A 137,615-nucleotide genomic window follows, 5' to 3' on the forward strand; every position below is an offset into this window, starting at 1 on the left:
TTGGAAATTTAATCTCTGTGCAAGGCAATCATCTGCAGGGAATTGTTTGCTGTCATGTGGTTAATATTCACTGGCTGAAACTGCAGTGGGTGTGCAGTCTTTGTTGCAGCATTGTTAAGCAGGTATGTTTTGATTTAAAAATGAGAAATGGTAGGAATGTCAATTAGACATATATGCATCCACATTGCTACTTGGGTCAGAATATGCTATGGAGGAGAAAATAGGACTGTCTGTATCTTTTTAAGTCAAAAGATATAAATTAACTCATTTATAAAGGATTTCCAGCCAAAATGTTAACTTGTCTTGTACTAGGCAGATCCTATAAACTTTTTAAAAATAATATTCTGTAACTAGATTATGCTGGGCTTCTATGTGATTCTACATAGATGTCAGTTACAAAATGCCTGAGCTATCTGTTTGGAGATATCTAGATAAAGTGAAAGTATCACTGGGATTTTATTTACAGGGTGTTTTCTGGTATAATGCGACAGTTGCTTTCCTCTGCAACCTCACTGTAGAAAATTGTTATACCCCCCAAACAGCGTCCACAATTCGTCAATAGAGTTCTAGCCAATTCACATTGAAACGCGTGTTATACCAGAACAACCTGTACCAGAAGTCTTGTACATAACACTTCCAAAAAATAACTCTAGTAACTTGTGATTTCTGTGCTCAGGGCAAGTGCACAAGAAGTTCTGGGCCATGTCAGTCTGCAGTTGCTATATTTCGTGCTAATGCAAGGTAAGCATCAAGGGTTGGAAATTGGTCATTTCAGGAATCATTCAGCACTTTATTTCAAAGAATTGACAAAGCAAATAAGCAAAGCTGAATGTGTTCTGTCTGGGACACAGTTATCTGTTCTTATTTTCTGTAAGTCCTAGTACACTTTTCACATTGAAAAATAATCAAAGGCAGAGGAGTAATTGAAAATGTTTTGAATTATACTTATCCCAGTGATCTATGATTTTTAACTAATCAGATATTACTCCAGTTGCTATGATGGGAGGCGGCAGCTTACTGGTATTATTGCTAGATTATTAATCCAGAAACTCAGCTAACATTTTAGAGACCTGGGTTCAAATCCTGCCTTGGCAGATAGTGGAATTTGAATTCAGTAGAGCTGTTGAATTATGACCAAAAGTACCCATCTGGTAATGTCTCTTATTTGTCTCATTCTTGCCTGGTCTGGCCTCCATGTAGTTCCAGAGGCAAAACAGTGTGTTTGCCTCTCAACTGCCCTCTGAAATGGTATAGCGAGCCACTCATTGTACAAATCAATATGAAGTCTGCAGCATGCAAACTTGAGTGTTTCAAGAAGGAGGCTCGAGGGAACTAATGAAGGCCAATAAATGTTGGCTCAATCAACAATGTTGAAGCACTGCAAGTGAACTTAGAAAAAATTGGTGTGGTCACCCAACTACCTTCAAAACCTATTGCTGACTTTGTCCTCCAACTGTTGCTCAGCTCCAACCTCCTTTCCCTTTCTCTGATTTTGGACTATCCAAACAATTGTATATCAATGTCTCTATCAACTGAATTTATGCAGCGCCCACAACTGAGTGTGCAATGATCAGTTATCAAGATTAAGGTCTGTGTAACAGACCATATGCATGATATCTTTTTGTTTTGGAACTACGCATTTTGAAATCAGCAGCTACAGTCTTTTCTCTTTTGGCTATTCTTTACTCAAATACTGATATCCTGTAATTTCACTGAGGTAAAAACAAGGACTGCAGATGCTGGAAACCAGAGTCTAGATTAGAATGGTGCTGGAAAAGCACAGCAGGTCAGGCAGCATCCCAGGAGCAGATTCACTGATCCCTGTCCCAGTGTTGCTGTGGCATTTCCTGAAATCAGTCATTGTTCTATATCCATACAGCCAAATCTCATTTAACTCAAGACTTCAGTTTGTGTGGCTGTGTGTAAATGTATTTACGTTCAGGTTTGTGTATGCTGAAAAATACTGCTCCACTAACTAATTTCAATTTGTGACTAAGATGTTTGGTTTACTGTATGACCCACAGTCGTTGATGAGTTAGTTCTTTTTATAAACCAGTTGGTAAGATTTAGGCCATCCTAGCAGTTCCCTGTTAAAAACTCTATGCTTGATTCCCCAGTTTTGCCTCAATTAAAATCTTGCTGAAGCTTCACCTGAAAGTCCACAATTCTTGTTGAACTTTTCCACTGTGAACTGAGTTTCAAACCACATTAATAACTCCCCCACATAATTCTTTACTCGCCACCTTTGCAATATCACCTCCACCCCCCCCCCCGCCTTTTTTAGCTGGTGTCGTTGGTTTGACAGTTTGCTTTCCAGTGCTGCAACCTTGAAAGTGTATGACTTTAAATTTCTGAAGCAACCAATTAAAATGTGATTTTTGGAAATCCCGTTGCAGATCATAAATGAACAAAATCAAAAGAAATTGAAATTGGAATATGTCGATGTGCAAAACTCTTAACATGCCTCTTGAATTTTGATGCAGGGTGTTTCTTCTAAAATAAACTGTTAAGTATTTCCTGCTCTGCCTCCTGCTTTCCTTCTCAAATAAATTATCTTTCTGGGTATAAAGATTTGAATCTGGTAAAGGGCATTTTGGTAACAAAGCAGGCTGTGACTTGAATTTTCGTAACCATCTTATACTGGAAACTTTTATTGCAGCGCTACAGTCGAGGATGGAACTGCAGTTGCACGAGTGTATTGTAAAGATAAACAGGTTGCAGACCTGCTGGCCCTTGGTCCCATAGATTGGGAAAGACTGCAACATCATATTGGCCCACAGGGGGAGGTGTATTTTCAGTGCCAGGGTCGCACTGGATATGAACTGGTGAGTGAAAGCCTTTTTTCCCCCCCCTTCTAATACTGAATCCTTAATGTGGGACAAGCTTTCCAAGTTTAGTTTTAGAGCAATGTTTGGTTTCTTCAAATTCAGAATTTATGTCCTTTTTCATTGTCTATTTTCAAAAATTATACTTCATTACAGTAAACACTTTTATTGCTAAAACACCCTTTCTCAAATGGATTCCATGATGTAACATACCATGAAACAAATGCTGATGCTGTTTTGGATAATTCGGCAGCGTGGCCCAAAATAAGATGGATGATTTGCTAATGTTAGTATTTTATGGGAGAGATACCTATCAAGATAAAGGAATTTCCTGTTTTACTTCCAAAACTCTATTCCATAGCAGGCCTCGTAATTAGTGTTGCCACTTTTAGTCCATTTCTCAATGCAAGGAAAACCAGAACAGTTGTAAAATCCTCAGCAAGCTTAATGCATTCGTCACCACCTAAATACAGAGCATCTCTAGCTTTCTGAAAATATCTAAGGCAGTAAGAACTGTTCACTTGTCTATAGTCCTTTTGTTACAAAAAATGTAGCATTTCTTTCCAGTTTCTGGTTACATTTTGAAATACTTCTCTAAAAGAATACCTCTTTCAGTATTCCAGTATGTGTTCTGGTTAAAATGGATTTTTCACAGTCCTGGTGTTTCACCTAATGTTGTTCCAATTTATTGCAAAGTAGACAGTTTCTAATAATGTGCCGTTAATAGGCCTTTTATTCGCCTCAAAAATATTCATTTCTTGTTCCGGGCATCAGTGTGGTGGCTAGAGTTTTAGTTGAGAAGGTTTTTTATCGTTAAAGCTGGCACATATATTTTAAAATAATGTGCATTTATTTGCCAAAAGGTGAAGAATTGACCTTGGCTGATACATGCATTGCTGTGGAGTAATCATGTCCACCTTGTACAATTTTCTTACCAGAAACCATCAAGTATTTATTTTGGGAATAAATAGTGCCTAGAAAACTTGTCATCTTGTTCTTCAAAATGTCCCATTATTTTAAGTTTAAAATTTTAATGGATGCTATTATTAGTTCTTAGAATATAATTAATTTTTGTATTTCTTGGCCTAATCTGAATGTAGACTTCAGCGTAGTCATTTCATCAACTTTATAATTTTTGAGAACTTTAAACTAGAGCACAGTATGTTACAGATCTATGTTACAGATTAAAGAAATATATAATTTTAAACCATTTATAACTCAAATGCAAAATTGAAATTTAAAGTGCAAAATACTGCAGATGACAGATTTTAAATCAAAACAGTCGGAGAAATTCAGCCAGTCTGGCAGCATCTGAGAAGAAAAAGTATTAATATAGAGTACCATTATTTCTTTCAGGATTAAGTTCTTGCTGTGTTTCACTATTACTTGATTTTATTTGGGTTAAAATTGCATGCTCTCTTGCCAAAGCTGCAATCATGAATAGTTGATTTTCTGTCAAATATTGGTCTTCTGTGATCGATGGTTCAACTTTGTGATTTTTTTGTTTTAATCAACCCATAGTTTTATTTCTGTCCATCTTTTTAGTTATTCTTCACATTGCTGACTTGTTCCTCTTGGCATCCAACCTCTCCATCTTTTTTTTTTCTTCACTAATGGTTCCACTTTACAATAACAGCATAAAACCTCAAGGGTAGCAATCTGCACCGATCACCCAATGCTCAGGTTAAGTGATTGTGTATTAATCATCTTCATGAACTTGAGTACAGCTATGACATTTTCCTCGTTATTTTCTCCAGTGAGGAAGATTTTCTTTATTTCTTACAGCCCTGATCGTTTGTTCACCTTTCCTGCCTTCGATTCTATCTTTTGTCCTTATTCCACTTCATAAACACGTGTGGCCTTTCTCCTGGTATTTCAAATGAAACGTATCATTTTCTTTCCTTCACTAAAACTGCTTCAAAGAAAGTATCTTTCTGCTTTTATGCCTGGTGTAGCTTTTCAGTGACCCTTAAATTTGTTGACTTACCAAAAGAGACTGCAATTCAAAAGCTAATTGGTTTGGTTTTAAAGCACTTTGTTCTGAAGATTTTAAAAGGTGTAGAAATACTATTATTTTTTAAGATTTCCAGTATCTGAGTTGTCTTCTCTAACAACTCTTTGCTACTTCAAAACTTGATAAAAGAAAATGTTGTCTGATCAACTCTTTTCTCCAATTTTCACGAATCCTCTGTGACAGACTTCCTTCTTTCTTCCTCTTATCCCATCCATCCTCTATCAATATTAGTTATGTCGATACTTTTAAACTTGCTATTTCCACATTATGGCTTTGCCTTTTTCTTTTAGTAAAATGTGAATCGAGCAAGCCAGTCAGCTCAACAAGCCTCTTTCACCGTTTAATCCGATCATGGCTGATCAATTGAATGTCTTTTATTTACATTATTCCCATAATCTTTTATGCCATTGATAATCAGAAATCTATTAATCCCTAAGCATTCTGAAAGATTGAGTAGCATCCACTGCCCACTGGGATACGGAATTCCAAAGATTCTCAAATATTGTAAAAATTTCTACTCTCAGTCCTAAATGGCACTCCCTACATGTTTAAATTTTGTTCCCTGGTTCTGGACTCCTGGACCAAGGGATAGGTCTGCCTATCTGTTTGTGTTTTCTAGATTTCAATTAGATCATCTATTTCTCTTTGAAATTCTAGGAAATACAGACCCACTTGGCCCAAACTGTCTTCAAAAGGCACTCCTCCTACCATCCTGGAATCAAGTCCATTTTTCCTGTTCCTTGTCTTTAATTTTGCTAATGAATCTCTCGTGTTCCTTATCAAAAACTTTCCAAAAATCAGAATGCTACATCCATTGAATTTGCTTTATCGGTTTTGTTAGTAACATCTTACTGTTAGTAACAATTTAGTCTTGGCCTTGGTGCTCATCCTGTACAATGAGTTTCAAAACTCCTTTTTTTTTAATTTTCCAACAACAAATAAGTCTCTTGCTCTTTTTGGTAATAAGTGATGTGTTCAAGAGGTTTTTTGTGAATCAGTGGCTTGAAGTGTGATTAGTCAATAATTATTAAAATTTCAATTTTAGCTGTCGCTTTATCAGCATTAAAGTCATTTGTCCATGAAAGGCATGAACTAATATAAAAATATTTTTGGAAAGTAAAGAATTGCTTGTCATCAGCTATGATATGTTCTAGTTCATGAAGGTTTATTTGTTACTTTTTTCTCTAAATTGTAGCATGAAGAGAATACTGAAGATATCCTAATGCAGTACTTTGGAGTTGTATGTACTAGCGCCATTGTCTGCAGGCCCATTCAGCTTGCTTTCAGATTTGAATCGAGAAGCAAATCCAAAATAGGACAGAATGGTAAGTTTCCCTGATCTAATTCATCTATATGTTTGTTGGATACAAAATTGAGGAGATAAAAATACTTGGTGAAACATCTGTTGGTTTGATAAAAGAAACTCATCATGTATCTCAAATACTTGCAGTATTGCTGATGAGTTTTGAGAAGATTTGTAGCTCAGGTTGAGGTTCTGGATGTAGGTTACTCACGGAGCTGGAAGGTTCATTTTCAGACATTTTGTCACCATGTTACCTAGTATGGTGATGAAATGTCTGAAAATGAACCTACCAGCTCAGCAAGCAAACCTACATCCAGCATTGCTGATTTTGCATTTTAATTGTTTTCAGTTTACTTGTCCTATTTGGCTGAGTCTAACCCTTCTAATAATTTTGTAAAACTGAAGTTAAAAATGTTAGTTTATTTTCTTCTGACTCTGCCGAAGGAGTCTTCCTGTGAAGCTGTTAGCTAACAATGCAAAGATATCTTATGTTAAAATGTATTGTGCGATCAAGTTGCAAAAATGCACCAAGTATTCCCCTTGTTCAAAAATGAGAAATTTAGAGCTTTCCTTTAAATTCACGTCAGTTGATACAATGGGCTATAACTGCCTTAAATGAGCAGAATCATCAGTTGAATATGACTTGCCTGATCATTTTGAGGTGTTAATACAGCTTGCTGACCAACTCAGATTCACACTGACTCCTGATAAAACATGCTTGGGACATTTAACGAGGGTCCATGTGAATTATTGCACAGCATGCCCTGTGTTTTATTTCACAAACCCATCCAGAACTCCATGTAAATGATTTCATTTAGTTTTTTGTAAATGGATGTAAAGCCCAGAGTTATCAGTCTGTTGCAATTTGTCAATGAATTATATAACAAAAGTTACATTGCAAAGCTTGGACCTCTTCATCCTAGAATTGGTAATATGTTGAGCATTTCAATCTTGATTATGCAGTGCACTACTTCAGATTTACTGTTGCTTTCCTTTTTCGTTCATGGATATAAGTGAGCTGTAGAAGTTCATTTGCTGGGCAGGTGTTATCTTTCAGCTTCAGAAGAGTCTGTGGCTGTACCAGCTAGGGGATGTCTCAACTTCTGTGTTCAATCCACAAGAAGTTTTTTTTTAAAACCTGATATGTTGCTGTCAAATTCATTTGACTGTGGCAAGGGAGTAGAGAAAAATAAGATTTGTATTTGATGTTTATACGGACTTCTTCAGCAACGCCTTCGATTAGGTTCCTCATGATAGACTAGTTAGTAAGGTGAGATCACAAGGACCTGGGTGAATGAGCCAATTGGATACAAAATTGACTTGATAGGGGAGAGAAATTGGTGGTAGGTTGCTTTTTGGACTGACTGCCTTTGACCAGCGGTGTATCATGGATTAGTGCTGCCTGATCAATTGCTTTCTGTCATTTAATATAAATGATTTTGGATGTGAATATAGGAGGCATGGTTAGTAAGTTTGCAGGTGATACCAATATAGGTGGTGTAGTGGACAGTGAAGGAGATTATCTCTGAGTACAATGGGACCTTGATCAGGTGGGCCAAGGAGTGGCAGTAGGAGATTAATTTAGAAAATTTTGAGATGTTGCATTTTGGTACGGCAAACAAGGGCAGGACTTGTACAGTTAATTGGTAGGGTTGTGAGGTGTGTTGCCGAACAAAGGGATGCAGGTGCATAGTTCCTTGAAAGTCGAGTCACAGGTAGACAGGGTGGTGAGGAACGCATTTGGTGCATTGCCTTCATTGGTCAGAACATTTGAGTATAGGTGTTGGGATATCATGTTGCCTTCTATAGGAAGGATGTTGTTAAACTTGAGAGGATGGAGAAAAGCTTTACAAGGATATTGTTGGGACTGGAGAGGTTGTGCCGTCTGGACATTTTCCCTGGAGTGTGGGAGGCTGAGGGGTAACCTTGGAGGTTTATAAAATCATGGGGGCGCGTGGATAGGATCAATAGCCAAGGTCTTTTTCTTTGTGGGTTGGGGGGTGGTGGGCATGGGTTTCAGGTGAGAGGGGAAAGATTTTAAAAGGGACCTAAGGGACAACATTTTCCCTGCACTAGGTAGGTGCATGTATGAAATGAGCTGTCATTGGAAGTGGTGGAGGTGAGTACAATTAGAAAATTTAAAAGGGATCCGGATGGATATATGAATAGGAAATGTTTGGAGGGATATAGCCCAAATACTTGCAAATGTAACATGGTCAGATTGGGATATCCGGTTGGGGGCGGGCGGGTCTGTTCCCGTGCTGTATGAATGTATGACTGTACATTCCTTTATTGATGCCCTCTGAGCCCTGTTACAACATACTTGTTTGTGGACACAGCTTGGCTATTGATGCTATCTTTATTGAAATGGCCAGCTAATATTTAAATTAAGCATGAAGCTCGGCTATTTAAGAGCAGCGTTAGCTGTGTTTTTTTTTACTTGAAAAAGAAAGATGTCATTTTGAAGTTTTTAAAAAATCTACCCTTCTGTGGCATGTAAAATCAATTTGGCTTATTATATTGCATCATGCTTTAGGGGAACAACTATGTTTATTTTGGGGGAGATGGCAGTGTTGTGATATCACGCAATGAGTATTCCAGAACTACAGGCTAATGTTTTGGGGACATGGATTCAAATTTCAGATTTTTTTCAATTTTTGTAAAAAGCTAGCCTAATGGCAACTGTATCATTGTTTAAAAAAAAATCTCATTCACCCATTGCCTTTAGGAAAGTAAATTGGCATTCCCATGTGATTCCAGTCCCACAGCATTGTGGTTGATTCTTAAATGCCCTTTGGGTAATTAGGGATGGACAATACTGTAAATGCTGACCCAGCCTGTGCTCATGTTCTGTGAACAAATCTCTTCATAGCTTTTTCTTTGCATATATCAGTTCCCAATCCTATAACATTCTGAAATTGTGTCTCATCTCCTTTTTCTCTCCACTATTCTTGAATGTGCCTTGCTTTTATTCCTTCATAAGATGTGAGTATTGCTGGCGAGGCCAACGCTTGTCTCCTGTCCCTTGAACTAAGGGGCTTCCTAAAGCATTTCAGAGGGGCAGTTTGGAGTCAATAGCAATGCAGTGGGTCCGGAATCGCACGTAGGTTAGACCAAGAAACCCTAAAGGGAATTGGGAAACAAGACATGTTTTTACTACAACTTGGTGGCCATTAGGCTAGCTTTTTATTTAAGATTTAATTACTTGAGGCAGTTTTCCTTCTCTAAAGAGACATTAGTGAATCAGATGGAGGATTAGAAAAATTGATCATTTCATGATCACTGTTTCAACTTCCAGCTGCCATGGTAGGTTTGAGCCCATCATGCCCGCAGACCATTAGCCTGGGTCTCATTACTGGTCTCCTACATAACCATTACGCCATCTTCTTTCCCCAGTGGTCAGTGTCTGAAGTGCTGAAATCCCTCCCTTAAATCTCTTCATATCTGCACCCCACTTGTTGAGCTTGCTTTTTAAAATCTACCTCTTTGAGCTTATCATCCAGTCTCCTTTGGAACTTGCTGTCAAGTTTTGTGAGATCATGGCATGTGATTAGCTTAGGGATGTGTTACTGTACTAAAGGATCTTGATGAATTGAAATTGGTTTTGTAGATTATATTAAATTAGGTGGATTATGCTACCTATGAGTCAAGGTTAACACTTTGGTTCAGGAAGCAGCTTTTGTTGCCATGATAAGAAAGCAAATTTATTCCTGCTGACTAAGTTGTATGAATGGAAATCATATTTTTAGGAATAAATCCATGTCCACTGACCCAAGAGATAACAATGCAATAGAATTACCAGTTGACATGTTAGTATTTGATGTAATATTGTATAGGTTGTGCTGTTCAGATTTAGATTTTGGATATGTTGTAGGAGAATATCACCCAATTAGGTGACTAGGTATTTGTATATCTGGGAAAACTGAGAAAATGGTATTCCATTACTAATCTTGTGCACCATCTTAGCAAGTCAGACGGTCCGGAGCAGGTTTCTTTTGATCGACTTATAGAAAGTTTGGCTTGAAAGTCCTCCTTCCGTTCTCTCTTTATGCTCGTGCTAGAATCTCTGCAGGATTGATCTACTCTTAATTTATTTTTGTTAATTTCCTAACATTTCAATGCAACATTCTTGTATTTTCTAATTTTTCTTTTAAATGACATTGATTTCAACGATGTCTCAAACTGATCTTTTCTTTTATCATATCTAGGTACTTAATGTTCATAGAATAACTCATGAATTTCAGTCACTTTGTAAGCACATGCAATATCTATTTTGTGCATGACCAGCTATAACAAATATTTAAATAACTAATCATCTAAGTGTTGTTTTGAGGTCGTAAACCTGGCTCAGATGTTAGGGGATCTCCCTGTTCTTTTTCAGATAGCATTACAGGAATGCTGATGTCTGTTTGAGCATTGCTTTAATGAGCCATGCATAGGATAAATGCTGCACTCCCTTAAGCCTGCACTCAAGATCCAACTTAAGATTATACATTCAAATCTTGGAAAGGATCTTGATCTTACAATCTCAGAAACAAGTGTGCTGCAACTGAGCCAAGTTGATATATTGATTTTAATCACTTTCTGTTGGTTCTTGGTCTGGAGAAATAAAACTTTTCTCAAAATCTCCACTTTTTTTTCCCTTATAGGACTTATTTTGGATTTTAGCCCCTTGTTGCTGAACTATTAAGTATAATATTGTGACAAGAGAAATAAGTTCAATCAATTTCTGTTTGATCTTCCACATAGTGATCTTTGTTCAGTTAGTTGACTCTCTAAATTTAATTAATATTGTGCTCACCCTCATGTCATTCTAGTAAATTTATGTATTCCATGGGTACAATATATTTTACATGATAGAATTATTAAATGCTTTATCTGTAATGTAATATTATTTCCTTTCAATTGTATCTCAAAACCCCAAATTTTATTTTCTAAAGATGCAGTACTTCTACCTGCTGTTCCATTATTTTCAGAACTTGTATCTGGTTTTCTCTGCTTTCTTCTCTGTTGATAATCTGCCAATTAAATATATATATTTACACCTTCTCCCTTTCTAAAACATAGTTCAGATTAAACAAATCTGAAGTGCATTTTCCACCTCTCTACCCAGCCTCTTGACTTGTCACTGCACTTGTAATCTCTCCTGTACTCTTCCTGTCAGTTCAATGTGTCAAATCAGTTGTAGATTGGGAGAACAGGGTTCAAGTGGAGATTCCAGGGACTGAAATGGAAAACAAAAAGTCCAACTATCTGTTCATTCTCCTTCACTCTTCCCTTTGCGTCTTAATCATTGTAGTAAATCTCTACTTGAACATTTATATGCAGCGCATGCACAGCATTTCTGTTAGTTATATTCATGCAGATTCATGTGTGTGTTGTCTGATTTTATGGAAGGAGAATAAAATACTTCAGAAGGATTTTTATCTGCTTAAATGAACGCACTCTGTTCTGGTGGTCTTCTGCATGACCAGATTATAAACCATCCCTCTTCTGAATACCAGCTTTTTTTGAAAAGTGAATGAAATGAGAATAGACTTACCCATTGTAGATTCTTTCTTCCTTCTCGTCCTGAAGCAATTGACTTTGTTTTCTATCTGAAGACATTTGAGAGCCCTTTGCATGTAGCCATTCTTATAATGAATGATGGCAGGCAGTTCACTAAATTCTATCCACAAATTATGTATGGGTGCATTTTTCAAAAGAGCCCCCAGAGTATTGACATAGAGAGGCAGTGTTGCCATACTTTATTACCTACAGTGTGATTGGTGGCATGGCTACTGCTAATGAGCAGATCAGCACGATAGACTGACAGTCAAAGCCAGAAGGTGTTACCCTACTTCAATTGTGCCATTCTGGGTGTTAACTTTCATTGCTGGGGAGGAGCTGAGTGAAACTTGATACAATCTTTGTCATTTTGCAACTTGGGTCTGCCATAATGATCAGTTAAGACATCCGTATGGTTATTTCTCTGTAATAGCTTCTGATTAGTATTCAAGAACTAGGGTTTTTTCCTCTTGCTTTTCTTTTGCGCTTATTGGTGTCTTTTCTATAACCAAAAACCAGCACAGCAGGGAGAGGATAGAATTTACAACTTCAACTTCCTTCAAGCTGTTCAGCATAATTGTAATAAGAACAGGATGTATATGACCTCATGCCCAGGCAGTATCCATATAAGTAAAATCTTACTATAATGAGGTGTGGACATCTGTTTTGTATTGGCTTTTCATATGTTGGTGCTGCTTCAAAATTAGTTATATCTATATTGTGGTTACACTGAGTTGTTTCATCCCCTTTGATGTCAGTTTACCACATACATGTGATATTGCAAATTTTTAGTTCCTGGCGTTCAACATTCTATATTAAATGTTTTGGGAGTCCAAAACATTGCAAATCCAATTTGTTAACATAGTCTTAATGCAGTGTTTGTATCTGCGGCAAGTATAATAGAACATTCCTTGCTGACATAAAAGAGAGAGTATGAAGCACTTTCCATTCGAGCATTATAACTTGTTTATGTAGATTGAGAACAAAGCTAAACATGTAGATTGGATCCAATGGATGGACCTCTTTGAAGAGGTCATCTCAAATGCTTGTTGGGCATAGTCAGTTGGCACAGCCTGTGTACTTGATGCCATTAGCCTTGATCAACTTCGGTTATGTCATAATGAGTTGGACAGTAAGAAGGGAGAGGAACTGTTTAAAAAAGGTGTGTATGCATTATATGGCATTGGTTGGATATGTTGGTTTTGAGTTAGCACGCTTCATAATGTTGTGCTGTTTTAGAATGGGCTGGTGTGAATAAATGATTTCCCTCACCAAACTGGTGCAGCCATTCGTGGGATGAAGTGGAGTCATTTATGTTCTCCATGTTTTACCAGCAAAATAGTGACCACTTCCAAAGTTTTGTGGCTGACAGTCATGCCAACACATTATCAATTTCAGAAAGGTCTCCGTTTATTTTATGTTTGCATTCCCAATGAAACGTTTTCTTGGATGTACCTTGACTCTATACTGAACCTTGCCCCTGTAGCACCTTATTAAAAAAATGCTCTCAAATTGGGTGAGTTCTGCTCCTTTGTAACACAAAAACCTTGCTACTGAGTGTTCTGATGCCAATATTCCCTTAATCTCTGCAGTGGTAGTTCATAGAGATTGAATGTCATCCCTATGGATGGCACTCAAACACAATCAAATAATTTAGATCTGGGTCTCACCTTTTTAGCAAAAAGAAATTGTACTCTTTCCCCTATTTTAAAAATACTCCGTCTTTCTTTTGTTCATTCTACCTACCTCATGCTTGCAGCTTTCGTTTATGCCTGGTTAATTTTACAAAAAAGTTCTTGAACCCTGTTTTCATTCTTTACTACTTACTCTTTAAATACATTCCATCCTCCAATCACTCGAGATATATGCTCTTAATTGCTTCTCTAAAGCATTGGTAAAAGGAACTTGGTAATATTGTAGTATTTTTCAATTTTGCATTGCCATATTTGTTCAAAAAACGAAAGTCCGTTTGAATGAGATATTGATTATTAGTCTGATTTTAGAAGCATACCACCTCTGAAAAATCTGAGACAGTCTGATTTAATGAGTGGAAATTTCTCGAGCAGTGGTACATTCAGTTCCATTGGTGTAACAATGCAGCATTATAATCCAAAAGCATTGCCTTGTTGGTGTGCACTTTTAAAATGGCTCGGTTAAACCTGTTTTTATTTTAATTAGAATCCTTTAGTTATTAGTAATTTATTAAGTTTTTAGAATCACAGCTTAAGTTATTTACTTTGACTCTTTATTACTTGAAAGTGAAGCTTATCTGGTATTTAAGTTTTCTTTTGTTAAACTTTAGAACTCCTATGATGCAACTAACATATCCACTGTTGAGGGGCAATTGCCCATTGTCAATGATCCTTTTAACTTGGCGATAATCCACTTTTATCCCCTTTTTATGAAGTTATTAATTGATGGAAGAGTTAGAGGGGAATAAAAAATCTAAAACTCTTTTCACTCTCCAGCTGTTTATTCATAACTTTTTACCTTTGCTAATTATTCAATATTTTTAAAAATAAGCATTGGTCTTTGCCTTTACTACTGCCTGTGATAAAGCATTTCATGTTCTGTAATATTAAACAGTGCATCCTTACTGTTTTGATTATAAATTAATATTCATTTATTACCACTTTCCAAAAAGATTATTTGAATTCATTATACCAAAACAAAAATCTTAAAAACCTCAACTTAAGCCTCATAATCTTCTCTTCTCCAATGCAATTTGCCCTATTATTTCAAATCTTTCCCCTAATATAGTTTCCTGTCCTTTTCCTATCCTTGTTTCTTGGAAGCTTTTTGGCTTTAATGGCTTTGCTTGAGTGGCCAGAACATCTCCGTATTAGTTTTACAACGTAAGTTAATCATTGCTTTAAGTTTCCTTGTCTGTCTTTTTCCTTAAAAGAGGAACTTCAGACAAGTATGTTTTAGAGCTTTTTTTTTTAAAGAAAGGGAAATTATACAGGAAAATAAAGTAATCGTTTTTAGTTGAGGACCTTGTTATGGGAAGGATGAGTGAGATGCCAGAGAGCAAAGACCCATCTGAAAGAGCAACCACCTAGTCAGATTTGCTGTTCTTTTTGCTGTCCTCTTGTTGAAGCTAGTGAAAATAACCCATGATTTAAGTAAGAGCATATTAAAAGATGCACCAGGAAACAGACAATTAGTTTAAAAGATCATAATTTTAAAATGCCAACAGTAACTGAAGAAACCGTAAGAAACAAACAAGAGTAAATTAGTAGTTGGCGGCCAGCAACTACTATTCAAAGATGCATTAGTTATGAATTCTGTAAAGGTTGAAGGCGAAAGACGTTCTTCTTTAAAATATAAATTGGTGGAATTAAGATGAGGAAATGGGTCTAATCAGACGTTTTGCTCAGTATTGATCACATGTCAAATGTAGCTTTTTTTAGTCTGATTGACTTACTCTGAATAAGTGCTTGTCTTTGAATCATGTTGAAATCGCTATAAAGTTGTGATTCAAATAACATCAGTTAGTGAGACAGAATTAAGTACTGTTTCGGGGTAGTCTTTACAATAAGTAGTTATCTTTGATTGTTTTGAATAGATGGGAATGTAGTCAGCAGCTGTGGTTTAAGTACATTTTCGCCCTCTCCAATAGGGAAGCAGCTTTCCAATGATTTCTGATCACTTTTTAATTGAAAATTGTTGGTTCCGTAGGAATTTGTCAAAAGTGCAGTTGACTTGACATTCAGACTGAGCGTTTTAATTTAGTGTTGTTGAGTTTTTAGTTTGATAAGATGAAAATGCTGGTCATTTTCTGCATTATGTAGAAGATGGTTTTTCCATTGTAGTCAAGATTTGAAGTAGTTACAGAGCAAGATTCTCTACTGAATTATTGATTGTTAAAAGAATATAAATAGATTAAAGAATCAAAATCATTGAACAAGGGCAAGTGCTGTGAAACCGCAAATACATTTCATGTTCCATCCATATTTTGAGGATCATTTACAGTGTACAGAGCCACTGATTTGGAAGGTGATACATTGGAGCATCCAAATGGAGATTGGATTGATGTCTGTGATTTTTCAATTCCTGAGATCCTGATGGTGTTGGGTTGCTAAATGTCTTTGCTTATGGATTATTCCTACATCTATTTATCCATGTTTACAGAGCAACATTGTCACAGTCCTCGGAGGTTATTTTCCACATGTATGTGCTTTAATTTGTGGTGGAAAAGAATTCACATGAAGGGAAAATCTTCTGTTATGATTTCTTTCCCTTCATCTAAAGAAACAGCACCACAAAATACTACATTAGTGAAACGACAGCTGTAATCAGGTTCACCTGTTTTGCAAGTAATAATACTGTGCGAAACGTAACATTATATGGATTGGTGCTGTCATGTAGCAAAGGTTTTGCAAGAGTATATAGGACCTGTGGTAAATTTTGCATCATAGTATTCAATAAAAAGTTAATTATGTCTAAATTGTGACATTGTTATAGAGCAATACTGAATTCAACAAATTTACAGATAATCGAGAATTGATATTTGAAAAGTCCTGGCTTGTTTGGTGAATTTTTGAGCAACTGAGGTCAAAAATGTTAATGTTTTGCAAAAATGTTGCAGTATACGTTTATGCTATTGTATGATGTAGACCTGGTAGAGAGATCCAATGGTATAGGTTAAAGATGAGTTCAAATTTGATTTGGTTTAGTTTGAATGCTGTTTTCCATTACAGAAATATAGTAGATATGTTTGCTTCCGAAATATTTAAGTTTGAATAATTGTGGTTTCTTTGTATTTAGAATATTGCAACTTAAGATGTTACATGATTTATTTCACTGTTTTCTGAAATGTGGTTATCTTGAATGGAAATGATGAATGCACTCATTTGTGTTGCTCTGATATAATTTTGAGTACCATAAAATATGGTAACACTGTGGTAACCGGAAGTTAATGCAAATCCAAAATGGAGATGCAATGTGTTAATTTTACTCCACAAGGTAAGGTGTTCAAAAATATTACAAAACTAAATACTTAACCTACATATCACCCTTTTTGGATAGGCTGATTGCAGACACAAAAAAAAACTTAGGTTCAATCACAACAGAAAATACCTTTTTGTCTTATACTTTCAAAGAAATATAGAACTTATCATGGAGTGCAGGATGAGCTAGACATTGCAGGTAAAGTTTAAGTAAGTGTTGTTCTTCTGCAATGCCAATATCATACCAACACCAAGATTTTCTCTTTCCTAAAAAAGAAACCTTTCAACTGAGGACATTCTCATGTGGAGACCACCAATATATGACCAAGATGACACCCGCTTTGTCTTTGACTTGTTTGGACATAAAGGAAGTGGATTATCGAAAGCTTTGCCAGTTGGCAAATGATAGACTGATCCAATAGTATCGTTATTTAAGTGCATCAACTATGCAACTGTAGAACAAGAAATAATCCCTCAAGTGAATCAAGAGAATTGATGCTGATGTTTACAAAAGCATTGCAAGCTGTGAAAATAATTGTTGTACTACTGCCTATTGAGAAAAATACCTTTTTATCAAATTGATTTTAAACTGACTCGTTTAACTATATTCCACTGCAAAGCAATACTTTAAATTATGATTTATATTTTTAAAATAAACTTCATTATATTAAAATAATTAGGAGTAATTCAGCCTGTAAGATACTTGTTTTGGTATAATTATTTGACCTCTATTTGTATATAATTCTTTATTTTGAAAATAAATTTATTTTATTTCAAGATAATTGGTTGTGTGCTTTGTTCTTGTTGCACTAAATTACTCTTCACAATGGGTACATGAGATTTGTATGGAATAATTTTATAAATGTGCACCTCAACCTATCAAGGATAATCATTGTGATTGGTGGTGAAAGTTTTATCATGTCAGGAAGAGTCATCTTTGACCTAGTATTATTAAAATTGAGTTAATTGTAGCAAAATACTATTTTACTACTTTTTAGTTGTTTTTAATTTTCCCGACATCTTTTTTTGTTGTCGGTTCCCATTTTAGACTATCTAAAAGCCCCACCCCCACCCCAAAATGTTGATTGTCTCACCACTGTAGAAGGGTACCTTCTCAGGAAATGAAATTTGTCTGAGAGCTATTTGAGAATACTACAGTTTAGAGTTAAGTAAGTCATTAAATGCTGCCATCGAATTGTGTTGGATTAACTTACTATAACAAGCATAATTGTTCCAGACTTCCAGAATTATAATTTTGATTTGCGCTTTGTTTGAATTTGACCTGGATATGTCTGTACTTTTCAAATTTCAATCTTTGACTAATTAACATTTTTCCCCTCTCTTCAGTAGACAGAATCATAGCGATGTCCAGCACAGAAACAGACCCTTTGGTTCAACTCGTCTATGCCAACCAAATATCCTAAATCTTGTCCCATTTGTCAGCATTTAGTCCATATCCCTCTCTTAAACCCTTCCTGTTCCTATCCATTCAGGTGCCTTTTAAATTTTGTAATTGTACCAGCCTCCACCACCTTGTCTGGCAGCTCATTCCGTACACAGACCACCTCTGCATGAAAAAGTTGCCCCTTAGTACCCTTTTAAATCTTTCCCCTCTCATTTTATACCTATGCCTTCTAGCTTTGGACTCCCCCACCCATGGCTATTTACACTATCCATGTCCCTCATGATTTTATAAAACTCCTATAAGGTTACCGCTCAGTCTCCAATGCTTCTGAGAAATAGCGCCAGCCTATTCAGCCTCTCCCTATACCTCAAACCTTCCAACCCTGGCAGCATCCTTGTAAATCTTTTCTGAACTCTTTCAAGTTTCACAACATCCTTCGTATAGGGAGACCGTGATTGCATGCAGCATTGCAAACTTGGCCTGACCAATGTCCTGTACAGTCGCAGTGTGACTCTCAACTCCTATTCTCTATGCACTGACCAATAAAGGCAAGCATACCAAATGCTGTCTTCATTATTGTCTTACTGCGATTCCACTTTCAAGGAACTATGAACCTGCACTTCAATGTTTTTGTTCAACAAAACTCTAGGACTCTACCATTAAGTGTATAAGTCCTGTCCTGATTTGCCTTTCCAAATGCAGCACCTCATATTTACCTAAACTAAACTCCAACTGCCACTCCTCAGCCCATTTGGCCCGTCTGATCAAGATCCCGTTGTCCTCGGAAGTAACCTTCTCTATGACTTCTGACAAATCCAAAAAAGTGCTGAGATCAATGCTAGTAAAAAAAAAACTTGCATTTAGAACAGTGAAGTATCTTTGGCTGTGCTCCTTACTTTGCATTTCTGGGATTTCTGGTGTGTACTAATCCGAATAGAAGGGATTTGATTATCCTGTGAATTGTCTTGTTTAGTGGAATACTTGTGAACTTTGGCAGTGTTGTAACCCAAGGTTTCATTGCTCCATAATATGCAGTGTGGCAACTACTCTCTCCCAAATAGAAGTAGTGTTGGAGAGGCACACTGTCTGTATTTTGGGTGAGACATTGTCATCTTCAGTGGGGAAAAACTATCTGATATTGACCTTGAATTCATGCAAACATCTCAATATCCCCTTTTTTTTCTTCAGTATCTTTTAGGATTTTTTGACAGTTTAACATCTATATCAAGCCACAAATAGTGTATCAGTGAATAAATGGCTTTTTATTGAGATTTGTATATTGTAACAATGTGACAAAAGTGTAACTAACTGATTTAATGTATACAACTGAGAAAAGCTGTATAATGTTTGGACCACCTTAGATCAGATTTGTTTGGGTAAAATATACTGTCATTCATCATGATTGTAGCATATTTGAAATTTTGAGGATTATTGATTTTGAACAAGTATTCAGCAAATGAGTTCATAGTTTGCAATGTTAATTGTGAAAATATGAAGTAATTATGCAGAGGTGCTGGCTTGCTGCTCAAGTTCTTTCATGTAACAATGAAAAATATTAACCGTGAACAGTTTTTACAATGATATCAAATAATACTGGCTGGTTGACCACTGATATATTGCAGAGCAGGATTAGTCAAATTTGTTTTGAAATTCTTCAAAAAGTATATAAGCATTATATTATCAGAGACAAAAGAGTGAGGTCAAAACTTTTGTCTATTAATGCCTTAAAAGAGAATCATAGAGATTGTCCATGCCGACCAAATATCCCAATCCAATTCAGTCCCTTTGTGTGACTACCTTTCACAACCTAGGATGTACCAAAGTGTCTTCCAGCCAATTCCATTCCTTTTCTCAAAGTGGTCTTACTATAGTGGAAAAATGTATAATTGATGCAGAAATTGATAACCTAGCTTGTTGGAGTATTATTCAGTCTTTAAGTTTGGCAATAAGTTGAAAGTTGTCCATGGTAATTGAGATGCAGGGAAGTTAAATGAATTGGTTGAAGATTGTATGTTTTACAAAACAAAAAGTGACTATGTTCAGTACACATATCTTTTTTACTCTATCCAGAGGGAAATTAATTATCTTGCTAGTTCAATTTGATGCAATGTTTACCAACTGGGGTTCTAAATGAATCTGGTGTTGAAGAAAATGTCTTGAGGCTTGTTGTTACCTCCTAAGCAAAGTAATTGTAAATGATACAATGTACATGTTTAGAATCTGTACATGGGAAGAAAATGAAAACATTGTGTCTGCTAAGTCTTGCCTTCTGGATTTCCTTATGTAAATAGTTTTGTTAAAGCATTCAGAAATGGCTTTTGTTCTCACATGGAAATAACTTGTTGCCAGTTGTAGCTTTATTATTAAGCTACCTGATCATCTAGAGGAAAATACTTGTCACAGCTAGAACATGTTACTGTTCTCAAACAGTTGAATCTTGGACAATTGTTCACCAACTACCACTCTTCATAACCTGGAAGAAGACAGCAAGATAATAATTGATAAAATAGGACACTTGAAAGATAATGAGCATCTGGTGACCCTTTACCTCTGTGTGAAGAACTGTCCAGAAGATGGAACTTCCACTTGTTTGCAATGTTCAAACTGGGATGAATGGTCCATTGTTATGAAAGTACCATGCCTGTGAAGATCAGGAAATGATGCCATGCAATAGTAATCCTATGCAACTAATAAATGGATAATCAGTCTTTCGGCATGTATTATTACAAGCTGTTTCGATCCAGTTTCATAGTTACAAATGATGGATGAAGAACATTTCTAATCTCTTCACTAGTTGTACTTCAGATGTTGGAAAGACCAAGGATGAGCTGATTAATTTTTACAGCCCCTGAACTTAAATTTATTAAGATAGAAGAGCCATGTGACATTTGTGAGAAGTGATGCAAATGGAAATTTGCAACAGTGGATATCTATTTTGAGGAATCCACAGTAGTGAGTGAATGACATTAATTGAATGTTCTGTTCTTGCCTATTTGCTTTTTTAAACTTAGTCTGCATGGGTCGCCCAATGGATTTACTCATATAAAATGAGTTACCTTGCCAGTAACTAGTTGTGCAGCTTCTTTAAGGGCACATCTTCAGTTGGCATGAAGGAAACTGGATCAGCTGCTTTGTCAATTGCACCTAATGGAATGATGTCAATGTCATTGAGGATGCAACTGCTGCAGATGCATTATTTCTGTTGGCATTTCAATCTGTGGCCATGTAGATTGTTGATTTATTTCAGTTGGCACACAATGTCTGATCAGTTTGGGTATAATCTTTTGGATCTTTTCCATTTGTAAATCCAAGAGACTACAAGTAATCTGACTTTGTCCCCTTCGTGTTGGAGCATCTATGTTCAAATCATTGGGCTTATGAAATTTCAAGAAAATACTGAAAGATGTGCAGTTTGGTTTTTTGGGTTGGAGATGCAAGGAACGAATGATGATCTTTTGGAATATATAGCACAAAGAAAAAGAAAATGGACGCCAACTAAGACCTAGTGTGAATTATTTCTAGAATATTCTTTGGTAGTGACATGTAGGATATTTAATCATCATTTATGAATAGTTGAAGAAATAGCTAAAAATTCAGAAGGAGGAGATTCATGTGATTGACCATTACTAAAAGTGGACTTCCCTCCCCCCCCACGTTTTAATTCCATCTCTTATCCCCTCCCCCCCCCCAAATATAATGAAGATAATATCCTTGTAAATCCAGTTCCGGCCAGAGAAGGAAGTATTTTTCCATCCATGGAGGCATTTGAATTGTTGAAAGGACGAGGGGAGGGGAAAAAAGGAGACGTGACAAAGAATAGATTTGCTTAGGGAGGGAGGCCAAAGTTGCAAGTGGGCAGGGGAAGTAGACTGTATGTGTTAGGTTGGGGAGAGCTCCTCTTGGAGCTCAAGGTAGGGGCAACCCTGCTCCATTACCTTTTACGCCCTTGTGTTTTTTTTTGTTGTTGTTGTGTGCCAGGGGTGGGTCTTTTCACTTGGTCCATCACCTGAGTCCGGGGAAAATGTTGCAATTATTTCGCAGCGTCGTTGCTGTCAATCAAAGAGAGGGAAGGGAGCCTCAGAGCTGAGAAGAAGCTCTATGGCGGCGGTGGCTGGGTGAGATTCACTGCACTTCCAGTACACCTAATGCAACTTTTCCCCAACTTCACCGCGTTGCTCCAGCCAGACTGCGCCTCGATTCAGTGCAAACTCCCAGCAGAGGTGCCCTTCCAAGCGGGGCTGCGGAGAAACCCCGGCCGCTTTTCCCCTCTTTTTTTTTAATTTGCTCTGTGTGTGTGTGTGTTTGTAGAGAGAGAGAAAAAAAAATCTTTTTTTCCGGCAAGCGGACCGATCCCAGATGTCGTTGTTTTTGAGCTTTGCAGACATGGCGCACCTCCATTTTTGAACGACTTTTTTTGTGTGTTTTGTTTTTCTCCATCTCCCCAAAACGCGAGAACCACCGATCAAAAGGAACAGGATGAAAAATCGCAGTTTTTAAGACTAATTGTTAGGGTTTTTAAGAGCAGCGAAAGCAGCTTTCGGTTTAGCGAAGTTTAGTCGACGGAGCAGTGACTGGAACTCGAACCTCGAGATATATGGAACAGGTATGTTTACAGTCTTTATTGACCTTTATTTTTATGAAATAAATCTTTTTAAATAGGCAATGTATTTATTTTAAAATTAGGATTGTCTGAGATGACGTAATTAAAATTATGCTGGTGTTCTGAGCCGTTTTTTAAGAGGATGGAAACAAAGCTGTGTTGCAAGTCTATTGGGGTTTTTTAAAAAAATATTTAATTGTTCCCCTTTTTTCTTTTTTTAAAAAATTGTATTTCTGTAGACCTTGTCGGAGGCCGACAATGGTATTGAGTGTTTGAACAATGTCGATGCTGCGTCAGGGCTTTGCAACTCGACCAGCCAGCAGCTGACTCTGGTGGACTGTCTGCCTTCCACCAACTTTGACAGGGAAAATTTGCACTTAGGAACCCCACATCCACGTGCACCCAAGAACAAAACCGAGCCCCGAACCTTCCTTGATCCCAAAATGATGTCTAACGAGGATAAAAACCCCGAAGACGACGGATCAGACCGCAGCAATGCTTCCAGGTACGAGCTCTCGACTTTCTGTCCCATTTTTTGAGGGGGGCTTTGATCCACATTGTTACTTTAGAATCACTTATTCTCGGCATCTAAAACAATTTTTTACAGTTTTTACCCAATCTTTAATCGATGACCTTGAGATTCCTAAAAAGCCCCACCCTGTTTTTTTCTCTCAGTTTCTCCAACTTATGATATGCCATTTGGGCCTATAATCAGCAATGGAAACACGATGTAAACCTACCGAGATCACTTTTATTGTTTATTTTATATTATACCGAATATATTCTTTCCGTTCTTGTTGCTGTAGTAAGATGACCTTGTCATTGCTGTTGCTGCAATGCACCATTTTACTCACAATGCAGACTGGTTTGAGAATTTGAGGATTTGGTGTCCATAGTAAACCCATAGAAGTAAATTGTAGTAAATACACTACAAAAAGTTGTATGAATGAAAAAAAATTCATATTTATAGATAAATTAAGAAGTGCCTGTTGGAAAGTTGCTCCTTGGTCTATATTTTAATCACCACCATGCCATTTCAGTGTATGTCTTAGGGTATTTTGTAAATTTTTATCACAATTTGGCAAAAAGTTTACTCTGCTTATGTCCCTACCTTCTGTATTGGAATAATATTGTATGTACCATATCCCTGGGTTACTACTTGTATGCTTCTATGTCCTGTATCTCTGAAATGTTTTTGTATTTCTTGAGGATGTTTATTATCTTAAATACACCTTTTAAACTTTATTATAACTGTTTTAATTACTTTGCAATATTCCATTCTCTTCAGATTCTGCATGTGGGTATCTAGGTTAATTTCATTGCATTGGATAACATGGTCATGGTGCAAAAATTACAGATATTTCTTGATAGCATTAAACAGTAGAAACTTTACCTTGGAAGATTCCATAACTTTTAATAATTGTTGAACTTTTAACAGGTCAATGGATGTTGTTGCCTACCAGACAACCTGGCCATAGATGGTCCTTTTAATTGAAAGGGGTTAACCTGGATTTAGGATTTTCTGTTTACTTGTAAATTTGTGGGTGTTATGAAAATTGTCCTTTAAAAATATGAATTTGCTGGCAGTTAACTTAGTTAAATTGACAGTATTTGAATTTCATTTGCTTAGACCTATGATTTAAGATTGAAGCATTGTAATATGGTGACATCTTCAAAAGATGTTCCACAGTGGAAATATTTATTGCTTGCTGTTTTTAAAATATGATCATTGACTATTTTCTTTTCTCTGACATCAACATATTCCACTGCAAGTATTTTAAGTGGGATTGCAATAATTTACGTAAGGATGGACTTGGTCAACTGTTTAATAATTTATTTCAAGAACATGTATATAGTACTAGCAATGTTCATTTTTTCCCTTGAAGATGATTTCAGTGAAACTAGTCTCTAGCTTTTGTTGGGGTTTGCTCTAGGTACACAGGTGGACCTTTCCATTGACTGGTCACCTGACTTTAAGCTTCAACCTCAGTTATGGTAGGATTGATCTTTGGTATGTTCTAGGGCTGGTTTCACTGGACGAGAACAATTCAGTGCTAAACTAAGGCAACTTATTGGCTTGTTCATAAATGCACCATAGAAACCTAACTATGTTGTGCTGTGGGCTTCTTATGGATGTACGTCTAATGAAGTATGGACAATCTGCCTCAGTCCATTTTAGTTTTTGGGTGTTGGGAACGGCTTTTTTGATGGAAAACAATTCCTTTGCTACGATTTACCAATCTGTTGTAAAAATATACTAATAATATGGAATTTGGCATGTCACCTGTGGAAGGCTTCAAATTCCATTTGGTATGCTTTGGTGCCTTGAAATATTACCTGACTATATTAATTTCTACTGGCAGTTAATTTGTCTTTATACTTCTGCTTCACAAAGAAGGAAATATTAAAGTTGCTCCAAATGTTGGTCCATTATGGACAAGACCACCTGTTCATTTCAGTAACAGTCTCTGGTGTCACAGACCTGACCCTTCAAACTCCAAGTGTTGCAGTTTTATCTACTTCTGCCACTCAAACAGCGACCGATGTGAGTTCTTTCTTACAAGGTTTGTTTAAAAAATGATCTTTTGTAAATAAAGTTACCTACCATACCTTGGGTTCTGGTGTCATTATTACAAAGTCTGAGAAAATGATTGACAACACAACACTAGTACATTGTGTCAGGACAAATTGAGATTCACCATCTATTTGATTAGGGTGAATGATTTGTTGTAGCAAGTTCTGTCGTGTTCTGGCAATATTCAAAAACCTATATTTTTGTTACCTGTTTCATGAAAATGATGCTAATACTGCTGTATTTGGTAAGTGTAGAAATGTGCAATCAATTGTGGAATGTTATACTATGTTGCATCACTTATGGTTGAAAATCAGCTTGGTCATTACAGTTGAGAGAGACCAATTTGTAAGACTTAATTTGTGCGTGCATTTTTAGAAATTGCTGGTAAGTTTCAATGTTGTTTATCCTTAGATTTTATGACCTTTAAAGTTTCTTTAGTAAAAAGGAAAGTTCAAATATGCAAAGATCTCATCACTACACAATATAAAGCAATAGGGTAATTTTTATTTTGCTCAACAATAAAACTCTGGAAACTAAATATCTGTACTAACCTTTGAATATTCATATGCCATTTGAAAAGAATTAGCAGCTTCCAGCTTCTTCACTCCCTGGGGCTTTCATTCTGCACACCGGAGATTTTGTTCACTTGTGAACATGGTTTAATTTTCAGTAGGAAAAAAAGGGGCTTAAAAGTACAAAAAAAACAGCCACCTGTCTTGCAGGTGCACTGCTTGTATGTGCTATTTGGGTTCCACAATTGAGAGGATAGCCTACCAAAAGCCTAGAGCCATTGACCTAACTTTAGCATTATAGTAATGTTTCACTATATTGGAATAGGGGGTTTCAGTTGTGATCCCTTGAGTAGGTACAGTGGGAAGCATGGCTGTAGTATTGCTCAAGAAACTTGGGTTTGAACCTGGTTTTGCGGAATGCTTTGCAACTAAAGTCATGAAGATTTTCTTTTCAAGATAAAATGTTTTTGCTGAACATGGTGTTCATAAAGTAAGCTGCTTGGTTTTAGAAGCCATTTCAATGCATTCTTCCAAAGTGGAGCATGTGTTGGTAAAACTGAGTTGAACTTGTATTACTGGATTACTAGTTTAAATTAAATGCTGAGATTTCATAGTCCCATGTTTTAAATTCTCACAATCAGTAGTGTACATGCTTTTTGAGTTGTATGCTGTTGCATGGATGACACATTCTGAATATGCAGCTATTTATATGGATTTACTGAATGTTAATACTGGAGTTTTGAATGAAGTAGTTAAATGTTAAGTTTGGAATGAATGCTTTGGATATAAGGACCAGTGCACTGACAATGCCCTGGCTAGCAATGAGCACCTTTGTCCATAAAATATTCGCTGAGGGGCAGATTGAGAATTTGGAAAAGAAAATAAATGTTTTTCAGGATGATTGCTCTAATATTGTTGTGATTAAAATGATTCTTAGAAAACACATTCTAACTTTGCTCTCAGATTCTGTTTGCAAAAGCAAGTTAAGCTTTTTGTGTTGCACCTGGTATCATCTAAAAATCTCAAGGGAGAATAGAATGTTACATTTTTGTTGTTCAGAATAGTGTTATTTCAGAGAAACTGACTCAAATATAATTGTGTTTCACAGTGAGTTACTTTGTCAGCAAGGAAGTGTACTTCACTTGTGTGGTTGGTGGTAGATCCTGCATTTGCTCCAAAGAAGTTATGCAGTTGTGTTTCTTGTATTGGAATCTAGTCGGCTATTTGGCAGCCATTTTATGAAGGTAGAAATGACTTGTACAAAGCTTGTTTTCAACATTTCTTTGAAGGATTATTGCTAGTTTTCTATGAGTAAATTAAGTTGTGGTGCTAACTGAAAGTCTGTATGCATATGTCAGACTATTTTGTGAAAAGTGAAGGCATTTGTATCTTCTTTAGAGAGGAAGGTTAGCTGTTTTTTTAAGCTTTTAGTCAGCTGCAGTCAACTTCAGAGAGACAAAATGGCTCTGCTTTACGCTGCATAACTAGACAGACATACTGCATTGCATAGTGTAGTTAGGAAGTACAGGAAGCTGGTGATGATGTAGCTGAGTTCAGAGGTTGTGCTCTGGAATGTGATTGGTTCTCTGCGTAGTAACAGAGCTGCCTGCAGCAGCGCACTCGACAGCTCTGCCCAAAACTGACGTCACTGCTGCCTGTGAAAGCCTCCCTTGTCAGGCAAGCCGCTGTATTTAGCTGTGAGAATTCTTGCTAGGCTTACACATCACAGCAAACAAAAGTGGCTAGGATTAATCAGCTATTTTCCTGTATGACGTGCATTTAAGTATTTTTATAAGCTTTTTTAAATCTAAGTTTAAATTTAGTCCATTCTTGGAGATTTGCATATCCTCAAAATGTGCCCGAATTGATGATCTTGTTTTGCTGTTTATTTTATTGGGATTTTTTTTTCAAAAGCGCTTGTGCTTATTTTATCACCTTCCTGGTAAACAAAAATTGCCTTGAAATAAACCCATCCTTCAGTTATGGCCCTTGGCTATTCACTGTTCAGTTCCTATATTGAAATCACTGCCCTTTGTTATTGACTGAAGTGAGCGATCCAGGATTAGTACAAATTCATCCAGATGTAGTCTTTGTTGTAACAGCTCTTTAGGGTAATCAACAGCTGTTTGAGGTCACAGATCTCCTCCTGTGACTATTGTTTGAGTATAGTATGCTTTAACCCACTCATTGCAAGCAAGATCCAGTTTACAATCCAGTAAATTAATAATTATTTGAAGGCAGTTTATAAATCTGTTCGCATAAATACTTTTTTAAAAAATGATTAGTTGCATTTACCAGTATTCCAAAGTTTGCTTTTGCCTATATTGTGAATCTCTCCTTTTCAAGGTGTTATTTTCTTTTTTAAGACCTGGTTCCAGTAACTTCAGCCACCTGCTGGCTGATTCAATGCGACTCAACTTAGAGTATTCAACAGTACAGGAAACTGCTGTGCTGACTTATTTACTATTTCTATACAAACGCTTTCTAGGAGTTGTTAAATTGTGACTGGGGAAGAGGCCTAATCATCCAGTGATGCTGAGCAAATTGTATCACCCTTAATGCCACCCTGGGTGAGATGAGCTAATGAGTTTAATGTACTTCATAAACAATCTGTTGAAAACAAAGATATAGAAGAACGGGTCCTTTGAATAATGTTTCATAGCTGAGTTGGCCAGCTCCCTATTATCATATGGCACAGATTGGGAATCGAGCCTCTAATTTTTTTTTTTTGGCTCAGTTTCACCGTGTGTGGTATCTTTACCAACTGAGGTCTTGAGGGCACCAGATCTTTCAAACTACTTAATGATGGTGAAACAATATTTCTGGATCCCAAAAGTGAACATATGAAAAAGTTGAAAATTGCAGTAGCTAATCTGTTATTAATTATAGCATCAGTGTTCTAAGTTTACAATGAAAACCATGTTCAGTCGTTTGCAGTAGAAGTATCCTTTAATTGCAGGAAGTTACTTAAATATATATGTATATGTTACTGAGATCCAAACGATTGGAAATAATGAATTAATATATGGAATCTTTGAGTAGTTTGATTTTAGAACTATTTGTGGCTTTGTATGTTGATTATCCAAAACAGTTACATCTCTCAAAGTGCATTATTGAATCTAATATCTTTTCAGTTTTTTTTTCCTTGGACAGTGCAAGAACATAGCTTGTCACTGCACTGTTGCCATTTCCAGTACTACATCCAGTTCTGAATGGCTAAATAATTAACTAAAGGACAAGGCTCCACAATTACTTCTGGACAGTTCAGTGGTTAGCACTGCTACCTCGATTCTAGCTTTGGGCGATTTGTGTGTGGAGTTTGCACATTCTCTCTATGTCTGTGTGGGTTTCCTCTGGGTGCTCTGGTTTTCTCCCATAGTCCAAAGATGTGCAAGTTAGGTGGATTGGCCATGCTAAATTGGCATATAGTGTTCAAAGATGTTTTGGCTTGGTGGGTTAGCTGTGAGAAATGCAGGATTACAGGGATGGAGTAAGGGAGTGGATGGGGTCGGTGTGGACTTGATGGGCTGAATGGCCTGCTTTCACACTGTCGGGATTCTATATAAATATCCTCATGCTTAGTGATAAGAGCCGAGTACCTTGGTGCATAAGATCAGACTAAAGTGTTTATGAGCATCTTCAGCCAGAAGTGCTGAGTGGATGATCCATTTCAATCTTGTTTAGTGGTCCTCAGCATCTTTCTTACCAGTCTTCAGCTAATTCAGTTCACTCTTGTGTGATGTCAAGAACTCTTTGGATGCACCAAATGTTATGGACCCTGGCAGCATTTGTGCTGTAACACTGAAGAAATGCTCTAAAATGTGACTGCTGGATTTTCTTGATGTCCCAGGCTTAACCATCTTCAGCTGTTTCTTTCACGAGTGGGGGAAGGGAGATTGTTCACTGAGAGTGTTCAGTATCATTCATGAACCCGTAGATAATGAAGTATTCCATTTCCATATACAGCAAGTACTGGAACAAAATCTAAGCTTGGATTGGTATGTGTTAACTGTCTTGGTACACAAGTACCAGGAAAAGATAATCTCTTCAAATAGAGAACTAACTGCATCAAGAGGATTGATGATTAATGCCATTACCATCGGTGAGTACACCTCCGTCCGGATCAGTCACATACTCTATATGCATACTAGGGCTTCGAGAGCTAGAGAGAAGATATGAATTCTGTCAGGTAACTTGCAGCTTGACTCCTCAGATTGTCTCTAAAAGCACAATAATAGAGGCTGATGGATTTCTCTCCATTTGATTAGAGGAAAGTGGCTCCAACTGAATTTGATGCTTCACACAATCAAGGATCTCACAACCTGCTTGATTGGCACCCTATCCATAAGCTGACATTCTCACTCCCTTTGTCACTGGCAAACTAGCAGCAATGTACGCTAGAAGATACAGCTACTTGCCAGCCTCTTTCGACACCATCACCTAAATTTGTGACCTCTGCTTTGTGAAGGGCAAGGGTAGCAGTTGCATGAGAGCACCGACAACTGCAGGTTGACCCCAAAGCATATTGTATCCTGACTTGCAGCTTTAAGTCACATTTCTGGAACTCCCTCTCCACCGACGCTGAATGTACCTATTTAACATGAACTGTGAGATGTTAGGAAAGCCACCTGCCACGACATTGTCAATTAGCAATTGGCTATCAGTGCTCACATCCTATTTCTGTGACAAGCTTATACCAAGTCTGGTCCTAGTTGCGACATCACGTCTGCTTGAAAATTACTGACCCCTATTCCAAATTCAAATTCTTCTGCCCCTCTAACAACTTTCAGCCCTTGCTTGAGGACAGGGCTCTCAAATTCTGGCATGTTGTGAATTTTTTGATATTGTCATTACACCATGGGTATCTGTGTTTGCAGCTGCCTGAGCCCAAAGGACAACCTCTAAGCCTCTCCACCTTTCCCTTTTTGTCATCTCCAATCATGATGGCAGACACTTAGCTTCTCCAGTCAACCACCTACAACTAAAATTGCATCAAAATTAATGGAATGTTGTTTGTCGTCTAATTTGCATTACCAAAATTGGTAAAGTTAAGTGGCTTGTTGGGGTCCAGTAATGGCCCGAATCATGGCGATGCCATTATAACCTCTGCCACAATGTTTTGGAAAGTAACTGGGAAATTGTTGACAAAGGAACAATACATATATGTTACCTCATCTCTCTACTTAGTCTCAAGCGATGCTTGCGTTTTATTTACTGTCCTTATTTGTGCAGAGGAGATGAAGATAGACCTCAGTAAAGCATTGGCTGGTGCTCAGTACAACTGAGAGGCTTGTTGTTATTGTTAAGTGGTAACTCAGGATGATTATATTGGTATAATATAGGAGTCGCTGGTGAGACCAAGAAAGAATGGCAAGTTTCTTTATCTACAGGACACTAACGAATGAGCTGAATTTTTACAGATAACTGTGTTTTGTTCCTAAGTTTTCTTTAAAGTGAATTTAAATTCTGTGGTGGCAGTTTCAGAATTTAATGCATGTTCTGTTGATTATTAGTTTAGAGCTCATTGTTATGTATATGGTAGCAGGGTTACTAAGCTGGTATGAGTTTAATCAGCACATCAAGGTTGGATCATTCAACGATTGCAAGAACAGTTTGGTCAATTAGACGTTGGGTTGACTGGTGCCCTTAGTTAAATTGGCTTTGGCTGAATAAACTCTATATATATTGTGTTGGTAAAAGGTTTAGAGCAATTTGCAAAATCACAAATTAAGTGGTTTTGTACTCTGGTTACTTAAACAAACACATTCTTTTTAGTCTGCAGGAATGAATCCTTTCAACATATCCTTGTGTGGAGACTTAATTATACTCTTTAATTGTGGAATGAAATGGGGAAGAAAAGGACAGTAATACTTAAGCCTTTATTAAACCGTTTTAACAGCAAGTAACTTGACATGCATTGCCTGCACTGCTTAGAAATCTGCTTGTTGAAGCAGTAGTAAGAGTTTTCTTTTGAAGATGAATTGTAGCCAAAAGCATATGGAAGTTCAGCTCGCATCAAGTAAATGGTTTGTGGACTAGTGACCCAGTTACTGCTGACAAAGCCCTCCTCAAAATTATGTAATGGGTTTGTGTGTAACAGAACAGCTTAGGGCTCTGAACAAAATAGTGTAAAAACCTTACGATCTTCATCAGGTCAGAACCTCTCTGTTCTCTGCAGTAAGCCTGAAGAAAACCAATTCATCTTTCCTTTTAACAGATGCTGTAATCTGTAATTTGTGATTCATGAAGTGTGAACCCTATGCCTCCTCTCCTGCCTCAAGCCAGTGAAAGCTTCCAGAGAAGAGGGACCAATAAGTAGCATTCTTACCAGCACAGGAACCATCTGAGCAGATCCTGTGAAGAGACGACTGAACTGCTTTCCTAATTGTCCCTCTGCCTGTAACACCCATTGTTTATCTGTAGCTAGAGTCTATTTGCATGTAATAAATAGTAAACCTTCAAGTACAGAAACCTGGTCTGTATTTTCTGTCAACCTGGAACTGAAAATCAGGTATGTTTTTAAAAAAAACTCGGGTGGGGAGGCCGCTGTGGAAAAACGAGATGACCCCAGGAATTTTGGGAAAGCAAATCTTAGCAGGACTTATACACTTAATGGAAAGGTCCGGGAGTGTTGCTGAACAGAGAGACCTTGGAATGCAGGTTCATAGCTCCTTGAAAGTGGAGTCGCAGGTAGATAGGATAGTGAAGAAGGCGTTTGGTATGCTTTCCTTTATTGGTCAGAGTATTGAGTACAGAAGTTGGGAGGTCATGTTGCGGCTGTACAGGACATTGGTCAGGCCACTGTTGGAATATTGCGTGCAGTTCTGGTCTCCTTCCTATCGGAAAGATGTTGTGAAACTTGAAAGGGTTCAGAAAAGATTTACAAGGATGTTGCCAGGGTTGGAGGATCTGAGCTACAGGGAGAGGCTGAGCAGGCTGGGGCTGTTTTCGCTGGAGCGTCGGAGACTGAGGGGTGACCTTAGAGAGGTTTACAAAATTGAGGGGCATAGATGGGATAAATAGACAGAGTCTTTTCCCTGGGGTTGGGGAGTCCAGAACTAGAGGGCATAGGTTTAGTGTGAGAGGGGAAAGATATAAAAGAGACCTAAGGGGCAATGTTTTCAAACAGAGGGTGGCACATGTATGCAATGAGCTGCCAGAGGATGTGGTGGAGGCTGGTACAATTGCAACATTTAAGAGGCATTTGGATGGTTACATGAATAGGAAGGGTTTGGAGGGATATGGGCTGGGTGCTGACAGGTGGGACTAGATTGGGTTGGGATATCTGGTTGGCATGAACTGGTTGGACCGAAGGGTCTGTTTCCATGCTGTACATTTCTATGACTCTAAAAGTGGGGATTGATGGTACCCCATGTGGCATTACATTTGACAATGCTGACCTATTTAAAATTACTTGATTAATATTTTCTCAATTGCATTTTTCATTTCTGCACAATTGAAAGCCTTGGCTGGCTGTTCTAATTACCTGCTATTGTCCCGTTTTACTCTAGTGAAGATAATCATTTACTAGTCTTTTAAACAAAGTCTCGAAATTCAACCTTTTTAAATATACTTGTGGAGCAGAAGTAATTTTGCTTATAAAGCAGACTACCTGCAGCCCAAGTTTTACTTTCATTTGTTGATGAACTGCTTGTAGTTTTGGACTTAGCATCCTTTTGACTATGGAAGAGGGATGTGGCAAAGAACATGTTCATGCTTCTACTGTGCTGGAAGGATGAAAGTAAAATTTGAATCAGCAGCCCGCAAGATCACCTTCACCTCCAAATATGAAACTTTTGGTGTCCTTTATTTAGGTACAGCTAGTGTAAGTTCAAACATAAGTTACTGTCTTTAAGTGACAGAAAATACAACGGTAAACAATTCTCCCCACCCCCTTCTAGCAGATGTGAAGCAAATAATAAGTGCTTTTTATTGAAGCCTTTCATTTTGGAATCAACAGGACCACATTCTTTAAAGACTGAAAGCAGCTGCATGCAATGTGCCTGTCTCCACTAACAAAACAGGTGACTAATATTAGCTAGTTTGTCCTGAAAATCTGAGTCAAATAGATTTCAAAATCAATCAATGAAAGCAAAGCCTAACAGTTAACAGTCAGTTGTCATTAACTGGTTTATTTTCATGACAATGCTTTACCAACCAGAGTCCACTTGACAACCAGTCAGTACTCCACTCTCATTTAGTAAAAATGTTAGTATTCTAGTGAATTATCTAGATGACTGCAAGACAAAAAGCTTTGACAAAATTTATTGGGTTTTTTTCTTGCAGGAATGCTCAAGATCTGTACTACTGAAGAGCTAATAAATAGGGGAAACAAACTATCCAATAAAAGCTTTTGCTACCTTTGGGGCAATCCAGTTTTCTCTTGCCTTGGAAAAATTGTTCTGCCTTTAGTAATAATTTACCCCGTGGCTGCATACGGTTACCTTATTAGTTACATAACGTTTTGATCTTTAGATTTTGAAAGAATTGCTTTTCCCATAGAACCTTTCTTGACTATAGAATGTCCCAAAGCGCACTCAACCAGGAAAGAACTTTAGGAGGTTAGTCATGGTTATAGTGGTGAAACAAGATATCCAATTTGTCCACAGCCAGAAACATGATAACCTGTTTTTGTGATGTTGATGGATAAACATTGATCATGATACTGGGGAATAAGATAATGCTTTATGATCTTTTATCACCACTTGGAATAAAAAGATCTCAATTGGCATTTCATCCCAAATTCATTCATGTTGCACTGGAATGTTGGGGTCGATCTTGTCCTGATGTCCTAGAGTGAGATTTGAATGGGCAACTTTGTGGCTCACTGCAAAAGTACTACCACTGAACCGCAGCTTGTATTCTTTAAACATTTTTCATACAATTACTTTGATATGTACAGGCCACCTTGTAACAAATTTTTTCGCAATCACAGGATATCCCGAACACCTTTTAGCTAATTAAATATTTCTGAAATGTAGTTGGTAGAGCAGATCCACAAATGGCAAAAGTTTATTAAATTATTTTTTGGGCTATATTCTGTTTTGGTTTAATCTGTGTTAAGACGGTGTTGGAAAGTGGGGACAATAAACAACACTTTTCACTGTATTTGTAATAAATGCAAGTGACAGTGAATAAATAAATCGAATATGATTTGAATTAGTTGATGGTATTTCTCCCTCCTTTGGTCAATCGATAATCCCTCAACACTTCAGATACTGTTATGGAGATTTGTGCCTTCACCAGAACAAGGGATGTTTTGGTTGAACACTTCAGCTGAAAGGCGACTGTTCTAACAATGCAACATTTTTCAGTGCCACTTGAAATATCATTGAATATGCTTCAAGCTAATTTTCTCCCTCTTTGCTTCATGGGACTTGTCATTATACCTTAATTGGCATTATTCATGTGGTCATATAGATTAAATTGTAGTTCATGTATGGTACATTCACATAGTCTCTTCCATCAAGTACACCCCTAAGTTATTAAGGAGTCTAAAATATGTTTCTCAGACAGAGAAAATGATGGCCACAAGATATTCCTTGGCTATCTGAAAGTCAAAAACAGGTAAAGATTTTGGTTGAAAATCCTGGATCAGAATTTGAGCTTCAACTAAAATACTATCTTGTTTTTCAAAAGCATGTATCTCCTCATTCACCGCTCAACCACACGTTTCCAAATATTCGTTATTTTTCCCTCAGGTAGCTGAGTAAAATGTCCAAAGGCACTATTTTATCCCAAGTATCCTGGTCAGTATTTATCCCTCTATTAATATCGTAGAACGTTTTACCCAGTTATTTGCTGAGGGTAAATTGGCTGCCATATTGTAGACTTATTGGAATGTAGCAAGCACAAGGAGTTACTGAAGTGGAGCAACATGTTGCAGGATTAAATAAGTGAGTAAAGATGTATTGTGCCAAGTTGGAGAAATGGGTGAAATGGGAATGAAGTAGAGAACTCTTGATTTGGAGCTTCACCAGCATAAGCACATGGCCTGCCCCTCACTGAAGTATGTCACCTCTCTGTCATACTCCATGAAAAACAGTCGTGAAGATTAATCTCCTAAGGTCTGAGAGGGACTGGAATTGTACACTGAGATTCTTTGCTCAGATTTGTTATGAGTTTTAATAAAATGTTCTTGTGTTGCTCGATCCATCATGTTGCAGTGACGGTATTAGTCTGCAACTTGGTTTAGTCACAACAGAAATTTTGTCCTCTAGAAAAGTATAAAGTCACCATTGTCTTACTAGACCAGAAAACTGCACACTCTGAGAGAAAGGCAAGTGGTGGTGACTTAACCTGATGGCTACCATACCTCTGGTGAGGTGGGGCATTGAGTAGGAGAGTCCTTTATGCTAATCTCAGCTGGTTGTGAGATTGAACCAAGGATTGGTGTCACTCTGAATCACAAACTAGCTATCCAGCCAACTGAACTAACTGGCCCCACTAGACTTTTTTTTAAAAAAGTGATAGCTGCAAGATGCTAACCAGCCATCTGAAAGACAAAGCAAAAAGCAAAGATTTTGAGTGAACATCGTGGATCAGAACTAATGAGTAACAAAGCATCGCCTTCCTGCCCTTTTGAGAGGATACTTTTTATGGAATCCACCCAAGGAGAGAGATTCAAAAGTGACCTGAGCAATTAGTTGACATTTGGTTACCTCAGTCAGTACACTCCTGACCACCTTATTTTGTAATTTTCAGAAATGGATAATGCACTCAATGGGTGAGTGACCATCCTATATTTTAATTATTGCCATAGTTGTGGAGTCAAACCACACAAAAAAATTGACATTGCTAACTACTATCTATTCAAGACATAAGCAGATAATTTGTAGCTTTGTTCATGATGTTACTAGATGTTAACAGAACAATAAGTGTTCTTTTCACAGACTCATTTCTTTTCAGCTCCTCTTTGCTCTCGAAATGGGTAACTTGCTATTTATTTTCAGGTTGATGTTGACATTGGACATTTCCTTTGTTCTCACCACTGGTGAATCTCTTCTGGGTTTAAAAGAACAACTCTCCCTGCCCCACTGACATTTTTCCAGGTTCCACACCATCCATCCTGTCTTTCCATAAGTGCTGCTAATAGATAATTTGTTCTGTTCTCCCACTTCTAACAGGTTTGAATTTAGTCTATGCAAACTCATTTCATTTGTTTAGTTGCATTACCGTAATTGGCCGCTGCTAGTTGTCTGGAGTGAGTGCGGGTGAAACACATTATTGTGTTTCTATTGGAACAAGCGGCGAATTCTGCGGTAGTTCCCATCAGCAAACAGGAAACTTGTATTGCATCAGCTTTTAGGTTAGATTTGGGCCTAAATCTCCTGTTTTTACATGACTCTTTTTCCAACCAGAGTAGTTATTCCAGTGTAGGTGCTATTGGTTAAGCCCATCTGCTATTGCTAATGTCTCTGTATTTAAGTAATTCTATGACCTGTCATTGAAAATCAGCCTTATACTTAAATGTTTTCAGAATGTGTTTGGTGTTCAAAACTTAGGTTGTGTGAGATTGTGTAAGTGGAAAAGTGAATTTATAAGTTATCAATGTATTTTCATTGTGAATTATATCATTGATTCACTAAGGCCAAGAACATTGGATAGGTAAATGTAAGCACTTATGGGAGGGGAACAGGGAATAGCGCATGGACAGGGCATGTCAATACTACTTGCCATGCATAATCTGACTTTGAACTTCATTTACCACGATTAATGTTTCACAGTGTATTTCTGTCCAAATTCTGGGATTATCTTGGATGTCTGTTTTCCTTTATACTATTTTATTCTCTTTTCTATCCAGATGCAAAAATATATAGAACGTTTTTATTTGTTTTGAAGAGTTGCTTTCACATTTTTATTAATTAAATGAACCGTTTTCTTTAACAACTAAATTGGTGTGAGAGTCACAGTACAAATACAGCAAATTATTACAAAACAACATGCGATTTAATATGGAAGCCAATACAGGAAACCTTGTGGGTTATTTATAGTCTTGATTTATAATGAAGACTTAAGTAATAGAGGATTTGCATCAAGCACCAATCAGGAAAGCATGTACAATAACTAAAGGGAGCCTTTCATGCGATTAACCAGCCTGCCTTTGTTTACCTTTTTTGAACAATTGTGCAGTCGATTTTTAGTGAAGCGTAAAATGTTTTTAAATGTTTGTGTATGCAAATTGGGAAACCTGAGTTAGATGGAAAGATTTCTGCGGATTACGTCAATCATCATGTGTCGTTTAAGAGGGGTCTGAAGAGAGGTCCATAAGGACACACTAATTACTTGAATGCAGCCTTGCAATAATTTTTTTTATAAACAGTACAGAAAGAGGCCTTTCAGTCCATCATGGTCAGGCCAGCCATCAAGTATCTTTAGTCTGTTTTCTAGTAGTTGGCCTGTAGCCTTGTATGCGATGGCACTTCACGTGATCACTAACGTTTTGCATGTTGCGATGGTTTCTGCTTTGACCACCCATTGAGGAAGCATTTCAAATACTCAGCACTGTCTGGGTGCAAAAGGTCTTTCCTTGCTTGCCCTCTAAACCTGCTGCCCTTTATCTTAATTTGTTACCCCGATTATTGATCTCTCTAATGAGAGAGCATGTTTCTTTCTATCTACCCTATTTATGGCCCCTATAATTTTGTACATCTCTGATAGATATCTCACCCCTCATCTCTCTTGTGCTTTCTCTGCTCTAAGTAACCCCAGCCAAGGTAGTCTGTCTTCATAAATAAATGCTTCAGCTCAGGCAAGACCCAGGTGAATCTCCTGTACATCCCTTCTAATGCAATCAGATCCTTCCTATAATGTGGTGACTATTTGCAAGGTTGCACTAATGAGGTTTTCTTATAGATCTAAAGCAATGATCATGTCTCTGTAAAATTTGAGCTTAGAAAGTTTGAAATGCAAACCTTTTGTAAATCATGATGGCCAGCTTTCACACCCAAACATCATATTTGCTTTGGTCCTCAGCAATGTATTGAGCTGCCTTGGTTGTCACCTGAGTCTCATACCCTGCCTTGGAAGGTTACATCACCCTTCAGCTGATAATTTTGTGTCCTCTTAGAATTTTAATCTTTTTATCCCTCCACCTTGGACTCCATAATAGACTGTTATAATCACTGCCGTCTAACTTTTGTTTGATGAAGTTGGTAGGATGAGTTCTCTAAGACTGTCTTTTTGAATATCTGTAGATTTTTGACTTAATTTTAAGTGACCAGATTTTGTTGCACTTCATTATCTAATGCAATCGATATCAGTTCTGCCTCTATAAAATGAGGGGAAAAAAATCAGTCTTTACTGCCAAGAAGTCTCATACCATTTTGTGGTAACATAGAATTTGAAAGCAATTCCTTCATTGTTGACTCAAATTCCATTTGCAGCATAATTCTCATTAGGAATTTTGCTCCCCCCTATTTGAGTTAGGACATTGTTTATAGCCCTTTGGCCCCAGCCACAACGTAGGCAACTTTTGAGTTGGAAATCCTGAAAACACCTTTTTCTGGATTTATTTAGGCATCAATCCTGTATTCTGCCTGACTTAGTAGAGACTTGGAGGAGGAATCATTCATTGTATTTTTACATCAAAATTCTTGCGTGTACTATTCTATGTTTGGATGACCTTTATGTTGCTGCTTCTAGTTTGCATAAGTTACTCTTTACGTATGACAGAGTTGTTTACAACCTGCTTCGGGTCACCTATTGGTTGAATGTAGTGCTACATGTGTAGATATTTGGTGTTTTATGCTGTGTTGCGTTTTTCTCAAACTTATTTGAACTTGATCCTCCATAATGAATAGAATTTGAATATTTTCTCCTCCATGCTTCAGGAGGCACTGATTTACCCAGTAACCAGACTTAATCCACAAGTTAGACTCACATTATGATATTCACACATTGGCCTCACAACCGAATCCACGTCTCGCAGAGTTTGCTGAACAGTGGTGAGAAATGGGAACCTTTGGATTTCTGTTTTGTAGTCTTTATGTCCCTCTGAATTGTGATGCCTGTACCATCGACAGAACGTGGTAGTTTGTACCTGGAATCTCTGATATGTGCAGCTCACTTTTGTATTGGCAATGCCTGATGCGTTGCTTTGGTTTAAATCTTGATACTTTGGCGGTGTATTTTTGTGTTACTGTGATTCCAGCATAGAGTTGGCTCACCTTTCACTGCTGAGGAAGAGCCGCTACTTTGGGCAAATCTGAAGCAAATTGGGAATGGAAAGGGAAGAATGGTGATGGATTTCACATTGTTTGAATATGTCCAAATTATAAATAACTTTGTTGTCTTCTGTCAAGAATGTACTCACTGAAGAATCAGATGTGTGATGGACTTGGGCATCACAACAGTGGCACTTTTTGTTGTCATAATTGATGCTTCAGAGGTCTCCAGGGCATGCTGGATAATGTATGTTTTGTGTGAATAATAATGGAAATAGGCTGAACCAAATTTCAGTGTTTGCCTCCACATGGTTCATTCAGCTGCAGTTTTATCCAAAAGAGGTGGTCTGCAGTGCAGTAACTTGTCTTTTAGGGTTTCCTTTTATCACTTTTAGTGACGAGCTTGATGTTTGCTGCAGCACAGCTTCCCATAAGAAAATCTACTTGGGAATTGTGTGATCATCCATTTGGGAATGTGACTTCCCATTTAATCTGAAATTACTGTAGAGTGGCCTCCATGTTGTTGAACCCACTGCCATGTTATTATTGAATTCTCATAATGGAGCTCATAAGTTTTTTGGTGGAAGCAGCCTATAGCAGATCAAGGATGGGCCACAGGCTGGCAAGGCCAGTTGCTTAGTAGGGTTTGATTTTTTTTTTCAAGTCATGCCACCAATTGTTAGGAATGGTGCTTCATAACTGGTGCATGACACCGGCGCTAACCTAACCTCAGATGTGTAAATATTGATTCGGAGACCAACTATTTTGGCACTCAAGAGTCTACTTGCCATTGTCTTGGATGTTTTGGGCAGCTAGACACTATCAACTGACTGAGAGACGTTGGAGCCACACAGCTTGGAGCCATTGAATAGTTTTTCTGAGAAGAAAAATATTTATACTTGCAGCCGTGTCACTGGTGACAGATTGCAGAATTCAAGAGCAACGATGTATCTTTGCTTTATGCCACTAATTACTGAAAATATATCAAGCATCTTGCCACTGGCCCAGACTTATCCAATTCTACCATTGTGTTGTTGGTGCAGGATCAAAGATCTTTGTCCTCTTAGCTAATGGACTGTTATCCAGAATTACAAGATGAGTTGTCTCACAACCTGAGAATGGAACAAAAGAATGAAATCACAGTAGCTCCAGAGGACCATCGAGCTGCGTTCTCATTAGAGAGAGATGACTAATGGTGAGTTTAACCTAAGGATCACCAGACCTCCGGCATGGTGCAAGGTTGAGAAGGTACGACCTTTTATGCCCTCAGCTAATGCGAGAATTGAACCTGAGCTGTTCAAATTGCACTGTATCATCTACCAGCTGTCTAGCCAACTGAGCTAACCAACGCCTCGCTGAGAGGAAAGAACACTGGGAATTAATCTTAGTGTTAATCTTTGTAAGAAAAAGCATCACCAAGTGCACTTGTCCTTCCCCAAAATGAGTGCTCGGTCTGATAAAGTTAAGCTCTTGCTGTGTTAACGAAGTAAACAGCATAATTTACAAAACAACATGAGAAAAAGGGCTGGACATTAGGATTCATCGATGCATTGTTGGGCCGAAGGACTGGGAGTTGGAATTATTGAGTTTTTTCAACATCCTATGCATAGTTTGAAACTGGAAATATTCACTCTTTTGATTGGGTACTGAAGTTGTTCTGAAATGGTGGAAGTAGAATGCTATAAAATGGCGATTGGAGTTGGCAAAATACCAAGCTCTATGGAACTTTCTGGAACTGTAGCAGTTTGAGTTCCAGTGCTGCCATCTTGTAGTGAAGGAAAGAAACTACCAGAACCACAGCATCCGGCTTATCATTGGATTACATTTATGAAGAAATGAAACCTGATTCTGAACGTTTTCAGTTATCTTAATATAACAGATTTATTCAGGCAATAAATCATCGTATTATGTTTATATCAATTTCTTTTTGAGAACTTGTAGTTTAATCAATTTTGATGGCTTTTTCTTGGGATAGTGATTAAAATCTGTGTTTCTGAAAGCATCTCGACAGATTGAGTACTTCAAGAGTATTTTAAAATCTTTTTCTTAAAAGCTTTGATCCTTTTTTAAAGCTGGGTTAAGTATTTGCTGCCCCATGCAATGTTGTGTTGTGCTGTGCTGTGCATACTGTCATCACCAGTGTTGGCTGAGAGCTGTTATATTTTCTGTTGCGCCTTGCACTGTGAGGACTAAAATCAGGATGTTACTTAAATTTAATGAGAATAATTTCAAATTTATGTTGAATTTCTTAAAGGAAATTTAATGTTTCTAAATATTTCCTTTTAGATTGTGAACATTTCTGATATGATTTGTATGTAACGATCCAAAACTCCTCTGCAGCAAATGTTGCTTTGTGGAAATATCATTTACATTGTGTACATGACTTCATATTTAACCATTTCAGCGATACTGGTGCATCTGTTCAGCTCATTTGGTTTTGAACTTATGGGTCAAAACTGTTCAGATTTGTACTTTTCCACTAAGTTAATGGAATCTCTGTCGTGATTCTTAAAAAGCACAAAGAAAAATGTCTATTTTAAGTGGCTGTTAATTAATTTTTAATTTATTAGACCGAACTGCTGCTACCTCCCTTTACAGTAAAAACGCCTAATAAGCGGAAACAGAAAAGCTGACTGTCCATCCTGTGGCAGGGCCCAGAGTATTTTAACTAATTGTTCCTAATTTTCATTAGTGATTTAGCATTGTTATTTCAAAAAAATCTATTTTGCACTCCTCTATGACTACTTTATTTGCAGGGGATAAAATCTCAAGATTTGGACTCTGTTCTTCAGATTTATTGATTTTTATTTTTAAAGCTTGTAATTGCATTGATTTGTAGCAAATAATTTATATTTGCGACAATTGTAATGTAATCTCACTAATATTATATTAATGAATAAAATATGATCTGGAGTTATAATTTAGTTTGTCTGATATGTACACATATTATGGGGCCCATCTGGTATAATCTTGCAGGTCTGTCCCTGCTCCTGTAATTCTGTTTTTTAAAATATTAGCTTTAATATTTTTAATTGATTTTGGTTCTGATCCTCAAGTATGATGGAAATGAAAGTCACGAGCAAATGGATAAATCCTGGTAATAGTAGTGGCCCAAGTTAGTGAAACTGTTTAAAACAAGTGATTTTTGAGCAAATACATACGTAATACAAAATTGGGCCCTTGTAGGATACTTTTTTAAGTGCTTCCAATTATTTCTTGATCTTAAAAGGAGTTAATCACACGAGGGTATAACCTCCTCAGTTTTATCCCCATCTCAAAGGGTGAACAATGATTTCATTGACCAAACAGGAAAGTTGTCTTTCTTTTAGAAGATGTGCATTTTGCCAAGTCAGAAGTAAAGGCCACATGTTGATACATCACCACCACTTGGATAATTAATTTGGCATCACAACTTTGTCTTGTGCAACATGATTATGTAAGTATTTGACATAGATACTTACACTCTAGTTTGTGCTTCAACATGACAGGCACCACATCAGTGTTGTTCAATTAGCATCAATTACCTTTTCCCTTGAGAGGGTTCTTAATCAGTAAATTGACTTGCTGCATCTGAATAGGAGGATTTAGATCCTGTTTCTACAATATTCTCTGTGACTTGGAAAAGCAATTTCTGATCACTTTTCATTAAGTTGCATGTCATATGTTTCTGATTTGCTTTATTCACAATGCATCATGCTTTATTTGTCATCCCAAGTGTGTGTGTGTGTGTGTGTGTGTGTGTGTGTGTGTCTTCCCACTGAAGCTCGCGTCCCTAAACAAGTGACTCAAACCCAAGTCAGTCAGTTAAATGGATCTCAACGTCCATAATTTCACCAGATAATGTAGCATTTTTGTTAAGAGTGCATTTATAAAAACTACCAGTCTCTGCTTCCAATGCGTAATTCTAATCTTAAGCAATAGCTTGCTTCTGCTCCCAGCTTCAGTTGGAGTTGGCAACTTGCAAGAGAAATTCTTACACGTGCAGTGGTTTATCTATGCTGAATACATTTTACATAGTTTGGAAGCATAGGTAACGGCATCTTCAGGGCACTGAGCACTCTGTACTGGCACTTTGAGGGGCCAAACTAGTTTCCCTTGATGGCATGAAAGCATAGTGCTAAAGATGTTGAAACTGAAATAAAAACAGAAATACTGGAAGTCTCCAGTGGACTTGAGAGACCCAAACATTTTCCCTCCCTCCCTCCCTCCCTCGTCAGTTCTTTTCAACTGTTATGTCAGCAATAGGATCCCACATACAGAAATGATTCACCTTTATTTTGTGGAAGCAATCAAAGAAGGAATGTCGATCACCATACTGAAGGAAGTGCCCGCATTTACTTATTGTGATGCCATGGAACACTCCAATCCATCTAAACTATTGGGTCATATGAGTGAAGTTTGTTTGAAACATTGTTGTTGTTCAGGGCTTATTGTCTGTGTGCATATATGTAGTCACTATAGAATTCCTACAGTGTGGAAAGCAGGCCATTTGGCCCATTGAATCTACACCAATCCTCCCGAGCACATATATATATATATATATATCTCTCTCTCTCTCTCTCTCTCTCTCTCTCTCTCTCTCTCTCTCTCTCTCTCTCTCTCACACACTCACACACTCACACACTCACACACTCACACACACACACACACACACACACACACACACACCCCTGTAACCTTACATTTCCTATGACTAATCCACATAGTCTGCACATGCTTGGATACTATGGACAATGTAGCATGGCCACTCCACCTAACCTGCATATCTTTGGACTGTGGGAGGAAAGCGGAGCACCTGGAGGAAACCCATTTTGACACTGAAAATGTGTGAGCTCCACACTGACAGTCGCCCGAGGGTGGAATCAAACCCAGATCTCCGGTGCTGTGAGGCAGCAATGCTAACTACTGAGCCACCATGTGCATCTACAATGCACATTGCTGACATCCATAAGTATGGCTGAGGGCGTATGAGTGAATAGGGCAAAGTTCACATCCACACCACATCTGATCCTATCGAGCCATGCTGTGTGCCATGGATGGTGCATGTTTTCATAAATCGTGTGCAGCAAGATCATGTCATAATTACAAATTGCAACTGTGAAATTGGATTTTCAACACTTCAGGATGAAACTAAAGAGAAATCAACTGAGCACAGAGCCTGACATCATACCGAACGTATTCGCTTGGAACTACACATCACCCCACTGGTGTATTATCAAAACCATTGTCATTTTTCCCATTACCTGTGTTTTTTGTGTGGTGGGATGACTAGGGTCAGTAGGTAGCCCATGGGGTCTTTAGCCCTGCCTAAGTGGTCAACAGATGAAAATATATAAGCACTATTGGTTTTAGAAGCGGTATGATTTCCCTTCCACAAATGCGTCATTACTTTAAAGTTTCATGATAATATAAACCAAGATTATGTGGATTGAGCTCTGAATTATGACCCAAAACCACTGATCAGAGTCAGTGATAAAGCGATAAAAATAATTGTGCAACTTCACAGTCAGGTTGGTGGCAAGGAGGCACTGATGAGATGTGAAATGGCATGTGCTAACATCCCATTACTGTGTTGGTGACTATAATATCATCGTAGTATCAAAATTAGTTTCAAACATGCAAAGGATATCACCTCAGCAGCAGAGATAAATCTATACTTTGTGGCTTACGGGTGGATGATATATCACCAACAAAATGTTTAGGCTAATGTGTCCATCGTGGTGTTTTTACTCCATTTGTCTTCCTCTATGTGCAACAGTAAGCATAGGAACTGGCCCTTTTGGCCTATTGTGCCTGTGCCGACCATGATGTCATTTCAAACTGATCTCATCCACCTGCACATGGTCAGTATCCCCCTAATGTCTACCTCTGAAATATTGCTATCATATCAGCTTTTATTACTTTCCCTGGCAGTGAATTCCAGACACCTACCATCCTCTGTCTAAAAGAACTTTCCTCACATGTCTTAAGACTTTAGTCCTCTCACCTTAAAGCTGTGTCCCTTAGTGTTTGACATTATGTTCTTGGTGGGCAGTGGGCTGAGAGAAAGACTCTGACCCTGTCGTACCTCTCATGATATATTTCTATCAGGTCACCCCTCAGCCTCTGATGCTGTAGCGAAAATAATCCAACTTTGTCCCACCTTTCCTTTATAGGGAATCCACTCCAATCTAGGCAACATGCTGGTAAACCTTTTTTGACATCTTCAAAGCTGCCACATTCTTCCTGTAGCGTGGTGACTAGAATTGCACACAATCTCCAAATATGGTCGAAGTAAAATCTCTTGTACAGCTGCAACTTGATTTGCAACATTTTTACTCCATCTGGTAACAGTACTCCACATGCCATGTCTGTTCTTCTGTTCAATCCCACTAGGCATGAACGCTAGTAATTTTCTGGTGCTTGATAGCCTTTTTGCGCCATTACAAGTGATCTGTGCATCTGTTTTCACATTGACCTTTCTGTCTTCTGTCTCCTATGCTATCCTCTGAAATGGGTTAGAACACTATTCAGTTCAGGGGCAGTTAGGGATGAGAAATAAATGCTGGGATTGCAGTGAAGTCCATGTCGCATAAAAGTTTAAATCTTTGCTTCCCTATTTTTCCTACTGTCCCCAACTGGTAATGTTTCACTTGCTTCCTGTTCTTTTCTGCAGCAGGAAGCTATTGACAAAAACAATGCCTTTCCAGGGTTCATACATTTTAAAACCAGGTTCTACTTGCTTTTCCATTACCTGGGTGGAAAACGAAAGTAAAGGTCCTCCACTTAACTGTGCATGTGTATATCTCAATCTATCCTTCTATTGGCCTTATTCTTTCAGGCTATTATTTCCATGGTTTTCTTTTCTTTGTCTCCTAACCCTTATCTCTTTCCCTGTGTCCTTTTCAGCTGCCTCTTGCATGCGCTCTCCATGTGTGTCTCATTACTGAACAAAGAGACCTTGGAGTGCAGGTTCATAGCTCCTTAAAAGTGGAGTTGCAGGTAGATAGGATAGTGAAGAAGGCGTTTGGTATGCTTTCCTTTATTGGTCAGAGTATTGAGTACCGGCGTTGGGAGGTCATGTTGTAGCTGTACAGGACGTTGGTCAGGCCACTGTTGGAATATTGTGTGTAATTCTGGTCTCCTTCTTATCGGAAAGATGTGAAACTTGAAAGGGTTCAGAAAAGATTTACAAGGATGTTGCCAGGGTTGGAGGATTTGAGCTATAGGGAGAGGCTGAACAGGCTTGGGGCTGTTTTCCCTGGAGCGTCGGAGGCTGAGGGGACCTTATAGCGGTCTACAAAATTATGAGGGGCATGGATAGGATAAATAGACAAAGTCTTTTCTCTGGGGTGAAGGAGTCCAGAACTAGAGGGCATAGGTTTAGTGTGAGAGGGGAAAGATATAAAAGAGACCTAAGGGGCAACGTTTTCCACGCAGAGGGTGGCATGTGTATGGAATGAGCTGCCAGAGGATTTGGTGGAGGCTGGTACAATGGCAACATTGAAGAGGTATTTGGATGGGTATATAAATAGGAACGGTTTGGAGGGATATGGGCCGGATGCTGGCAGGTGGGAGTAGATTGGGTTGGGATATCTGGTCGGCATTGACGGGTTGAACCGAAGGGTCTGTTTCCATGCTGTACATCTCTTAAGTTCTTCACCAGAATCTTTTTATTATTCATTCATAGGATGTGGCTTTGACACCTGTGAGAAAACAATCCTTTCCCTTTCTTAGAAATCTTTTGGCAGTGAGAGAGCCTGCCTTTTCCTGGAAAGTTAACCTCTCAACTCAGTAAAACAAATTATACTTGAAATTAGAGGATAAATGCTCCATTCGCATCAGAGATTTGCCTGGACTTTGAATAATAAAGTTGCAACAAAGGTCGTGTTATCTGGGTAAAATCTGATATTAAATCTTGAAAATTATCGGGAGTGGAAGTATGCATATTTTCGTATAACCCCAGTCAAAAAGGAAATGAAGCTGTAAAGCACTTAAGTGCTAGTTAACATGTTGACGTGATGATATCTGGCACCGTTGGCACCTGATCCATACTATGGATGAAAATTTACTCATTGTCACTCTTGGCCTGATTTAAAAAGGTTACGTAGTTTCTGTCGAAGGCCAGTTTGGATTTGGCTGTGCCTTCTTTCTTAACGGTGAATGGTTACTTGGCAAAGATTCCTGAGGACCTAAAGCACCTGTGGAATGCTAGATCAGTAATTTCAGAAGCAGAAGAGTCTGAGGTAGAAATAACAGGATGTCCAACAATCTTTGTAGTCGCTATAATTTCACTGACTAAACATTTCTATCTTTTTGATAGAAGACCCCACCTTGCACCATATGCTTTAGCTTATTCTTTTTCCAGAATTTTTCAACTTGACATCATGATTTATATCACCAATCCTGTAATTTACTTATTAAATTTTGGCTGCAGGAACTGTAGCTTCTTTGCTTATTCCAAATTTGTGTCCCCTGATGTGTAATCCTCTCACGATAGGACGTTGTCTGCCGCCTCAAAAACTGTATATTCTTCAAGACTGCCTTAGAATCATCTGAGGATATCTACTGAGCCCAACTTGTTAACCTTCCCTTGAAATGGATAGCAAACGCATTAAGTAGTTATGGTGATTCAATTAAGTTTGGGTTTGACTCTCTATTGCCAATGGGTATTTGCCAGGCTTGGGGGAGTTGGTGTAAGGTAGAAACCAAGACATTTTGTAAATCACGGTATGTGTGGAGTGGCCAGGCTGTGCTCATGTTCTCTTTTTGTTTCTCAGCAACTCTGCTTCAGAAGAATCCAACCACTCTGCCTCAGGATCAGAATCAGGCAGCCAGTCGGAAAGTGAGCAGGGAAGCGAAACCAATAATAGCAGTTCGGAATCCTCGGAATCACAGTCTGAATCAGAAAGTGAATTGGCTGTGTCCAAGTTGCAACAAGCTGCCACAGAGAACAAGGACAAACCACTGAGTAAGAAAGAGAGGATAGCGGATGTTAAAAAGGTACCTTTTTAGACAATAAGTGGGAGGCTGTCTCCTTCGTTATAATTCCAGTATAAGAGCTCATAGCATGGTCAGCTCTTCTACAGAAAGGAAGGATAGAGTGTCTTTGTGTTTAATCATGGAATTTTCTGTGTTGAACATATCCTAATAAAATTAGGATATAATGATAAGGTCCTGATAAATTTGTTGAAAATCCCATTTTCTTTTCACAGAAATAAAAAAACTGACTTCAGTTTGAGAAATTGTGCTGTCATACATTGCAGAAAGCTTTGGGCAGCCTGCACATAAAACTATAGAAACTTTAATTATAAGGAGCTCTGGGGATATGGAAGAATCTCAGTATTCACTGCCTATTTCACGTCAAGATTAGAATGGTATTGGAAAAGCACAGCAGGTCAGGAGCAGGGAAATCAACGTTTCGGGCAAAAGCCCTTCATCAGGAATGTCTATTTTGAGTCAACCACGTTACTGTGGTTCTGGACACACATGTTAGGCCAGACCAGGTAAGAAGATCAGTTTCCTTCCCTAAAGCACATTAGTGACCAGGTGGGTTTTTCTGCCAATCGACAGTGGATTCATGGCCATGATTACATTCTTAATTCCAGATTTTTTTAAAAAAACTGAATCTGCTATGGCGGGATTTGAACCTGGGCCTCCAGAACATTACCTATGTCTCTGGATTAATAGTCCAACAATAATACCGCTCAGCCGTCTGCACTCCCAGTATCTGTGAGCTTTGTCCAAATGTTCTTTTCTGCTCGAAGCTGACAGGATATGAACGTGCCAGTTTGTGGACAGGATATGAACGTGCAGGCATGATACTTTCAAAGTGCGACCACTTGCATTGCTGTTACTTTTGGTGTTGTGAATGCTGACCACTGATGACATTAGCAATTTCTCAAGATGAGCGATATTTAAACTGGAAAGTGGATATACCTGAAATTTGGGAGAGGGCAAGATTGAGTTCCTCCCTGCTCCACATCCAGGAATCCCTGATACAGTTGCCATGGCGAGGTTCTTAAGAAAAATAACCATCTACTGAACAATTTCATAATTATCACGTTAAGAGGCAGTGAGCTTTCTGAAGAATGGTTCACTTCCTAAGCAATCTCAGACTTCTCTGAAAGAAAATCCACATCTTTAATACCTCTTTTCCAAAGTTGTCATGGCTTTTCATTGGACTGCAATTACTAAGTGCGTGTTGCACTTCACTTATAGTAAAAACTAGTGAAGATTATATAATTATAAAAATTAATGAAATATACTTAGTGAAAATTTAATGGGATCAGTGTGGGTTAATTCTCTTCATTCTGCAGTGGAAATGGCTTTCTCCATTTGCTAATGTTGAAACAAAGTTTGTGTGACCCAAACCCTGATCATCATCTACTCTGTTCATTTTTGGCATTGCTTGCATTTTGATTTTTTGGGATCTCGATCGTGTAAAAAGAACCTCTGCCACTGAAAGTTGGTCTGAGCAGTCACATGGTGTTTAGATGGGGCTTCGATAGCTGTGAGATGTGCGAATTTTCAAATCGTTTGGCTGTATGACCCAGTATAGATTTCTTGTCACTTGCATTGTGAAGAGAAGCTTCTGCTATTGACCTACACTGCCCTTTAACACCGTGAGATCAGATTAGTTTGAGGTTTGTTCCAGTCAGAAGGAAGGGCTTGCTAAATACAGTTCAATATTGAAATGTGCCTGAATGATCTCAATGAAGGTGGCATATTTTTAGAGCAGGAAACTAATCTAGAAAATACTTTGAGGGGATACTCTTGTTAAATTTCAAGCTGTTGTTTCTCAATTAGTGCTGTGTTAAAGTACCGCCAATCGGATTTCAGAGAAATAATAATCGATCTGTGAAATTTATATGCAGTGGTTGTTCCCTCCTCATTTCAGGCTAAATCGTGGTAGTTCTTTCCTATGATTGTATGCGACACAGTTGCAGATTTTGATCATTCAAATTTGGGTTCTGTGTAGAGAGGGCACGTTGTCTGGTATCACAACTTGAATGTAGTGCTAGAGGTGGTAATGATTCTCTGAGACATGACCATGGCATTACAACTTATTGGCATGAGGGCAATTTTCATATAACTTACTAGTGTTGATATGTTGTGTAAATATTTGACCATTTTCTTAAAGTTATTTGGATCCCAGAAGTACTTCAGTTTGCACAACAGTTGTTGTCTTTTTTTGTTTTCATGGTAGAACTGTTTTACTTGAAAATATAAATAGTTCTAAATAGGACATCCTCAAACAGTTTTAAAAATCCTATTTTTAAACCGTGATTTTCTTAATATTCTAACTAAGACATGTTTTTAATTTTTCTATTAAACTGTAGTATAATTAAAGTGGTGGGAGGGTACAGGCCTTATGGTGGTCTGTTTATATTGCAGATGTGGGAAGAATATCCAGATGTTTATGGGGTTAGGAGGTCAAACCGCAGCAGACAGGAACCGGCTCGACTTAACGCTGGACCTGAGGTGAGTAATGGAGAAAATTGAGTATTTAAAATTGAGCATTCAGTGACCACCTTCATAATGGCAACATTTAGACATTTCACAACATTTCTATGAAGGTTTGATACCAGCAGTAGTGGTTAGAATTTTTCGCATCTGTTGTAACAGTTAAAGAGATTGCGTTACATTATTAGTGGAGAATGCAGTCATAAAAGTTTCATGTTAAGCCAGCATCTACCACAGTAATGTGTCCTTAAATCGGTGCCCGCATCCTTTATTTGACATCCATTCTTCACAAGGCAGCTAATTGGATTTCTTTCTTCCCTTAGCTGCACTCATTTCCCCGCTATTCCTGTCCTCTCCAGAACACTTGATATAGTTTTCTCCTGTAGCTGGAACCTGATTCACAGGTGTTGCATTCTCTCATTTATCTGCCATGTAACCAAGTTCTTTATGTGGAACTAGACAATATGGTTGACTGCCAGAATCTACAATTTCATTGTCCATTCCCCCCCCCCCCCCCCACCACCACCACCACCACCACCACAACCACCACCACAACCACCACCATTCCTTAGCAGAAGGGAGGGTGGAAGCCCATTGCTTCACTTTCTCTGCTATCCTGGTTACAATCCACCTCCTTAAGCACAGGCAGAGATGAAGTGTTACACCTCTGGTCTGTGTGATACATTTGGTGTCATGCAATGCTGCTCTTTTAAATGTCACAGTGAGCTCTAATTAGCGCATTGAGATGTACAGGAACCAAATTTGGTTCTTAACCTATCTTGATCGTTCCTCAATCTGGCAGTTCAACATAGTCTCACTGTGGTTTCTCATCTGGAGATCAACTTTGCACCACCAAGTTCACAAGCCTCCTTTTCCTTCCCTTCAGTAGGTGAGAACAAGTCATGCTTTGGGTGACCAGTTGTTTGAGAGTCATCAGTGAAACACAAATGGGTAGGGAGTGTAAACCTTTAATGGATAAGGACAGACATTCTATGTTTAGTAATACAGTTCTACTCTGAAGCTGCTGCTTGCTGTGAGATTTATGGGACACTAATAACTTTAATACACTTTGGTAAGTGTCGAATTGCCTTATTGATACAAAGATCTCTGGATCCTATTTGCACGATGCTTGCCTCTTTGTAGTATTTATGTAGACCTCAGGACATGCCAGAGAGCTTCCAGTGGACCTTTTTTTAAGTGCAGTCTCTGTTATGTAGTTTACCCTTCTGCACAGATCTGCTTCTTTTACAGTCTGCCTTCAACGAAATAGTTGGCTGAATTCTTAAGTAATTTTCTGAGGGCTGGCCCCATATCAAGTTCACCTGATCTGCCTGAATCCGTGTCTGAAGAGTTTGTTTCCAGTTGTGGGGAGATTTGCTTGTTGGTAAAGTTTTATTTTGAAAAGAAAATCTTATCAACTTTTGAATGAGAAAGGAACAGACTGCCATAGAACTGAGTTTGGTTGTAAAACATTTTATTTTGGACAGGCTAGAAGGAAAGATAGGTTTGCAGTTAAAATATAGCAGTTTTGCAGATTTATCTAAGAGAATTTTGTCAAATTTTAAAGTCGCAGCATATGCGATCTTTGTGCTGTGATTGGTCAAAGGGGGCATGATTGTTGTGGAACCAGGTTCCTTCTAAGAGACTCTCCTGGTGGGAGGTGAACAGCAGAAGTTCATGCGTTTATCCTCACTCATAGTTTGGCTTTTCACTATTTAATCTCCTCAGTCTTCACCTTTGGTACAGTGTCTGACCAGTCATCAGTGGAAGAATGAAAAATGACATTAATCAGGGAATTGCACAGTGGCTGTCATGACTGTTGTGTCAACAGAGTAGCTTGGACTACGCAGAAACCTGAAATTGGTGGGAAGGTGGGGCGTTGGAATCTGGTTTCAGAGGTGCAGCTGAGAGGTGAAAGAGAATGGGAACAGAGTTGAGCAAGAACCAGTAACTTGCAAGAGGTGTGCTACATAGATAGGCAATTATGACAATGTACTGAGCTTTCAGGAAGTATCCAGTGTATTGTAATTGCTGCCTCCCCTACAAGAATGTCCATTGGAGCAAAGCGTTCACCTGTTTGCTCTGTATCTGTGGAGTTTGAGTCTTCAGCTGTGATGTTCAGGGTAAGAGTTGGGAGATTGTACAAAGGAATAGGAGGGGAAGCAGGCTGTAACACTAATGTATAACCATTCCTTTTCATACAGAGCAGTGAAAACTCTGAGAATGAGACTCCAAGGCGACGAGGGAGAAGGAAAGCTGCCAAGTGAGTCTTTCAAATACCTGCATGCTAATGAGTTTGGGTTGAGTGTGTGATTTAATTGATTGCAGGGATCAAGTATGCTCTCTTATGTTCTCTCTCAGTTTTGTGTTGATTCTGGCAAATGGGGCACATTTAATTTCAGGTGTTCAGCTGCCTTCAGGTCAAACACAGAATGGGTTTGATGAACATTCGCTAAATGTTATCCCATCACCTAGGCCTGAGGTTGGGATTAGCTGAGATTAAATGTAGCGTAAGGCTCTTTTTCTTTGTATTTACAATGTCCTAGAAGTTAGGTGATGTGATCCCAGCACAAACATTTGGGATTAGGGATATGCATTTGAGCAGGAGCTGGGATTGTCATCACCCTGTCCACACAAGATTAAGAATCTTTTTGACTTATCTGAAAGTGTGCAGCGTGTTGCTGTCAGTATTGTAGCATGTAAAGCAGGTAAAGGCAAGTCACTGTTGATTCAGATCTCCTAGGAATCGCAAATCCGTTGTAATATTTTCCAATTTTATGCGGTACCTTGCAAAATCTGATTGTGGTTTCTCATTCACGAGGGCAGTTTTAAAGGGATTCTCCTGGTTGGTGATAATTTGAAACATAAAACTTTACAGAAGTGCACATGACAAAATCATCAAAATCTGGAAGGAGCAAAAATAAAACTGAAATGTTCTCTTTCTGGTATTGAGTATTTGCAGCATTTTCTTTGTCGTCCCTGTTCTTGTTAAAGGTCTTTCCTGTTGTGATATTGGCAGTGAAACAAAAAAAATTGTTGTAAATGTGCATATATTGAACCAAGCAAACATGCACCACATTAACTGTGTGCAGGTTCCCCCTTCTCCCTGCTGAACTCTATCTCATTGCTTCGGTGCTAAATTGGCACAATAGAGTCATTCCTGTTTCTTCATTTTGACTGATGCTGTGTCTTCTTTGCATTGTGTCTATTCTTACATGTAACTAAATGCTTAATTCTGTGTGTGTGTCAGCTGGAAAAGCAGAGTATCTGAGAATGAGGAGGAGGAGGAGGAGGATGATGATGAGGGGGAGGAGGAGGAGGAGGAGGAGGAGGAGGAAGAGGAGGAAGCAGCTAGCAGCGCTGAAAGTGAGCCTGAAAGAAAGGTCAGAGCCCGTCGACCAGTTACCAGAAGGTGAGCTGGGGGCAGTGTCTTCTGTAAAAAAAAAACAAAAGAACTGCAGATGCTGGGAATCAGAAATAAAATCAGGAATTGTTGGAAAAGCTCAGCAGGTCTGGCAGCATCTATGGAGAGAAATCATGATTAATGTTTCTGAACAAGTGACCCTTCCACAGAACAGATTTTTCTGAGTTTTTTCCATAGAAGCTGCCAGAACTGCTGAGATTTTCCAGCAATTTCTGTTTATGTTGTTGCAGTGTCTTTTGTGCTTGTTGCTATGAATTCTGCTACAATAACTGTACATCATTGGACTATTTATATAACCATTTCTTACCAATTTCTGTTGTCTTTGAAAATAATTATTGGAGGCCTTCATCACATTCCAGATTGTATTTTGCTGACAGTTGACTTGGAAACCTTTTGTACACTGTTAGATGTAAAACCAGTCGTTGTAAAGACATTAAAGTTAATTACCCTCTTCTCATCAGATCCTGGATTTATATTTCAAACTGAAATCATCATAACTTTAGCGGTCTGTACGTTTACTTTGCTCTTAAAATGGTTATGATTTATTATATTGTGTACTTTCCCTGATATGCTCTCATTTGTTTCCTTATACCCCCTTACTAAGAAACAAAGCTTGATTCAGCTCAGAATTAAGTTGCTCAGTGAAATGTCTAAACACGTTAAATTAGATTGAATGCAGAGAAGTGCCTTTGTTCTCAATTTGTTCTTGGAAAGTGGGCATCACTGTCAAGGTCAATATCTGTAATTGTAACTCATAGAATTATAGAATCCCTACAGTGTGGAAGCAGCCCATTAGGTCTGTACCGAAGAACATCCCATGCAGACCCATTCCCCCACCTCAACTTTATTCCCTGTAACTCTGCATTTCCTGTAACTAATCCACTAAACCTGCAGGGTAATGTGGCATGGCTAATCCACCAAACCTGCAACTTCTTGCTCTGGGAGGAAGCCAGAGCACCTGGAGGAAACACACACACACACACGGGAGGAATGTGCAAGCTCCACACAGACAGTTGCTCGTGGGTAGAATTGAATCCGAATCCCTGGCACTGTGAGGTAGTGGTGCTAACCTCTAAGCCACAAAGTAAACATACATACTGTAATTGGCCTGGGCCAGCCCTTTCGAAGAGCATTCCATTTCATGATAAATCCACTGTTCTTCCTGCATGGCCTCACAAATTCTCTTGCAGTTATCAATCCAGTTCCTTATTTTTGGGCCAGTCACCTTAAAGCTTCAGTCTTCTGTTCCTCCAACCCTCAGTCACTGGACTAGTATTTCTTTCCTTACTTTGTCAAAATCACAAGATTTTGCATAGCAGTATTAAATTGCCGCGTAAGTTTGTGTTTGAAGAAGATAAGCCCCAATTTTGCTAGTTTACCCATGTAACTGAAGTCCAGCATTTTTTTGACACCATGGTAATAAATCTCCTCCGCATTCTGTCTGAAAACCTGTTGTCCTTTCTGAAATGTGCCCTCAAAGCAACTATGGCCCATCGTGTTTTTTCAGTGGAAATTTGGTGCAATTTCTTTGCTTTTGCACTCCTGCACTTTTCCAGCAAACTGGCTTTTTACTGGCACCTTATCAACTCAGTTGATGCACTGGAAAAAAATATATACCTCAAGTGCTGCGATGTTTGAGTATTTATGTTGTAAATTAAGTATAATAGTGACATGTATACCCCCTGCCTTATGTTTCTGTGAGATACTGTGTTTTTTTAACATTGGTTTTCGGGGGTATTTTGATGTTTTTATGTCGGCTTTGTAAAGGGATGTTGATATCTCGAAGCTTTGCTGCTCAGGGTTTACTGCGGTTAAGTGTACTACTTGATTATCTGGAATATTTGATCAGCCTACACACTCTTGGTCCCATAGATGCCAGTTAATAAAACATTTGCTGTATTTATAAAACTCAGGATTCTGATGTCTTTTTAACAATCTTTTCAACCTGTCCTGCCATTTTCAGTGACTTGGGAATGTACATCCCAGCTTTCTCTAATTATGTAATATCTTTATTATTATAGTGTGTGCTGGACAACGTATCTCCTAATACTTAATGCTTAAAAAACACTTTCACCAGTAAATTCTCGTCGAAAGCACATGCCATTTTGATGTGGATTTACAATGCTGTTCCTCTGCTGTTGCTGGGTCCATGTTGTAGATCTTCTTCCTGAGGACCACTGTAAATGTTGTTATGTTGAAGAAGGTGTTATACCATCACCTTCTGAAGGAAAATTAGAGATGTTAACCAGCGATGACCACTTCTCAGGAACAACTTTAAAAGAAAGATGGTCTTTTGCATTAAATTTCTTATGCCATTTGTTTGGCCATTTCAGCAGTCTCTCTGAGACTTCTGAGGTGTGCTACTATCCTCCTCACTGTTTGCTGCACTTGTGAACTTGGTCACCTGCAGCTTTTGGAGTTATATCCTGAATACCACACTCCATATTATTAATGTACATCAAAAAGGCATTGGTCCCAAATTGACGAATTGGAAACGCCACCGTGAGATTTCGAACTAATCTGCAAACTAAAGAAGAGCAAATTGACCAAGGATTGCATTTACCAGTAGACTGTCAGTAGCACTCATTACTTAGGAACCTCTTACCTATTGATGACTGTAAATTTCTTAGACCACCAGCCAGGACCCAAGGTAAAAGGCAGAAGACTCGGAGGGGAAAGAAAAGGAGAAGAGATTCTTCGGATGATGATGACGACGACGATACTCCCAAACGCCAAACCCGCAAATGTGTGACTAAAAATGTGAGGTTAGTGGACTCTGTGATTTAGTCTAAAAGTCTTTCCAATCACCTTTGAAAATTTCACTATTGACTGACTAAGCCATTGTCAGGTGTCAATGAGGTAAATAAACGTTTGCTGGAGATGCTGTTGGTCACTGAGCTTAAAATGAGAAATGTCAATGGCGAGAAAACCCTCATGACATAATCCTTATCATGTTCTAAGTGTCTCCGTGAACCATGCTTACACACTTATGATATCTGTGGCCTTGATATGGTTCTGTAGATTAGTTGCATTTGTGTGTGACATTCATTCCTCTATTATATTATCTGACATAATTCTGACAAATTGCTGTCAGGAGATTGCTTTTGTAAATTTTCTCATACATATGTAGCTCCTTATTCATATCTAATGTTTTGGACATGCCTTACCTGGCCATTTCATGCCTGTTGTTTTATTTTTTGGTTGGAATTGGTCACTCTGAGCTCATTCCATGTCTAGAGTAGATGAGTAACTGGAAATTGTCCAGATGGTCACAGCTAACTAAATGGCAACCACACCTGGTGGAACAGCATCCATCATCCCTTGAGAGAGAAAATTTAGAAAGAAAATAAATGGGAAGTATTTTTTTAAGTTTATAAAGCTCATGCATAATGAGCAATTTGTTTAAATGATTTCAGCACTATATTCATTTTACTGGGAGTAGATGCCAGATCTGAACCTCAAAAGGTCTTTGTCATTTTTGGGACACTTCGGGCTTTGCCTTGAATGCACCTTAGTGACGTATCTCATCTTGCTGCTTCTCGAGATTTGTGCCTGGGCAGTTGTTTGCCCCCTTGTTTTAGATTTGTTCAGTTCATCATGTTCCTAAGCATTCCATTCACCACGCTAGTTTGAGAATAACAATGATCACTTGACTGCCCTCTGCGTTTCACCCCTTACCCACTTCCTGAAATGAGCGATGAGGGACGATAATCGTGGGAACTGTGCCGCAACTGTTTTCTGGGCTTAGGAAAGATTGAATTGCAGTCCCAAGGGCTGTGGATGTTGGCTTTTTATAATCTGGCTATCATTGTGTTTTCAGTTATAAAGAAGATGATGATTTTGAGACTGATTCAGATGATCTCATCGAAGTTACAGGCGAACCAGCACGAGAGGAAAATGATGACAGTGAAACCATTGAGAAAGTGATTGACTCCCGGATTTGGAAAAAAGGAGGTGAGATGAATGCAGAATCTACGTTTAATGTAGAGAATGGTGCATCTTTACCTGTTCATTATGCCAACTGGAATAGACAAGCTCCAGTTTTGAATCCCAAGTATCCTTGAATAAATAGGTTTCTCATTTGGTGATTTCAGAACTGGTGATTATAGGAACTTTGGACTAAAACTGAAATTTGCTAAGTTCTCCACAATATAAAAGTAGGATTTATGTTGTTACTTCAGAAAGTGACAAGATCTCTGCTGGAAATTTGCATATTATGGAAATAAATAACAGGCTATAGAAAGACAGACTAGCAGTTTGCATGAGAAACCAATAACAGTAAAGAGTTATGTTCAAATCATTGACTTACTATGTATGATCAATTATACAGTATTTATAATACTTAGTATTATAATGCTAAGTATCACTTAGGCCAAAGATAGGCAGGCAATTCAGTTTGTGCAGCTCTATCTTGCTTAGCCCCTCCTATATTCTGTAACTCCACACCACTACTACCACCAGTGCAGGGGTCTGCATCATGACCATTTAGTCATTGAGCAATTTGGGGTAGATGGTGATTTTTGAATCATTTTACAACATTCATTTTCCTCCCCCACTTTGCAGTCGTCGGAGCCCCAACCACAGTCTACGCAGTAGAGGCTGACGGAAACCCAGGGACAGACTTTGATGCAGAGAAGGATGAGAAGGAGGTGCAATACCTCATCAAGTGGAAAGGCTGGTCATACATCCACAACACCTGGGAGAGTGAAGAGTCATTGAGACAGCAGAAAGTGAAAGGAATGAAGAAATTAGAGAACTTTATCAAAAAGGAGGAAGAAGTAAACCAATGGTAATTATATGGCTCTCATTAAACCCTACCTGCTGTAGAACTGGTTTCAGTGGAACCACATTCGAGCAGGTTAGCTTCCATCTGAGGATGCACAAACTCCAGCATGTCAAACAACTTTAACATGCGATTGGAGGCAAATGTAGTTTTTGAATTGCTGCACTGCCTGAACATGTTTTGCTCTTTGGGTCCCAGTTTAAGTTGTGTCACCATTGATCAGATGAGAAGTGTCATGGCTGAGTCTAGCTTAACTATGAGGTGCTAGATCATAGAATTCCTACAGCGTGGAAGCAGGCCATTCAATCCATTGAGTCCACAGAGTATCCCACACAGACCCAACTCTCCACTTTATCCGTGTAACCTTGCACTTCCCATGGCTAATCCACCTAACCTACACATCTTCGGACTGTGGGAGGAAACTCTCACAGACACAGGGAGAATGTGCGAATCGCATGCAGACAGTTGCCTGAGGGTGGAATCAAACCTGGGCCACTGTGCTACGAAGCAGCAGTGCTAACTGCTGAGCCATTGTGCCATGAAAGGCATTCCAAAGATGCAGCCAAAGTTTTGGAAGGACACTATCTGTAACTGCGTAGCTTTCCTTTCAGAACGAGGTGGGTATTGTGTGAAATTTCACAGGCTTGTTTCACTGACATCAGAATGCAGCAATAATGCTGAGATCTTGTAAATGCATGCTTCACTGGCAGTCAGTTTCTGTTTGGTTAAAGACCAACAGCTAAGATCCAGCCTGTAGGTGTTGTTTAATTATTAAAGGAGAAACTAACGTTCATGGTATAGTTCATGACCATTTATCTGTTTACATGTTCTTGGCACTTAATAGACTTTCAGCTGAGAGGAACACATAGAAATTGCTGGAGTTACTCAATGGGTTTGGCAGCATCTGTAGTGTTTTGAAGAAAAGTCATATCGGAATCAAAACGTTAACTCTGTTTCTCTGTCTGCACGTGCAGCCACATTGCTGAGTTCCTCCAGCATATGTTCTGAGTTTGTTTCAGATTTCCAGCATCCACATTATTTTGCTACTAATACGATTAAAAGGTTTGAATACCCCGTTCCCTGCTCCACCCCCCCCCTCCCTCTTCCCTACTCCACTTGTGACAACATCAATTTAAATGTTTAAATACAGCCAATTATGCACTTATCCATATTAGGTTTAGATTAAAAAGATCCTTCAATTGGGTTTCTTTAATAAAGGCAAAGATACTGATTATTTTAACAAAGATGTCAAATTGATTAATTCCTCATGCAGTTCATAATATGAACGTACAACCATTTGCCTCCCTTAATAGCCTGACTCTCAAGCATGTGTATAGTAGTAAAGGAGAACAAGAATTTTGGATAGAAATTGACTTTGGGGGAACAAAATTCCAATACTTAGTTATTGAAGGTGAAAGAGATAGTGTGGAATGTTCAGATGGTGTTGATCTGGCATTTCCCTTCTGAGAGGACATATCACTAGACGCAGTAGTCTCTGGGAACTTTGCAGGTATTATTCAGGAATTATTGAGATGAGCTGCCTCGCTTCTCAAGAGCGCACTGAATCAGTGTTTTTTTATTTCAGAAACAGAACAGCTGAGCTAGAAAGTTCTTTTCCTTTAGGTTGTCATGAGCTCTATGGCAGTCATTAAACCCAGGCTGGTTTCCTCCAAACGAATCAACCAATTAGCTGAAATCATGTGGTCCCAGGAAATGTATTTACCATCTTTTAAAGAAAAAAGTTCCAGTGTTCAAAGTAACTTCTTCTAAAAAGAAATAGTCCAGATATCCACAGAACTTAAAATTTTTCTGCAACGTTTCAAAGCTGAAATCCTAAAAAAAAATGATTAAATACAGAGCCTTCATGACTGGCACTTTGTCTAAGGGTAAATAAAGTGTTGATTATTTACCCTTACAGGAGCTGTTTTGCACTGAAAAATGAACTCAATGTCTGTGTACAGTGTCTGTTCTCAAGATTGGATCAGATTCCACTGACCAATGAATGAAATAAGAGACAAACAAGGTTACAGCAAAAAGGTTTAGCATTAAAGTAGTGGACTTTCACTAGTGATCCGATTACACCTGGAGCTTTACTCTCAATTTATTCTGTGTTCTCAATTTCAGGCTGACCAAAGCATCTCCAGAAGATATAGAGTACTACAACTGTCAGCAAGAAATGGCTTTCGACCTCAATAAGCAATACCAGATCGTAGAGAGGGTAATTGGTAAGGAATGAGCTGGGAATATCAAAGAATGATTAGACACGTCAATTTGATTTTTTTTTTCTTTCAATAATCTACAAGGAAATAAGCTTAAAGAAAAAATACAGTAATGCACAGTTTGTGCATGGCATCTCAAATTTTCATTAAACATCTGAAAACAAAGTTGTGTTAAAATAATCTGGGTTTTTAATCTTTTACATAAAAGGAGTCTAGGTTTGGAGTTTTATGATTTAAATTCACCAAGCAAGCTATTCTCTGGAGATGCAATCCAGGCCTGGATTTCACAGTTTATTAATCTGTCAAACTGCAATATAAATTTTCTTGCTGACAAGATGGAGCCAATGAATAGAGACTGATGTTAAGTTTCTTGGTGATTTATTAAGTGGAGCAACAGTGCAGAATCCATTCCTGTCTTTTGGATGTTTGCTGGGGTAGCAGTAGGAATCTGTCCATTGGCTTCAGTGTCTTGGGCAGTAAATGGTTAAAGAAGCAGTCATGTTTGCCCCTTGCTTTCACCATCCATTCACTTTTATCAAGGAGAGGATGGGGTTGAATTTAATCGGGATGATTCTGCAGTCACATTGCCTGCTGATGTTCTTCCAAGCTAGTGTGAGGAATTTAGTTTGTGTACTGGAGGGAATAAATGCTTAAGGATCTGAGCCCAACAGGAATTAATCACCTTTAGGAGAAAAGTGGGGGCAAGCAAGGATTCCAGCTCCAAGTTAATCTTCAGGATGTAAGAGTTGCCAATTGTTCGTATATTGGTGTTAGGTATGTTATATTTAATTCCAGAAAACTGGTTTCTGACATAACTTGTTTCCATTATTGTTTCCAAAGTCAAACTTGAAACTGTTTCATTAAGTTTCTCCTTTCATATTTTGGTGAAGCTGATTACACAGAGCAATGGGGATATAACTGTGTTTAAACTGTTTTAATATTAATTTTCTCTTGAGGCTGCTCCACTTGGACTTGGGGAATTCTTCTTAAACATTTTAGTGGATCATTTCTTTTGTATCATCCTCTCCTGCTGCCTCCCTCTCTCAGCAAAAATGAATCCACAGCGACAGTTGCCAAACCAGTTAGGTCAAAACCCCTATTTTCTGCCAGTTTAGACTGTGCCACACTGCACATTTCCAAGCCACAATGTGTGGTGGTATTTGCTCAACCTCTTGCTCCCAGTTGTCAGGCAAGACTTAAATGAGATTCCACGCAAAATAGCAATGTACACTAGCATTGCAGCCAACAGTATACTGCTAGTTTGTGCCATTTACAAAACATTTGTGAAAATATGTACAGCTGTTTGTAAATGGATGTTTGGTAGCACAGAACTTGATTAAAATGAGACTACAAATTGAAGCTTTGGAACTTCCACTCATGAGCTCTCAGACACAAGAAATAGCCTAGGGGTGCACTTGTTATGCTATATAAAATGGTGTCTGTTTTTCAAGCCTGTTTCCTAGTTCCGAAGAGTGCAAGATTGAAAGCTTCAACTTCCAGTTTCCTTTTAACAATGTATCTGTAAATGAGTTGATTTGTTTTAAGTTTTATGCACAATGTTATGTGCAACAATTCTCTGATGATTGTAAGCAGGAAGTACAGATTAATTTGCTATTTTAAACCTCACTGTTAACTGCATACTGTCAGTCATACAGCAAGGCCATTTAGTCCATTGTTTGTTTTCTGAATAGCCAACTTCCTTGCTGGCTTTTTACAAGAGCTATCCAGTAACTTCCATTCCTTCTGTTCTCACTCCATGGACGTGTACATTTTCTAAAAACCCTTTTAAATGCCTACCCGGTTCCCTTTGAAAGTTAGCACTAAATTTGTTTCCGATGGGTTTTCTCGAATTGCTACTGTGCAGAAAGAGGCCATTCAGCCCATCGAGTCTGCACCGATCCTCTGAAGAGCATCCCATCCCAAGTAATTCTTGCCTTACCTTATAGAACATAGAACATAGAAGAATACAGTGCAGTACAGGCCCTTTGGCCCTCGATGTTGCGCCGATCCAAGCCCACCTAACCTATACTAACCCACTATCCTCCATATACCTATCCAATGCCCGCTTAAATGCCCATAAAGAGGGAGAGTCCACCACTGCTACTGGCAGGGCATTCCATGAACTTACGACTCGCTGAGTGAAGAACCTACCCCTAACTTCAGTCCTATATCTACCCCCCCTTGTAAAGCTATGCCCCCTTGTAATACCCGACTCCATACGCGGGAAAAGGTTCACACTGTCACCTTATAATCTATATTTATCATGTCTAATTCACCTAGCCTGCACATCGCTGCACACTATGGGTCAACTTAGCATGGCCAGTCCATCTAACGTGCTCTGATTAAAGAGCAGTTCTGGTTCATGTACACTGACTAAAGTTCGTTATCCCTGGATCCTTTCTATCTTTCAAGGGTTTTTGGGGAGGCCTAAATTGCTAAAATTACTGATAGTGTAATATAGGGTCTGGGCTAAGGCAACCACCCTTTTATTGTAAATCTTTGGCTGCTAATTTTTAGAAGTGTATTTTCTGGTAGTTTCCACACCCCCCCCCCCCCCATTGGATAAGTAGAGCGGCTGTTTAAGGTAACTTCTAATCAACCTATTCAGACCTCTGGGACAGGTGGGACTTGAACCCAGGTCCTCTGGCTCAGAGGTGAGGACATTACCAGGCTGAGTGGCCCAGTGGTAGAGAGCTGAGTTTTGGAGAACTTGAAGCTCTTGGTCACAAGATCCAAAAACAGTTGGGTCATGACTGTTGTCAAACAAGGCAACCTCTTAGCTTTTATATCATTGTTTGTTTTCTGAATAGCCAACTTCCTTGCAGTCAATATATTCCTCCACGTAGGAATAATTTATGACAGGAACAAATCGTTATTTTGCCATTCCATATCATTTCTTACCCAAAAATGCTGCACGAGTTTGAAAAATATTTTAATATAACAGTTCCAAATATAACAGTTCCAAAAATAACATAGACCCATGATATTACAATTGTCTTCAAGTTTTCTGCCTTAGTTTGAGTGCCTGTTGAATGAAACTTGTAAGTACGTTGAGTCACCCTGTGCTGAACAAAGATTTATTTCTCTCCAGCTATGAAGACCAGTAAGTCATCTTCAAGTCACTCTGAATTTCCATGTAAGTATTTTTTTAAACTGCTTTGGTTTAAACTATAACCCACTGGTGTTTCTCTGTCTCATTTCATATTATAGCAGTTACATTCCTGGACTTTAGTTCTTAGATCTGTACTGATACTACAGACGTGAGCTTAAATCCCACTGTGCCAGTTAAAGAATTTGAATTTAGTTTGTAACTTATCCAATTAAGTGATCACAAAACTAACTCAAAGTATTAAACGACACAAACTCTTTGCTGTTGCCCTTTGGGCACAATAACTTGTTTTCCTTTCCTGACCTGTGTGTGACTACTATACATACTCATATAGTTGTCTTTTAGCTTTCCTCCGCCGACAGCTTCACATTGCTCTCAGTTGTTTCCATCCACCTAAGGATGGGCAATAAATGCTGGCCTCACCAGCTACATCCACAACCAGATATTGCTTTTTTGTAAACTTGGTAGACGTTTACAGTAAACTGTATGGTAGCACTGAGGTAATGACTCATATTTGTCCCTATAGCACATTCCAGCCATAAACCATCATCCTCTGGCCAGCCAGACTACCTGTGTAAGTGGATGGGTTTGCCATATGTTGACTGCAGCTGGGAGGATGGAGCTCTTATTTCCAGAAAGTTCCAGGCGTGCATCGATGCCTTCCACAGCCGCCATAATTCCAAAACCATTCCCTCGAAAGACTGCAAGGTGATTGTCATACGCGAAGGTACCACGTTTGTGTTAAATGTATTTTTTTTAATACATTACACCTAAAAAAAAAAAAATTTGGTTGGTTTTCAATTGCGTGTTACATGTTTACCATTCAAAACGAGGCGGAAAAGCAAGTGAAATTTGTAATGATGGAATGTAAGACACGATATTAACAACACTGTTTTAAATTTCTGCTCCAACACCATCTCGAGACATAAATTTTTAAATATGGGTGTCAGAGCCACTGACATTTACCAGTCCTCGAACCAAATGGCATGGTTTCTCACATGAACCCGGAGATGGTGTGTCAGTCTCTTTGACATGGAATGAAAAAGCTTGCCTTTCCAGCCTTCCTCTTGTTCTCGAACAGCACCTTTTGATTCTTATGATTGTGAAAACAACTTGTCGCAACTCTTGTCCTGCCTCAGTTGAGGTCAGCCCATTAAGTATAAAACAGATGAGCCAGGGACTACTTGCTTTCCATGCTTCCTTTACACACTAGATGCTCAGCATTGGAAAGAAAGAAAACAAGACCCAGATGAACTGTTTAACATTGCCACTTCATGATATAGATTGTAATGGTCACAAGGAAAGGGTTTGCTGGGGAGGTGGAAATAAACGTAAAGCAGGTTAAATTAAAGAGACTTGATATTACAAATTATCTTGCTCAATTCTGGGATGCTAGTCCATTAATGAATTAATTTATTACCCTATTCTGCTTGTAGAAGTGCTTTTTAGTAGCTAATTTGCACGTAGCAAGTCTCCAAAGGAGTAATAGATGCTTATTTAATGTTAGTCAGTGTAGCTGGGGATCTCAGATGCAAAAGTAGAATATTGCAGTTGCTGGGAATACTGTGCATGTTTGACTAAAGGTCACTGACCTTCAAAGCTGACTCTGTTTCTCATTCTACTGATGTTGCCTGGCTTGCTAGGTTTTTCCAGCATTGTCCAATCTACTTTTATTCCATATTAGCTGGAGATCTCCATTGGCCTGTTTTCAAAAAGTGTCGTGGGGCCTTTTAACTGGTGCCTCTGCTTCACATTCTTGTTGAAATAACAAAGCCTGGCACCTTTGATAGCGCAGCACCCTCTCAGTACTCCATTAGTGTGCCAATGCACATTCATTAAAGTTCCCAGTTAACCCATAACCTTTGTGTCTGAAGGCTGAGAGTGTTACAGACAGTGCTGTCTCTATTATTACAATTTGATAATAATGTACTTGCACGCGATCCATTTGCCATTTGTTGTGCAAAATTGCACTTGTTCTGAGCTAGTATTTCTACACAGTGGTTTATTGTGTCAAGCTTAATATGAATCGGAATGCAACCAGTTTATTTCCACGACTTGTGCTGCTATAGCAGAATGCAATTGCATGTTGATGGTAAATGGAGGTGGGTATGCATGAAGATGAATCCACTTTGGGTCTAAATGATTTGAAGGTTCTTCAGTTCCAAAAATTAAAGTGTGACTTGCACTGTTCCTGGCTGTGTTACCATTTGAAAAGCTTTCTTCCTTTGTTTCCTGAAGTTCCTGACTTGTTGTACAGGTACCTCAGTTAAGTGCATGCACACTAGACTCTGCCCTTCAGTAGGCATAAAGTTAATTTATGCTCACTTTGTGTCTGCTGAGCCCTATCCTCAATATTCACAGACACTTTTTGTGGTGGGGATTATTGATTAGCTATCGAGCATTGGCTGTATTTACTTCTGCTTAGTTGAGAAACATTGATAATAAACACCAGCTAAAATCTACTAGTCTAGACTGAGATTCTCTTGGCCACTAGCACTTTCTGGTGCACCATGGCATTCTATGAATTATTGCTCTATCACCAATAAATTACTTTCTATGTTCTCACAGTAGGTTGTCATCAAAGAAGCAGCCATTTAAAGGAGGGGCCTTTGCCCATTGTATCTGTGCCTAACCCTTTTAGAGCAATCAAAAACTATTCCCAATATCCTGTTTTATTTGAATAGCTCTCTTTGTCTGGAATCAAATATTTTACTTTTCCTTCAAAGGATTTAATGTTTACTGTTTCATCAGCTGACTGAAGCAAAGTGCTTCATGTAATAATAAATGTAAGAAGCAATTTCTGTTAATCATATCTTCCACATCTGACAATCTCTAATTGACAGTTCGTCACGAAACACAAAATTTCTCCATTTTCCTTATTAAAGCTCCTCATGGTTTTAAAATAAGATTAAGAAATAGGGACAGAATTAGGTTATTTGACTCATTGCGTCTGCTCTGCCATTCAGTCATGGCTGATATATTTCTCAGCCCCATTCTCCTGCCTACTTCCTGTACCCCTTGATCCCTTTACCAATCAAGAACCTATCTGTCTCTGTTTTAAATACGCTCAATGACTTGACCTCCACAGCCCTCTGCGGCAACAAGTCCCACAGATTAACTATCTCTAATTGAAGAAATTCTTCCTCATGTCAGTTCTAAAGGGACATCCCTTCTGTCTGAGGCTGTTCCTTCCAATCCTAGTCTCCTATTAGTGGAAACATCTTCTAAACATCCATTCTGTCCAGGTCTATTAATATTCTGTAAGTTTCAGTGAGATGCTCCCTCATCTTTCAAAACTCCACCGAGTACAGACCCACAGTCCACAACTGACCTTCACTGACAAGCCCCTAACACCACAGTATCTTTTATTATTTAACAATTTTCTGTGAGGTACTTTGTCAAAGACCTTCTGGAAATCCAAATCAGTCATGTCCCCACTGGTTCTCCTTCATCTGAGTTGTTCAATACCTCCTCAAAGAATATCTTCCCTTTGCTTTGAATATCTACCCAGAGCTTGCTTCTCTCCTGTGCAAATAATTAAGAATGTCAGCGAAAGGTCAAGTTTCATCCACTCCCCTTCTGCCAAACCTACCAGTTGTTTGATAAAGCAGAAGTGTTGACTAATCATCCTGACAAATTTCTATCTCTTAGTTTACAATAAACCTAAGTACCAGGTGAGAAAACTCCACTTTTGGACCGCAGATCCAAGTTTCCCTATCCTAAGGATGCCATGCTTACCATGCGTCATGTCTCAAATCATTTCTTTGCAGTCCCCATATCTTAGTCTGCTTTCCATCCACTCCCTAAGGAGCTGGATGTGCCAATGGCTCACTGAAATAATAGATGCAAATATTTGCTTCTCCTTTTCTTTATGACACTGTTTTTGTGTGCCTGCCAAAATTAGTTACAAAAGCGTGATTGATGCTGTATGTATTTTTCTGTTGACAAGGTATATGCCTCAAGGCGAGTGAGATATCTCATGGGTTCATGTCTTGTTTGCTGTACAACTCTATCAAATGATCCTTTTGCTGACTGTTTCTGTCTGATCACAAGGGATTTGTTTGTGTATTAAGAAATAAATGGAAATTCAATTCTTGCTTTTCAGGTCTTGAAACAGAGGCCTAGGTTTGTTACCATGAAGAAGCAGCCTTCCTATATCGGCAGTGAGGGCTTGGAATTGAGGGATTACCAACTTGAGGGTCTGAACTGGCTCGTTCACTCCTGGTGCAAGTACGGATTTGGATGTGATCGAAGAGCTTGTAATGAATTTGATTGAATTTTTGTTAGGTGATAGTTCAGGGTTTACAACTGGTCTTCGTATGTTAGGGCAGGGCAGGGTATGGTATGGTATGCAGGCTCACAGTTCTGTGACCTTGGCTGACAGATGTATGAGTGCTGATCATAGACAGGCTCAGCATCAGTTGTGGTATCTCCCGTGGTCAGATTGCTCACTGAAACTCATTGCCTCTGCTCACAAGTGGAAAATGCCCACCTAGATGAGCTGCAGGAGATCACTGGTTGCCTGTGGATCCCACCACAGGTCACCTGCTTCAGAAAATGAAAAATGGTGTTTTGAATCTAACAAATCCTTCACACACTTGCATCCCCTGTGAGCAGGACTCAGTAGAGTTCAAACCCAGTGGGGGCAGGAACTAGATACATTGCTATTTTTCGCAGCCAACCTTATTTTAAAAACATGACGTTAGATGGTGAAACTGATTTGCACATGAATTAGATTGAAGTGAGGGAAAATTGCTTACATGAACAAATGGTGCAGGGGTAGGCCATTTGCTCCCTTAAGCTTGTTAAGTAAAATCAGGGCTGATCTGATTACCTTACATTTCCTTTACCTGTCTATCCCTGGTATTGCTTTACCCCCTTGTTCATCAAGAATCCATCTACCTATGTCTTTCAAACATCTAGTGACTGCTTCCACCAAGGAGAGAATTCCCAAGTTTAATCAAGTCACCTCTTAAGTTTCTGATCTCCAGCAGATACAAGCCTCGTTTGTCAAATATTCTCTCAAAAGGCCAATATGCCCATTCCATATATTATTCTGGATTAGTGGTGCTGGAAGAGCACAGCAGTTCAGGCAGCATCCAAGGAGCTTCGAAATCGACGTTTCGGGCAAAAACCCTTCATCAGGAATAAAGGCAGTGAGCCTGGAGCATGGAGAGATATATTAGTCTAGTAAGCCTTCTTTGGACAGCTTCCACTGCATTCACATACTTGCTTAAATAACGAGGTCACTATTGTATACTGTACTCCAGATTTGGTTCCATGAATGCCCTCAGTAACTGAGAAATAACTCCTCACTTTTGTATTCAAGTTTCCCTTGCGTTCTCAGTTGCTTTTTGTATCAGCATACTAACCCTAAGCGATTCCTGCCGTAGGACACCCAGATTCATCAGTGTTTCAGATCTCTGAAATTTCTCAGTACTTGGATAATATGTTCACATTTTTATTTTTTCTGCCAAAAATTGACAGTTCCACATTTTTCCACAATTTGCCCCATTCTCCAAATCTTAGCTTGCTCACAACCTGTCTGCATTTCTTTGTCAACTCCTCATGTCCTTCTCACAACTTATTTTCCAACTTGTGGTGTTAGCAAATTTAGCAACTAAACCTTTGGTCCCTTTATTTAAGTCTTTAACATAAATGATAAAACGTTAAGTTCTTGATCTCTGGACTCACCACTTATTGCGTCTTGCCAACCAGAAACCGATCCATTTATGCTTACTCGGTTTCCCACTAGCTAATCTTCTGTTCATGTTAATGTGCTACCCTCTCCACCTGTTTATTTTCCACTACAGCTTTTGGCACCTTACCAATACCTTCTAGAAGTTTTTAATTACGGTGATTCCAGCAGTTCCCCTTTACCCGCAGCATGTTATTTCCTCAAAGAATTCCCAATAAATTGGTTAAATGTGCTTTCTCTTTCACAACACCAGATGCAGTGAGAGATTGGAACATCAACAATGTTCCAATCAAATGTCTTAACCCCCACCACAAGCCTATTCTCTTACAAGCAACTTCATCCCTCTACAAAGCAACTTGCCTGAGGCTGAAACACTGTTGTGACACAGTTCTGTTTGACTCAGAGTGAACATTCAGCTGTGTCTTCATGCTGTCACTAAGACCATGTATCTCCACTCATACAACAGTCTGACTTTTCTCAAGTTCAGTTCATGCTGAGATCCTCCGCTGTGGTTTTTTTCAAACTTCCAGGCATGATTATTCCATTGCACTACTGTCTTGCCCCTCATATTCTGCCCTCCATAATTCTGAGGTCATCCAAAGTTTTGGTGCCCATTACCTATTTCACATCAAATCTCATTTACCTGTAATCCTTATGCTTGCTGACCTATATTGGCTTCTAGCAAAGAAACTCTGTTTTAAATGTCTCATTCTTGCTTTTGGAGCCCATTATGGCATTGCCATCTTTCTATCTCCATAAAATTCTCCAGGGTCAAAACTCTCTGAAATATGTGTTCCTCCAGGTTTGGCCTTTTGATTTGAATCACTTCCATCACTTGGGCTCATGTCTCTCCAAGAACCTCTCTGCCCCTTGACCTTCCTTTAAGACATTCTTAAAAGCATTAACTCCTTGGACAAGATTTTGAACTGAAGGGCTATTTTACTGTGCTTTAAATGACTCTGACACATAGTCATGTGCCCATGTATCTCCTCATGTGGTTGGGTGTTGTATTTTGCTTTGTATTACCCCTGTGAAACATCTTGGGATGGTTTACAATGTCAAAGTTATGTTAGTGCAGTTGGTGTTAGTTACTTTTGGTGTTTCGGTTTGTTTGAGCTCGGTAGGTTCACTGTTTATATTTCTGTCTTGATAACCCCCACAGGTGTAACAGTGTGATCCTGGCTGATGAAATGGGTTTGGGTAAAACAATCCAGACTATCTCATTTCTCTCAAACCTATTCAATCAGCATCAGCTCTATGGTCCTTTCCTCTTGGTTGTCCCACTGTCCACGCTTACTTCCTGGCAGCGAGAATTTGAAATCTGGGAGCCCAACATGAATGTGGTTGTTTACATCGGTGATGTCATGAGCCGGAATACAGTGAGTACAAGACCTTGCTTCAAACACCCGGAGATTCATGAAATTTGAAATTATGTTAAATATGAAAATGTGTTTGAGGTTAATCAACATGGGAGAAACAGGTTAATGCCTGTCATCTCTAAGCTCTTAGTGTGAACATGATTTGTTTTCCTTCACTAGGTCTGTATGGTCTGTGTCAGATCTCCAGGATAATTACACTGCCATACACACCCTCTCAATATTTCTTCATTACCAGGCTGAGATGTATTTCTGCAGGCTTAGCGTTCAAAATAGGAATGTAATAAGTGCTGGCCAGCCAGTGACATCCATGTCTCATGAAAGAATTAAAAACAAACCTGGGATAGTTTCTTAAATGGCATTTCATTTCTAAGCGCCTCGTCAAAATTGAAGACAGCACAGTCAAACATGATTTTATTCTGAACAAAAAGACTGAAGAACTGCGGATGTTGGAAATTAGAAACTATCTGGGTTCTGAAAAAGGGTCACTGGATCTGTAGCGTTAACTCTGCTTTCTCTCTACAGATGCTGCCACACCTGCTGAGTTTTTCCAGCAATTTCTGATTTTATCCTCACCTACTGTTCCCCTCTCAAGCTCAGTTGGACGGCTGGTTTGCACTGCAGAGTGATGCCAATAGTATGGGCTCAGTTCCTCTAAGGCTAAGGTTACCATGAGGGACTCTCCTTCTCGGTCTCTGTCCTCACCTGAGGTGTGATGACTCAGGTTAACCCACCACCAGTCATCTCTCTCAATGAGAGATCAGCTCTATAGCCTGGTAAGACTATGATGGCTTTTTGCACCCCCTCAAATTTCTCTCATATTGGATAATGATCAAGATTTGAGAGCAAGAACCAGTTTCTCGCCCTCACCTCTTAAACTCTCACTCTGTAAGAGAAGCATGTGGAATTGTTGTAATATTGCTTTCTATATTACAACTTAATTGGGATCAGATAAAGGACTGAGATCTGGGATTTTTCAGTTATCTGCTACTCCCTGTCTTAATCAGTCGTTCCAGGGGCTAATATTGGGCTTATTCTGTAAGAAGGTGAAACCTGGGTTTGTGAAACCTACTAATGGCCAAGGGTCGTGTCATTTGAAGCACATATTTGTACGAAAGCCAGAACTCTGGACCTATTGATAGGTATCATTGTATCATTAATAATTACTGATCTCCAACACATAGCAAATTAAAACTTTCTATTACAGATCCGAGAATACGACTGGTTGCATCCTGAGACAAAGAGACTGAAGTTTAACGTATTGATAACGACGTATGAAATTTTGCTGAAGGATAAGGTAATAACCCCTCAGGCAGTGATGTGAAATTTGAAGCCTGTCAGAAACAACTGGCTTGGTCAGCAAGAAGGGACTAATTCACCATGGGATCATGGAAATCATATTTTAACTCAAAAATTGGGATGCTTTACCATAGATGGCTGGTGAAGCCAAGTAGGTCATAATATTTCAGCAAAACTTGGATAAATGGTGAAACAAGTGAAACATCCAAAATTATGGGCAGTGGGAGAAGACCAGAATTCTGAGGTTAGAACAGAAGCTCTGGCATGGAGATGGTAGAGGCATGGGCAGCTGGAGCTTCATAGCTTCCATTGGTGCTGAAATCTCACTCCTCAATTGTTATTGAAGCCTTTTTCTTTCCTGTCAGAATGTCTTGGGGAGTATAAACTGGGCATTTCTGGGAGTGGACGAAGCTCATCGGTTGAAGAATGATGACTCCCTCTTGTATCGGACTCTAATCGACTTCAGATCCAATCATCGACTGCTGATAACTGGGACACCGCTGCAGAACTCATTGAAAGAGCTCTGGTCACTCCTGCACTTCATCATGCCTGAAAAGTAAGCCACCTCTTAGCTAACCCAGCAATTAATAAAGGTTTACAAGGTGTAGGTAACCACATGCCCCTACCCTCAATGGCTTACCCCAGTCACACTGAGACCAGCTCCACAGGTATATACTATCTTTGTCACCTTGTGCAACCAGACTCCCTCCAGCAAGCGCTCTCCTGGAGAATAGTAGCAAACTTTTTAATAACTAAATTGAATTGTCATCTCAACGTGTACATCCGAGCTGATGTACCTTCATAGCAGTTAGGAGAGTAAGGTTGGGCTGTTATTTTACCTGTTTATTCAGCTGTAATTGGATGTGAATAAATAACCTGCTTAACGTATGGATTAATAATTATATATCATGAACATCCCTCTGATAGAAGTAACGTCCCAGAGCTCTTTGTTGTGCGTCCTCTGGGACAATTGTGCAGGCTTATGGAGAAAGAGCATGGGAAATGAGGTTAATTTCATATCTCAGCCACAGAGCTGATACAGGCATGACCGGTCAAATGGCATCATTCTGGATTCTATGATTAATTAAGCCTCGGGACTTCCATCACAGCATGCGGCTGACTCTCAATTGCAATACCGAGAGGTGCTATATCTATCATATTGCAGCTACTTGAACGTTCAGACATGCACTTGACATATAAGTTTTTTTTCACTCTAGGTTTGATTCCTGGGAGGACTTTGAAGAGGAACACGGGAAAGGAAGGGAAAATGGATTCCAGAGTCTCCACAGGGTCCTGGAGCCCTTCTTGCTGCGCAGAGTAAAGAAAGATGTTGAAAAATCGCTTCCTGCCAAAGTTGAACAGATTCTGAGGGTGGAAATGTCAGCCTCACAGAAGCAGTATTATAAGTAAGGGCTCAACTGGTGTCACAGGAATAGCTCAGTAGGAGACCAAGAATAAGGGGGTGCCCAATGCAGATGCTGGTTTTGTAAATTGACTTTGTCCTTTTCTTCATCCCTCTCCTCTTCCCTGCTTAATGTATTTTTTGTAATTTGCAGCAATTTCCCCCATGTAGGGTATCGTAAACTGGACAGATCTTTCTTCATCTTAAATATGTATCCTAGAATTGAATAGCTTTTTTTCCTTCTCTCTGACTAGTCATTTGTAGCACTGAGGCCAGTTAAATTAGTCACGATTAACTCCGCAACTTTCTGGTGTCATGTAGTGCAGCATCACAGGAACCACATTTTGACTTCCTTTTTCTCTAACCGCAATGTTAATCATTTATCCAAAATAAAATGGATTACAGAAGAGGCCATCAGGATTCTCCCATCACTAATTAAGGAGCACAGGATTCAGGATATGAATAGGCTGCTCTCTCCTTAAATTCAGTCTCAGCTGCATTATAACAATATACATCTTTGCAGCCTCAATTGCGAAGCAGGAATTTAAGTAGCTTTAGATTTAGCAAGTTTTTAGGCCAGTTACCTTTGTATTTGTAATACCGTGGCTGTGTTGGGTCCCCATACCTGATGATTCAGGTACTTCACCAGTGTTCTGCAGCAGTTAACTCCAAGCACAGAGACCGAGATTAGCACAGATCTAAATTGTACTCATCGCAGTTCTAATCCTCTCTAAATTGTTGAACCTGATTCAAGTAGGTCACTACCTTGAGTGTATGGGGAGCAACTTTGTGATCTTCATAAATCCGTCTTTGACAGAAACTTGCTGAAGTGCAATTGTATCTCCCTGCATGAGAATAAATGAGCACCTTTGTTCGAAGGTGCTTAGTGAAGACTGACCACAGTAATTGCAGACCCTGAGGGAGTGGGGAGGCATAGAAGGCAGAGAGGTTGGGATGACGGGTGCTTGAATGTAAACGGAGGGTGGCTTGCTTGAGTCTATTTACTGGGAGAGTAGAAAGCATTTTTAATAAAATGCCTCTAGGTACTTGAGTACAGATGGTAGAAATGTTACACTGCAGCAATGGCCGATTGAGTAATTCATACCTGTGCCAGCTAAATGAACGAGTCCTCCCCAAAATAATCCTGCATTCCAGCACGTGGTCCATGGCCTTGCAGGTTACAGCACTTCAGGTGTAGATTCACATTCCTTTTAGGTTGAAGGTTTCCACCTCAGTCACCAAACTGGGCAGTGAATCCTAGCCACCTATCACCTTTTGGGTGGAAAAGTTCTTCCTCCCGCTCCCTTCCCCCAAAACTACTCAATGCCAGTCATGTTAAATCTTTGCTCCTTGGTAATTGACATCTGTGCTAGGGGTGTTAAGTATTCCCCATTCACTCAATGCAAACTCATTACTTTGTATGCTTCAGATAAGTCACCTGTCAGCCTCCTCTGTTCTAAGGAAAACAAGTCTGGCTTATTCAATCTTTCCTTATACTTGAAATTTTCAGGCCCTAGCAATGTACTTGTAAATTCCCATACTCTCTTTCTTTCAAGCAGTTATGTCCTTTCTGTGATGGACCAGAACTGTACATTAAACTGTACATTAGCTAGGACCTAATCCTGTCTTAGATTATTCCAGCACTGTACCACTGCTCATGTATTCATCATCTTGTCCAATGAACAAAAGTATCCTACATGTGGTCTTTACCACTTTATCTACCTTCAGGGACCTGTGGACATGTACTCCAAAGATATTTTACTTTCTCTACCTCTCCCAGTAATGTCAGATTTATAGTGGATTCTGTTGGGTGTTTGCCTTCCCCAAATTCATAACCTCACACTTCTCCAGTTTAAATTCTGTTTGCACTCTTCTGCCCACTTGACCAAGTTGTTGATATCTTTCTGAAGTTGACAGCCTTCACCTTTGCGATCAACTACCTAATTTTTACATTGTGTGCAATTTTCCCCGCAGTGTTTCCCACCTTTAAGTCCAAATCATTAATGTATACCGTAAACAGCAAGGGACCCAAAACTGAGCTCTTGTGAAACATCACTGGAAGGACCATTTCATTCACAAAAACATTACTTGACCATCATCTTTATTTCCTATCACCGAGCTGGATGCAATTTTGGGTCCAACATTCCGCCTTCCACTGTATCCCAAGGGCTTTAAATTTTATTCGCAGTCTTGATATGTGGAACCTTACCAAATAAAATCTATGTTGACAAAATCCATTGCACAACTTTCATCAATCCTCTTCGTTACTTCCTCCGAAACTTCAATTAAGTCAGTAAGACTGACCTTAATAAAACCATACTGGCCATTCCTCTCCAAGTAACAGTTAATCCTCTCTCTCAATATTGATTCTAGTCATTTGCCCACCACCGAGGTGGCGTTATCAAGAAAATTAAACACCAAGCCACATGCGAGGTTACGCCAGATGACCAAAAGCTTGGTCAAAGAATTAGGTGTGCCAATGATGGTCAGAGAGTACTGGGGAAATGAGTGAGCTGCAAGAGACTAGAGTTAGCAAGGTGAAGGATAGACCTATGGAGGCCAGCACTAATGAGTTGGAATGGTCAAGTCTAGAAGCAACATGGATTTATTGAGAGTTTCAGTGGTTAATGGCCCTCAGCAGGGATAGATTGAGTAGTGTCACACAGGTAGAAGCAAGGTGCCTTTGTGGTAATGCGGATATGTGTTCGGGAACTCACTCGTTAGATGTAGCAGCCAAGTTGTGAACAGTCTTGTTCACATTTGGGCATGGTCAGAGAGGGCAATGGAGTTGGAACCATGAGAAACAAGTTTAAGACAACTGTAGTGGCTTCTGTTTGCCCAGTAATTATATGAAGGAAATTTCTGTTCATCCTTTACTAGATATTGAGCAAGCGATCTGATGGTGTGGAGATAATGAGGGCCGAAGAGAAGTGGAAGTGAGGTAGTTTATATAGTCAACATGCATATGGAAACTGATGCTGTGCTTTCAGATAACGCTGCAAGTGTGGAGCATATAGTGAGATAGAGGACAGTGTCAGTGCAGGATCCTGAGGAGATACTGGACCTAACATTGCAGCAGTAAGAAGGGACATGATTAGGAGAGAAGTCGAAGATTCACAGCATTGAGACAACACTAACATCCCAGGTAGACAATGTTAGGGATGTACTTTACAAGAAGTTGAGAGTTGAATCTATTTCTGTTCGAGGTAGGATTGAGGGTAACAGAATTGCTTGATTTTTTTCTTTTCCCTGACGAGTTAGGGGAAGGTATCCAGGTGCCGAGGAAGAGCCCATGACAGAATAATACATGATCTCTGGATGGAGTGGACTTGGTGCATCGGTTAGTCCTTTCTTTCCTGGTAATGTTGGTTATGGTGAGGTTATGGTGTGTGGTAATGAGGAACTTGTGCTGCTGTTCAGTCGGTTCCTAATTCTGAGCGCTCCTCATCTCTCTCGACGCAGGTGGATATTAACCCGAAATTACAAGGCGCTCACCAAGGGAACCAGGGGGTCTTCATCGAGCTTCCTCAACATCATGATGGAGCTGAAGAAATGCTGCAATCACTGTTATTTGGTTAAGCAGTGTGAGGAGAATGAGAACCTGTCCAGCCAAGAAGTGTTGCAGGTGGGTGAAACTGTGATGATAAATGTTGTTCCCTCTGCACTGAATCACTCATCACACCTTCTAAATGTGAGTGTCTCAGAAACCTGAACTGAAGTCAGAGGCAATGATGAGTTTGAATTATCTTTATTGTCACCTTTACTGCTTCCAGTTGTCATTTAAATGGAAGAATGGCCACCCACTATGTATGCCATCTTTAATTTAGCTTGCTTTCCATTGTTTTTATTCTTCCATGAGTTGTGGGCATGGCTATCAAGTTGACCATTTGTTGCCAATCCTCAATTGCCATTGAGCTGAGGGACTTCCTAGCTGTTTCAGAGAGCATTTAAGAATCAGTTGCTTTGCTTTGGGTCGGGATTTGTATGTAGGCCAGACCAGGTAAGGATGCCAAATCCTCTTCTCTAAAGGACATTAGTGAATCAGATGGGCGTTTACAATAATCCATGGTAGTTGTCGTAGTTACCATCCCTGAAATCAGTTTTCATTTCCAGAGCTATTAACACAATTACACTCCCCTAGCTGCTGTGGTGGGATTTGAACCTGTTTCTCCAGACTGTAAACCTGGGCCTATGGTATACTACTCCAATGTCATTCTTTATCCTTCTTTGTTTTCTGATAGATCCAAATACTTTTCAACTAACACATGCTTTCTCTGCCTCATTACTGTTACCGAGCTGATGCTTCCCACCAAAATAACAGATCTGAACTAATTCTCTATGTAGGCTATGGTAAAATGCCTGCCATTGTTCATTTGAAAGCATTCACTTGAATAGTTTATTGAAGTCTCTGGAGTGGGACTACACCTATTAGAGATGACATCTTTCAGTTAAGCTATTAAATCAATGCTCCCTGGTCTCTTCAGATGAAGGAAAATGATCTTACAGTATTGTTTTGAGGAAGCTGGCTAAGAGTTATTCCCAGAGTCTTGATGTTTATTCCTCAAAGAGCATCCCAGAATTGTTAGGTGGAATTAAAGGTACAACTGAAGAAGAGAGCATGCTCATAGGGCAAGGTAAAGCCACCGTAGTCCAGCTGGACCGTAGCCCTGCGCTTTTATAGAGGTCACCAGTTGTGGTTTAACCTGAGGGTCACCACCCTTCAGGGGAGAGGTTGAGATGGAGAGTCCTTCATGGTAACTTCAACTGGTGTGGGAATTGAACCCATGGTGTTGGCAGCATTCTATGTTAGAAATTGGCCATCCAGCCAACTGAGCTAACTGACCTCCTCATAGGGATGAATAACCTGCTACTGTTTCTGCACAGTTGGGGATGAAAATGTTTTCCATACCCTCGAATGTATTCGATTCATAACTGTATCTGTTTTAATATAATATTTTCATAGAATAGCATTGTAGCTGGGTTGTTCTCAGCACCTGTGCTTTCTCAGACCTGCCAATGTGTTTTCTGCTTCCTTTTATTGCAGAACCTGATCAAGAGCAGTGGCAAGCTGATTCTGTTGGATAAGCTGATGACCCGGCTTCGAGAGAGAGGAAACAGAGTGCTCATCTTCTCTCAGATGGTCCGAATGTTGGATATCCTCGCTGAATACTTGACCATAAAGCACTATCCATTCCAGGTGAGTGTGAGAAAGAATTCCAGGGTGTTGATTAGCCTGACAGATAGTGAGCAATTCAGAATCTGACACACAATTCAGGATGGTTTCATTTTTGAATGAGTTTTTTTACCCCACGTTCAGTTCCCTTGCCTTTCTACTTTCTCTTGTCAAAATGAAGGGTGGAAAGAGCTTGTTGCCACTAAGTGGAACCATTTCTTGGACATTCTTCGTGTCAGAACCACGCATACCAGGTAGTTATCCAGAACTCCTTCGACTCTTCCATATCTCTCTCTTGCATGTCAAGATCAGAAGATCTTCATTACACTTGAGCTATTTTTCAATTTGCCATGTCAACTATCCTATAATTCCAGCATAGAATTAAATAGGAAGATGGAATCAGCATTTAAACCTCTGGATGTCTCTCGAGCACTGAAGACTTTTTTGAAGTGTGGTGTCTATTATAATACAGGGCATTCAACGGTAAGTTAGAATCCAGGAACCCCTGCTCAAAAGTAAAACACGTAAACACTAAACTTGTTCTGTATGCTGCAGAATTCCTTCATGGGCATTAACATTCTGTGATACTCTCACATCTACAGTGACACCTTTTAAGTTGCAGATTCCTCTCTCTCTGCCTGCACAAAGTATCATTAATGTTCTCTGATATAAATTTGATTTTCATCCTTGCTTGCTCTGGGGAAAAGCAGCAGGAGATCAATTGATGGTGCCTTCAAGTGACCCTAGTGATGTCTGTTAATTCAGCTCCAAAAAAAACATTAATTAAGTGCCATTTCCTAATGCTGACCTTTTTTTTTTGTTCTCCTTGAGCTAACGTCACCAGTTAACAAGGGGCTGTCCAGTCTCTAAATGATGCTGTAGATAACACTATGGGGCTCTGTGCACTGGGAGGTTTGTTGAAGCTGCTAAGGCTAGCTTCTCTCTCCAAACACTTCCAGAAAAGCCTAACCAGTCTTAATTGAGTTAAAAAAAAAATGGCTGTCAAAGGCAAACGTTCAAAGATGAGCCCATCCCTCCAACCCACCCAGTTCACTTTTCTCCATTATTACTTTAAAGATGTTTATGACTGCAGGTTTATGAGAATGCACCTGGTGGCATACCTCTGGATAGCAGGGTCAAATTTGGTTGCAGTCTATGACTGTTTTGCCAACTTGCCTTTGTGAAATTGCTCAATGACGCAAGCCCCTCCATAGTTGTCGACTAAGCACTGTCCTTTAAGCCAGGATTATTTTTGGACCAAGTATCTGAATAAAAATAGATGAGCAATCCGCACTTCAGAGTTTCTGGATAACCTTTCGGCACACAGTTGAAATGGTCTTGTTTTATCATGTTGCAGCGTTTAGATGGATCTATAAAAGGCGAGTTAAGGAAACAGGCTTTGGATCACTTTAACGCAGAAGGATCAGAGGTAAGAAAGTGTTGATTCACACCTTTCCCAGTACTAGCTTGACAACTCTTACACCACCACTTTCTAAAAAAATTTATATTGTGAATGATTGGTTGTCCTGGAAATGAATGAACTCTCGCTCACTCTGGTGGTGTTGTATTTTGCTCAGTAGTCCCTTGTTTTCTGAGGCTGTTTACTAAAATTTTGCTTGCTCCATCCCAGGTTTTTGAGACTGAATCCTTGCCCAAATCATTCATTCTTGGCTGAACCATTTTAATTTCCTTCTACTTTATCAGTGACAATGTGCATGCACAAGACCAGATATTAGGACTTTTCAATAAATGTCACTCTGTCCATACCTAATATTTTATCACTTCAGAGTTATCCACTCCTTTTAACATTATCTATCTTTGATTAATAAATATTTGTCAGCAGAGACTTCACTGCATTGCCTGGACAGGTTACCAGCAGTGCTTTTCAGTCAGTGTACTGTACTTTGTCCTGTCAGGGTATTGTTGACAGGGAAGTGAGTGCATGCAGTTCTTGCTTTGAATAAAGAATTCATTTCGGAAATTTGAGTCAGAAGGTTGGTTTAGTATCAGTTGGCCTGGCATAGCATCACATTGCAATACGTGGCACTTGCACTGCACAGTTGGCGTCTTGCCACATGTACTCCTGCTTTGATTTGCTAAATTGTTTATCTTTCTGAAATGCACTTAAAATAACTCTAGATTTGTTCAGATTATTTTTATTTAAACTCACCTTTGTCTCTGTTTTAAGTGTTAAAGATTCTAAGCCGGTCAGTGAGTTAGAAATGAAGAAGTATACATTTTTAGTGTGGACTTTTAGCTTGGTCTTCTGAACCAACTGCCCCAAAATGCAGCTCTTCCTTATTGATATGTGCTCAGAAACAATTAAAATAATCAACCCTGTTTCCCTTAACTTTAGCAGTGATATTAACAAATATTAACAGTGGGATTAACGTGAGTAGTAGTCCAGACTGTTACTCCTCTCCAATTTCCCCTTGTTGCTTTTATGATCAAATATTCCATGTGAATTTCCTGTTCACTGCACCCTTACTGAAGCCGTACAGACCAGAGGGTCACCTTTTCAATGTTGTGGTTCTGTTTGCCGAGCTGGGAATTTGAGTTGCAGACGTTTCGTCCCCTGTCTAGGTGACATCCTCAGTGCTTGGGAGCCTCATGTGAAGTGCTTCTGTGATCTTTCCTCCGGCATTTATAGTGATTTGTATCTGCCGCTTCCGGTTGTCAGTTCCAGCTGTCCGCTGCAGTGGTCAGTACATTGGGTCCAGGTCGATGTGCTTATTGATTGAATCTGTGGATGAGTGCCATGCCTCTTGTTGGGTATCGGGTCCTTCGTTCTGGTGTGTTGTTGTCTGAGAGTGGCTGTTGGTTTGTGAGCTGTTACGAGTCCTAAAGTGGTCGCAGTAGTCTGGCTGTCAGTTCGGAAATGCTCTTGATGTATGGTAGTGTGGCTAGTCCTTTGGGTTGCGGCATGTCCTCGTTCCGTTGTCTTTCCCTTAGGCATCTGTTGATGAAATTGCGCAGGTATCCGTTTTTGAACTACGAAAGCAACCACCCCAACACACACAAAAAAAGTTGCATCAAGACACTATTCAAAAGGACCACAACACACTGCAGTACACCAGAACTGCAGAAAGAGGAAGAAGAACACCTATACAATGTATTCACCAAAAACAGATACCCGCGCAATGAGGACATGCCACAACCCAAAGGACTAGCCACACTGACAACTCGGTGAACAGAACCACAACAACGAGCACCCAAGCTACAAATCTTCTCTCAAACTTTTATCACCTCTTCAATCTCTGATCTGAGGGATACTTCCCCAAATATCTCTTCACCCTACATTTTGGCCAGTTACAATTTGCAAGGTTTATTGACCTCAAGCTGCTGATTCAAGCATTATTCAATTTGGCCTCATTCCTCTTGTTAACCTGGAGGGATGTTCAACGCTACAGGCCTTACTCTGTCAGCCTGGTTTTCACTAGTAAATAGACAATGCCTTATAGAATCCTGGAATGGTGCAGCACTAATAGAATCCATTTACTTTTGCACCTGCGCTAGCATTTTGGAAATTATTCAATTAATTCCACTCACCAGCCTGATGGACCTCTTGTACCATAAAATCATATAATCGCAAGGGTGTGGATGCAGCCACAGAGTCCACACCGACCCTACAAAGAGCATCCCACCCAGACCTGTCCCCTACCTATCCTTGTAACCCTGCATTTCCCATAGCCAGTCCACCTAGTTAGCACATCCCTGGACACTGTGGGCACTTTAGTATAGCCACTTGACCTAACCCACACATCTTTGGACTTGGAAAGGATACCTGTGCAGATGGAGAGCGAACGTACAAACTCCACACAGACAATCGCCCGAAGGTGGAATTGAACTCTGGTGCTGCGAGGCAGCATGCTAGCCACTGTGCCACCCCCATCGAGTCAGTAGTTCTCCACTTTTATGTTGAAAATTGCTATTGAATCTACTTCCTCCGCTCTTCTAGACTTTGTATTTCAGATCGTAGCTCGAAAGAAATTTCTCTGCATGTGCTAGTTCTTTATTTGTTTTCCATCTCCATCCTCAGGACTTCTGTTTCCTCCTCTCTACGAGAGCAGGGGGCCTTGGGATTAACCTTGCCTCTGCGGACACTGTGATCATCTTTGACTCTGACTGGAATCCTCAGAACGACTTGCAGGCGCAGGCTCGAGCTCATAGGATAGGCCAGAAGAAGCAGGTCAGTTTGCACTCAGTTGGAAGGATGATTGGGGTGATGCCTATGTTAGTTCTGCATGTTGAAGACAGACAGATCCACTTTTCATGAATTGTTTGGCTTATGAGCTTCTTAGCCTAACTATTTTTCATCAATTTCAAGTAATCAAGGACAAGAAAAAGCTTTACTGTTGACTTGCTTTATCACACTCGGAATCACCACAGCTCCTGGTGATATACTGCAACAGGATGTAGGTGCTGTTGATAATGTCTCCCCTCCCTGGTGTTGCTTCCCCCTCTCACCCTGTACAGCTATCATCATCCTTCCCCCAGTGCCTGTTGTCAACCCCTGCATGTAATTTCACACTCCTCCCCCACCCCCAACCCAACGGCTGTTGTCACAAACCCCCTGCCCCCCCAAATACCTGTTGTCGCGCACCCTCCATCCACTGTACATCTGTTGTCATATCCCCACATGGCTGTCACCTTCTAAATGCCTGATTTATCATGCCTTCTGTCCTGAACCTGTTATCAGTCCCCATGGCTCAATGTCGATTTTCCTGCTCCTCGGATGCTGCCTGAACTGCAGTGCTTTTCCAGCAACACATTCTTGACTCTAGTCCCCATGGCTGTTGTGGCCACCTGCCCCTGCCCTTGTTGTCATGTGCCTCCCCCCCACCCACCCCCGCCAGCACATGCCCCTGTTGTCATCCACTGCTCTTGCCTCTTCACTGAGTGCAGGACACTGAGGTGGCTTTTGAGGCTGAGAGAGAGAGGACCTTCCTGCTTCTCTGACTCAGTGGGATTGCGCACACCTTTTAAAAATGGGAAATTTGAAAATATTAAGTTAAGCACCTTTATTAGACTTTCCAGAGTGCTGAATGTTATGGGAAGGGTGATCCTCTGGTATATTGGGTTGACGTAAGGAAAGTTTTCAAATGCTGGCAGTGATGTTGCAAGGCTGTATTGGCAGTGAGTGCATCTAATATATTTACATTGGCTGCAATGAACACAGCTATTTTTAAAAATGAACATTTCAGATTAAAATTCCCATCTGTGTTCATTAGGCCTTTGGGTCCTTGAGCCTGTTGCTGCCGGCTATATGTTTTGACCTGCTTTTAGTAACTATTCTGGACCTAGCAAGCCTACTGAAGGAACATTGATCCTTTCAGCATCTTTACACAGTGTTTTATCTAAGTGGAATGTATTAACGTCTTAATATTTAAGGCTGCTATCTTTCTGTCTTCCCTGTTCCTGATTCCAATTCAGTGAGTTATTGTAAAAGGAAGAGTTAGGAGTATGATTGGGGTTTATTCGAATATTCTGGATATGTGAAAAAGTTGGTCAAGGAACAGGCCCTCAAACCCACTCAGTATGCAAACAATCTCTTGGAGTTGGAGTGGGGATATTAATATCCAGATGAGGAACAGCAGCCTTCAGTCTGTATTACATCGGAATATTTCGTACTTCAGCTTAAGTTTTGTGTCTTAGTCATAAAGAAAAATTAACTTGCAAACGAATTCATCAAAACGTGTTTATAAAAATATTAACCAGTATGCTGTTGGAGTGTTTCCGATCAGTTGAGTGTCCATTCAGTGCCATTCCATGTCCATTCCAGTGCCATTCCAGTGTCCATTCCATGGTGTGTTGAAATAGTTGATTTTTTATTTCATTTGAGTACCTGCATTGAGTTTCCTTTTCCTGGATAATGTAGGAAAGTGATCAGGTAGGGTCTCTGTCCCAATCACTTAACTGTGGCCATTAGTACTTGGCAATTATCTGCATATTAGGTTTGTGCTTGTATTTGTAGGCACGGTCGTTGTGTCCGAATAGGGTAGATCAGTCTGGCCAACTGACTCTCATCAAAATAAAATACTGCAGTGATTGAAATCTAAAATGTGTTCAGAAGATGCTGGAAATGTTCAATGGGTTAGGCATGGAATGAGAAACATTCTGGGTTGAGGGCATGTCTTCAAACCTCTAAAATGTTAACACTGTCTGTCTCCACAGGTGCTTCCACATTTACTGAGTATTTCCAGCATTATCTCACCTTTATTGTTGACTGTTACTGTCTAGACTTGCATACAAAAAGTAATCATTTGGCTAAAGCATTGGAGACCATGTATCTACAAACTTAGTTGAAGTAAAGGTTAGGCCTTTCTGGAAAGGAGCCTTATCAAAAAGTGAAAAGATAAAGGAATAATTTAGCGCTCAACTTTTAGTGCTAACCTGTATTTGTTTATAAAGAGACAGCGAACACTCAAACGCACGTGCACCTGTTCACTTTTTCTACATTGCATCATAATCAGGAGCGAGGTTTGTGCCAATTTTATTTTCCTCATATCCATTAGAGACTGTAACTTTGACTAGTTTCCACTTTTGTTTTGATATTTCAGGTTAATATTTATCGCCTGGTTACAAAAGGGACTGTGGAAGAGGACATAATTGAACGTGCCAAGAAAAAAATGGTGCTAGATCACCTTGTGATCCAGAGAATGGATACCACAGGGCGGACAGTGTTGGATAACTCTGCTCGTCCCTCACAGTAAGCAACATTGGTGTCCTTCCATTCTTCTGTGCACCACTATCAGGACTCTGCTGCTCATCCTGGTTAATGCATGGCTGTGGATTCCCAGATCTTGAGAGTACTCAGCAATCGAGCAGTTTGTGTTAGCATGGTCAAGAGAAGACTGGATTGTCCAAGGTTGATTCCTTGGTTCATGCTGTGTTTTCCTGTCTCAGTGGAGATCACAGTGATGACTTGACAATTGACCTCCACTAATTAGTGTTGTGGAAGGGCTCAGGGCTCATCTAACAACCAGTTGTACACTGACCCTCAAGCTGGAGATTGAAGGCATGGGTATCAGAATAGCGAGAGAATGGCATAAGAGCAAAATGCTGTGGATGTATAAACATGCGGAAAGAACAGTGTACTGGAGAAACTTGCATGTCAGGCAGTATCTGTGGAGAAAGAAGCAGAGTTAATATTTTGAGTCAAGTATGACTTATTTTCGGACTGAAGAAGAATATACTGGACTTGAAATATTAACTGTTTCTCTCTCCACAAATGCTGCCAGAACTGCTGAATTGCTTTGTTTTGGTTTCTATTACAGAATGAATGAGATCCGAATTAGTGTTGTCTCCTGCACATGGGTAACTGTCCTATCTTATGTTCATATAATAGTTGTTTGGCAATGCAACAAACTGTTTTAACTGGCATCTTAGAAAGTGGCACTCACGATAAGCCTGCCAAAAATTATGTATCTCAAATATTGTGAATTTTACTGTATTATTCTGTCCAATTATTGTGTTTTTTAATTTATTTACCTCCATGTAAATATGTGTTCAATCAAATGGCCACACAAAATATCAAAAGTTGATTCAATTTTGAGTCAAATACCACAGTCAACCTTAACGTCTTCAATAATCAGCTGAGGGTGCAAGTAAGAAGGCACTCTGCTGCTAAGTTTTATTTAAGGCAAAATTGCATTATTACTTAAGTAATTTAAGCTGTAAATAAAATATAAATGTGACATGTAAACCCCCTAATTAGGTTTCTGTTACTTAGTGTGTTTTTCTTTCATTGATTATCTGGAATATTTGATAAACTGACATGCTCCCAGTCCCATCAGTGTCAATTAATAAAAAGTTTGCTGTACGTAAACTGAGTATTGCTTAAAAAAATTTTTTTTTGACTTGTACTCACCAGAGCAATTTACAATAAATTCTAATATGAAAGTACAACCCTTTTATACTGTGGAAGAGTAGAGCACTGATTGGTTGCCAGGTGAATTCTGGTAGAAGTGTTGCTACCAACAATGTGCCAGTTAGATGGTAATTGATTATTAACTAATAAGCTTTGTTTAAATTTAAGCCAGGCAAGGTGACCATGATTGGTCGAGACATTGTTCTGAGAAATGAACCAGCGAATGGCTGTTATCTTTTTAAGTTAAAAGGAGCACAAGGTGTCACATTTTTAGTCTGTCTGCAGTATATGGGACCTTGCATGTTAATGTATATAACATCTAGTATGTAGAAGTGCTGCGAACTCTGAGTCTGACTGACAACTTCAGTGGCTTGTTAATATAATTCGTCAGGACACTGGGTTATTCAGCAAGTAATATCCAGTTGTACAATTGCAACTCTAGTTGGTTGAGTACAGTCAGTATTTTTCTTGTTGCAAACAGCCAAGGAGATGTGCTGCTGGATATGATCTGCCAGTGTTTGGGATGTGGAGCTTAAACAGCTAGCATTGTGTCGGCACAGAGATTCATCCACCCCATTACTAATTAGTGTGATAGGCAGAATGCTGTTGTTTGGCTGATGGCAGCATCCCGTTAGTGGTGAGCCCCTTGTATTGCTACTGTACAGTGGCAGCATGAAATAGCTCTGCGTTTGCTCAAAGCTTTGAGGTACCTTGACGTTCAGGGTAATTAGAGGCAGTGTTCAGGACCAAATGTGATGTCTTTAGGCACATCCAAGGTTTTGCGCAGTGTAGAAACATACAAGCAGGAATAAGCCATTCAAACTATTATGTGGGCCATTCAGTACGATCATGATTGATAAGATCAATAGCAGGAGGACATGGACAAATGTAAACTTGCAAAAGAAACAAATGTGGTATGAAAATCTTCACCCACACAGTGGGTTAGGTTTTGGATTAAGCTGTCTGAAAGTGTGGAGGAGATCTGCAGCTCCTCCTACTCCCACCTCCAGTTCTGAAAATGGGTTATACCTGAAACATTGACTTCTCCACTACCTGATGTTGCCTGGCTGGCTGTGGTCTTCCAGTCTCCTGTTTGTATGTCTACTACAGATTCAATTGAGGCAATCAGCAGGGTGTTTGATAATTTAGACAGGAACAATATTCAGGCTTAAGGGAAAAAGACAAGAGAGTGGTACTGAGTCCTGACAGAGAGGCAGTACAGGATACGATGGGCTGAACAGCCTCTTCTGCACTGCATCATTTCTGTGATCATTGATTTTGTTGCCTTTTTCCCCTGTTTACATCAGGAAAGTACCTCATGAGATTAGCCATTATCCCACAAGTTGGCTTTGATGCTCCCTATTTCAGCATCATGCTTGCAGAATAAACAAGTGGCTTAGGCCCTTTGAGGGTGACCTTATAATAGATGGAATTATTGGAATCCAATTTATGGACCAGTAAATGTAGGCATGCGCTGGACTGTAATACAGAACCCTTGGCACATTTGCAACTTGCGCTGGTGAAAGCAGGATGAGAAGCTTGAACACTACTTGTGTCCATAACATTCAAATGAACATGATGGAAGCTCAGCTTCTTGGCCATTCCCAGGTATGAGGCCAATGCTATCTAGAAAAACGCATGTACTTTAGATGGGCATTTCAGACTTCTCACCGTGAGCATATTGCATAGATTGGACATGACACAGATTACTGAAATGGCTAATGTGTCTTTTCAGCTCAACACCATTCAACAAGGAAGAACTGACTGCAATCTTAAAGTTTGGTGCTGAGGAACTGTTCAAAGAACCAGAGGGAGAGGAGTCTGAGCCACAGGTACTGCTGACTCGCAGACTTTGCCAGTAATGAAAAGCTAGAACTTCAAAGTTTATTTTTAATGTTGTTATATTTATGGAAAGTGCTGCAATGCAACTGAAATTGATCATTTTCACATGTAAAAGTAAATAGTTATGCATACGGGGTAGAGATGCTGAACATTGCAGAGACGTTTTGAGATTAGAGATTAGATTCCCTACAGTGTGGAAACAGGCCCTTTGGCCCAACAAGTCCACACCGACCCTCCAAAGAGCAACCCACCCTGACTAATGCACCTAACACAATGGGCAATTTAGCATGGCCAATTCACCTCTCCTGCATATCTTTGGACAGAAGGAGGAAACTGGAGTACCTGGAGGGAACTCACGCAGACACAGAGAGAATGTGCAAACTCCACACAGACAGTTGCCTGAGGCAGGAATTGAACCCAGGACCCTGGCACTGTGCGGCAGCCGTGCTAACCACTGGCCAAACATGCCGCCCACTTTGGTAGAGTAAATGAGGCGATAATGTTTTTTTTTGCTGTGAGGCAAATTAGAAACTAGAGGTTGCAGATTTAAGAGCAATATGAAGAGACTGGAGGAGAAATGAGAATTTTCAAGTTATGATCTGGAATGTCACTACCTGAAAAGGTGGTGGAAGCAGATTCAAAACTAACTTTCAGAAAGAAGTTGATCTTCCACTATTAACATTTTGTAGGGCAGTGGGGAATGGGCAGGAAAATGGGATAAAGTAGGTGAATAGCTCCTTAAAGGTACAGCTATCATTGGCTGCATAGCTGCCTTGCATCAGTGTTGCTGGGCAATCTCATAGAAAAATGTAGGTTTAATTGAAGTTTCTTCCACATTTTAGTTTACAACATACTGGAGCAGTACAAACAAGGAAGACTCCAGGTTTGACCTGAGGTGGTGCTAATTTGGGATATCATTTCAGGATGTGGTAAATGTACTACACTTGGTCCTTGCCTTCCTGGGCTAGGTTTGGGAGATAGAGCATGTCAGAATCCCTGCTACATATTGCTATCTACTAACTCAAGAAATTGCATGTGACTATACCCAGGGGAAAAACAGGGCTGAGTTTAATTATGTTCCATCTCCTGAAACTCACTGTCAGAGTGCACAGACAAAATCACCTATGACCAAATATCTTAACGTCTGCACGTGTCTTCAGGGTGAAGGGGGAAATTATTTTCATCAATTCTGTTGAGTTTCATTCAGTTAAATGAGATAGCTAGTAAAATTGCCAACTCCGCTTTCAGGAAATGGACATCGAAGAGATCCTACGTCTCGCTGAAACAAGAGAGAATGAGCAGTCTGTGAGTCCAACAGATGAACTGCTGTCCCAGTTCAAGGTAAGTTTGGTGATTGGTCATCAGCTTGTTGCATTGATGCTTCGACCTATCGTAGTGTGCTCTCAAACATGGCACTGCCATTGGGGTGGGGATTGTTGCCTTGTGCAGGTTGAGATGTATGACTTGCTGTTCCTCATCCCCCCCTCCAGGTGGCAAACTTTAGCACAATGGAGGAGAATGAGCCTGAAGTGGATGACAAGCAGGTTAAGGAATGGGATGACATCATCCCGGAGGAGCAGTGGAAGAAGATCGAAGAGGAGGCCCGGCAGAAAGAGCTGGAAGAAATTTACATGCTTCCAAGGAGTAGAAGTTCAACTAAAAAGGTATAGAATCTGTCACGGGCAAGTGGCTGTCTGTGCCGTGCCACTCATTCTCTAAGATAAAATGGCTGAATCCTGCCCACACTCTTATGTTGAGTTTTTGTTTCCTCCTTTGGTCCTTCTCATTGTGTATCTGAGATGTAGTAGTTTGCCTATTTGCACGCCTGGATGCCCAGGTACAAATCCCACCTGTTCCATGGATGTGCAATAATGTTTGCTGAACAGGTTGATTGGAAAATATCTGCATCTGGAATGTCAAGATACCAAGTCAATGCTGCTCCAAGGGTGAGGCAAGCTGGGAAAGCAGGGAAGAGAGCTGCATCCCCTCTCTCCTTTTTTTTTTTCTCTCTTTGTTTGCTCTCGTGCTGTCCCTCTTCCGCGCGCGCACTCTTAGCCTCGCACTCAGTTTAATTGTAGGCTTTTACTGGAGTTTTACTTTAGCTGCTATCAAGGTGGTGTGGCACAGGCTGAGAATGTTTATCTTTAAATCAGTGCAATACTAAGTAACATTTGGCTCCTGTACAGGTACATAATCCTTTAACCGGAAATCTGAAAAGCTCTGAAATCTGAAATTGTTTTCGTAGCGTGTGGAGCATCATTTTGGCGTGCGAACTGGTGACCCATCTCCACACCCACTCAAACGATGTCACTCAGATGTGGCATGGTGGTGTGACCCAGCACTGACTGGTGTCAATTGTGCCTCAGTGCTTGTACTATTCATATGTGCGTCTGCTGTTAGGTAATTTTTTTTACTACACTGTGAAAATGTCACTTATTCCAAAAGACATGGGTGCCAAGGATTTCGGGTAAAGGATTGTGTATCTGTACTATGCTTCAGCAGCTCTGTTTCTGGAATAGGACGTGGCAGTGGAGATTGGTTGCCAAAAGGTGAAGAGTCGTTGCTCGTGTTTACACGGAAAGAGGCCCTTTGGCCTGTCAGGAGTATACAGGTCATTGCGAATCTATCCACTCTAGTCTCATTTGCCAGCTCTTGATACGCTGTGGTGTTTATAGTGTTAATCTAAATAATTAACTGTTTTTGACAGCTTCCACCTCCATAACCCTTACAGGCAGTGAGTTCCATTTACCTACCATCCTCCGGCTGTGAAAAAAGAAAATTCCCTCTCCAACTTCTGGCCCTTAGCTTAAATCTTTGCCTCCTAATTATCGGCCTTGTACTAATGGGAAAATGTTCCTTCCTAAAAGATACCTAGTCAGCATGGATGAGTTGGACTGATGGGTCTGCGACTGACCAAGGACATCCCCAGCCTCCAAGGAAAAGAATGGCAGGGGAATTGGTTTTCACTCTGCAGTGTGTTTATGTAGAGTGAACAAGCACATGTCTCCCTCATTCCTTTGAGGAGATGTTTCATTGGAGCAGTGTATTTAATAACAAGGACTTGTCTGCAGGACTGGGAACAACAGACTGAACTACCAGTCAATCGTTCTGGCTGCACTGAAATATTTAGCACCATTTGTATGTGGAATAACTTGCTCTTTAAAACGTTAGTTTTCTGTTTTAACAAGAAAGTGGTAAATACCTACTGGAGTGTTGTGCAGACAAGTGGAACCTCGGGTAACCTTTTCTTCTTTGCTGTAAAATGGCCTTAAAACCTATATCAGCAAGTAGTGCAGGATGCACTGGGATTATGCATTGTTCTTGCAGCCATAGAGCCCAGATCAGATCAGCCTATGTTGCTTGAAAGTGATTTTTATGGGGTTACGTTGCACACAACCTTGGTAATCCTGCTCTAAGAGAGCAATGAATGAGTGGTGTAAGAAATGACAAATGTTATAATGATACATTAGAGACACACTATATGTTTGGGAGCAAGGCCCATTGGTTGATCAGGCTCCAGAGAGTTTTTACTCAACATCCTATCTGTGAATATTTGATGTTTGATTTTGGACGCCAAAGACATCATCTCAGGCATCTTGTCTGATTTAACTAGCACTATCCAAAATTCTGTGATCGAGAATGTGATACCAACAAAGCCAAATCAAAAGCATGAAATGAAAGAAATATTATTTTCTCTTGAACTAATGCTCTTCACCTTCGCAAAATAGTGATATGTTTCAATGCTGAACTTTGCATTAAGTAAAGTTTAGACTTCAAACAACTCTTGATTGTGAGAGAACCTGTTGATCTGGCTGTCTCTCTTTTGATTGTTTGAAAATGGAGCTGGATTTTCAGATCACCACACTGGTGAATTTTCTCCTACAGACCATTTGGACTTGATTTTCAATCCACAGCCTGTGCTGAGCTTGCTGGTGGCCAGCTGTGTTGGAGCTGATGTGGTTGCAGCTCTGCTTGGTTCTGGAAGGGTAAATTTGACTGTGTTCCCATTTCTGATCAGTATCTGGGATTCATTTTGCAACTTTACATGAGTGCATGCTGTGTGAAAATAGCGAGTCTTCCTCCTGATCGAAGCGTGCTGACTCGCTGTGTTATCAGAAAACTGAAAGTGTTTTTGTTTTTGTGTGAGGGACTGAAGGAACAGAAAACTCAAAAGGAACGGAATGGACTTGGAAAGGGAAAATGCCAACTGGCGTCTAACATAATGTTGCTGGTGGTTTTAGGCTCAGGCGAATGGCAGCGATTCGGATGCCGGATCACGGCGAAGGCGGCAGAGGTCATCCGGGTCAGAGAGTGAAACCGAGGAAAGTGAAGATGAGGATAAGCGGCCCAAGCGGAGAGGCCGTCCCCGGACAGTCCGGAGGGACATGGTTGATGGTTTCACAGATGCTGAAATCAGGAGGTAAGTGATGGGGTCATCTTGCATGTGTCTCAGTCAGGTTTATGAAGTCCAGCAAACTTAAACCTCACTTTGTTCTGTTGACTTTAATGGATCTGATGATTTGGAAAGTGTTTAAATTAGTATTTAATCCTAATAGAACATTGCAGAGCGGAAGAGTAGTTTGTTTTGTTTGTCCTTTTTAGTGTGCCCTTCTAAAAGGAGATAAATATATTATTAAACTACAGGAAAAATAGAGGTTTGATGGGGAAGTTAATTCTTATATATTTGTGATCGTTCTCTTGCAGGTTTATCAAAAGTTATAAGAAGTTTGGCGCTCCTCTTGAAAGGTAAACTTCTTTCCTGTGAAGTTTTGTATCATACTTTTTTTCCATCCCTCCACCAGGCCACCTGCCCCAAAACTGCAAAGCTTTTCTTTAAGCCTGCAATGTTTGCCGCATTAGTTTTCCATTTCTCTCCTATCTCTCCTGAATATGTTAGCTCCTTGCTGTGGGTGAGAATCCCATGAGGAACAGCAACCCTGTAACACCCCATCCCAATAGCCAGAATCCAGATCTAATTGTGTTGACAGCATTTGACTGAGGGGGAGGAGCGAGTGTCTACAGTCTAGCAGTGGTTGGAGATTAGCAATTTGGAAACTGGCTCTGATGGTCTATTCACTACTGCCAGGTCACTGAAGCTAATAGATGCCGCGTGGTGGCTCAGTGGTTGGCACTGCTGCCTCACAGCAGCAAGGCGCCCCCCACCAAAAAAAAGTCCAAAGATGTGCAGGTTAGGTGGATTGACCAAGCTAAGTTGCTCATAGTATCCAGCAACTTGTTGATTAGTTAGATTAGCCGCAGCAAATGCAGGATCACAACGATGGGGTAGGGGATAGATTTGGGCGGGGTGCTGTTTGGAGGGTCAGTGTGGCCTCTATGGGCTGAATGTCTTGCTTCGTGATTCTTAGTATCCTAACCTGTTTTGACCATAATTTCTAGACCTTTGCCTAACCCATGTGACTTTGAGTGTTTAGGGGGCATGGAGCTGGGTGCTCAGCTCTGTGATCTTCTGTCTGTCTTTTAAGATATTGCTGGAGTGAGCATTGTACTTCTAATGCCTGCAATAAATTTCAAGTTGTATTAATATATTGTATTTTGATGTAATTTTGTAATATGAAAAAAATTGAAATTCAGTTTTTTCTATTGTATTGAAGACTCGAGGGTATTGCTCGTGATGCAGAGCTGGTCGACAAATCCATTGCAGATCTCCAGCGACTGGGCGAGCTCATACATAATGGCTGTGTTATGGCCCTCAAGGAATTTGAAGAACAGCTAAAAGAAAATCCTGGTCTGGAGGGTAAGCACTGGGCCCTGAACTTCAGTTGCCTGCTCTTTGCTCTAGAGATTTGGTTTCTTTGATTTGCAGCAGCGCTGAAGAGAACTTGTTGGGAGTCCTCAGAAAATCAGATCACAACAAAGATTCAAGGAATGGGGTAAGGGCAGAGTGGAATTATTTGAAGATGTTCCACCTCCCTCAGCGTTCCTTCTGAATTGTCCCATGCACCCCTCAGTGGAGGAGACCACTAGCTGTAAGGGCTGTGTAAATATAAGTTTGACCAGTGGACAATACCACATCAATGATTATAAAATTCATAATTTGGCAATTCTTGATATTTAGCACCACACAAAAACTTGAAGCAAACTATGCATCTATCTACTTATAAACCCCACCAGGAGCATGCAAGTAAGCCCAGTTATGGCAATGTGCAGCATTGGATCTTGTAGTGGAAATCATCAATATTTTTATAGCATTGGCGCAGACGCATTGCTGAACTTAGTTATAACTCCATCTTGATCTGTCTTGACTGCACTTTCTTTGCAGCTGTAATACCGTAGTTCTTCTATAATGTAATGGTTGTGTTCTTGTGCAACCCCGCATTAAAAGTATTGGCGATTCAACCACGTTACAGCCAACACACACTTTAAAAGTTCACAATTCATAAATCGTGTTACAGAGACTTCAGATTAACGAAACGCATGTTTATAGCAGAACGATCTGTATTCTGCATTCTGTTCTGTTATCCTGATTCACTTTGTATGGTATGCAAAACAGCACTTTTCACTGTATCTAGGTACATGCAACAACAATAAATCAGTCAATCTTAGCTGCTGTTTGTATATTCTCTTATTCTAGCCTGATCTGTTCTGGGTCATTGTAGCTTCCTTGTTGAAAAGACACTTTAGCTTGTTAACTCAGCAGATTTCTTGCATTTTTAAGCCAGGTTGTCTCTGTGATCAGCCAAGCTTCACACATTCACCATGTTACATTCTGATTCCAAGCTGTCCAAACTTCATGTTCAGCATAGGTCCAGCTGTGATGACCATATTTCTTTTCTGGGTGAGCGATGCGCTTAATGCATTGATGTTTTTGAGGCGTACTTTGGAACTGGTGGTCCGTTTGTAGCATTGCTCATTGTCTTGAACTCTCTTGATTTATAATCGATGTTCTGGAAATTAGAAAAAATGCAAAATAGAAATGCGTTTCTGGTAAACGAAGAAATGTGATCTCCAAAACAAAATTGTTCAGCGACCTAGTTAATTGATTTGGAAGGGGAGCTGCACGGCTGTGCGCTTTTCTCTGCTGCTTATACATTATAATTCTGACCAATCTCTTACAGGAAAGGGCCCTGGGAAAAAGAGGGGACCAACTATCAAGGTTTCTGGTGTCCAGGTCAATGTTAAATCGATTCTCATCCATGAAGATGAGTTTGAGGCTTTGCATAAAGCCATTCCTGTGGATCCTGAGGAAAGAAAAAAGTGAGTTCAGGAGTTTGTGCTTCGGAATATACTTGAGGCATTTATATTTTTGTCATTGTAACTTTGCACTTTCATCAAGTGTGAGGTAGTGAAAATAGAAGTACTGTGCAATGTGATGAACTCATTCTTCTGCTGCTGAGGTGATATTCTAACCATAGTGTCAAACCCTTCTTCAGAAAGCACTGGGTGCGCTTATACAGACTTTAATTGCATATCTTCTTAAAATAATGATCAGTGAGGCTGGTTTGGTCTTGGCTAGTTTTTGATCCTGGCCAGTTTCTTTGCAGAATCCAAGTGACTGCTTTTCTATTTGTTTTAAAAGTGTCACACATTTTGAGGGTGATGTTTCAAGTAGGACCAATAAATGGGAAACCTGATTGGGCATGGCTGAGTCAGACCGAAGGGTCTGTTTCCATACTGTATGACTGTAATGAAAATCTGTCACTGTTTTCTGTTGTGTTAAACAGATTGAAGGAGCCTAATGAGCTCAGTGATAATTTGGCGACTGCTGTGTTTTGATATCTAGTCTGTGATGACATTGCTGACCTCAAGGCAATATTTATTGTTAGTGATATTGCTTTCTGTATTCCTATGTTAGAGAAAGTGGGAATAATCCAGCATATTTATTGCTATCCGCTATGTATTGAGCCCTTTTCCCACTTCAGGGTGAAAAGAAAATGCATGGACACGAGAGCTCAGGTGTTGGGATCAGCTGTGATGTTAACTTGTCGTCACAACAGCCTGTGAGACTCTTTAATAGTTGAGGCTTCTCTGGGGATGGTTGAGGTACCAGAAGGGAGCTGGTGCCTGTGGAACCACAGCTAAACAAAGGACGCATCTTCTCAAATGGGATGAGGAAGGAGAATGGTCAACTGTTGCCCTTACATTTCTATTCCTGGGCATTTTTAACTTTGAGTATTTGTCACTTGTGTAGAGTAAATGTTCTTGCAGAGATGAAGTCCCTCACAGCCTGAAGCATTCTGCTTGCTTCTGATACCTTTAAACAGGACATTGTGTGCTCACTGAGGTCAATCTGTGTGCTATCTCTGAAAACTGCAGTGATTTATATATTGTCCCTGCTGTGTAGGTACCGTTTACCCTGTCATGCGAAGGCAGTGCATTTCGACACCGATTGGGGTGTGGAGGAGGATTCCAACTTGCTGATAGGGATCTATGAGTGCGGTTATAGCAACTGGGAGCAGATAAAAATGGACCCCGATCTGCAGCTTACCAATAAGGTAGGCCATTCCATGTTCCATTTGATAAATCTGCAACTTGCTTTGCATCCAGGCGGATTTGGGAAATGAGCCAATTAAATATCTGTTTCTAGACGGCACCTCACTCTTTTAAGGTAGTTTTATTGGGAAGACGATGATACGATGGGTTCAGTGCTAGACTTTTATCTCTGGGACGTGGTTCATAACTGTCCAGACTGATGTTGAGGGAGGTGTGTGTGTGTAGTCTCCTGTTTGCTGGCTGCAAGGCTCCTGTGTGATAAATGTCTGAGGAAACTTGGTGTGAGCCAACAACTCAAAACTCTAACTGGTGCCCAAAAGAGCAACAAGATGGTCAGCATATGGGACCATGCCATATTGGGGAAGTGAATGGTCATCTGTGGTTGGGGGAAATTTGCTCAACATTTCACCAGAGCTGTACCTAACGTGGGGGTACTTCAATGTTGATAATTGGCTGATTAATATATGCAAGTGTTTGGCTCCCCGTTATGAATGTGCCTGCCTGATCACCGTGAAGCATGAACAAGAGCGATAGAATGTGAGCTGTTTACTGACCTCTCTGCTACTGAGCTTACTCTCACCATTGGGAGGTACACAAATGCTTCATATTGTCCAGCCCTCCCATTTCACAATTGGTCTTCCCACAGGCACATAGTTACATATAGAACTTGGCATGTTTGTAACTGAGTCATGGGGCAAAGCCCACAACCCCTTCCCGATGAGACCGCTATAATGATACATTTAACCTTTTTAAAAAGTCTGCTAGTGTCTTAGTTTTCAAGAATGTCTGAAAGACATGAAACACTTGAAAATTAATGAAACTTACTATTATTTCTGATAGCTTGGTCGATTTGCCAGGGAGCTATACCCAGAGTTGAAGAGTAATGGACATAGGAGCTGAATAATATATAAGCTGCAGTTAAAATGCCATAGTTACAGAGCATGGAGTACATGGTATTCCTTAAGGGAATCATGCGCATGTTTTTTTTTATAGTATATTTCTCTGCTGCAGTTTGAACGATAACTGATTGCATACGTCGGGTGTTTCTCTTCTTTCAGATTCTTCCAGATGATCCCAACCGCAAACCACAAGCCAAGCATCTCCAGTCTCGAGCTGATTACCTGATCAAGCTTCTGAAGAAAGACATGATCAAGAAGGATGCTTTGAAACAGGAAGAGGAGGTTAGTTAAATAGGTGTGAAGCAGCCCTTGGGTTAGAAAGCTTAAGTTCCCTGGAAAGACAGACTCGGCCAAATGGTGCAGATAAGATTTATTGACAACAAAAAGTCGGAAATTCGGTCCTTCAAGCCGGCTCCACTATTTAATATGATCATGGCTGATTTCATCTCTGCCTCAACTCCACTTTCCTGCCCAACCTCCATAACTCTTCAACCCATTACAAATTAAAAAATCTATCTATCTCCTCCCTAAGTTTATTCAATGCCCCAGCATCCACCACACTCTAGGGTAGTGAATTCATGACTCATTGAGAAAACTAATTTTTCCTCATCTCTGTGTTAAATCTGCTACTCTTTATCCTTGTTCTCGAGTAGCTGGGTGAGTACCTGAGAAAAAAAGGACAGGAAGGATGTGCTGGTAATGTGGGTAGAGGTTTGTATGGCGTATACACGCTAACATAGACCAGTTAGAATACCCTTACTTCACACCATCGCAAACAAAAATAAGATTTGCATTTACTTGGCATTTCATCATGATTTCAGGTATCTCAAAGATCTTGAGATGAACGGGCTGTGATTAGATTCCCTACAGTGTGGAAACAAGCTCTTCAGCCCAACAAGTCCACATTGACCCTCCAAAGAGTAACCCACCCAGACCTATTTCCTTACCCTATATTTTCCCCTGACTAATGCACCTAACACTACGGCCAATTTAGCATGGCCAATTTACCTGACCTGCACATCTTTGGACTGTGGGAGGAAACCGGAGCACCCGGAGGAAACCCACGCAGACACGGGGAGAATGTGCAAATTCCACACAGACAGTCGCCCAAGGCAGGAATCGAACCCAGGTCCCTGGTGCTATGAGGCAGCAGTGCTAACCACTGAGCCACCGTGCTGCCCTGATGGTTTCAAACATATATGATCCCGGAGAAAACAGAGCTTAGTCACATTGTCTGATTTCACATCTTGTCCAAAGCCTGACACTTTGAATAATTTAACACCACTGAGCTCTGCATTGAAATGTAAACCTGATTTTTTTTTTGCCTCTACTATGGAATGGAGCTTAAACCTACAATCTCTTGGTCCAAACTTGATTCAGCTACCGATTAAACAAAATTGACATGCAGGTGGGAAGTGATTCAAAGAGGTTCTTTGGTTTTCGGTTTTTCTTAGCTCTGAAGGCAGGAAAGGATGTGGTAATTTGGGAATTAATGCTGCATATTGATCAGACAGACAGTGAGAACTCTTGATGTGGAAACTCACTTATTTTGGCTGCAGAATGTTTTAAGAAATTGCTTTTTGTCACATAGACGAAACCAAAGAAGCGGAAACCTAGAGTAAAGAAAGAGAACAAGGCACCAAGGCTGAAGGATGAAAGTGGCAATGACATCACATCTCCTCGGCTTTCTGACAATCCATCCGAGGAGGATGGAGAGCTGAAGGTAAGCTGTGGGGATTCAGTTCTTAAATAGGTGCTTTTTCTTGAAATTAACTGGTGAGAAAGCGATAGCTGGAAAATGTTAATGCGGTTTATCAAGCCATGTTTCTCCGTGACTGGTGAACAATTTTGCGTCACTGTTTTGTGAAGCAAATGCACAGGGGTGATCGAGTGAGTGTAGGCTATTTAGCCATTCCTTTCAAAGTGCATGTTACATTGACCTAATATAATTGTCTTTTGCCTGCTGATCCCCTCTTTGAGTCTTCCCTACACTAAAAATATGACCTCATGTGTCATTTGACTTGCTGCCTCTTCAGCTTCTCCTGTTCTAACAGTGAACCAAGCCCATCAGCACCCTAACTCTATGCATATCATTCTCATCAGTATTTCCAGTGCAAAGAGAATTTTTTAAGAAGTCTTTACTCACTGGATTTGGGCACTGCTGATGACATCCGCATTTATTACCCTCAAGAAGATGCTGCTGTGTTGACAGAGTCTGATTGGTGAAGATGTTTCTGCAGTGATCTTAGCTATGGAGCTCGAGGGTATTGATCCAGTGATTTTTTTTTTAATAACCCGTGCTTCAGGAGTGATAAATCAAGAACTTCCTTCACGGTCTCCCTTCAGTCCACTTCATTGTTATCTTCTGTCAAGTAGCTGAGATACGAATGGTCACAGTAGTTACTTAGAGTCCAGTCTTGTGGAATTGTACAACTCGAAGGCAGCGTTTGCTCATCATGCCCCTGGTTATTTCCAAGAACAGTCTAATTAGTTGCATTGATCTGCTTTATTCCCTAGGCTGTGAATTTCTTCCTGTAAAAGTCTTTACACATTCCTCTTTTAAAAATTATTTTTGAATTTGCTCCTCTATTTGTTCTGCCACCACGTTCCAAATAGTGTTTACTTGCTGAATAAAGGAAACTTGTGATCTATTGCCTTTAAGGCTGGTAGTAGATGAAATGATTAATGAACTTCAAAGCGAAATGGGATGTAACTTGAGGGAAATAAGCCTGTAAGACCTCTGGGGGAATAGGACTAAATGGATTACTGTATAGAGAACCAGTATGGATTTGATGGGCCAAATGTCTTGTCTTCCATGCCCTTATGATGCTGCACATAAGCAATGATGAAGCTGACTATCACACATCAGGGTAGTGCTCTTAAATGTGTTTTTAAAAGTTTGATTTCAAGTGTTTTGATGTTCTTGCAGGATGGTGGCTTGGACCGCGCTCCTGTAAAGAAAAAGCTGAAGAAAAAAGACAACAAGGAGAACAAGGAGAAAGGTGATCTCAAGAAGGAGAAAGACGGGCAGAAAGGGAAAAAGAAGACCAAGACTAAGAAGGACAAGGTAGTGAGAGATGTCAACTTGCATTATCAAATCAAAAGGCAGAAACTTCCTTGTATCTTTCACAAGCTCGAAACATCCTGATGTGAGTTCCATAGAAACATTGAAAATAGGAGCAGAAGTAAGCCATTCGGCCCTTTGAGCCTGCTCCACTCTTCAAGATGATCATGACTAATGTATCAACAGGGTACTTCCTGTTCCTGCTTTCTCCCCATACCGTTTCATTGCTCTAATCCTAAGAACTGTATCGAACTTTTTCTTGAAAACATCCAATGCTTTGGCCTCAACTGCTTTCTGTGGCAGAGAATACCACAGACTCCCCATTCTCTAGGTGATGAATGTTTTCATTACAGCCCTGAGTGGGCCTATTCCCCCTTCTTCAAGCTGTGACCCCAGTTCTGGGTTCCTCAGTCATCTGGAACATCATTCCTGCTTTGACCCTGTTTAGTCCTTTTAGAATTTTCTAGTTCCTGTACGATCACCCCTCATTCTTCTGAACTCCAGTGAGTAGTAGCCCGAACGAATCCAGCATCTCTTCATACATCAATCCTGCCATTCCAGGAATCAGTCTGGTAAACCTTTATTGCATTCCTTCCATGGCCAGACATCATTCCTCAGAAAAGGAGACAAAAACTGCAAACAGTACTTTTAGTTACTGCCAGATAGGTACTTGTAAAGTTTAGTCAAATGTTACGTCTAAAATGAATCATTGAGGTATCTTACTGCTTTAATTCTAACCTCTTAGCCGAGCCTGATTTTAAATGTTCCACCACTGGTGGCCAGGCCTTCGGTTGCCTTTTTTAAAATTTATTACGTGGTGGGATGTGGGCATCGCTGGCTGGGCCAGCACTTAGTTTCCATTCATCCTACCCCTGAGAAATGGTGCTGGGCTGCCTTCTTGAACCGCTACTAGTCCGTGTGGTTTAGGTACATGGTACTGTGAACAAGGGAGTTCCAGGATTTTGACCCAGTCACAGTTAAAGACAGCAATATAGTTCCAAGTCAGGATGGTGTGTGATTTAATGGGCAACTTGCTGGTGGTGTTCCCATGCATCAGCTGCTCTTGTCCTTCCAGGTGGTAGAGATCATGGATTTGGAAGATGCTGTCAGCGGAGATTTGGTGAGTTGTTGCAATGTGTCTTGCAGTTGGTACCTACTACTGTGGCTGTGTTGGTGACAGAGAGAACACTCCTAGTATGTTATTAGTGTGGGATTTGGGCATGGCAATGCCATTGAACCTCAAGGGGAGATGGATAGATGCTTTCTTGTTGCAGATGATAATTATATGATGCTAATTTGCTGTACATTGATACACACTGATCCACTATCTGAGGAGGTGTAAATAGTCTCAATGCCCACACCTGACCTTATAATGGCAAGAAACTCTTTTAATAAAGCAGCTGAAGATTATTGGGCCGAGGACACTACCGTGAGGACCATGGCGGCTCTTGGTGGAAGGGTAGTGTCCCTACCTCTGAGGCCTAGTTTCAAGTCCTGGTGCTTCAGAGATATGTCAGCATCTCTGAACAGATGGTTTAGGGAATATCTACCTTGAACACCCGTGGTGATGTCCTGGGGCTGAGAGGCTAACCTCTCAATAACCATAGCCACTTTATCCTAATTAAGGCTCCAACCAGCAGAGGATTCCAATTTTGATGTTGATCACACGTAGCCTTGATATCAAAGAGCAATGACTCACTTCCCATCTTGATTTGTGCTCTTTTTCCATTCTTGGATTGAGGCTTGAATGAGTTAAGAGCTGATTAACCCTAGCAGAACCCAAAATGAGTATCCGTGAACTCTTGTAACTGTGTAAGTGCTCTTTGGTAGCACTGTTGAAAACACCTTCATCGAATTTTCTGATGGAGAGTAATCTGATGAGGTAATAATTGGCCTGTTCCTGATTTTTGTATCCAGGACATAGCTGGGTCATTTCCCACATTGCTGCTGAGATTCTAGTTTTGCAGCAGTACAGGACCAACTCTACAAGGGGCGCACAGTAAGTTCTGGAGCATAAGTCTTCAGTATCATTGCCAGAATATGATCAGGGCCCATAGCCTTTGCAGTGTGCAAAGCCTTTGGCTGTGTCTTAATATTAAAGTGAATGGAGTCCAGTTGCCTGAAGACTGACTCCTGTGATGTACAGGAATTCAAAATGAGGCCAAGGTGGATCATTCACTCGGCACTTCTGGCTGAAGACTGTTGCAAATCTTTGTAACAAATCCCCCCAGTTGCAGAGAGAGGACATTCAACCTATCGACGCTCCCTCCCCCAACCATACCCCTCATGGGGTCTTTACCATGGCTAACCCACCCAGCTTGCAAATCCCTGTGGGATAATTTAGCATTTAATTTTATATCTTTGGGCTGTGGCAGGAAACCCATGCAGATACAGAGAGAACATGCCTCAGTCTTTCCTTTTTGCCTGTAACTGAAACTCTGAAATACACTTGTTAAACCTCTTTCTACCTTGCTTACCTCCTCTAAGACACTCTTAAAACTTACTTCTTTGACCAAAACCTCGGTCATCTGATCCAGTATCCCTTTTGGTGGCTCCGTGTCATAATGTTTCGCAAGGCTGCTGTGAAGCCCTTGGGATGTTTGGTGACGTTAAAACTGCTATGTAAATGGGCATCATTGTGCAAATATCTCAGATGCTAGGGCTGTGGAATGTGCCCATCAGCAAAGTGCAAACTCAGGCTAGTAACTTCAGAGTTCCCTGACCTCAAGCATTCTGCAAGATCCTTGTGAACAAAACTACATTGACACCCGAGTTTGAGTTAACTGCCCCAGTGTCAGAAGAATTATTGGTCCCTGTTGCTATTGTTATTCGTGGTGTGGTGGCGTCGTGAGGTGCAGATGGCGAAGTAGATCAAACAGTTAAGCTTGAAGCTGTGAAAGCTTCACCATCACACCATCTCAACAGAGCCATCATCTCAGCTGTTGTGTTTTTTTTGTATGAGCAACTTCAAGAGGATTGACTACATCTGCTTTTCTTAGAAATTGATGTTCGAGCTCTCACAGACTGCTTGGATAAAGGTTTCTGAATTAGTATCTCAGCCCATTCTGGAGAAGGGTAAACTCTTAGCTCATGAAACATCTGATTAAAATTCATATTCTGAGATCACTGCCTGTCCCTATTTTCCTGTATAGTTCATTCAAATCAAAATAAAATGCTACAAATAGATACAAGATCCTGCAGCATCTGTGGAGAGTTAAATCAGTGTTATTTCTTCAGGCCAGTGATCTTCCGCCTGAATTAAAATGCCAACTCAGTTTCCTTTAGCACAGATGTTGTCTGAACACATTTTCTGTTTCTGTTGCAGAGGTCCAACATCTACAAGATTTTGCTTTGTGTTCGTTTAGGTTATTTTCTTTTTGTCTTCCAAACAGATGAAGTCTGATGCTAGGGACAAGATTCGGAAGTCTGTGTCCAAAGGTCCGGTTCACATTACAGCAGGGAATGACCCAGTACCGATTGGAGAGGAGGGTGAGGATGAGTTAGACCAGGAAACGTTCAGCATTGTGAGTACCTATTATCAGAATTCAGAGAGAAAATGTATATGAGAGATTCTTGGCTAAGTTTTTAAAGTTCTTACTCTATGAAGAAGGGATGCAAAAATAAACAATGTTATGCAAAATTAATATGGAAACCAGTGAGTCTTTTGAGTGTTCTGTTGATTTAATGATTGAGGAATGCTGTGGTGGTGAATGGAATATTTCTAGGTAGTCATCGACGTGCACTGTCGTTGTGTTTGATTATTTGTTCATTGGGGTTTTCATCCCAGAAGGTAGACTGTCATACATCTGCTCCTCTTTATATTCCCAGCTGCCCTCGCACGCACATAAAATCAACTACATCTATTCCATAATATTCATTATCCAGTTCAAATAGTATAAAACATTACATTTCATAACATCTACAGTAACTGCCCCTGTTTACAGTAATGAGATTGAAGATTGCACCTCCCTCTCTCTGCTATTGTATGTTAACTTGCTCTTTTCCCCAGTCACGTGCGGATTAGTCTTTACAACTTATCAGTAGTCTCTTCTTTTGTTTCAAGGAGTAGAACATAGATGACAAAATATAGCTCCTCAGCATTCGATTCCTGAGGTTCAGGTTCAGTTTTTTTGATTCCTGAAGAAGGGCTTATGCCCGAAACGTCAATTCTCCTGCTCCTCTGAAGCTGCCTGGCCTGCTGTGTTTTTCCAGCACCACATTTTTCAACTCTGGTACTCCAGCAGTCCTCACTTTCTCTCAGTTTTTTTGATGTTGACATGTCCTTTGTTCTGACAAAGCCCAGATCAGCCTTTGGGTCACACTTTGTCTACACTGTCAGCTCAGGGTAGCTGCAGGGAACAAGACCCCTGCACTATCCCATCAGATGCTTGGCTAGTCAGTTTTCATGCCCTGAACAAATGAGGGAAGAAAATGATCCAGCATTCCTGCTCCTGATGTCTTTCCGCTGTTGATGTTTGTTATATCATTAAGATACACAGGTGATGGATATTGCTGAGAACCCTGGTGTGGCACAGTGGTTGCTCCCTACCCCTAAACAAGGAGGCTTGGGTTCCAGTCCCACCTCCAGAGGTCTGTAATAACATCTCTGAACAGGTTGATCGTAAAAAGAGATTAAATTTTAAAAAACACTTGTAAAGGGAGGCTACTCTTGTTAGTATGTATTTAATCGACTGTCTCCTGTTTAATCGGTCTCGGCATAATATTATAAAGAGTGACTGGGCCATTTAAGAAGCTGTCACCTTGTTTATTTAGCTTAATTGATTTTTCAAAACTACTAGCAAGAGGGGCTGGTGGGCAGTGAATCAGTTTGTAGAAGGCAGACATTTGCGATACTGCATTCTTTAAATAAACCAATCATCAAAGCAATGATGTGCAAGGAAGTGAAGATTTCTGAATGCTTGGTGAGGACAGGATAGTGCTCAGCTCCAGAAGATCGACCTTGCATTTAGTTACATCTCAGGCTGAGTAGATGAACATATTCAGTGAGGAACCACTCAAGTCAGAACCTTGAAGAGAACAGGGGTATAGGTAATAGTTAAAACTGATGTGATTAGGTTCTGACATTATGTGGCTGATTGATTGAGCACCTATGAAGAGATATTCTTTGTCCATTACCCTGATAGTGCAAGGAGCGAATGCGGCCGGTTAAGAAAGCTCTCAAGCAGCTGGATAAGCCGGAAGATGGGCTATCTGAAAAGGAGCAGCTCCAACACACCCGCAGCTGCCTGCTGAAGATTGGTGACCGAATTAGTGAGTGCCTTAAAGCATACACAGACTCTGAGCAGGTCAAGATCTGGAGAAGGTACAGTGTAATGGCTTTTTTTTAAATTCCAAATCCATTCCATGGCCATGTTGCTCAGCTTTTTTTGTGATTTAGACAAAAATGTGAATACTACTGTCAACTAGACCTCAGTTCTGTATTCAAATGGGTTGGTGGGTTATTGTTTTCAGATTGTGAATCAGTGTAATATTGAGTGTAGAACTTCTAGTCTTGTGTCAGTGCAGCTACTGTAAGTAATCTACTGCACAAGTAGGAGAGAGAGGTTATTTAGAAACATCAAAATGGCTATCACAAGTTCAAGTCCAACACATCCTCTAATCTCTGCTGACGACTTCAATACACCACTACTGAGTGAGTGCAACATTATCAAAGGTACTGTCATTCAGATGGACTCTTCCAATCATGGAAAATGAAGGCAGAGAAGGAGGCCACTCAGCCCGTCACATCTATGCTGGCTAAAAAAGAGCCATACAGGCTGAGCCTACTTTCTCAGTTGGTAGCACTTAAAGTCCATATTCAGATATTCTGGAAATGCAGTGAGGGCTTCTGCTCCAATCAACCAATGAGCTCCAGTCCCATTTGGTGAAAAAAATTATCTTCAATTCCCTGCTATTCCTCTTTCAACTACTTCGGAAATATAAAATGGAGGATTGACTTGTTTGTTCAGGATAAGAGCAAAATTAGCTGATTTTCAAAACAAACGTGACCTTGAGTCTAATCTTTGCTCCTACTCTGAGCCATTAGCCTCAGTATCTCAATTTAGATTGCAAGGCCATTTTAACCCAGGAGGTGGGACAGCTGTTTTACGAAAGCATTTTCTTGTCTCATCCTCACAGAAATCTCTGGATTTTTGTCTCCAAGTTCACTGAATTTGATGCCAGAAAGCTGCACAAACTGTACAAGTTAGCACAGAAGAGGCGGTCCCAGGAAGAGGTAATGATAACCTGGTCACTCTCTCATTCACAGGGGTCCTGTGCATTTCCTGAGTGTGATCCTGAATGAGACTGAGGAGTATAGTATTGTCCTTCCTCCCTCCCTCTCCCATCGGGGGAGATGAGCAGAGATGGGGCCATGCATTTTAGGAAATCTAGGATCTCTGATACTTAGATTAGGATCATGGGAATTCTTCTCCTCTTCTTGCTGACACCAGAGACTAACTGGGTTAGCATTGAGCAAACATGGAACATGTTAGATCCTGAGGGGACTTGATCGGGTGGATTTCAAGAACCTAGAACCAGGATTCAGTTTAAAAATAAGTGCGGAACCATTTAAAGCAGAGATGAGGAAAAATAAATTCTGTCAGAGGGTGAGAGTTTAGAATTTCCTTCATAAATGACAATGGAAGCAGAGCCTTTAACCGTTTTTAAGGCAAAGGTCGATAGTTTCTTGATGACCGAGGGAATGAAAGATTATCAGGGATGTGCAAGCAGGTAGAGTTGAGGTTAAAATCAGGTCAGTCATGATCTTGGTAGAACTTTAAGAACTGAACATCGTTGTTTTGTGTGTGGACCCCAACAGCAAGTGCATTTATCAAGATATGTAGATGAGCGTAAGAAATTGGAGCAGGGAGAGACCATTCAGCCCCTCAGGGCTACTGCCACCATTCTGTTCGATATGCCTGATCTCCTCTTACATGCCAGCTCCCCCATAGCCCTCAACCCTCCTTGACATTTCACAGATCTGTTCACATCTTCTTTAAATCATTTCAGTGATCTAGCCTCCGCTTCTGTCTGGCGTAGAGAATTCCAGACATAACTACTTTCTGGGAAATGAAATTCCTCTGCCTCTCAATTCTGAGTGAGTATCTTCTTCTTCTATAACTGTGTCCCCAAGTTTGAGATTCTCTCACTAGTGGAAGCAAACTAAAGGGGCATCCATTTACAACTGAGCTGCAGAGGAATATCTTTTCCCAGAGAGTAATGAATGTCTGGAATTCTCTACCCAGCAAGTTGTGGTGGTTACATCACTGAAAATACTTAAAAGGAGGTTAGTATGTTTTTGAATATCAGTGAGTTGAGGGCTGAGCTGAGCTGATACATCAGGGGAGGCAGGTCCTGGAGCAAGTCAGCCATGGTCTTGTTGAATGAAAGGCTTGAGGGGCTATAATTGTTGGTAGAAGATTACTGTGGGACTGAGATTCTCATGGGTGCACATTGGAAAAATAAAGAAACATGTCTCCTCTTGAGCAATACTCAAGATCGTTTCTCCCTCACTGAGCCTCTGTGACTCTGATTTAATTATGCCCATTTCCAAACTGCCACTTTATCTAGGAGGAACAGAAGAAGAAAGAGAATAATTCTGAGAGTAAACGTCAGTTCAAACTGGAGCCTTCGGGATCAAGTCGTGATTCCATGAATTCTCAGTTGCACGTGCAACATGGTCCTCCTGTTCCTCACCTGCTGCCACCCCATCATCAGCAAATGCATAGTCATCACCGGGAGCCCTACAACCAACTCAACAAGCGACCTTTCAACAATGCAGGTAAGTAACAATGACACACTTCCTCCATCCACACACCCTTAGCCACCACTGGGAAGATGTGGTGCAGTGTTGGATACATCTCAGCAGCTTGTTTGTTGCTGTCGGGCCCTGGACCCACTGTGCTAGGCATCTCCTTGCATAGAATCCCTACAGTGTGGAAGCAGGCCGTTCAGCCCATCAAGTCCGCACAGGCCATCCCACTGTCCGATCCCTATAACCCTGTGTTTCCTTTCACATGGCTAATCCATGTAACCTGCACATCTTTGGTCTGTGGGAGGAAACTGGATCATCCATAGGAAGCCCACATAGACACTGGAAGAATGTGCAAATGCCTCACAGATAGTGGCCTGACGTGGGAGTCGCATCCAGATCCCTGGCGCTGTGAGACAGCAGTGCTCACCACTGAGCCACCATGCGACCCTATTTTGAGTCATGTTGTAACTGCTAAGTGGAAGCCAAACACCTTCCTCCGAAGTAGCGATGTTTCTCAAAACGTTTTGAGTCTTTTTCACCTGCTGTGTGGAAACTGTTTAACTGTCCCTCCTGATATCTAATCCTTGTGTCTGACTGGAAAGCACAAGAAGGTAAGGATGGAACACTGACCCCTAGCTTTGTGAACACGCTGCCCCCAGGCTGCTGGATGTGCAGCAAGCAGCTGGTACTCCCTTTAAGATGTGCACAGACACTGACGTTTCAAGATCTTGTGCACAGCATTTAACCTCGGCACACTGATTGCTGCATTGCCTTCCAGTTCTGGAACTAGTTGTGCTGCACAGACCTTGGAGGTTGACACAACCGGAAAGAAACTAGCGGGAATGCTGGAAGCAGCCAAGTCTGGCAAAAGCAAGGGGGTGTTGGCGCTCTGCCAAAATGGCGCCTCAGCTTCAGTGGGAGCCTCGCGGGGTTAGTCAGGTCTGCCGAACGGTTCCCACCGAGGTGATCATTCTCTGGCTTGTTCTGCTGTTTGTAGATCGGGGAGACCGACCGAGGGATCGGATGTACAACTACAACAATAACCAGCAGTGGGGATCTGATCGGCATCATCCATATGACCAACACAGATACAAGGACCATCATTTTGGGGACCGAAGGCCGCGCGGAGATCCCCACAGAAACTCTGGCAATTATCGGCCAAACAACATTCACCGCAAGAGACCATACAACCAGTATGGCAATGAGCGAGACCACCGAGGTCACCGGGATTACTATGACAGGTGCCTTTCATTCGCATACTCAGTGGTGGTTTGTGACGATTGCAGGTCTCTTCAACTGTTTAGCATAACGTACCAGCTTAGCAAATTTTTTTTTTGCTTTAATATTTTCTCCTACCAGCCAGCAGCCTAGTGAATTTGTGAATCTCTAAAACATCATTATGCTTCCAGCAGTGTGCCACCTAGTCATCCATAAAGCATTGTAACTAGCCTCTATGTTTGATACATACTCAACATAATTCATTCATGTTATTTGAGATTTGCTGGCTAGGTCGTCATTCATTGCCCATCTCTAATTGCCCCATTGGGATCAACTTACAATCTGTTCCACTTTTCTTAAAGTCCATTTAACATCCTTTGAATCTGTACTTCCGCCTATCCCTCTGTTGTTCGAAAATATCAAGAACGTAGAACAATACAGCGCAGAACAGGCCCTTTGGTCCTCATTGTTGTGCCAACCTGTGAACTAATCTAAGCTCATCCCCCTACACTATCCCATCATCATCCGTGTGCTTATCCAAAGATTGTTTAAATCTCCCTAATGTGGCTGAGTTAACTACATTGGCAGGTAGGGCATTCCACGCCCTTGCCACTCTGAGTAAAGCACTTGCCTCTGGCACCTGTCTTAAATCTATCACCCCTCGATTTGTAGTTAGGCCCCCTCATACAAGCTGATGTCATCATCCTAGGAAAAAGACTTGCACTGTCTACCCTATCTAATCCTCTGATCATCTTATGTGTTTTCCCCTATTCACAGTATAATTAATATTCCTACTCACTGCTATAGATAATAAATTAACTGACCTTTAATTGCTTGAATTGCTTCTTTTGCCTTTTTTGAATAATATTTTACCATGTTGCCATTCTGGTTTGCTCTTGTATTTTCACTTTGTTGATGTTTCCTTTCATTCATATGTTACATAGAATGGACTGGAAGCAATTGATGCTATCTCATAGAATCAAAGAATCCCTACAGTGTGGAAATAGGCCCGTCGGCCCAATAAGTCCACACTGACCCATGGAAGAGTAACCTACCCAGACCCGTTCCCCTACTCTATTATCCTATATTTACCCCTTACTAATGCACCTAAGCCACACATCTCTGAACACTAGGCAATTTAGAGCTGAAAATGTGTTGCTGGAAAAGCGCAGCAGGTCAGGCAGCATCCAAGGAGCAGGAGAATCGACGTTTTGGGCATGAGCCCTTCTTCAGGCTGATGCCCAAAACGTCAATTCTCCTGCTCCTTGGATGCTGCCTGACCTGCTGCGCTTTTCCAACAACACATTTTCAGCTCTGATCTCCAGCATCTGCAGTCTTCACTTTCTCCACTGGGCAATTTAGCATGGCCAAATCACCTGACCTGCACACTTTTGGATTCTGGGAGGAAACTGGAGCACCTGGAGGAAACCCACGCAGACGCTTGGAGAATGTGCATACTCCACACAGGCAGTTGCCCGAGGCTGGAATCGAACCAAGGTCCCTGGCGCTGTGAGGCCACTGAGCCACCGTGCCACCTCCAACTGCCTATCATCCATTTTCCCCTCTTGCCCCCCTCACGGTTTCTGTCAATTTTATCCTCCAGTAAGTGAATGTTTCTCCCTAATAATGTGGCTAAAATACTATACCTTCTCTTTCACTGATGTAATGCAGTGTTGTCCTCCCCTCTCCAACCATTTTCCAGTACTGCAATTTCAGCCTTGATGTCTGCACATCCGCTACAAGTCAGCCACAGCATCCCCCTCCCCTCTCCAATGACGGTCGAGAATCTGACTTTGTGGCTATACTTGGAACAATTCTTTGACATGTTAATTTAGATCATTTCCATTTTCCTTTCAGGCGGCACCAAGATCTGAAACGACGCAGATCAGATGAATTCCGACCTCAGGACCACCATAACTTAGGGCACCAACCAGATTTCCGGAGATTGCCTGATCACAGACAGCCTGGGGCCTACCACAGCCAAGGACCTTCTGAACACTATAGACCCTTTCACCTTGAAAAACCGATGGAGCACAAGGCACCCACGGGAGACCACCGTTCACCCCTCTCTCAGAAATCGCCACATGATTCAAAATCCCCTCTTGAGCACAGGTCCCCTCTAGACCGCTCACTGGAACACAAGAATACTCCTGACTATAACTGGAATGTGAGAAAAACGTAGAGTCTGTTCTGGGAGAAATGGGAAGCTGCTCCACAGTTCTCCAGTTTATGAATTTAAAGCGACAACGTACTTTCCCTAGTCTCACCACACACAAACAAATTGAGCGTACTGCTGTGATATCAATTACACAAAGAATGTGAAACAATTACAGAGAATGAGGAGAGATTTCTGCTGCTTGGACAAGAACGCTCACAATTTGGTCCTTTCCAGAAAGGATGGTATTGGCACGGATATCAGATCTGTGCACTTGTGCTCAGTCAGGAAACTGTTTTTGGTCAGGAAGGGAATAGGTTTGGGCTTCTGGGGAAATGATGGCTGCTGCGTTATAGGCAATGATGTTAACAACCTGTTCAAGGAGGATGTCAGCAGAGAGTGCAATTCACAAAAGATGTCATATCTCCTGTCAGCTTTGTCTGTTCATGGTCTCTGCCAAAATATTTCTATGTTTTATCCTAAATGTGTGTGATGAATACTCTCTCTGTGCTGAGTAGTGTTGGGCAGGTCAGTACTTTTTCTAAGTAGTGTTCCAAATTCAGCAGTGGAGCCAACTTGCGTTTCCACTCGCTAGCTAATCTATAGAGAGCAGTACCAGTGTTGAGGCAGAGATAGGGGTAGCTGTATGTGTTACCCTGTCTTCCAGCACTACCGGAACATGCCCAAGAAATACCAAAAAAAATGGGAAACGGGATGGTTTGAAATACTTCCGTAGACGCAAGTTTAGTGTCTCGCTAGAAAGGAAGGAAGGGCAAAGTAGAGCAGGTGGGGGAATTAGCACTTTGTGTTAAGTACAAAAATGCCTTGTTTTGATTTCTGGAATCTGTCTTTAGAATGTAGTGTTGTCATTTTACAGCAGAAGTATTAGAACTTTACAAACTGAAGAATCACTAAAGAAAATATCAGTATCTTGATTCTAATGGCCAGTCTTCACAATCCATAATTTAGAAGCTTTGTGTTGTACTCGGTCACAATGTAAGCACTTTGTTCTGTTTGCTTCCCCTCACCCTGCCTGCCCTGTCATTCCTTCTGCCTTGATTATTGTGGACTGGTCAATCCTCACAAGTAAAATAACCTATTTTTTTATGACTTTGTTCCAACCTGTGTTTGATGGGGTGGGGGTATAATTGTATCTTTTTTTAAAAAAAAAAAGTGGAGAAAGGAGGAGGAGTCGTTGAGCAGTGATATGATTGAATTTTTAATTGGTAATTGGACAAGTCTCCACATGATTGACTGTGCCATTGGATGTCAAGATGGCTAATCATCAGTGTTTTGGTTTCCACGTCCGTTGTGGTTGTAGAATGCAGCTATGACTGCAGGATATCCCGAGTGATGTCCTTTTCAGTGTTTCAAGTCATGGAGAATGTGGCACCTTGTCTCTTTGCACAACTTACACACGCCCGCACCCCCAGCCCACCCTGCTCAAACCAACCAATTAGCAACCAACACACACTCCCATTATCTTGAGTGAGGCATTTCCAATTAACAGACAAATCCAACCAAATGTTTTCATATTTAACGAATAAAATCCCTTTTGATCGTTCCTCAGGTCCTTGCTTTTTCAAAAATTATTTTAGCTAATAAAATGATTTTGAATAGGTGTTTATTAAGTCAACTCATGCATTGATTCAATGAACGAACTCAGGAATAATCCTTCCATACGCACGTTTCAGCTGCAGGTGGAAATGCTCAGTGTGGCCAATGTTCCTTAGTCTTTCTTCCACTGCAGCAGCATTTAAGAAACCAAATAGCAGGAACAAGTTACACCTCAATCATCAAAGATTAAATAAAATGTGAGGATACTGTTAAAATCCCCAAATCACGCTATACACACAAAATGCCTCCACACGTATGACTTGAATTAAATTATAATTAAAAATTCCCATGGAATTTAATTTTTAAAAATTTAATTGGACAGATCTAATGGCTAGTGTATGCCAAAGTTCCAGTTGGCCCTTAAGCGGGTTCTTGGCCCTGAGAATTAACTGGTGTGTTGAACACTGTGACATGTCACAGTTGCTGCTTGCTCTCAACGGCAAAGAACTGGTTTTCAGCAGAGTAGGAGCCCTGCATCAGCCTCCTTGGTGTGTCAGCACATCCAGGGTTCATATGATCCATTCATGTGAATTGCCCTGGAAGGGGCAGCCCATTCGGCCAATGTGACAGGAGCTGAGCAACAGCTGGTCAAGATCGCAGAATCCCTACAGTGCGGAAACCGGCCATTCAGCCCTCTGAGTCCGCACCGACCTTCCAAACAGCATTCCCCCACCCCTCCCAGACTCTCACCCTTCCCCTATCACTGTAACCCTACATTTCCCATAACTAATCCACTTAGCCTGCAGCTCCCTGGACACTAAGGGCAATTTACCATGGTCACTCCACCTAAGCTGCGTATCTTTGGATTGGGGGAGGAAACTGGAGTATCCAGAGGAAGCCCCTGCAGACTCGGAGAATGTGTAAACTCAACCAGGGTCCCTGGCGCTGTGAAGCAGCAGTGCTAACCACTGAGCCACCATCTTCTCAAATATGGTTTGGGCTGGGCAATTCTCATCAGCATCATCCACATCCTATGGACAAATTTAAAACAAAATCACTTCTTTTGTGGTATAGTCCTCTCTGTGTCTACTACATGGAATCAGAAACACATTGATTTCATAGGCCTATTGAAAGACTTGTCTCCTGCTTGGTTTAATTATTTATTGGGCATTTTGCAAAATTAAGTGAAATGCCTATTTTGGGAGGCAGCAAGGCTGAAAGAATTTTCACCCCTTCTGGATGGTGTGCTCAAAGAAACCTCATCCATTCCTGGGCCTCCTATACCACCTGTCACTTCAACTCCAAGTTTTGTCTTTCTGTTCTCAGCAGTTTAGCTTAGACAACAATGCTCTCATCGAGACCTCCGCCTGCCCAACTCGATATGTTTATGTCACCTACAAATTGGTAGATGATCTAACACCATGTCCATTCACCATTTCAGTGAGGACATGTAACTGATATAATTACGATTCTGCCACGTAGCACACATGTTAGCATTTAATATGGTGCATAGGGCCACTTCAGTTTGCTTCTGAAGATATGTGGCCCTAGAAATATTTTATTTGAGGACCATTCTCTGCTCTGAAGCATGAGTGTGACAGGGCATGGGGTCTGCGTTCCCAACCATCTCACCTTGAGCTCCAGATTTTCCATGTGCCACTCTGGAGTCTTTTTCACAACAACAGAAGGCTTAAAATGAGAAACTAGTGGTTGAGGGTGGGGGATGTTGGCAGTCACTAGTTCCTTGAACTCAACACTTTTTGGAGAACAAAATGACAGAACATCTGGCGATACTTCTCCACCAAGTGGGTAGTCCAGAGACATGGGAATAACAATCTCTCTGAGCACTTACTTGTGCTGCTGCTGTTCAGGCCAATATTAGCTCAAAATGGAGAAGCTTTGAGAGGGCCAAGGTTCTGAATCTTGGTAGATTTTCTTGATTGAAGGATGAGTGTTGGGAAGTGTGTTACGTGTTGGCTTGGTTTATATTTACCTGGAATTGTGTTGATTTCTCCCCTTTATTTTTCAAAGCAAGAATTATAATCAAGTTGAGCGTGAAGAGATTGAGGAGCTGGTAGGACGTGAAGTTTTTACATTTAAAGTTCTATGGAGATCTATGGCTACAGTAACCGTGCAACAAAACTGTAGCTAGTAGCCATGAGCAAGCAGGCAGAGGTGAATGTGCCCTCAGCGATCTGGTGCACAAAGAAATGTATGGGTCCCACCATCATCAGTCAAGGCAGCGCAAAGATCCCCTTACTATACGATTTGTTGTTAATCTTTTCTATCACGGGATTTGTAGCAGTGAACCAGTGGGTACACACTGACTAGTTTAGATGAACGGTTACCAGGAGCTACTTCTGGAGGCAACCCATCAGTGATGAGGAAAACTTGACGGTACACCTCAGCTGAACCTTGTTTTCTTTCTCATGGTGCTATTCCCGTGGAATTGATGAAAACCGTACAGCGTTTTGGTACAACATACACACGTGCCCACAGAAGTGCAATAACTTATAATAATTTTTATTGCTCAGAAGTTCCACATCGTTCTGTAGGGCAGACTTTTGTCGTGTGTCTAACCTTCCACCCTGGAGATCTTCCACATGCTGTCACCCTTCCAATATTTTCTCCGTGCATCAGATACAACATGAAGCTAGAGCAAGAACATGTTTCCCAGTTTTAATTTTTTAAAAATCTTTTAATATATCTCCTGCCTCAAATTCTAAAGACTGTAAGAATGAAGGAGATGTTAAAGTGATGGAAGAAGATAAAAGAAACTAGCTGCCAAAATAGTCCCACTAATTTTTTGTTTTGCTAAAAGGGTTGGTACAGAGTTTCTGTAAAACTTATGTGGACTTTTTAAAATGACTTTAAGAAAAAGTAAATATTAATTTATATTTGTGAAAAGGCCACTGTTAGTGCATTTTGGTGTAAATACTTTGTTTATAGTACGTATTAAATTTTCCTACACCTTAACTCTTTGCTGTTCAGTGATTACTATTTTGTTTTAACATGGAGTGTATGTGGAATGGAAGAACTTCATTTATGGATTGTTGGCGATATCATCACAAAACTCGGTGCCTTTGGACAATCCAAGGCACTTCACAGCAACATTACCAAGTTAAAACTTGACACTGAGCCATGTGATAATTATGGAATTCAATTATAGGTAGATCCCTCAGGTGCATCTCAAAGATGTAGAGAGATTTAGGGAGGGAATTCCAAGGTGGGTATTGGGATCCCAAATGCGGTTTTCAAATTAGCTTGTGGGTTGTTATCCCTATCCCCACCCCCACCTTGATAGATCCATTTCTACTCCCTCACTGTTGGGACAAGACTATTTAGCAAGCCTTGAATTGAAGTCATAGAGGAGGTGAAAGTTTATGGAGCACGAGTTAATGGCCTAGATATCTGAATGGAGAAAGTGAGGACTGGAGATCAGAGCTGAAAATGTGTTGCTGGAAAAGTGCAGCAGGTCAGGCAGCATCCAAGGAGCAGGAGAATCGACGCTTCGGGCATGAGCCCTTCTAAAACAAGGGCTCATGCTCGAAGCGTCGATTCTCCTGCTCCTTGGATGCTACCTGACCTGCTGCGCTTTTCCAGCAACACATTTTCAGCTTGATATCTGAATGCACAGTCACTAAAGGCAGAACGATTAATTGTGATGAGATAGAAGAGGTCAGAATTGAAGGGATGCAATGACCTCAAGAGGGTTGCTGGACTGAAGGAGATTAGAGGAGAAAGTGAGGTCTGCAGATGCTGGAGATCAAAGTTGAAACTTTATTGCTGGAACAGCACAGCAGGTCAGGCAGGATCCAGGGAACAGGAGATTCGACGTTTCGGGCACAGGCCCTTCTTCAGGAATGACTGAGAAAGGAGATATGGCTGTGGTAACGGGTCTGCTTCAGAATGTGGCTGAAGAGCTTCTGTGCAGAGGAGATGACCTGGGGTGTGCAGTGAGAGAGGGACTCACTGAAATCTTTGTAGAGAGAGGCAGAGAGCTGCTTCAAGGAAGGCATCCTTGTAAGAGGATTCGCAGTAGGTTGAAATCTTCGAGGAGAAAGTGAGGTCTGCAGATGCTGGAGATCAAAGTTGAAACTTTATTGCTGGAACAGCACAGCAGGTCAGGCAGCATCCAGGGAACAGGAGATTCGAAGAAGGGCCTGTGCCCGAAACGTCGAATCTCCTGTTCCCTGGATGCTGCCTGACCTGCTGTGCTGTTCCAGCAATAAAGTTTCAACTTTGAAGGAGATTAGAGAAATGGTGAGGTGAGGCGAGGCCATGGAGAGATTTGAAAGCAAATTTGCAGTTGAATTGGGATCCAATTTTGGGTGTGCTTGTGTCTATTGAAGTTGAATTCCTAGTTGATATGGGAAAGTGATGAACTACCTTCACTATAGTGATTGCTCCACTATGCTTAACATGACATGGAAAGCATCTAACAAGCCAGCAAATTAGTTTGCAAGTTGTGATCCCAAATGAGATTAACTTTAAGAAAGGAAGTAACTGGGTTTAGAGAGGGAATGCTAAATAAGAGCATTGCGGAGGTAAGGAATAGGAGTATAAAAAGCTGGATCTAAAAGGGATGCTGAGAATAAGAGGGACCAAAGCATCAGGGATAAGTTCTTGATGAAGTAAGGCTCACAAATTGGGAAGAGAACAATGATGATGCTGCTGGTTGGATAAGAGGTAGGTACAACAATGAACTGGAGCGTAGGAGAGGGATTGATGGACAATGGTGAGCTTAATGCATTAAATGCAATGGTAATGTTGAGGACATCAGTGATCAATTTTGTCAATTATCAATTCTGTCCCCAAACTGGTAAATGAGCTTTCGATGGACTGACTTTGACTTATTATTGTCATGTTGTGAGATACGGTGAAAAGTGGTGTTTTTGTGTGCTAGCTGGACAAATCATAACCTTGCGTAAGTTCATCCGGGTATTAGAATAGAGTTCAGAATGTAGTGTTGCAGCTACAGAGAAGGTGCAGAGAACGATCCATTCTAATATGAGTGGTCCCTTCATAAATCTGGTAACAGCAGGGAAGAAGCTGTGCTTAATGTGTTGGTGTATGTTTTCAAACTTGTGTATGTTCTGTATGATGGAAGAGAGTGAGAGGGGTTTTGATTATGTTGGTTGCTTTCCCAAGGCAACAGGAAGTATAGATGGAGACAATGGAAGCAAGTGGCGGAGTAGTTCAGAACTCTCTAATTTCTTGCTGTCTTGGGCAGAGCAGTTACCTTCCCCAAGCTCTGATGTATCTGGATAGGATCCATTCTGTGCTCCATCTATAAAAATTGGTACGAGTCATTGTGAACAGGCTGAATTTCTTTAACCTTTTGAGCAAGTAGAGGCATTGGTGTGCTTTCTTGACATTGTTGAATGGTTGTACTCTCAGACTGTTCTGTGCAAGTTCTGTGCCTTCATCTTAGAATGGTCGTGGTGGGACAAAGACAGAAATTGCTGAAGAAACTCAGCAGCTTTAGCAGCATCCAATGAAAGAGTTACTGTTTCCAGTTGAATGATCCTCCTTCAGACAGATATTTGCTGGGAAAAGTAGGTTTATAGGCTGAAGATGGGGTGGGGGAATGAGCAGATATGTGAACAAGGAGCCCAGAGTCAGCAACAAACAGACAAAGGGATGGACAATAGTATGCCAGGGAAAATGAAAAGCTGATGATGGGAACCATAAGTGGGTTTTTCAGCATCCACAGTTGTTTTAATTATTGGGATTTGGGGAACTGTTACTCTGAGCTAAAATTGCAGAATCCATTTTTGTGGCATGTTCACAGTCCAACCACTCTTACGGGAATGTTGTGTGGTTGCTGAGCATGGGGAGACAATGTGGGAAATTAGGAGTTAATATCACATTCCATCCTGTTGGGTGATAGCGTTGTTGTCAGACGTTCTGTGTGCTGAACAGCAGAGGGCAGAATTGCTTCAGGCTACGTGGCAGCCCAACCACATTAGTCACAGCCAACACAACACTGGGTGTACAGAGTTATAAATACAGTAAAATAGCCAGTGTATCATCGTCACAGGAAGCTCACATTTCTGACTTTTGGAGACAGATTTGTGATAGATTTTTTAATTCTCTTGGCTTAGAGTCATGAGTTGACAGCTGTAAATCTCATGTGGATTGCAATGGTTCCTGCATCATTTCCAGTGGCTGGAACATGCAGAGGGGCAAGTTGCCAGTTTGATTGCCAGTCTGATCTAAGGTAACTGGTCTGAGTCAAGTGCTGGATTAGTGGTGCTGGAAGAGCACAGCAGTTCAGGCAGAATCCGAGGAGCAGTAAAATCGACGTTTCGGGCAAAAGCCCTTCATCAGGATTAAAGGCAGAGAGCCTGAAGGGTGGAGAGATAAGCTCGAGGAGGGTGGGGAGAAAGTAGCATAGAGTACAATAGGTGAGTGGGGGAGGGAATGAAGGTGATAGGTCAGGTTCTAATTCCAATGCAAGGCTGAAGGGATATTGTTAACTAATTTCAGTGAACCTTTAAGTGAGTAGTACATTTGAATTATTACTGAATAACCATTCTGATACCACAAACTAATTTTACCAATGTACATTGTCTTTTTTTAGATTTTTATATTTTAATTACTTTGGAGATTTAGAAAAATGACATGATTTTTACCTTTGCTTGCCATTCTCATTTGCCTTGTTTGATCCATTAGGCCATAAGGCTTAGGAGCTGAAGTAGTCATTCAGCTCATCACATTTGTTTTGCCATGACTGATCTGACAATTCTCAACCCCATTTTCCTGCCTTTTCCCCATAACTCTTTACTCCCTTTCCTAATTAACAATGTGGATACTGTTAAGATACTGTTTAATGATCCAGCCTCGACAGCACTCTGTAGTTAAGAATCGCTGAGTTTCACTACACTGAGAGAGGACAATCCTCCTCATCTCTATCTTAAATGTGCAATCCCCTATTCAGGGATTATACCCTGTGATCCCAGACTCTCCCACAAGGGGTATAAACAATGACTGCAGATGCTTGAAACCAGATTCTGGATTAGTGGTGCTGGAAGAGCACAGCAGTTCAGGCAGCATCCGAGGACAGGCAAAATCGACGTTTCGGGCAAAAGCCCTTCATCAGGAATAAAGGCTTACCTCTCCACCCTTCAGGCTCTCTGCCTTTATTCCTCATGAAGGGCTTTTGCCCGAAACATCGATTTTACTGCTCCTCGGATGCTGCCTGAACTGCTGTGCTCTTCCAGCACCACTAATCCAGAATCTGGTTTCCAGCATCTGCAGTCACTGTTTTTACTTGAGTCAAGAGTTGTCATACGTGATACAATTGACCTTTGGTTGTTGCCTGTACATCTCTTACTGTCTAAGACCTTTTCTTTTGATCTGTGTCTGATCTAATTCTCACCTCTTGTGCATCCCCCTTTGAAATTACTTTGGTGATTGTGCACTTAGTTGCCCGAACCCAGGCCTTTGGGGTTTTCCTCACTGAAGTCCTGCCTGCCTCCTTCAAGCCTATGGTCAATTACTACCTCCTCATTTTTCCTAGTTTTTGATAATCCCACTTAAACAGTTTGGATTATTTTATTTACATTAGAGGTTATGTAAACCCAAGCTGTTATTGTTTTTTTTTAAGAGGGAGACAAACTCCCTAAGTGTGCTGCTCCCAAGTGTTTCAGGCCATTGGGACTCTTCCAAGGATGCCCACCTTACAGAAGATCTCTTCCTCCCTCCGAAGAGAGCTCAGTGGTGTGTCTGCCACTGCAACCTCTTAGTCATCTCCTCTGCGCTGAAGTACTTTGACCATAATCTGAGCCCTGATGAAGGCTTTTGGCCCAAAACGTTAACTCTCCTGCTCCTCAGATGCTAAGGCAGTCGGTCTGACAGCATGTCAGATGAAAACAGCATGAATGTAAACTGTGATGTGTCCAAGACCTCAGATAATTTTAATCAACCTGTTTAGACTTGTCATGACACTCCTCTAGTGCAGTGGGACTTGAATCCAGGCCACTTGCCTCAGAGGTAGGGACATTGCCACTGTATCACAAGAGACCTTCCCAAAACCTCATTCTGATTTGGATTGCATCTGAAAAAAAGTTTGAGTGAAATGGTTCTGAGTACCTCTGTGCAGACCGAGCTGTACCTACCCCCACGGGGCAATAGTCAAGTAAGTCAACATTCTCTGGGTAGGGGACAGTAAGGACTGGAGATGCTGGAAGCCAGAGTCAAGAGATGTGGAGCTGGAGAAACACAGCAGGTCAGACAGCATCTGAGGAGCAGGATAGTCAGTGTTTCAGGCCATTGGGACTCTTCCAAGGATGCCCACCTTACAGAAGGTCTCTTCCTCCCTCCGAAGAGAGCTCAGTGGTGTGTCTGCCACTGCAACGTTTTAGTCATCTCCTCTGCGCCGAAGTACTTTGACCATAATCTGAGCCCTGATGAAGGCTGTTGGCCCAAAACGTTAACTCTCCTGCTCCTTTGATGCTGTCTGACCTGCTGTGCTTCTCCAGCTCCACACCTATGGATTCTCTTGTTAGGTTTGGGGGGCAACCTTGCATTAAATAACAAAAAGACTTGCATTTGCATAGCACCATTCACACCTCATGTGTCAAAGTGCTTTACGTTTGTTAGGAGCTATAGGAGTCAAAGCAACCAAGTTTGTTCAAAGCAAGATCTCAAAAAGAGCATTGTCAAGATGACCAGTTCATCGGTTTTATTGATGGTGATAGAGGGATAAATATTGGACTGAGGATAATTCCACTGTTGTTCTGTGGATGTGTTTTTTTTTAAATACACTTGAGAGCATTACTTTTAACATTTCAATAGAAAATTGGCAACTTTGACAATGCAGCAGTCCCCTTAACACTGCACTGAAGTGTCAGACTGCATTGTCTACTCATGTCTCTTGCAAAGAGAGTTGAACCTCCAACATTCTGATGGGCTGGAGGGAGAGGAGGGAACTCCAGCCACTCACCTGTAGCTCACTCTTCAGAACAATCAAGGGGAGAATTCGATCACTACTTTAAAACGAAGTGCAGCTTTGTGTAGTTGAAGGGCTTGGTGATTTTATGGATCTTTTTGTTTCTGGTTCAGCCAATTAGGAAATCTGTTAGTTCTGAAGAAGTCACTGGACTTTATAAGTTCGTTCATAGGATGAGGGTGTCACTGACTAGGCAGCATTTATTACCCATACCTAATTACTCAGGGCAGTTAAGAGTCAATGACATTGCTGTGGGTCTGGAGTCACATGTAGGCCAGACCAGGTAAGGATGGCAGTTTCCTTCCCTAGTGAACCATATGGGTTTTTCTAACAATCAACAGTTGATTCATGGTCATCGTTACACTCTTAATACCAGATTTTCTTTTATTGAATTCAAACTGCCATCTGCTATGGTGGGATTTGAACCCGAGTCCCCAGAACATTACCTGGGTCTCTGGATTAGTAATCCAGCAATAATACCTCGAGGCCATCACCTCCCCTTAAAATGTTGCAAACTTGAAACGTTAACTCTGCTTTCTCTCCACAGATGCTGTCAGACCTGCTGCTTTTTGCCAGCAATTCCTGTTTTTGTTTTAAAAGTCAACATTTCAGTTTCCTGGCCTCATCAGAATATCTCTGGGAATGACATAGGACCAGACAGAGGTTCTATAAATACCAGCCCATCAGTCAAACACTAGTGGCTGAGATGGCTGCAGTATAAGGGATCAAATTGATCTACAAATACATGGTGCTGGGTGTAACGTTCAACAGCAGAAAATCTTTTTTTAATCTTACTGTACTCTGTTCTTCCAACTGCATTGAGAGAGGAGATGCACTGTACCTATCAACTTCATCCTATCGAGAGTTGCATCCTTTGGTCCTCCAATTTTTAAAGAATTCTTTCTTGTGAAGTGAATGTTTCTGGCAAGGAAGTATTTATTGCCCATTCTTAATTGATGCTTGAGAAGGCATTTGCCACTACATTGCCTTTCTGTTTTTTTTCTTATGAACTTAATGTGCATTAGACTGGGTCAAGATAGTAAGTGTCCTTTCCTCATTAAAAGGTTCACTTCAGGCTTGGATGCATATCATCATTACGAATGGACCATATGTTTGCTTATTATTTCCAAAAGGATTACTTAAAATAACCAGGACCTCACTAGGTATAGGACAAGAATGTGATTGCTTTTAAATGTGGCCCTTGTATAGGTCTTTTTCTGCATACGTATTAGGGGTGATTAGATGTTAAGATAGGAGTGAAAATACAGGGGACCTTTGATTATCCAAATGACAAAGGTGTGGAGTATTTTGTTTGGATAATCGAATGGCAGATAACAGCTTACCCAAACATCGGGACCTTGTGATCTTGTTCGGATAATCTGAAATTCGGATAATCGAGGTTCTTCTGTATTGGTGTGATGGATTATTTATTTTTCTCCCCACCCCGTGCTCTATCACTGCTTTATAATGAACAGGGTTTTGTGCCAGTAAATGTTGATGATGAATCCTAAAAGCACTCGTGGTTATTATGGAGCTGGTTGCCCAGTATTTGCCAGTGTGCGTGGATGCAGTTACATGTAGGAGTCAGGACATTGCCCTCATGAGCTTCCCAGTTTCTTTTGAAGAAGGGAATTCCAAACACACACAGTCCTCTGTGAGAAAAATGTATTCTTCATCTGTCTTTAATGGATATGACCAACAGAGAAGGGTTTTTATGGTAATGGTAGTGTCTCTACCACTGAACCAGAAGGCCAGGGTTCAAATCCCACCTGCTTCAAAAGTGTGTAATGTATCCTAATCTCTGAACTGGAATGTTTGAGTTCAAGTCCCACCTGCTCCAGAGGTTTATCATAATATCACAGAGTCATAGAGATGTACAGCATGGAAAAACCCTTCAGTCCAAATCATCCATGTCAACCAGCTATCTTAAATCTAGTCCTGTTTGCCAGCATTTGGCTCATAGCCCTCTACTCATATACCTTATCCAGATGCCTTTTAAATGTTGTAGTTAAACCAACCTCTATTGTATGTTCTGCACCTCCACACACATTATCTACTGTGGCTGTTGGTTTCGATGTGGTCTCCTTGACATTGGGGAGACAGGATCCCAGCTTGCAGAATATTTCAGAGATCATCTCTGGGAGATGCACTAAACAACCCCATCGCCCTGTGGCTGAACACTTTAACTCCCCTTCCCACTCTGCCAAGGGCATGCAAATCCTGGGCCACCTCCACCCCCAAATTCTAGCCACCCGATGCGTGGAGGAAGAACACTTCACCTTCTACCTTGGGCCCCTCCAACCGCATGGTCGATTTCACCAGTTTCCTCATCTCCCCACCCCCCACCTTATCCCAGATCCAAAATTCCAACTCTGAACCGCCCTCTTGAACTGTTCTGTCCATCTTCCTTCCCACCTATTTGCTCCACCTTCCTCGCTCACCTAACACCTTCACCCCCACCTTCATTTATCGCATTCCTAGCTCCCTTCCTCCCCTGCCAGCCCCACTCTCTCTCCCATTTATCTCTCAGCCCCCTTGGCCTCCCCACATTCCTGATGAAGGGTTTATGCTTGAAACATAGACTCTCCTGCTCCTCGGATGCTGCCTGACCAACTGTGCTTTTCCAGCGCCATACTTTTTGACAAGGAAAACAAGCCCCAGCCTATTCAGCCTCTCCCTATAGCTCAAACTCTCCAACCCTGGCAACGCCCTTGTCAATCTTTTCTGAACCCCATCAAGTTTCACAACATCCATCCTATGGCAGGGAGACCAGAATTGCACCCAGTATTCCAAACGTTGCCCAACCAATGTCCTGTACAGTCGCAACATGACCTCCCAACTGCTATACTCAAAGCACTCACTGAACAGGTTAATTAGAAACCAATCTATTAACAGCAGATTGAGTGGGCTATTATGTGACTGAAGAGTTGGTGCAGGAGGGTAGGCATTACATTTCTGACTCACTAGGTCTATTTTTGGGGAAGGTGGAACCTGAGCAAGTCTGAGGATTGCTCCTAAAACTGTAAGAAGATCCATGTCCTTGCAGGAATGTTAGTGAGAGCTGTTCGTGTGCTGCAAATTAATTTGTCAAGGGAGTGGGACATGGAGTGCAGGTACAATTGAGTAACACACAGTCACATGTAGAAGAAATTCCAGGCCCCTTTGGCAAGCAGAATGTATATCATCAAGATCAGACTCATGCAAATTTGACAAGGTTGGATGACATTTGTTTTAATGCAGAGAAACGAGGACGGCAGATGAGTTAAGGGTGCTGGTTACCACATGGACACAGCTGGAGTACTGTGTGCAGTTCTGGTCACCACTCTGTACGAAGGATGCAATGCACTGGAGAGGTTGCATAGGAGATTCACCAGGAAGTCAGAAACAAAAATGCAAATTACTGGAAAAACTCAGCAAGACTGGCAACATCTGTGGAGAGAAAGCAGAGCCAACACTCCAGGATCAGAGACTCTTCCTTGGAACAGTTTTGATAAAGGGATGCTGGAGCTGAAATGTTAACTTTGCCTTCTCTCCACACGTGATGCCAGTTTTTCCAGCAATTCCTGTTTTTGTTTGATTTCCAGCATCTGCAGTTCGTTTTTTTTTACCCACACCAGGAAGTTGCCAGGATTGCAGTGATTCAGCTGTAAAGAGGGGCTGGGATTGTTTCCCTTGGGGCAGAGAAGGGACTTGTTTGAGATGTACAAAGTTGTGAGGAGTGCGGAAGAGGAAAAAAGACCTTCCCTTAGCAGAGGGAACAGAAGTCAGGGGCCATGGATTTACAGCTAAGGGCAGGAAGCTTCAAGGGGCCTGCCTCTGGAAGCTGGTGAATATGTGGAACTCAATGCGCAATAGCATGGTCAAGGCAAGAACCGCCTCACCACTTAGGAAATACTGTTATTTCGATGATCACTTGAAGCATCATGGCAGACAAGGTTAAGGACCGATGTCAGAAATGGGACGAGAAGAGAGAGGTGTTTGTTGGCCAGCATGGATGTGAAGAGCCTGTTTCCATGCTGGAAATGTCTACGCCTACGACAAGTCTATGGTAGTCCAACTACCATCTAAGTCAGACGACTTCCTGCTTCGTTATCACTGTGTCCACATCCTGGAGCTCCTACCTTCCTACCAGAGAATCTCCCTTCACTGCTCGCACTGGAGCAGGTTAATGAGGTCGCCCACCATATTGTCCAGGCTAGCTAGAAATGGCCAGTGTAGACTTATGGCAATGCTGTCATCCTGGGAGTGAATTTAGCATTCTTAAAGATACTAATATTGAAAGACCGGGTAGATAAACTCTTTCCATTGCCTGGGGACTCTAGAACGAGAAGGCATAGTCTGAGAATTAGGATCTGACTGTTCAGGTGAGAAGTTAGGAAGCACTTCTACACACCAAGGGTAATAGGGGTTGGAAGATTTCTTCCCTAAATGACAGTGAATGCTGGATCAGTTGTTCATTTTAAATCTGAGATCCATCCATTTTTTGTTCAGCAAAGTTATTAAGGGACATAGGTCAAAGGTGGGTCTGTGCAGTTGGAACAGCCATGATCTCATTGGATGGTGGAATAGGCTTGATGGACTGAATGGCCTTCATCCTCATTACTTCATTAAAACCAACCTGCCTCTCTTTCAGGCAGCTGCATCGCATGTGGGAGGTGGAGGAGCCAGTGTTGGGGACTGGAGATGCCAGCTCTCGCCCCCATGCTTGCAGGTAGTTTGAGAACAAACATTGCTCAGCTAGACTGGACTCTACCCAACCAGTTACTGGGACAACACTAAACAAAACTACCCCCAATTTGTAATCCTTCAGTGCGGCCATTGGAAAGTCGAGCTGCTGTGAGATCTGAGAAATGTTATCGGAGTACAGTAGCGTGAACTTGCACTGTGCTGAGGGAGCTTTGCTACTCCATGTAAAAATTGAAAGCAGGAATAGGCCTAATTGGTTCCTCAAGCCTACTCTTGTCATTTGATAAAATCAAGGCTGATGGGATTTACTCTGAAGCTAAACTGGTCTGTATTCCAATGGGTAGTGTTTGATGGAGCACTGTATAGAGGGCTTGATGCTACATTTGAACTACATAGTACCTGAGCTGAGTAGGCATGATATTGAAAGAATGTAAAAAGCATTCAACCACTCTGCACCAAGATTGCTGGACCGGATGAGCACAAAAACCACACAACCAAATGCTGAATTGTTGAAATTGTTACTCAAAAATTTTACTCAAAGTTTTTTCAATAATAAATAATTTACATTATGTACACAAGGAGAGATCTTGCTGAAAATTTCTACATATGGAAAGAATAGAGTCATTCTTTTCATTTTCCCAATAAAAGCTATTTGACTGTGGAAACACCGCACCGTTGTGCCTCCTGCTCCCCGGGGACAGCGATGGTTGAAACGGTAGGACAGGAGGCAATCAAACAAAGCAGAACCACGTCACATTGTAACCGAGATAAAGTGCCATTCCTAAAAATCTCTTGAAAGGGGCTCCGTCGGCAGACAGGACAAGCGAGGGAGAAAGGATGAGGTGCGTTATTGGGGTGGGTAGAGAAAGCTCCTGGGTCATGTTCAACTCTGGAAACAAGAACAGTGCTTGGTGACGTTGGGACCGCTGCACACCAACGTGAGAATGATGCCAACAAGGCCCCTTCCATTCAAAAGAAATCTTAAAGGGTCTGCTTTCACAAGTCCTCCTTTTTCTGTCAACCTAACACAACCAAAGCACATTAACAAGTAAACATAGCTGCAGGGGTTAAAACTTCAGACATTAATATTAAACGAAATATTACATTACTCCATATGTACAGTCACAAATGTTCACCATGGGTCTCTATATATTATCTCAACAAAGATAAATTACACCCAACAATATACAACACTGTATTTACACTGTCACAGCAACACCATGCCATGCAATGAGCTCCACAGTCACACAGTACAGATGGCTGTCATTGAGATAAAGTGCCTTCAGGCCATGGGGCAGGGATCATTGTCATCAATATCTGGGTAATTACTGTGTTGAATCGTCGTCACTGCGTCTTGGAACCTGCTGTTCTTTGAACTTGCAAATGTTGTTTTGTTCTGTGTCTCATTTTTATATATAAATATCTCTCTTTCTGAACTGACCTGTAAATTTACACATCAATAAAGCAGATGCAATTAGCTCTCCTCTCTCCTGAAGTGGAAACAAGGGGTTGCAACACTGGTCTGAGGGTGGCAGATGAAATGGTACAGGCAGGATTCCTGCTCCTGCTCATCACCCGCTGCTCTGTGCTCAGGCTGTGCTGCTGGGAGTCAGGGAGGGAGGGCAAGTGGGCACACGATTGAGATGCAAGAAAAGTAACCTGCTTACACTCAGAGTCCATCCTCAGCTTAGAAGGGGAATCAACGCTGGCAAGGAAACTGCATGGGCTCTTCGGAGATCTCCAGACCCACAGGGTGAAGGTCGCACAAGACAAGCGACCAAGTTAAAATGGCAAACGGGAAAGGGCAGGGATCTTGACTCAAGAAAGCATAAGTGTGCAAGGCCAGGACAAAACTCTTCAGCAATTTAAGAGAGGGGCAATACTGCTACTGAGTCCAAGCCTGTGGCTAACAATCTCGTTTCCAAACACTATTTCTTCCCCCTGGTTTTGGCTCCAATGCTATTCAGTTGCTGTAGGAAGAATCCCTTCAGCCTCTCCCACTTCTGAGGCAAAAGGGGGGGGTTGGTGAGAAAGACACAGAGAAGCCACCAAGTTCTCATTCAGCGGAAACAACAGCTGCAGCAAGATCATGGCAATATATACCCGCTGGAAACTGGATCTTATAAACCAGTGGATGAAGGAAGGTGTTCAAGAAGTGGCTTGTGTTTTTTTAAACCTTCAATCAAATAGCTAGAGACTGTAGTCTGTGTCTGTGTGTGGGTGTCTGTGTGTGTGTGTGTGGGGGGGGGGGGGGGAGGACCTCATCATTGACTCGCCTGAAATGACCACCAATAGGGTTTAGGGAGTGGCCCATGAAAGGGATGAGGTATGGGGTAGTTCCTGACTGCCTGCCCTTCTTCCACAGCTACATTTATGCCCAGGTAACCTTAGAAGAGGGAACATCCGGTGTCTACCAGCACCCTTGAGATTTTTAAGAGATGGAGGTGGGCACTGCTGGTGTTGGGAGTGTGCCTTCTCTTCCGCGGACTCTGTTCTGATTCAGCTCCCTCCCTTGTTTGCCCCACCCCCATGACTTTTTTTTATTGTTACTGTTACAGTGCCCCAGAATGTAATCCTCAATATAAATAATAAAGTGAATGTTTTACATAAACTGTGTAATTTACTATTATACATAGCTATAAAATTTACTTTCTATCTTAAACTGTTCTGATTGCCTCAGACATGTGTCTTTAAGGGTCAGCTCACCCAGTGTCACATCCCTCTGGGTTGGAAAATTAATCTAATCACAGGCCCATCAGCCGGGTCTGATAGCAGCCTCCACCCTGTTATGCTGCTGTATTCACTCAGACAGACATTTCTCCACAGAATGGGGCTAACGCAGCAACTTTGGCTTGATCACCTCCTTCCTCATCCCAAGGAGATCAACTCTACCCCCACCAATACAGCTCCCTCCAGCCAGACTGCGAAGTCAACCTGCATCTATCCAGCTCACTAACCCACCTGGCAAGGCATTCATCACTGGAGCCCTCAGGAGAGCTGCCTCGTCAGTACTATGCAAGCTTTCTCTTCCTGTCACATACATCTCCTTTTACACCATGGCAAAGGGACATGCTTGAACAGTAGAAGGTCAACAGGTAAAAACAGCTCACTGAAAGGGTGTGGGGACAATGGATGATGGTGAATGGACAGGACGACGCACGTGTGTGTTATTTAAGCCCCTTCACTGCCTTTGACCCACAAGCCAACATGGGAAGAGCTGGAAGGACACTCCAGTTGTCTAGGTTACCGGGTCAGATCCAGTGTAGCGGGTGACGGTCTCCCATCCTGGTTGATCCTGGAGGAAGGGGGCAGCTCGTGGTGGACTGCTGGGTAAAATGCGTGAGGATTCCCAGCCATCAGTGTGTCCATTCCGCCATCTTTAATCTCAAGCTGCGCAGCTGGTCAATAACCCGCAGTGCGCGAGTTCCAATCTTCGACACAAAGGCTCACAGCTGTGCTGAACCAAAGCCAGCAGGACACAGGGCATCAGGTGCCAGTGTAATAGGCACAAATGGGCATGAAACTTCACGTCACTGTCCCATCGAGAAGGCAAATCAAACAACACTATGCTCCTGGTTAGCTGGGAAGATGGGGGTGGGGGGGGTTCCACAACGTGCCAGTGCATTGTACTCAGGCTTACAGCACATTTACTTTGTCGATGAAGGTGAAGCCCTAATGTGTAGTGCCACTCTGTAGCTCAAGGGGAATGAGCCTGGTGCTAAACCACTGTGATGCCCGGTGTGGTAATAGCCTGTCAACACTCACCAGCCTCAAAGGGAAGGTCGAATCAGTGGAAGGCCCCAAGTAGCAGGAGGAACGTGCCCTGTGAAAGCACAGATCCTGGCAACCAGGAGACTGGAACTCCACAATTTTTACCCAGATCCAATATTCCTCACCAGGTGAGAATTTTCACCATTTGCCGACGCTTCCCCTGTCAAGAGGTTGGCGTTAGGGTTAGATTTTGAAAGGTGTTTTGAAAGGGGGTTGAAATTGTACTGAGATTCAGATGGGTGGTCCTCTTTTTGCCGAAGGTCGGGGGAGGGGCGGTCACAGGGAAGTGACGGAGATGTGCAGCCAGGCCCCTGGTTCAGACGGACATCGCACGCCTGCACTATTCCAAATCCCCTACAAATGCCACAAACACACAACCACAAACACCGACAGGGTGGGGAATGACACTGGTGATCTCCGCCTAACAGCTGGCAGCGCGAGAGAAGAAATCAATGTGTCCACAGGTGCCGGGGCTGGGGGGGGGGGAGGGGGGGGAAGACCAGAAATAATTTACGGACGAGCGCAAAAACGAGGTACCAGATAGGTAGTCACCGGCGGTTCAAAGCGAAAACAATTCAGATCAAAACCAGCTGCTTGATAAAAGTCACCCATCAGCATGGCTATAGGCGTGCCAGGCAACACCAAAGGGAGCAGATTAGCAGGAAGTGGGCGATGGGAAGAGTCTGGAGACTGGGTCTCCCAGGGGCAGAGTTGCCCTCTGAGTGGTCAGCTGTCCTCTGGTATATGTGCAGCTTGTCTTTATTCGAGTGCAAGTTCTTCACATCTTCGAAGGCGTAGTACGCCGCAAGTGTGAAGTTCACGTTGCCCGTGGTCAGGAGGTCAAACACGCACGATCGAAAGTACAGATCGTCCACGGGCAGCCGCTCCCTGCACTTAGCGGTGGCCGCTTCACGGGTGAAGGCGCTGTGGGGGGCCGCGGACCCTCCCTTCCGTGGCTGAGGGAGCCTCCAGTCCATTCGCTCGTTGGTGGGGCAGCCCTTCAGGCACAGCTGCAGGCCCTGGTTGTCCTCAAAGGAATTGGCCACCTCCTCGGGCAGCCGGACGGCAAAGGTCAGGTAGTGGCCCAGCTGCCGCACCACGATGGTGGTCCCGATGTACTTGGCGTGGATCTCGATGTGCTGCCCGGCCACTTTCTCCAGCACCCTCAGGCTGTTGGCGCCATGTTTCTCGCCGCCATTTCTCGAGCCATCGACGAAGGCCGCTGGGAGGTCGTCGGTCTCTGCTTGGTACACCTTCTGATCAACGCACTCCTGGAAGTTCTTGAAAATGACCGTGAGCTGAAGCAACAGAAAACAAAAACACCAATCAGTGTCCCATCCCGACTCAACATAGCGACACGCGAAACAGAACAAAGCAACCCCAAAGATCTGCAGATGCTGAAATTTCTTTTTCTCTCAATTCATTCACAGGATGAGGGCATTACTGACTAGGCCAGCATTTATTGTCCATCCCTAATTGCCCAGAGGGCAGTTAAGATTCAACCACATTGCTGGGAGTCTGGAGTCACATGTAGGCCAGACCAGGTAAGGATGGCAGTTTCCTTCCCTAAAGGGCGTTAGTGAACCAGGTGGGTTTTTCCCACAACCGACAATGGATCATTGGTCATCATTAGACTCTTAATTCCAGTTTTTATGAAATTGAATTCAAATTCCATCATCTGCCATGGTAGGATTTGAACCCAGGTTCCCAGAATGTTATCTGGATGAACAGTCCAGTGATAAGGCCACTAGACCATCGCCTTCCCTTCACAATCAGAAATTGCTGGGAAACTCAGCAGGGACTGACGGCTGTCCGGTTTCACAGTAAGTCACAAATTTAATTCAACAAATCTGACCCCATTAAAATAACTGCAAGGCTCCTGGATTATTGTAAAATTCCAACCACTTCAGGAAACCTCAGTGCAGACCGCCCATTAATCGCAGATTTCCCGATACCCAGAAAGTATATCAAAATCTACTGGTAACGTGGCATCAGTAGCACCACAGTCTCAGGGGTGGAGCACACACACCCCCTGCTATGGTCATGAAGTGCTGAAAGAGCTCAAACAAGGGTCCTACAGCTGAGTGAGCAAACTCAATTCTGGTTAGTGCTACAGAGTCCGGGAGAATTATTCAAATAGCATTCTGTCCTGGTCAATATTCCTCCTGTTCATCACCAGACTGCCTCATAAAAACATCGGAGATAGGGGGAGGAGGCCATTCGACCCCTTGAGCCTGTTCTGCCATTCAATGTATTATGGGGTCATCAAGCTCAATACTCTAATCCTGCCACACACACCCCTCCCCCCATATCCTTTGATCCCTTTAACCACAGGAGCTGTATCTTTGATAACACAGTGTTCTGGCCTCAACCACTTTCTTGGGAGTGAATTTGACCGGCTCACTCCTCTGGGTGAAGATGTTTCCCATCTCAATCCAAAAAAGTTTACCTCTTACCCTTAAACTATGACCCTTGGTTTTGGACACTCCCATCGTCAGGAACATCCTTCCTGCATCTAACCTGTCTCGTTCTGTTTGAATTTTATGCTTTTCTATGAAAGTCCCCCCACTCATTCCTCTTAACCCCAGGGACTAAAGTCCTCACCGAGTCAATCTCCCCTCACACATCAGTCCTGCCATCCCAGGACTCAGTCTGGTAAACCTTCGCTGCACTTGAGAGAGAGAGAAAAAAAGAGCATCCTTCCTCAGATAAGGAGACCAAAACTGCACACAATAGTCCAGGTGTTGCTTCACCAATGCCTTGTATAGTTAGAGTAAACCTCACTTTCTACTCTGTTGCTGTTTATGTGACCATGAGGATGGAGACCGGCTCCCACATTTGTAGTGATTGCACTTAGATAGTAACTGTTCCTTAGAAAATCTCAACAATGCAACATTAAAATACTCCTTTTGACTCAATGGCTATGGAGACCACATGATATTTTCCCACAATGTATAGGAAGATATCAATGAAGAGGTTGAAACAGCTCTCAGTGTAAACACTGACTAGATTAGATTAGATTCCCTACAGTGTGGAAACAGGCCCTTCAGCCAACATGTCCACACCGACCCTCCGAACAGTAACTCACCCAGACCCAATCCCCATATTTATCCCTGACTAATGCACCTAACACTATGGGCAATTCAGTATGGCCAATTCATCTGACCTACACATCTTTGGATTATGGGAGGAAACTGGAGCACCCGGAGGAAACCCATGCAGACAATGTGCAAACTCCACACAGACAGTCGCCTGAGGTGAGAATCGAACCCGGGTCCCTGGTATTGTGAGGCTGCAATGCTAACCACTGAGCCACCAGCTTTGAGTCTGGAACCTCACTTTCTGACCAACTGGTTAATTTTTCATTAATTATGTTTACTTATATGGAGGTTGAACAGATATAAAGAGAAATTTGTTGAAATGTTGCAGTGTTTGAGTTTAGAAGGCATACACTTGTAATAGGTAGCACCATAAATACATGTCCAGCTTGGTAAAGGATTCACTTCAAAACTATTCTTGACCAATTGGTTAGTCTGAATATACCACCAAAACCCAGGTTACCAGGTGCTGCACTGGAGCCTATCTTCAATTAGAAGACAATTTCTGTGGTATAATGGCCAGTAATATAAAATCCCAAATACAGTAAACTGCCCAGTATCTGGCACACCATTAGAGTCAGGGTTTCTGGTTACATGGAAGTGCCGGTTGTGGCTAGGATCATTAAAAGACCATCAGCAAGGTCTGATCGAGAGAATGGGAGACAGTGCGAGACACACAGAGAAAGACAGATTGATTACAGCGTGCTGGTGTGTAGAGGGACTTAGGAGTGCTTGTCCAAGAATCGCTTAGAGTTGATTTGCAGGTGCTACAGGTAATCAGGAAGGTAAATAGAATATTGGCTTTCATTGTTAGAGGGATTGAAGTTAAGGAGGAGAAAGTGAGGACTGCAAATGCTGGAGATCAGAGTCAAGAATGTGGTGCTGGAAAAACACAGCAGGTCAGGCAGCATCCAAAGAGCAGGAGAGTCGACATTTCAGGCATAAGCCCGTCATCAGAAATGAGGCGTGTGGGCCGGGGAGGGGAGGTGGGGGGAAGCTGAGAGATAAGTGGGAGGGGTGTGGGACTGGGGGGAAGGTAGCCGGGAATGGGATAAGTAGATGGAAGGGGTGCGATGGTGATAGGTCGGAGAGGAGAGTGGAGAGGATTGATGGGAAGGAAGATGGACGGGTCAAGAGGGCGGTGCTGTGTTGGAAGGTTGGATCTGGGATAAGGTTGGGGGGAGGGGAAATGAGGAAACTGGTGAGATCCACATTGATCTCATGTGGTTGGAGCTGCAAGATGAGGCATTCTTCTTCAAAAGGTGGGGTGGCAAGGGTTTGGCGATGGAGGCGGCCCAGGACTTGCATGACCTTGAGGGAGTGGGAGGGGCCGTTAAAGTGTTCGGCCACAGGGCAGTGGGGTTGCTTCATGAGTGTGTCCCAGAGAAGTTCCCTGAAGTGCTCTGCAAGTCAACATCCTGTCTCCCCAATGTAGAGGAAACCACATCGGGAGCAATGGATACAGTAAATGAGGTGTGTGGAAGTGCAGGTAAATCTCTGACTGGAAGGCTCCTTTGGGGTCACGGACAGAGGTAACAGGAGAGGTATGGGGGTGCAGGTTTTGCATTCTTGCGATGGCAGGGAAAGGTGCCGGGAGGGGAGGGTGGGTTGGTGGGAGGCGTGTGGACCTAATAAGGGAGTCGCGAAGGGAATGGTCTTTATGGAATGCAAATAGGGGTGGGGAGGGAAATATTATCACTGGTGGTGGGGTCTGCTTGTATGTAGCAGAAATGGCGGAGGATGATGTGATGTATCCAGATGAACTTAAGAGCAGAGAGGTTCTGCTGCAATTGTACAAGGTGTTGGTGAGGTGGCATCTGGAGTATTGTGAGCAGTTCTGGACTCCGTACTTGAGGAAGGATACGCTGACTCTGGAGGCGGTGCAGAGGAGGGTCACCAGGTTGATTCCGGAGATGAGGGGGTTTCCCTGTGAGGAGAGATTGAGGCGCTTTGGACTATACTTGCTAGAATTTAGAAGAATGAGAGAGAATCTTATAGAAGCATAGAAATTACAAAAGGGATAGATAAGACAGAGGTAGGCAAATTGTTTCTGCTGGTGGATGAGACTAGGACAAGGGAACATGGCCTCAAGATTAGGGGGAGTAGATTTAGGACAGAGCTCAGGAGGAACTGCTTTTCCCATGGAAAAGTGAATCTTTGGAATTCTCTGCTTCAGGAAGAAGTCGAGGCAGCTTCATTAAATTTATTCAAGACCCAGGTTTTTGCAGGGTAGGGGAATGAAGGTTTATGGGGATAATGCAGGTAGGAGGAACTAAGACAATGGATAGATCAGCCATGACCTTTAAGAATGGTGGAACAGGCTCGATAGACCAAATGGCCTACTCCTGCTCTAATTACGATGAAACTATGAGACGGAGGCAGAGAGGCCGTGCAGGGAGAGGGAGACAGAGAGAGAGAAGCAGAGAGGTGCGCAGAGAGAGAGGGAGAGGCAGAGACAGAGACAGA

The 137,615-nt window shown here is 41.1% G+C and overlaps 2 protein-coding genes across 3 annotated transcripts in view; one reads left to right on the forward strand and one right to left on the reverse strand.

The window, feature by feature from the left end:
* The first annotated feature begins 21,891 nt into the window (after positions 1 to 21,891).
* chd2 (chromodomain helicase DNA binding protein 2) lies at positions 21,892 to 113,619 on the forward strand. 2 transcript variants are annotated; one of them, XM_043677228.1, is made up of 39 exons: positions 21,892 to 22,649; positions 22,886 to 23,151; positions 48,658 to 48,880; positions 51,275 to 51,361; positions 53,548 to 53,606; positions 54,594 to 54,755; positions 57,398 to 57,532; positions 58,588 to 58,721; positions 59,331 to 59,556; positions 61,675 to 61,775; positions 64,861 to 64,905; positions 65,405 to 65,586; positions 68,984 to 69,108; positions 71,739 to 71,955; positions 73,160 to 73,249; positions 73,617 to 73,807; positions 74,469 to 74,657; positions 78,116 to 78,278; positions 79,698 to 79,850; positions 81,184 to 81,255; positions 83,866 to 84,015; positions 86,387 to 86,535; positions 89,432 to 89,528; positions 90,787 to 90,879; positions 91,029 to 91,202; positions 93,780 to 93,958; positions 94,243 to 94,284; positions 95,151 to 95,293; positions 96,615 to 96,753; positions 97,841 to 97,991; positions 99,048 to 99,170; positions 100,480 to 100,611; positions 101,818 to 101,955; positions 105,345 to 105,476; positions 107,097 to 107,275; positions 108,091 to 108,187; positions 109,525 to 109,735; positions 110,706 to 110,949; positions 112,784 to 113,619. In XM_043677228.1, the coding sequence occupies exons 1-39, from the start codon at positions 22,641 to 22,643 to the stop codon at positions 113,106 to 113,108; spliced, it is 5,727 nt and encodes a 1,908-aa protein (XP_043533163.1). In that variant the 5' UTR covers positions 21,892 to 22,640; the 3' UTR covers positions 113,109 to 113,619. The 2 variants fall into 2 exon arrangements, with proteins under 2 accessions (XP_043533163.1, XP_043533164.1); XM_043677229.1 differs by lacking the exon at positions 51,275 to 51,361.
* A 16,892-nt stretch (positions 113,620 to 130,511) lies between these two features.
* The window catches only part of rgma (repulsive guidance molecule BMP co-receptor a), a 42,686-nt gene continuing 35,582 nt past the window's right edge, over positions 130,512 to 137,615 (reverse strand). Inside the window, exon 4 of the mRNA XM_043677230.1 lies at positions 130,512 to 133,349. Within this exon, the coding sequence (XP_043533165.1) occupies positions 132,672 to 133,349 (678 nt within the window). The 3' untranslated portion in view covers positions 130,512 to 132,671. The remainder of the gene's footprint in view (positions 133,350 to 137,615) is intronic.

This window comes from Chiloscyllium plagiosum, chromosome 36, assembly GCF_004010195.1.
Source record: "Chiloscyllium plagiosum isolate BGI_BamShark_2017 chromosome 36, ASM401019v2, whole genome shotgun sequence".
Taxonomy (NCBI): domain Eukaryota; kingdom Metazoa; phylum Chordata; class Chondrichthyes; order Orectolobiformes; family Hemiscylliidae; genus Chiloscyllium; species Chiloscyllium plagiosum.

What these genes read in the sequence shown, in the direction of transcription:
- chd2 (XM_043677228.1), top strand. An exon ending in CCAAGACTAAGAAGGACAAG is followed by an intron (nt 101,956 to 105,344) that starts GTAGTGAGAGAT and finishes TCTTCCAAACAG; the next exon opens with ATGAAGTCTGATGCTAGGGA. An exon ending in CAGGTCAAGATCTGGAGAAG is followed by an intron (nt 107,276 to 108,090) that starts GTACAGTGTAAT and finishes TCATCCTCACAG; the next exon opens with AAATCTCTGGATTTTTGTCT.